Source organism: Carica papaya, chromosome 1 (assembly GCF_054855325.1).
Source record: "Carica papaya isolate Zhongbai chromosome 1, ASM5485532v1, whole genome shotgun sequence".
NCBI classification, from domain to species: Eukaryota; Viridiplantae; Streptophyta; class Magnoliopsida; order Brassicales; family Caricaceae; genus Carica; species Carica papaya.
In genome coordinates this window covers 22,284,023-22,425,859 of record NC_142309.1, presented here as the reverse complement: position 1 = coordinate 22,425,859, position 141,837 = coordinate 22,284,023, and the positions used below count along the sequence as shown (strand labels likewise).

The window sequence follows — 141,837 nt, the reverse complement described above, 5'->3', positions numbered from 1 at the left end:
CAAACAGTAACGAGTCGTCGGACGGATTCAGTGCGGTAGCGTGCACCGGTAGAAGCGCGTACCCGCAGTCGTCGAGGCCATCAATCACGAGCCATGCGTCGTGGGAGGGTCGTGAGCCGTCGGATCTCGGACTGTCACTGACGCTGAGAGGGAGGCGGGGAAGAGGAAGGAGTTGTTCGCAGGTGGAGCGGCCGAATGTGTATCCACAGCCGTCGTTTTACTCCGGGGAGTCGGAGGTTACGACGATGACCATGAGGACGACGGCGAGTTTCGAAGGCGGCGGCGATGATCGGAGGATGCGAGGAGTATCGGAGAGAAAGCTTTTGAATCTTTTTGTGTGATTGAGAAAGGAGATTTAAGAGAGAGGAATGAACGAATGGAAGAAGGTTCAGTGTTTTTGATGTGCCGGCGATGTAGTGAATAATGGAGAGGTAAATCATAATTACCATAGAATTTATGTAATGCACTGTAACGCCTTTTATTTTTATTTTTTTCTTTTTCTTGAGAGGAAATACAAAATCACCGCTTTCTATACTGATTTACCATTTTTACCTGGTTGTCCAAAGAGAACCTAAGCAGCATAAATTAGAGGAAATAGAATTAACAGATAACAACATAAACCAGGGTATCTCAGGATATGATAAAGAATGGGGTTGTTGATAAGAGCAATGAGTGTAAGTGTCAGTTTTTGTGAACAAGTTGTCAGCTTCTAGTAGTGGCTTATTGTCCGGACCGTACACCTCCAAACTTGGGTTGCAGCTTCTAGGCTATCTCAGGATATGGGTACATATATTTATATTTAATTGCATCTCCCCTGACTTATCACTGTTGAGTACACACACCTGAAGTTAATTAGGATATTACAGTATTAATGATTTTTGTTACACCGACAAATACAAACATTTCTAATCGTATCAATTATGAAATTAAATTTGGAGAATGCATAAAACCTGCCACGAAAATAAAACAACTGATTGCCAAGGAACAATTCATATGAAATTATAATAAACTTTTATCAATTTTAATAGAATTTGGAATGCATAATTCTAATTCTCTTTTTTAGTATTTCATAAACTTTTTTAGTTAGAATGAAGATTGAATTTGTCAATAAATTTTATCATATTTTAAAATTAATTCAAAACATAAGGTAAATATAAACATACAAATTAGTATATTAAAATTAAAAGTTTATTCCAAATTTCCACCAAAAAATATAAATTATTACCACCAGTAGCAAGAGTTTCGCCCCGACACTTTTTCTTTTTTGTTTTCATTTGCAAAAATTTTGAACCCGCAACTGCTGTATTCATGTCTCTTTGCATGTATATATATGCGTGTGTGTATATAAAGAACTATCTGTTCCATCTCTTAGGAGAACCACATTGGGCAAAAAGCAGGCTACGCCTAGGCGTTGGCGTGATAACTTCAATGACGAACGAAATTTCACACACGATGATCATAATCAACAGCTGTTAGTGACTATATTCTCTTGTTTTGTTCTGATACACACACACACACATAGTTAATTAGCTTCGCTCCCATTACAATAAAGAAGTACAAGCAGGATAGCTATTTGCTAAATTAATATATTACGAGGGTACAACAATTAATCTACTCGTGGAATAGGTCTTAAATCTTGATAATTAAGAAAATGAATGAACTCATATTCATAAAAATTAAATTGGCTGAGCAAATGGTCAATTAATTATTATCATCTATATAATGGGTAAAAATATTTAATCTTTTATCGTAATATATAATTTATTTCTTTCTTCTTTTTTTTTTTTAATTTTTAAAAAGTCATATTTGTATTACATTGAAGAGGAAACTATTAATTAATTAATTAAATTAAACTAATAGTTATTTGTTTTAGAAAGGTGGGCTTTTTAAACACGAAGTCAGCCGATGGTTGATTGGTTGGTGGTCTGACCGCAGCCAACCAATCAAAGAAGTGACACTGAAGAGAGGAGCCGTGTAAAATATGGCATATTGGACAATTTAAATTTCTTCAAAAATTTATTTCTTAAAAAAAAAAAAAAAAAAAAAATGGAGATCAGTAGGGGGAGCAAGTGGGTCCCACTAAATGATAATGATAAAAATAAAAATAAAAATAAAAAAAAAACAGGAGAAAAATGGTGCGGGGCACGTCAGCCTGATGCTCCCTCTAGTCCCTCCTCCGTTGGAAGTGGGTTCCACGGCATCACGCACCAATTTGTTTAGACAAAACAAGAAAAAAGTCGTCATTCTGAAAAAACCACGCTGGACCCCACTCCTCGCAAATCAATTTTAATTTTAATCTCACCATATCGCTTCGCCGCGTCTGCAAGAATATTCTGTTCCGGGCCCACCACCAATACGACGTCGTTTACACGGACGGATGAGTTGCGTTTGCCTCGGATACAAATATAATAGCCATCTTGATATTCATACATAAAATTTTTTGACCTCTCTGCCATAACTTTTTTCTTTTATTACACGTGCTCCCATTTAATTATAATTTTCTTCTTAAAAAAATACTACAGGATAAGAAATGAGAAGAGCCGAATAGAATAATATAAATTCTTTTGCAAAAGTTTTTATCCACTCAAAAAGATCTTAGAAAACCTTCGCCTTTAAATTTTTATAAATATATATATATTTTTTTCAATTTAGTCCTTATAATTTAAGTTTTATCATTTCATAAATCTATTAGTTTTTTGAGAATATTCATCAGATTTTAAATGTGGAGTTTCTTAAATTAAAGAAAAAGTTATGAGATAATAACGTAAAGAATATTAGTATTATATTAAACTAGAAAAAAAAAACCCAAAGAAAGAATACAAAACAAAAATTATAGTTTATCTTAAAATTGTAAACGTTAACATCGGACAAATTCATTAGTATGTTCTCATGTAATATCCAGCATCGAAATTTAGCTCGAAATTAATTTAACATTAAAAAATGTATCAAAAATATATTTTTAAAATTAATAAATTTTAATTTAATGAAGAATTATGAAAAAAATAGGTTGATGATAAAATTGAAAATGATTTTGAAAAAAATAAGTATAATTTTGAGTTCGGATGATATTTTTAAAAGAAAAATCAGAAACTATAGATCAGAATGCAATTAAGAAAAATTACGCCACGTAGGACCACCAAGTCAGCAGTCTCGACGAACCGGAGCGCGACGCATGGCAAGGCACGTTAACTCGGTGCCACGCCAGAGGCCACACTTGTAACGACCCCAGAAATTTAAAAGAAAATGTATGTATTAAAAATTTTAAGTGCAGAAGTGAAATAAAAATTTTAATTAACATTACTTACATAATAACTAAAAACGTCTTCAACGTGTGAAAGAATAAACTAACTAAGATAAATACTAGTAATGAATGCTATAAATAAAACTATGAAATCCTTAGGTGTCTACTCGCCGTCTTCCTGCAGGACAGGTTTGGGAACCAAATCATTCTGATCTGAAATGGTTAAATAAGGAATGAGCTACACTAACACAGTAAAGACATCACACTATCTCACTGTCACATAAGTAAAAGTTGGTAGAAAATAAAAATAACTAATGGAGCATAATTCATGATAAATTCATTTATCAATAATAAAACCCTTTACTGCCCACTTACCTCGGTGAGCTTCATGAAAATAACATAAAAAACCAATAACATTATAATATCATGAAAGCATACACGCTTTATAAGATAACACATATCATACCTTTGTATTTCAATCATTAGACAACATATTTTCCTCTTTTATCAGGCTACTAGTATCCATGGAGATCCATAGGGGTCCCCGCTACACGTGAACCATTCACATTTATAACTTGATTCAGGGTCGTCTCCATACCCCGTCCGATATGGGCGCCAAAAATCATAAACCTCAATACCCCGTCCGGTATGAGGGTAAAATGGGTCGTCCCCATAGCCCCTTCGGTATGGGCGCCATAACACATAAGGTCTCCATACCCCGTCCGATATGAGAGACCACGTTCTCGGTAGGGTTCCCTACGGACCCAGTCCATCCATCATCTTCCGGTCTAGTTAGACTGTCGACATCATCCATTTATCAATTCACATACTTTTTTCTATTTTTCTCAGTCTCAATTATCCAATCAAACATTAACACGTAAACAAGTAATGAACACCAAACAAGACAGCAACGGGTTCTCAATAATTCAAACCATAATAAACGAAACCGTGATTCATGCATACGAAACCATAAAATAAATACATCAAATATCATACTGCATTTAAAACTGTAAAAAAAATCAAACAACAACTAACTGAAAAATATATCAGATTCGGGCTCCATTAGCAACCTTAATTAATTATACACAATCCATGAAATACCGTTTTATTATTTATTGAGCTTTAATACCGTGATAGAAAATACGATGAGAAATCCTTACTTGTTTCGGGTTCTAAAATTGGGTTCTCACTGTGCCTACGGGATGTCCCTAAATTCCCTGAATTTTTTCCAGAAAACTGAAACACACTTCCGATACATGCACGTGTCCCAAAAAATCCTAAATCAGACCCAGGCCCCTTTTCAATCAATATCAGAATTCCGGCACGGCGGCGATCCGCCTTGGGTTGGCCATTTTCGGCTGAATTCGGCCAAACTTGCATTAGTTCATGCGATAAAACAACCCTAGGACCATCAGTGGACCAAAAAATCACGAAAAATCGAGACTTACCAGTGGTGGAGCTCTCGGGTGTGGCAGCTTCTCCGGTGCGAGTCACGATTTGATGTTTTGCTCTGGTCAACCTGTAGAGAAAAGGACGGTGATCATAGTGGTGTAAAAATTGCATTGACCGGGAACCGGGAAGGGCCTCATCGGAGGCAAAAACTGAGGGAAGTTGCTGCGCCGCCGCTGGACTTCGGTTCTGTTTTTCAGCCGAATGGCTGATGGTTTGGCTCCGATTTGACCATAGGTAGATTCAGCATCGAAAAACGAGCCAAGGGGAGAAAATTTACCTCGTTTGGCAGTCGGAAAATCCTCCGGTGCGGCAGCGGGTGGCGGAGGTAGGCTTCTCTGGTGACTGGTTCTTCTTCTCCAGCGAGGGTACTGGTGGCTAGGGTTTGGGGTTGGGTGTGGGCGAGCTTATTTATAACCTTCCCCTATTAATATCAGCCGTCCATCACGATTTAATCTGGACCGTCCGATCGCGATTAAAATGGGAATAAATCTAGACCGTCTGCACGCGTGAGATCTGGACCGTTCGCACGCGTGAGATTTGGGCCGTCCGTGAGCGTGAGATCTGGGCCGTCCATACGCGTGAGATCTGGACCGTTTGATTGCGTGCATGTGAATTGCCCACGTGGCTCCGTCCCGCGTGGCCTCCCGCGTCAGTTTCTTTACCACGCGGCGTGTTCTGGTTGGCCGGGGCTGCTGACTAGGCTACTGACGTGGCTGCTGACGTGACACAACTTTTTCAAATTACATTTTGACTTCCGATTTTCGATTTTCTTTTCAAAAATACCCACATAATCTAAATTTTCACCACTTTTTCCTAAAATCAATTTCAATTAAATTTCAAAAATAATTTTAACCTATTTTATTATTATTATTATTTTTATTTCTATTAAATTAAATTAAATTAAATTAAAACTTTATAATTTAAATATTAAAATAGAATAAAATTAAACAAAAATTCTAATAAAAATTAAAATAAATTAAAAAATAAAAATACAAATTTTGGGTGTTACAACGCTGGCGATCCATATGCCCTGTGATCGGATGGCTCGGAAGTGTTCCCACACGCGTGGATGGTCCGGATCCGTTCCATCTTCAGGTGTGATCGAACGGTCGAGATCAAATCGCAATTAACGGTTCATATTCATTTTCTCTTTAAACGCAATCGGACAGTTGAGATCAAACGCGATGAACGACCCACATTAACGCGAGACGGGTATAAATATCTCGCATCACATCGAATCCAAACCCTAGCCATCAGTCTCCCACCGGGGAAGAAGAATCAATTGTCGGGGAAGGGAGCCGACTGCCGCAGCGCTGGAGCCACCTCTGATCGCCAAAAAAAGTAAAAATTCTTTTATCCGCTCAGAATTTGATTCTAAGTACCTACATGACCAAATCGGAGTAAAAGAAACGGCGGGTAAGTCAGAAACCGCGGGTAAAACTCAAAATTTCCTTTGATGAGCCCCTTCCTGTTTTCCGTTTCGTGCAATTTTTCTACCATTGTGTTCACTGTTCTGTTTTCTACAGGTTGACCGAAGAAAAATGCTCAACTGCGAAGGTAAGCCGACGGAGCCGCAGCACCGAAAAATTTCGTCGCCGATAGGTCTCCCTTATTTTACTTTTTTCGGCCAACCGAGCCCTTCTAATGTATTTTCTCGCACATATGGGTATAAAATTGGTTGAAATCGGTTAAAACTGGCCAAAAACGGTCATGCCAAGGTAAACTGCCGCTGCGGGCGACGGTGCCGCCGTGCCAGAATTCCAAAATTGGCCAGAAAAAGTTTTTAACACCGATTTTAATTTTTTTTGGGTATTTTTAGGTATGTGAAGTGTGTTTTAATATCTATAGAAAAATTCAGGAAACCTAGGGACCATTAGTAAGTGCAGTAGAAAGTTTGGTGTTTCGGATACCGATTCGGGTAACAATCATTCATCTTATTCTCTGTTATAGAATTGAAGCTTAATAATTAATAATATGATATTTTGTGTAATTTAGAAATTTTGATAATAATTATATGTTACCACTGGAGTCGAAAATCGGTTAATATTTATTTGTTGTCCTATTTAACTAATTTTTGAATTTACAGCTTTAAATACATTATAATATACTGTAATGGTTAAATGATTCAATTATCTTACATGATTTACGGTTGATTTGTGAAATTGGTAATTAATATGTAAAAGAAAAATTGTTTGGTCATGTGAATTAATGAATGATAAACTTACTGGATATCCTGCGAGATAGTAGACGGACCGGGTACATAGGGAATCCTACCGTGAACGTTGCCTCATATCATACGGGGTATCGAGAATTGGTATTTTTGGTGCTCATACCGGATGAGGTATGAGAACGACCCGATTTATCTTCATACTGAACATGATATTGATGTATGATATTTTTGGCGCTTATATCGAACGAGATATAGGGATGACCGGATAGTTGACAATGTTGGATATTGATTCACGCGTAGTGGGACTTCCTTATGGGCCCTCAGGGATATCAGCAGACAAATAAAAAAGGAAAGTGGTTACTATTGCTCACTTGAAAATAAAATTAAAATGTTATTTGAGTTATTGTATCTCTAAACGTCGATTTTAAAAATCTCGCAACAGTAAATGAATGCAGCAAAATTATTTTTGTTATGATAAATGAATTTACTTAAATTAAGAGTTTTATTGGTTGTTTTTATGATTTTTATCAACTTTCAGTTTATGTATCGGTGAGTAATGTAATATTTTTATTGAGTTAATGTAACTCACAATTTTATTAATTATTTCAGATTAAAAAGACAAATCTAAATACCAATCAACAAGAGAATTGTGAAGAAGTTCACTATCCGTTTATTTGCTTTTTGTTTATTTTTTTATTTTTTGTTTGTTCTTTTAGAATGAACATTCTCGTATCTCTATTGACTACTCTAAATTATTGTGTAAGAAATGTAAACTGTAAATTTTATTATTTTTCTTCCATATTTAATTTATAATTTTATTATTTTTAAGTTCTGAACCTTTACATCTTATCAAGTCGTATGATATTCTCAAGATATCTGTATGCATACCCATTCTTTCTTCGAAAAAGCTGCAAGTAGCAACAAGGCCATTGACAGAGGAACAAGGAGATTAGAATTGAATCCTGGACATCATCAAACCTGACCCATGATTTAAAGCCACGGAGCATTTTCTTTGCGAATATAATTTTAATAAATTGAAACTGGGGGCAACGCTAATCCTTATCTATTTGATTAGCCTAAACCTTACTTCCCCAGTTCCCAAACAACTAACATCTTCCTCAAGAGGCACAAGGCATGCAATCAAAATAGACAAAAAAATACCAAATATCACTTCCAAACTAAGGCTTGCTGTTTTGTAAGAGGCAGTAAAACTATGTGCACAATCAAACAACATCAACAGGCAAGAGTGCTTGGAAATAATGAAATCTTGAGGATTAACCATTGGATTGAAAATTTGAAATATCATTACACATATTTACACAATACTTTCATCTCACCTATAGAAAAAAGTACCTGTATACAATCTACCTTGATGTTGATAATTTCCTGCTACCTATGGATACACACCATCTGAATCATACAGCGCAATGAGCATGAATCTGCTATTAAAATCCACAAGCAATCATTCACTCCTTTCTTTTTAATATCTTAGACTTCATAATTTTGAAGGCAAAAGAAGAGGTCCGGTGTCATGTTAGTAGGCCAGTTGAATGAAATGAGCTTTACAATTAGGTTGTCAGCTAGTTTGAAGGTAAGCGTTGCATCTGTAAAATATGTGTCCTCAGACTGCATTCTGTCACCTGCTCAAGGAAACATATTTGTTGAACGAAGTACATTGGAGGAAGGAAATGAGAAGCTCCATATGAGAAAAAGAGAAGTAATGGACAATGTGCTTACTTGCATGGCTGCAATTGTCGACAAGAGATCTTTGCATTGATTGAGCAAAGCTTGCTCTTTTGCATTTGTACTGGCAAGTTCAGTGACCAAAGAGTTCACTTCCCCAACCTATCAAAGACGAATGATTTTAGATGTTAGGCTTCAAATCAAACTGGATAGGAAACATTGGTACTTCAGGAACCAGAGCTCCCTTATTTATCCATAAAAACAATAATTTCCTCCACATTGAAGGGCAGGGATAAATCAACCATGGAACTCACAAATTTTCCTACTTCTACCCAAAAGTTAAGCCTACATGGGGACCATCTGTTCACCAATTTAAGGTCGAGACAGACCTACCAGAGTGTCAAGGGGCAGAAATTTGGACTTAAGAAAGCATTGAAGCAGACAAAGTTTGCCCAAATCCTCTTGCTCTTACTAGATTCAGTTAGAGAAAGGCTGGCTTCAGACTGTTAATCTAATGGTTTATAGGCATGATTTGTGGGACTCATCCACAAGCATCATCCTGAATTCCTGATGCCTTGTGAATAACAACATGGTTATTTTCTCTCCTCCAGGAAAAAAAGAACATGATGACTCTTCTCAAGAAAAAAAATTCTTATGAAGTTCAGCCTACTGGTATAAACACTAGAGATTTAAATTTCTCTTTGACTCGATTCTTCTTCTATTCCTGATTAATTAATATGCAAATTTTAGATTTATATTTGAAATGAAAACATGGTTTCTCATCTTTGAATCACCTTCACATTCAAAATGTGAATCCTTCATGAGCTGCACTTGGAGTGAGAAGTGGACCAAACAGATAGTAAGAATTAATTTAATTTGAATTAATTTCTGATTCCTATTTGACTAAAAAAGAAATCAAAAAGTCTATCATTTTGATTTGAAAATAAAACTATAATACTATTGACACTAACTTTACCCTATTTAAAATTGTATTCTTATTCCTGGTCCATTGATTTAGCACTTTTGAACCAAAACTTTTTCACCTCAGAAGACGGAAAGTTAGAAGAATCATACCAATACAAATTTTTGCTGTCCATATAAAATGAAAGGGGAAAAGTGGATTGCAAAAGACTGCTAATTTTTAATGAATGAGATTGTGAAAGAAAATACAAATATTTATCCAAATAAGATGGTTAAGAGTATTAATTGGAAGATCTATGTGAACAAACCCAGATCTTAATCACAATAGAACACCAGAAGTACACCACTATCTGACGTAGGGTTCAAACATAACCTTGAGTTTCCTTGCACAAATACATACAAACTCAAAGACAATTGCTCAGGCAATTCACTGGTTGAACCATATATGATAAAAAATGATTGCAAATTGAAAAATAATATGTCTAATTATATCCATCATTGCAATTATTGTTCTTTTTTGCAATCCTTAGTTGGTCCATTCAAAAGAACACATGATCCAGTGCATGCTATAGAGGGTCAATGGTTTAGAAGACAAGGAAGACATGCACAAGTGAACAAATTGATGCCATGAAAATTGGGAAAGGAGACAGTCCATGAGTTAAAAGATTGGGAAGGAGATAATGTGGTGAACAGCTGCATAAAAGATTACCTTTGACAATAGCAAGCATATGGAAGATGTCATAGCCTGCATCACATCAGCCGCTGAACAAATTGCATCCTTCACACTTTGGACATCAGCCTATACATATAACAAGAACAACTAAACTTTTCTTGAAGCCCAAATGCTGCTGTTTGATTGGAAACTGAATGCACTAGCTTAAATATGAGCTTCAGGTGGAAAAAGAAAATCACATACCCTTGCCACATCAACCACTGGAAGGCGGAGTGTGCTAGCCCTCAGAGCTCCAATAGCCCCCAATAAAGAACCATTATAATCACTATCCATATCAGCCCATTTTTCTAAATACGTCATCTGCTCTCATCAAGCACAATGGAAATTAGATGCAATAGTCAAACTGATGGACAGTAACCACTAATTTCTACCTAACCAGCTGTATGGTCATGCAACTAGAAGATAATTGAAGTTTCTTTCTTTCTCCTTTTGATGAGAGGAGAACATGTAGAAACATAAATATGAAAATGGGATTTTATCCAAAAAAACAAAAAAAAAAGAAAAAAGAAAATGACGAGGCATGTGTCAAAGCGAAGGTGGACAGTAACCACTAGTTTCTACCTAACCAGCTGTATAGTCATGCAACTAGAAGATAATTGAAGTTTCTTTCTTTCTCCTTTTGATGAGAAGAGAACATGTAGAAAAAGAAATATGAAAATGGCATTTTATCCCAAAAAACGAAAAAAAAAAGAAATGAAAATGACGAGGCATGTGTCAAAGCGAAGGTGTATAGAAAACCATAGCCGCGTGAAGGAAACTTCAAAATGTGGAATTGGAACAAACAAAATTCTTTCAACAGCAGACCATGAAACACAACTTTCTTCCAAGAATACACAAAATATACTAAATTTGTTCATGAGATCTTGGCCTATTTATGCCAAATATGTATATATATAGAGAGAGAGACAACTCTATAGTATGTCATATGTCACTTTCTAACGAAGGAGTATGACAAGGAAAGCTTAAAGAAAAAAAATTCAGTAACTTATTAGAGTCCATTACAATGAAAGAGAGGGTGGGATATCCCAAAAAAAATTAAATCTATCAGAAATTTTTTTTTTTTTCTACCACAAACCTTTTCTGCAAAATAAAAACAAAATAACCAGAAGTTATTTTCATGAGAATCAAAACCAGAATGTGGCTGTAAATCTTACTTGCCCCCGGAGAATACCGGTCAGCTTCAAGTTTTGCCTCAGCAACTGTAATTCAGTTCTTTTTGCTCTAACAGATTCCCGGAGCTTCGAGGTATTTATCCATGCACTATGAAGACTTCTCTGATAGAATGAAAACAAGGAGTCAGCCTTAAGAAATTGTTACTTAGACTTGCAGATTAAAGAAGCAAACAGCCAGAATACCAAAATATGAGGTTCCCAACAAAAAAAGTTATACACTAATAATATATATATATATATATATATAACACAATCGACATACTTCATCAATAAAACAGACTAGAATGCAGAAAGGCATGATGTATTATTGTTTGTTGGAACATCTCTTTGTTTGCCAAATAAAGTTGATAAAAGACATCAATCTAATGGTTTAGTGTCAGTAGAAATTAACTAATGACATTGTTTCAGTAACATACATTTACTGCAGCACTACTTTATTGATTTAGAAAATTAGTTACCCGTTAAGATTAAGATGCTTATTTAAAAAGACCATTTTATTGTATTTTGAATTTCCAAAAAGATAAATATAGGGTGGTAAATAGATAACGGGATTTGTTAAGAAAATAAACAATTTTAGTCCAATGCACAAAACATTAGCAGGGCGAACTCATTAGCATGTAATAAACAACTTCATAAATTTAAACAGAGCATCTAAAGCTCCTTATAAAATCCGAATATGCAAAGTCAAACACCCTCCTGCACCAATTAAAGAAATTTCCAGCTGAGTAAATCGACTTCTTCTTGATAATTTCACATCAGTTTTTCAACCAAATGCAATCTTTCACTTTGTCAACCGACATTCACTCTCTTGGGCAAAAATTAACCTAGGAGAAATAAATAGACATCAATGGCAAATTTCTGGCCCCTTGACATTTTTCATATATATATTTCTTAGTTATGCTTTATCTGCCCACTGACATTCACCTTGTCGACTTTCTAGATTACGGGACCTTTCCGCAATCCTCATGAAGCAAAACAACTAAGGTATCAACTTCCTCATCTCCAGCAAATTATCAAGAAACAAGTCAAACTCTCAATCCTTTCAAAAGGAATGTGTGAGAAGCTAGGATTACAACCTGGAATAAGTCCTTCTGATTTGCCTTCACTTTAAATCGTTATTTATAATAATCTGAAGACATAGGCACAAGCAGTGAATGTTGGTGCAGACATAACTATACCAATTATGTGCGCACACACACAAGCATGCACAAAGATAGCAGCTGTAACTAGCAAGTGAAAATATGAGAAATGACATTGTACACTGACAGAGGCAAAGAGATCAAAAGGTCAAATGTTTCATTTAAAAAACTGAAATAGATGCATGTAGATTTGGAAGGAACCATCAAAACTGTCAAGAAGTTAACAAAAGAAGAACATATGTACTGAAAACTAAAAGGACATAACAGGCTTAAGCTGAAGAATTTCCAAACCTACAAGGATTAACAGAAGTTGCCATACCTCTGCATTCAATCTCTGGGCAGAGAGCGAAGAATCTGCTCTAGCATTCACAAAACGCCATTGCAACAGGCGGTTATAAAAAAGTCTCAGCAAGTGAGCATCAACAACCCGATTCTCTCCAATCTTTCCCCTCCTAACATCAGCGGCAAAACTTAGAATTGACGGGGTGTTACTCAAATTACTATTCAAAGAACACACCACCCCATTTCTGGCTTTAGACGGGCTCATTCCCCTCAACGGGGAGGAAGCTGCCGGTGTCCCTAGCTTACTTGGGGAAGCAGGCCGCAGCGGCCCACGAATTGGAGATAGCTGTCCTCTGGTATTCAGAACCCCTTTGGGCGAAGATACCGGACTGTCAATAGCAATTTTTTTTGGTACAATGAGCTTAGGTGGACCGGGGGTCTTCAGTCCATTATTCTTGGATACCGGAGAGCCAGGTTCTGCCTGGCGCCGCAACCTATTATTTGTCTCTTGCCAAAATTTCGCTGGCACCACTATCCCACGAGGTGTACGCTGCGCTTGTCCTCCTCCACCATAAGCAATTGCATTTGCCTCCTGTGCTCCTGAAGTAGTACTACCAGAAGACACACTCTCGGTGTCAGAAGCAGCCGTATCGCATCCAGCAGCAGATGTTGAAACCCTAGTAAGCTCAGGCTTCCTCTCCCTCTTCGCATTCGCTAAATCTGTGGTTGACTTACCATTATAGGACGCTCTGTTATCAATCATATAATTTTGCAGCGCCCTAACCACAGATCCGCCCAGCTTCTTCCTCTCATCAGTAAAATCGACACTCCTACTCATCGAACCTGGCTGCCGCAACCTTCCAGGCCAACGCTGATGCTCCAACGGCTTTGAATTCTCCGTTTGATCTGCTCCCCTCCCCGGCGTCGTCGTTGCTGCCTTTCTTCTCTCAGGCGTGCCTTTCCTAACGGTGCTAGGAGACGGAGCTGGCTTCGCTTTGCTCACTTGCAGCGTGAAGGATTCCCCCTGAAACGACACGGACAAGCTCCTTGCGGAAGTAAACAGCATCTTCTGTGCCGTGGACAGTTCCCCACTGCCGCCAGGACGACCACCAGTGCCCCCCGAATCCAAAGAGCTAGGCCGCTGTGTCACCGCGCGCCTCCGGTCCACGGATTGCGACCGCTTGAGCGTCGATGCCGCTGAGGGCATCGGTGTCATAGCGGTCCTCGAAACAATGGGGGACGGGAATCGTCTGCCCGATGTTGACGAGGCTGACGACGATGAAGATGATGAGGATGAAGAGGATAAGTAGCGGGAGGTGACCTCTCGAGATTTCGGACGGCGAGCATTGTCGGGGTCCGAGGGCAACAAAGGAGGCCTCGACGGGTTATGATGAGTGGTTTTGGGGTTAATTGTAGCAGACACTGCAGCTACCATTGCGTGCAGTCAATCACCGATTCACATCTCATTCTTCGAAGCCACTCCGGAAAACCCTAATTTCCACTTTACTAGCGTCAAGCAACACCAACCGCCAAAGCCTGCAAAGTTCGATTATACAAATTGCATATAATAAAAGAGTTGGTCCACAAAAGTATTGCAAACTGACAAAGAATCTCACAAGCTTAATACCAGATTCCAGTAATTTCCTTTTTTATTTTCTCTCGAATTTCCCAGACGGAGGATTTTCCCGGAAAATGACCGTTACAGATTACCGGCGAGGGATGGAGAGAGAAGAGAGAGAGAGAGAGACTTGGAAGTTGTTTAGGCGAGATTTGAGACCGAGAGCATAACTGTCGTACTAGGCTTTGTGCTCGAGCTGGAAAATTTTTAACTTAATTAATGACTATTTATTCTTCAAAAGAAGGGGGAAATAACTTCAGCTCGCGGATGTATATAAATATCATACTCGCTCGGATTAGGCATAACGTGTAACTTCAATAATGTACTCATATGGAGGCACACGGGGGGACGAATTCAACATCACGCGCTGCAGAACGTGAGTGATGAGAGGAGTGTGAATCTTCGGAGAGACGTTACGCAAACGACATCGAATTTAAATTGTCTTTTATGAAAGTTTTAATGTTAAATTAAAAAAAAAAAAAAAAAAATCAAACTGGCCGTTGGATATTATCGCGATGGGAAGAAATTAATTAGCGTCTATAACGCATTATGCATTTGACTTCTGCCGTCAACAATTTCCATGCACCAAAAATTTGAAAATTTTAACAAAAATAATATATATTAATGATTTTTTATTTTAAAAATAACTGTATTGAATTGACTGACTCAGTTAACATAATAATTATATAAAATTAAAATAATTTAATTGGATAATTATTATGCAAAAATGAAAATGGAATTAAGGCACGTGTAAGTTGAATTGAAAACGTGGTTTTTGTTAAGGTAGTGACTTTTTTTTTTTTAATTTTTTATATTTAGAAGTTTTTTTAACAATCTTATGAAATAAAATAATCTTTGAGCCATACATAAGTGAAAAATAGAAGAGGTCAAAGCACCATTTAATTTTGGCATTTTTCTAATTCATTTTTTGTTAAACGACACTTTTACTCTTTGTGGTTTAGCTTAATTATAATTTAATTAATTTGGTTTTTCTATTAACTAAATATCATATCACAGTGTATTATTATGGAAATTAACCTATAGTTATTTTAAATTATGATATAAATTGTGCTTTTTCTTCCTCTTTTCAATATCTTCTTTTGGAATACTCAATTTTCTTTGTTAAATTATAAATACTACTCCGTAATTTCTTTAAAAATATAATTACTACTTCTAAATTATAGTAGAAAAAAGTTAATATTGTAAAGTGAAAGATGTATACATGTGCATGATACCCCAAAAAAAAAAAAGAAGTTAACATATATATTTTAAATTTAATCGTAAAATTAATAATCCAATTATGACAAATTACTCATCAAAATTTAATACTTGTTATAAAATTTTTTAATATTTTTATTATAATTTGGTTTCTAATATTAATTTTATTTAATATCATAAAAGAAAAAATTTAAACTGATTAAAATATGTTTATACATTTTTTTAAAAAAAAATCAAAATAATAATTTTAATTAATTAATTAGATTAAAAATTAGTAGTACTTATTAATTAAAAAAATAAAATGAACTCGCCCACCCAAACGATATACAATTATTATCATACTAATTGTATGGTGATTAAGAGAGTGGGTTTACTCTAACTTGAAGACTAATTACCTTTTTCATGTCTTCTAAAGGAGGATTCCTTTTAATTTCATAATTCCTTATAACCCCACGTATCTATTTTAAGTTAATCTCAAGTCATTATCTCTCTATTGCTTTAACAAGTTCTTTTTGTTTAATTATGTAATTATGCAATGCCCAACCAAAACAAAATAATTTGATCACTAAACGGGGATTTTATGCAATTTCATCGCTAAAAATGATATAGACCATCTTTTAATATATATATATATATATAATTTTGATAATGCTCGTTTCACAGGTTATCTATTGTTTGTCAATTGATTCAAAATTCAAGAGTTTTATAAAATGGTATTAATAAAATATATATGAATGAAATATTCTACTCATGGATATAATTTTGTCTAATATATATTGAAGCAAAATATAAATAAATAAATTCACAACTAAAATATCATAAATGGAGAATATAACTAAAAGGGAATTGAATGCATTTTGGAGTTGAATATGAAAACTAAAGGAAGAGGTAATTTTGTAGAAGCAAAGAATCCCATTTTTTTTTTCACTTATATAAAAGTTAAAAGTTTTACCATTTTATTCAAAGTAATAATTTCCATCGCTTTTTTTTTTTTTTTTTTTTTAAAAAAAGAAGAAAAACATTTCTTCTTCTTCTTCTTCTTTATGTCAAATAATACCATACACTGTAAAATTCCATGCAAATATTACTTTTATTATTATTTCCACTTTCTTTTTTCATTTTATTTATATGCCAATTGAGTAATTTGAGTATTGGAAAACTTGTAGAACACTAGAGTAGGGTTTTGTAAGTGAATCACAGTAAAAGAAAAAAAAAGATTTTATGGGGTTATTTTATAAATTTTATTAAATTAAAGAACAATTTTGAGATAAACTTGCTCAATTATTGTATGGAATGATGAATTTTAAAACGAAACCACCCACAATTTTAATATGAAATATAAACTACCAACAATATTTAGTAATTTAATGATTATAAGATTTTGAAGAAAAATGTGGAATTAATTCATAACTATTTCAGGTGGTGAACTTTTGTGAGGACACGAATTGAGCAGACATAATAAGGTCAAGGGTCCCTATCCCTTACATGCAAATTATCATCATTATTATTATTATTATTATTATTATTATTACTCGTACTTTGAGATATTAATTTGAAATTCTTATTAAAAAATAAAAACGAATTATGGGTAATTTGGGAAAGAAAAAACGACAATAGAAAAATCAAAAGATGATGTGAAAGTTTTTATTTGACAAAAATTCTGATAATTGATTTTTGCCCTACAAGGTTTCATACCCCAATTAATGCTGTTTAAGTACTTTCGGCTAAATATTGATATTTAGGAAAGTTGAGGGGCACCCCCCCCTCAATTCACCCAAATGCACTTAACCAAAAATTTTGGTTCAGTGGTCCTCATTAAGGGATACATACCCATCAAAAAAGTGACCCATTTGGAAATATCCACCAAATACTTCCGTTTGACTCTCTCGGTCTTTTATGCACTAAAATTTTTAGCTCTCTAAATTCGAATCAACAATCACACATGCATAGTGGCTACTCCTTATGGACCACTTTAAAGACTATGTGTTTCTTCATTTCCACTCAACTTCAAGAATATATATTCCTTTTCTCTCTCTCTCTCTTTTTTCAAATAAATTTTATTTAACAAATTTATTTATAAATTAATTATAAAATTATTAAAATACTAAATTTTTATCAGACCAAATATAATGATTTATATTCTTATTATTTATAAAAATTATACATGATAAATTAGTATTATTATTTCGTAATTTATTGTTGAAAATATTTGATGGTTTAGAATTTTATTTTTTTAAAAAATAATGGAAATCATTATATTTGCTCCTTTTTTTTTTTTTTTTTTTGCCGTATAAAGCAAAGTTATATATGCATCATGACAATCATCCTAATCCAACTCACCTTCCCTCCTTACTTTGCCTTCAAACAATATAATAACAAGTTTCGTATATAATTTAGTCAAGTATCCTCCCATTCATTACTAAATATTAATTATTTCCAAAAGTCGAATATAATCATATTTATCATGTAAAAAATATATTACGTATGCGCGTGTGTCATGATGCATATACACATATATAAATATATATAGCGCCTCTATGTATCTATATATAATCACAAATTTCAACAAATAGTTTCTTGAGTTGGTAAGAATAACGTATGAACGTAATAAACTTGGAAACCATAATAGCATAATGCACATCAAATAATTTAAGCTAAAAAATTAAAAAAAAAAAAGCCAACACGTATGGGTGTATACATATATATATATAAATTACCTGTGAAAATGAACAATCAAGAATAATCTCGAACACCTCTCTGTTTGATTTTGGAATGAAAGAAATTTGGTTTAGATTAAGTTTAATCCTGGGCTGTATATATACATACACACATATATACATAATATATATATATATATAGAGAGAGAGAGAGAGAGGCATTGTTATTGTTATCATCTGCGATTGTGGAAGGAAGCTAAAAGAAAAGGCATATGTTTCTGGGATGGTCCGTCCCATGTCCTGTCCACTGTGTCTCGGTGTGCTTTATTGTGTATCTGTCACTGTCACCGTGTCCTTCTTTTTGTGGGGTAGGGTACCCTACGCTCCCACCAATATATATAAGTTATATTGTCATATTTATTTGAAAAATAATAATTATAATTCAAATAATAACAAATATTTCGATAATAATTTTATTTATTTAATTTAAGCATAGAGTACATGGTCCTCTATATTTGCACAAAGTAGAAATAATAATAGACAGTTCACCAAAAGCTCGTGTGATGCTATAATGACCATCCAATTAAATTTCCTCACGTACATTTATTTAATGCAAATAATTATTAATAAATTGAAATAAAATCACCTACATTTATCAAGTTTATATATAACTAATTGAAAAAAAAAAAAGAAATTGTAAATTTGTGACGTTTTATTATTCGAATTACTCTTAATTTACTGTGAATAATTGTAAATATATAGATATTAAAATCTTCAGTTCCACAATTATATTATTAAAATCAGTCAATACAACAGTTATATATATATATATATGTATGTATGTAACATTATAAAGATGATTGATATATTATTGGAGTCAGTCTAATCAGAAAGCCTTGTGAACAAGTGAAAGTCTTTTATTAGGATTTGGGAAAGGTTACTATGACTTAAAGCAGCACCGCTTGTATTATAATTAATTGGGGCTAAAGTAAACTAATCCTTTGTGTTAATATCCCATTGCTTTTGCCTTTAGGCGACTCTCAACTTTAAAAGAAGCCTTTTGTCCTTCTTACTTAATCTGTACATATATATATATACACACGCACGCACACACACACACACACACACACACACACACAAAATGAAATATTTTTTAATTGGGTATATATAAATATACCGTCTCAAAAAGCCAGTTGAATTGAAATACAATGAAAGGCAATCTAATTTTGTAACAAGAAACTTCATATTTCAGACTCTCAATCTTGACTACAAATTATGTCAATATCTTAATTTCTAATTTCAGTATAAATAGTATTTCATTTATCAAGAAAGAAATGTAAATGGGAGCAATAGAGTTGGGAACTTTTGGTGTGATGGGAACTGGTTTGTTTTCTGATTTGTTCATCCTTCTAATTCATTAGCAATGTTTATATGGGTACAGGTCCCTCATTCCTCTGCCACTACAATGATTAGTGTCTCCATGTCTTGCGCTTGATTTGTGCACGGTGCCTGACCACTTCAAAATACAACTTCGTCAACACTCCAATATTGAAAGCACTATATGTGTGTGTGTATATATATATACTGTCTGTATCAAACAATTGGCTATATGGCACTCTCAGCTGATCTAGTAATTGAAACAATTTTATTATATTTGAAAATTACCGATTCGAATTTTAGTAAGAATCCAGAACACTTTCATTATTATTACTACTGTGTTATATTAAAAAACTACTTTGAGTTTTTGTACACAATGATAACAAAAACTGTATTTTGTCAGTAAAATTGGATAACGAATCAATGTATACCGCAAAATAATTTTACCATAAGAGTTTCCAAAACTAAAAAAGATAAATATCAATGTAAGATCAAGAGCTCAATCAAAAACAACATATTCCGAAATTGATTGACAATACTTCTCCATATAATAAGCACATAGAAATCACAAGCTTATCACATTGATCATATAGCAAAGCTCCAATCATGAGTCACCAATGAGAGGACTGCTCTACAAGGATTCTCATATTACAACACAATTTATAATACTCACAAAGGACATATATCTACACAAAGCATAGTCAGCATAAAGGCGATATTTAGAAGTTGGTAGTGATGATATATTACAAGGAAATGAATCACCGGTTAAACATACCCAGCTAACCAAGTAACTGCTTTCTTTGTAATTTTCTTGCAACGGATTCTGTTATTCAAGCATCGAGATCTTGTGTAGATTTAGGTTAAGCTGATCCACCGCTTGTGGGGGGACCTGGAGGAGGCGATGGCTTAGGAATATAGGGGATCAGAGGGCTGCCATGCTCAATTGGTCCCGGTCTCACTGAGGTCTTTGTTGTTGGAGTTGGATCAATTGGGTGATAATCTTCCAGGTCCAATTTGTCAGCAGGATTGTTTTTCTTGTATGTGCTTGGACTACCACTGTAGTAGCATTTTTCCTGCAATTTTAAGATAGAAGGTGCCAGGCCAAATCCCAACATCCCTACCAAGTAAGTATCACTAGTATTATATATATGTTAATTAGTGTTTGACAAATCAATTTTTATGTTGAGAGTATGTACCTTCAGCTTCCTACCTCCTGTTGTCATTATCAAACTACTGTTGTATCGGGTGATGGCCAGATCTGGAAGACAATTCGAGAAGGTAGAATAATTAATATGTGAAGGAAATTTTTACCATGCTTTTGTTCAACAAAACCAAGGCATGTTAATCGATATTAATAACCATTAATTCAGTAAAAACAGATATAGAATCTTGATTTATCAACCTATTTGGTTGAGCAGTTCGCTTCTCTTTCACAAATCCAATGGCTAAACGAATAAAGATGTCATACTTCGATTCAGTAAAAGGCATGTAGTTTGACAAGTATGGACAACATCAAGGTCATGTTGGATTAAAAAGTAAATTTTTTGGAATGAGAAGAAATAGATAGAAAAGATATGAATATTTTAATAAAAATAATATTCTAATTCTATGTAAATTTCATAATCAATTCAAGAATAATTAAATTTATAATACCTAGGAGAAGAGGAAAAACAAATAGATTTTCTATATGAGAGTTTGAGTTGATTCAACTGCAAATCAAACATGATTATGTTTTAAACACCAAATAATTGAGAGCTAGAAATACAGTGATTCAAAAAAAAAAAAAGAAGATTCGGAGCCAAAACGTGAAAATCTTTCCAATGTATCTCCATTTTTAGCAAAATCCACACATTTTACTAACTGGGCTTGCGCACCAATAACAACATAATCAATCTTTTAACAAGAAAACAATATAACGAAAACACACAAGGACGCACAGTCAACTCTAGTTTCAATTCAAATGACCTTTCTTTGACTGGAGCAATAGGGTTCTTGTACCTGAAATGCTGGTCTGAAGATTTGAGTGACCGCTAAAAAGAAAAAAAAATAGCCAGGAATGGTGTTTGATTGAACAAAATGAGCAAGTGCTGCCAACTGGGCTTGAGTTTTGAAGCAGACCCATCACCCATTTGTTTGGCAAGAAGTAGAAGTCTAATTTGTTTAAAGATGCATAAACCAGAAATTCAATTCATGCAATTCAAACAGTTGATAACAGAACCTAATTGGAAGCATTTGGGAATTTTTAAACACGAAAAAAGACAATACGTGATTGCTGGAGGATAAAGCCAAAAACTTAAACGTTTCTATGGCATTTTAGCTGTATTTTCCACTGGTAGCAATTAGAACTATTTCAGTAGAAGAATCCCAGAAAGTAAGCAAAGGATCCGATGATTTCAAACTGCATATACCAAAACAGATTATTCAACATAATTTGCTGCATGAAATCTTTTAATTTCCAATTAGTAACAATGCAAAATAAAGAAGAAACTGATGAGAGTAGGAGTTTTTTTTACCAGGATCAGATGCACTAATTGGAGTGCCATGGAAGCTGCTGATGAACAGCAAAACAGTCCCAACAGACCCAAAAAGAAAAGCCCACAACTTAAAATCTCCCATAACACCCATTCTTTGGACCAAATTTTAGCACACTGCAAAATCCAAGAGGAGAAAAAATACACAACCGCCTCTGGAGAACCTCGACCAATACGATCTTCGAGAAACAAACAAAGACCCAGAAGAACAGACAACTGGTGGCCGCCTATCGTCACTCGAATTTTTCACGACAAGAAAGTCCACCAGAAAATCCGTGGAGATAAGGAATAATGTGGTCAAGAACCCATGCCTTAGAACAGCTTAGGCATGTAACTGTGTGTTTTTATAATATATCTTCTTCAATGGTGGTGGTAAGTGAATGAGTTATAAAGAAATCCTCGTGGGTTTTGCTCGTCGTGGTAACTATGAATGCGGTGAAGAGAGATAAGGGAGAGAGAGATGAGAAGAGTAGTAATTGCAGGAGTTTATGAGTTCTGCAGATCGAACAGTGAGGAATGAAGCGAAAATTTAATGCGCGCTCACAGTAATAAGTTTTGGTGGAATGCGAGCCGGCGGGCACGTCTTGTTGCTGACAAAGTAAAGCATTGCATTGGCTTGGCGCCAACTGCGCTTCACTTTGGATTTATCGTCATGCAAATATTTAATAGATAATTAAATATTTTAAGAACGGACAACCGTAAGGGGGTGTAGCTCATATGGTAGAGCGCTCGCTTTGCATGCGAGAGGCACGGGGTTCGATTCCCCGCACCTCCATTTCTAAAACATTCTAACTATTTTAGCTACAAAATATTATTTTCCTGGAATACCTTAAAAATCAAACGTAAACTAATGGTTGTTACTATATAACTAAATCTAACTTAATAATCATAATCATGTGAATAAATTAAAACTTAAACTAGTAATAAATAAAAAATTATGAGCCAACAACTAATTCACTCATAAGAAGATGAGTTCTAAATCGAAATCTTCAAACAAAATGAATAAATTTAGTATATGATAATATAATAAAATAAATATTACAACTCTCTGTTTGCATGTGAGAGGCACGTGGTTTGATCTCCTGCACCCATTTTTTAAAACATTTTAGCTACTCTTATTAAAAAATAATTAGTTATAATCAAATATATTTTTTGTGACCAGTTGAAACTAAACTCAACTTAATTATTATAATTTCATGAATTAAAATAATTTATTTATTGATATATTTATAAAATAACAAATTTTATATTTTTAATTATATTGAAACTGTAATATTCAAACATAATGTAAAAAACTCAATTGTTAGATGTAGAAGTTGGTGGCACCATTACTTATAGTTAGCTTTTTTTTTTATCCCAATTAATATTTGATATAATAGTAAAATGTAAGAGAGATTCAAAGGGAATGATTTTTTTTTTTCTTTCTCTTTATAATAATTGCACCAAAAACTCTAAACCTAAATTTCAGAAAAGAGTCATTTTTAAATTAATTAAGAATAGCAAGAGGGCGGGTTTTACCAAAATCAAACTTGCTCGTGTAAATAATGCATTGCCCCCAAAATGGCCCCCCAATCCCAGGTGGGTTTTTTTGCACTGTACAGGTTTATAGTGAAACCCAGCCGCCACCCTACCCTACCCTACCCAAAGCTAAAAATAAAGAAACAAAACAAAATTCAATATATCTTACTTGATCTAGTGAGGTGCAAAGTTAAAGACCGAAGACACACTGGCGAGCTATAAAGCTAAAAGATGTTAGGAAGGAGTGTTGTGGCGGCACTAGAGTGCCGAGTGCGAAGCTATGCCACAGCCCTACAATTTGCGAAGCCCAAGATGAAGATAACTGAAGAAAGACGGGTTCGGGTGTGGAGAAGGCACTCCTGCCCTATACCCGGACACGTGGCGGCCGTGTCCATCCCCTAATGAATAAGTTTAATAGGTTTATGGTCCATATTTTTATATTTTAGATAAAAAATTTCCATCAAAAAAATGTCAAAATATAAATAATTTGTTATATTTTTTCTAAACATAGGCTTAGATTAATTTTGTAACATTGTAAATAATGTATTTTTTTTTTCTTTACATAAATTATCATAATTATAAAAAGTAAACAAATTTTATTTATGGATGCCGAAATGAATAGACAAAATTTCAAATAATTAAAACTCTCATGTCAAAATTAAATGATGACAACTTGATCTTTGGATGGGTTATAATTGTATATTCGTCATCTATAAGCAATTTTAAACTTTATATTAAAAATTTATTCAAGATTTGGTGTAATGTTAAAATACAAATAATTCATTTAGTTGTAAATGACAATTCATATCATTCAAGTTAATCTGATCCTGTTATTATCAGTATATAATTTTTTCTTTTTTTTTTTTATGGGTCGGGCGTACATGTACAGGATTACGTAATGAGGTTAGGATTGGGATTCTCTCATAATAATTTGATCTGACCCAATTTATTTTAAAATAATTTATATATTATGTATATAACCATGAGTTTGTGATTTATTTTTAAGTATGACGTCCGAGAACTTACAAGCATATTACCAACAAAATTAATAACTTCATCCAGATTATGCAAACTCACGGAGATTTTTCACGCAAATATAAATACTTAACAAACTATCCAAATTAACTATATGAATACAATAAGATATTCTTATTATTTCATACATTTATATTATTATGTATATCTACATATATAATTATCTATTTTCATAGTATCCGAACAGCAATGTATTGTGTCAGACTAATTTACTGAGTAATAACATCTAATAATTAATCAACAATATTATTGTCTAGTAGTTAAGACCATCATATTCAAAAAAATTTAACTCACTATGACTGCATTCAAATAAATCTCGACAAACCTGTTATAATTTTAAATAAATAGATTAAAAAAATAATAACATAATAATTAATTTTTTTTAATTAAAATAATCATAATTACTTAGCCTTTTTTATCTTCTAAAAAAATAAATCCGATATTTACATAGAAAACAGAATGAAAAGTTCCATGCTCTTATTTTAGACGGGACACGAAACCCTCCCCTGCCCGGTTTAAATTTAAAATCAAATCAGTATATTAACCCCATCCAAAAAAATCCCCAACACACCCGGGTACATCAAAGTATTATTAAGAAGCAGAATTGAGAAACGGCCTTGAAAAGACAACCTTTTTTCCCTTCTGAGTGGACCCAATGGTCAAAAAATTAAGCTGTTGTAAGGAAAGGATTATAATGCTCAAAACTCTATCCATCAACCATAAACAATCACACTCCACATATCTTGCCTTTAAGATTAGCAGGCTACAGCATTAAGCAATATAAACTAGAATGCATACTGCGAAAGTACTACAATATAAGTTTAGGTCTGCTCCAGTATCGCACCAAAAATTAAAATCCTTACAACCTAAGAACAAATGGTCTTGGACCATGAAAATTTATCGAGATCATTGTAGAAGACTCCACCAAACTGTACTCAATATCCTGAATCCTTCAGCGGTACTGCATACATGATCAACAAATGTAAGTTCCAGTATAAAATCCAACTATATACTATTATTATTATTATTTTTTGAGGTAAAAAACCCAACTATATATTATAAATTTATACACACAGAAAATGGTTGAGGAAAGGGCAAGCTCTAGAAATGTCTTTTTTTTTTTTTCTGGTTTCACAAAAAAAAAAATCAGTAAAATCACTTGCAATCTCAACTACAATAATATCTTTCTCCAATTTGGTTTCTTTGCTCAACAACTTTCCGAGAAACATATAAAACAAAACCAAACTGAGCTGATTCCTGGCTTTAACAAGAAATTATAACACCTCTATGCATTTAGAACATGTGACGGTTAGGATTAACTTCGCAATTGGACAGTAGCAAATGGTTGACTACTTTTACTACAAGTCCTCAAAATAATCATTCCAACCATAAGGCAACAAAAGTATCTACCTTGATGAAGCCGATTTCCTTGGCATTCGAGCGGAAGCACTGGCGGCAACACATTAGCCCATACTTCCTAATCAACCCATGAGAATTTCCACATACACGGCTGCCAAGGAAACATAAGAAGGATCAAAACCACATACAAAAATAAAAAAAAATAATTACCAAGAAAGTAACAATTAGCATACTTTTTAAATAAAAAACAAATAGCTAGTTGGATAATAAAATGCATTTATAAGGCTACACATGGAACAACAGAACTTTATACAGTGGAACTCATTTTAAAATCTGTAATTATTGTAACCAATAAAAAACCCTCCAAATAATGAAATTTGACATACTAAAGAATCCAAAGTAGAAAAAAAAAAACAAATACACACTAATTCATCCAAATTTTAAAGACTTTCGGATTGTACTGCTCTAGTTCTACTTTTGCATCATTTTGAAACATAATTTCATATTCTCTTTTTAAAGTAAGGGCGTATCTGCAAATGAATTACAGAAATAAAGTTTATTTTTTTTCCACAAATATCCTCAAAAGTCATGCCACTATTTGGGAAAGAAAAACTGGAAGGTACATGTTTTAGCACATTAAACTTCATCCGGTAGAATTCTCGAACCAAAATACTACTGGACTAAAAAAATCAGCTTATGTGTTCTTCCCCAAAAATGCCGAAAGGCCAACAGAAGCAAGACACTAGAAAAGTACCCAATATAACTTCAACAAAAGGGCAAAAGACATAATTACATATAAACATTTCATGCTAAGATCATATACCATACATCGTAAAATAACGTAAATGGCAGAAACTGTAGCTCTAAACTGTCAATACCAGCAACTGTTGAAAATTAACAAATAATACAATACAATATTTGCTTATTATGCTTACTCAGCGGAATTAATTCACAATTCCAGATTGTCTCAATTAAATCCCTAATCAGAACAAGTTCGAACTCAATTAGAGGTAGCACAGCCCGCAAGCGATACTCGAGAACTACCAAAATTTAAGCCATAAGCCATCTCAAAATCTTAAATCACCTAATTATATAATCATATTAAACTTAACACTAAATAGAAAAAACTCCACAAAAGCTCCAGATCAAGATGATAAACAAAAGTAAGGAAAGAGAAAAAGATAAGATTCGTATTAGGAACAAAGTGCGTACCAGGCACGAGAGCCAGGGCCATAGGTCTTAGGATGCGAGTTCCACACATTTGAGTGACCCATTGTCGAAGCTTCTGTCCTCTCGAGAGAACCCTAGCAATTAGCAAACTACGCCGTCAAGAGCAGCTTCAAACTGGACGATGAAAATAAACCCTTAATTGAAACGTATTAATTTATAGGGGACAGACAGCTGGCACGGGACACAGAGACGCATGCATGGGGAGTTGGTGGTTCACGCGAAGAGCGAATGAAACGGTGTCGTAGTAGTATGGTAGAGGTTAATGGAACGACGTCGCTTGACTGATTGACTTTTGTGTTGTGGAGCAAAACTTGGGCTTCTTCTTGTGTGGGCTTGCTTTACAGTCTAAAGAAGATATGTGAGGAAATATTACGGAGAATAGGGAGGGATGTGGATGAACCTGCTATTCTGTCATTCATAACTTGTTCTGGGTGGGGTAAGTAGAAACACGCAATTAATCGATAATGGGATAAATAGGTATATACCCGCCTAAACCCTTAAATATATAATTATATTTTAAAACATGTGTATGTATGTAATTATTAAATTTATATTGTTAATTCTATTTTTTATAGTTTGATTAGTTTAAGTATATAAATATTATATTTCTATAATGTTATTTTACTTTATGTTGGATTATTATACTTTATTTAATATTTTTAATTATTAAAGTTTACGAACGCCGATATTTGGCAAAAGTATTTGTTTGTCAGGGTGAATAATTGGTAAAAGTTTTAAATTTTAGATAAATATTAATATTTTCTTTTTATTTTTTTATAAAAAATCATTCACTAGGAACATACATATAGAAAATTACTTTATAAATAATTTTTTGGGAAAAATAATGTATTTAAGTTTGCTATTTTTCGTCATAAATGTTTTACTTAATTCAAATTATGTATTAAAATATAACAGAATAGGTTAAAAATATCAGATTTTCAAATATTTAATACAAACACTATTACAAATAAATGCAACTAATATTTTAAATTAAAACATAATAATTGGTAAAATAAAAATATCAATATAATTTTATTCGACCACAACCACCTTTGGTGGCGGCAACATCATCCCACGTGTCGAGCTCCCAAGAAGTTTTTGTAAAATAAAACTGAAGAGCATCAAGTATGCCATTGACTGGTAAAACCCAACAATAAAAGACAATTTCACCCACCGGCCATTTATGTTTTTAATTACACACAAATGACTGGACCCATCCATCCATCTACACTATTCTAATTTCCACATTATTTAAAATTCATCCATTCACCCCATGTGTAACATCAGCGATTCCAGACTGATCCGCGGCAGAAATTACAAAAGATGAGACTTAATCATGCTCCAACAGTATTTCAACAGCAATGACGTTCTTAATAATTTTAATATACATGACTATTACGTCAGGTAAACAACTGATATATATATATATATATATATAGAGAGAGAGAGAGAGAGAGAGAATAATTTTCTTAGAATCTTATAGTTTTACTTTATTGTATAGCTTCAATATATCAAACTGATAAGAACACTGTCTTACAGCATAGGAGCAAAAAAAAAAAAAAAAGAAAAACCCACTATAAGATACCATCTCTCTAAGTTTAGGTACACATCACTTATAAGGATTACTTCACAACACTTGGGACCATAGCACATCAGTTTATTTATACTAGATATATAGATAGCATCAAAAGGAGGAAAAGAAATATAAAGCACACCCATTTGCTAGGCAATCTTATATATCTACAGGTTATAACTGACTTGACAAGGAGAAGACGCACCGTTGCACATATTGAGGGCCTCCTTTGTCTTTTTCTTTTTATTGTCTGATTAACTAATGTGCATGTTGGCCATTCTTAAGACACAGTGGATGGCCTTCTAGAGCTGAGAGTACTTTCAAAGATGGTGATGGATCAAAAATTGCGGCAAAAGTACGGAGCACGCTTAGCCCACTCCATGAAATTATTCCAGCATTGCTTCTTCTCGGTCCCAAATGATCGAGCTAGCTCTTCTTTTTTGTGCAGCATTTCCCACATCACCTGTATATCCTGATACTCGCATGATCTCACATCATGTCGCAACTTCAGTAGTCCTGTTCATTTACAGATCATGATCAAATGTCACAACTCAAAAACTTAACTAAGATGGAGTTTTTGTATTCGAATTGAACTATAAATTAGTCAAAGGAAATTCAATTAACTAATGGTAACTAGTTCATTCTTTAATTCCACAACACATAATGCGGAGAGACATTAGTTTCAAACAATTGACAAAATTGATTTCTTTTTCAGTTAAGTGGTAAGACAAAATAGCATTTATCAGAAGAATTGTTAATATGGGATTGGAGATCTTTAACAGTATTTGGCACCATAACAACCAGATCATAAGCTGATTTCAGTTCCATAAATTAGATATATGGGCAAGGCCAATTTCTTCCAATGTTGCCTTGTATCTTTAACTACTGAAGTAGAATGGAATCTTCTTGTTTCAGAAAAGAACTTGCTTTGATCGATGAGAGCAAATAATTCATGAAAAAATAAACTGGTTGACATGTCTTGAAACACTCTAGAAACACTCTAAAAAGTATGAATAAAAACGTGTGATTTCGTCCACAGACACCTCCAAAGTGACCGACATTTGGAGGCTAGTCTAAATTTCTCACCACCAAACAGTCAAAACCACAAGAAATGATGATCATGATTAAATCACTACCTTCACTTAGTGCGTCGTCCTTGAATTACCAATCTCTAATGAGATTTGGCACGAATTAGTAAAATAACTGAAAGAATATTCTAAACAAAATTGTTTGACAATTCAATTTCACGCACGAATTAGTAAAATAACTGAAAGAATATTCTAAACAAAATTGTTTGACAATTCAATTTCACCAAGAATAATCAGAACAGAAAGATCCAGCACCATAGAGTTAACACGCGTGATGCCAGAGTATCCTAAGCCAAAAATTATTTGACAATTAAATTTCACCACAGAATCATCTAACAAAACGTTCCTGCATCGGAACGTCCTTTCTAATTCTAACGATAAGAATCACTGAGTGGTTAATAACTTTGAGAGAGATTCCTAGCATCTAACACCTATTTCGGAGATGATCAAATCAATATAACAGTAATAGTTGCCCAAACAACATATTGAATTCTCAGCATAAGTTCGAATAAAAGCAAATTATCAAATCAGTGAAACAAATCCGCGGCGGAGAGTACCACCTCTGACATACTCCGGCCAAAACCTTATGGTATAATAACAATATAAAAAAAAAAAAACCGAACGACGGAATAATACTCACCGCTGTTGCGAATCCGGAGACGAATAAGAAGTCGGTTCCAGATTCTTCGCATAGGGAACACCACCTTGCCCCACCATCGCATTCTTGCCTCCACCATAGCAAACCCTCTCCTGCCTTTTATGGAGGAGAGAGGAAATAGACCAGAGAGGAAGAATATAGCAGAGCAAGTCAGAGGAATGGAGAGTCACCGCAGATTGATTCCGAATCACCTCTTCTAAGCCATCAAACAAAACCCAAAAGAAAAAAGCAAAAATCCCTTAAGCAAGAAGAAGGCACAAAGTTTTACTGAGATTCACACTAAAATAAATAAGATCTCGAACGATTCAAGAATATAAAATTAGCAAGCAGAGAAAAAATCTGAAAAATTAATTAATTAATTAAAGGAAAGAGTGGGGGTTTTAAAAGCGGCATGGCAACTAACTTGTTTCTTTTTCAGTTAAAACTTCTTTTCTTCTCCTCTGTCCTCTGGCTCCCTCGGGTCGCCTGATAAACTAATGCTTTTCGTTCGCTAACGTTTCGCGCCTGACGTAACCACCTTCCTTGAAATTTCGCCACGTGTCCCTCGCAAACCCGCTGCATCCGTGTCCGGATCCAATGCTCATGTCCCGCTGATTACGACGCGTTCTTCTAGGTTTAATTGACGGGTTTGGTGTTGGTCGCCTTCAGACCCCACGTGTCGGAATATCATTGGTAGTCAGTTTTTGGAGTTTGTAGGTTCCTGTTAGTTTAATTATTTCTTCTGTGGGGTCCACGCAAACATGAAAATGCGTGCTCTTTGGCAGCACCACGCTTTCTATGGCGCGTGTGGACAAACTCCTCAAATATGCCCAAACAAGTCATGGCGTGTGGCGGACGTACAATCGAAGAGGGGGAAATCGAGAAGGGTTTGAAGTCAGTGAGGAGTATTTTAATGCGCCACGTCGAATTCAGCATCTGACTTTGGAGAGCCACGTGGTATTCTGAGACTGGTTGGACGAACCGACGGTTTAATCACAGTTATGGGTCTCAACAGTCGAACATGCATCGTTTGTGATTAGCGTTGACTTAGTCGATGATCTCAGGCTCGAGGACTGGTGCCAGAGGAAAGAAAGAAGAACAAACAGAGAAAAAGAAAAAAAAGAAAAAAAAAAGAAAAAAGAGAGAATTATCGCATCAATTAAATTTAAGTTTAATTAATTATTTAATTGTCATGTTAGGTACGTCTCTTCAACAAGGTTACGTGGATGTAGTTTTTTAAATCATTTCGGTAGATGTAAAACTGGTGCGGCCACCATGGTTTAGCTCTCGCCCTCTAAGTGGAGAGATAGGGAGATAAATAATTGATTGCCGTCCATGGTTGTCCTTTTTTCACTCATTAATTTATAATTTGGTTGGTATAATCATGAACTAAATTTTTTTGTTATTGTGAACATTATATTTCTAATTATGCTATTTTACATTTAGTCCTAATGATATATTGTAATATTCGAATTTAAAATTTAATTCGGTATTAATTTTAAAATTAAAAAATATATAAAAATTTTATTTTAAAATTAATAGAATTAAATTTAATATAAATTTATATAAAAAAAAATAGGTTGATGATAAAATTAAAAACAATTTATAAAAAAAAAATAAGTGAAAATTTAGGTTCAGATGATGTTTTTGAAAAAAAAAATCAAAAACTTTAGGTCAGAACGCAATTAATAAAAATTGCGACACGTAGGACTGCTCAGTCAGCAGATTCGACGAATTAGAGCGCACCGCGTGGTAAAACACGTTGACTCAGTACCACACGGGAGGTCACGCTGACAATCCGCGCGCACCGCAAGCTGACGGCCCAGAAACGTTCCCCCGCACGTGGACGGTTTGAATCCGTTCCCTCCTCAAGTGCGATCGAACGGTTGTAATTAAATGCGATGAACGATCCAAATTAACGCGAGACGGATATAAATATTTCGCATCACACCGAACTCAAAATCTAGCCGCAACCTCCCGCCGGAGAAGAAGGATCAGTTGCTGGAGAAGGGAGCCGATCGCCGCTTGCCGCTACACCGGAGCCAACTCCGACCGCCAAAAAAAGTAAAAATTCTCCTAATTGCTCGAAATTTGATTCTAAGCACCCCTATGACCAAATCGGAGTAAAAGGAACAGCGGGTGAGCCAGAAATCGCAGGCAAAACCCACAACTGCCTCCAATGAGCCCCTTTTCGTTTTCTGTTTCATGCGATTTTTTCACCGTTGTGTTCACCGTTCCGTTTTCTACAGGTTGACCGAAGAAAAATACTCAACCGCGAAGGTGAGCCGGTGGAGCTGCCACACTGAAAAATTCTGCAACCGGTGGGTTTCTGTTTTTTGACTTTTTTTGGACAACCGAGGCCCCCTAACGTGTTTTCTCGCAGGGATGGGTATAAAATTGATCGAAACCGGCCAAAACTAGTAAAAAATGGCCAAGCCAAGGCAAACCGTCGCCGCAAGCGGCGGTGCCGCCGTGTTGGAATTTCGAAATTGGCCGAAAAAAATTTTTAACACTGATTTTGGATTCTTTGGAATATTTTTAAATACGTGAAGTATGTTTTAATCTCTGCATGAAAATTCAAAAAATTTGGGGACCGCCAGTAGGCACAGTAGAAAATTCGATGTTTCGGATACTGATTCGGGTAAGAATCTCTCACATTATTCTCTATTATGGAAATTGAAGCTTAATAATCGGTAATATGGTATATGTGTAATTTAAAAAATTTTGAGACTAATTACATGTTACCAATGGAGTCGGAATCGATTAGTCATTTATTTGTTGTCCTGTGTACTTGATTGTTAAATTTATAGTTTTAAATAAATGATGATATACTGGAATTGTTGAATGATTCAGTTGTGCTTCCTTGATATATATATATTGATTGTCTTCCGTGATTTATGGTTGATTTGTAAAATTAAAAATTAATATGCAAACGAAAAATTGATTAGTCATGTGAATTAATGAATGGTAATTTTATTGGATATGGATATCTTGGGAGGTGGTGGACGGACTGAGTACATAGAAAACTCTACCGTGAACGTTGCCTCATACCGACCGGGGTATCGAGAAATGATATTTTTGGTGCTCATATCGGACGGGATATGGGAACGACCCAATTCACCCTCATATCGGATGGGGTATTGAGGCATGATATTTTTGACACTCATACCGAGTGGGGTATAGGGACGACCGATGAATTAATGAATTGTAGCTTTATTGGATATGGATATCTTGAGAGGTGGTGGACGAACATGGTACCTAGGGAATCCTACCGTAAATATTGCCTTATACCGAACGGGATATCAAGAAATGATATTTTTGGTGCTCATACCGGACGGGATATGGGGACGACTCGATTCACCATCATATCGGATGGGATATGGGAACAACCCGATTCACCATCATACTGGATGAGATATTGAGGCATGGTATTTTTGGCATTCATACCGAGCGGGACGATTAGTTGACAATGTTGAATATCACGTATGGTGGAACATCTTTATGAACCCCCAGATATGCCAATAAACAAATAAAAAGGAAAAATGATTCATATTACTCACTTGAAAATGATATTTGAATGATTGTATTTCTATATGTCGATTTTAAAAATATCGCAACATTAAATATATGTAATAAATGATTTTTTTTATGATAAACGAATTTACTTAAATCAAGAGCTTCATTGGTTGTTTTTATGATTTTTACCAACATTCAGTTTTTGTATCGGTGAATAGTGTGATATTCTTATTGAGATAGTGTAACTCACTCTTTCATTAACTATTTCATATTAAGATGACAAAGATTCAGATCCCGATTAATAAAAGAATTGTGAATAGTTCACCACCCGGACTTTCTTTAAAAATTAGTGAAGGTCGTCCTAAAATGCTTAGTATATTATTTTTCGTTTATTTCTTCGATTTTCGTTTGTTTCTTTTAAAATGGACATTCTCGTAACTCTATTGGGTATTCTAAATTATTGTGTAAGAAATGTGAACTCTAAACTTCATTATTTCGCTTCCTTATTTAATTCATGACTTTATTTTCTTTTAAGTTTGAAACCTTTACATATATTATTTAAAAAAATTATAAATTAATCTATAATACTCACATATATTATAAATTTCGATATATTTTTATTTGAAAATTTACAAAGAGGTTGGTCCATGATGCTGATTATTTTTTTAATCTTGAGGTAACAAAATTCTTGATCCATGTTTTGGCTGGTTTATATTTCAAAGTTACCTTGATATACATACGGATACTGATTTATTTTTTATTTTGAATTTACAAAAACTTTTTGGTCCATATTTTTACTTGTTTATATTTTCAAAAATATCTTCTCATCACAACACACAGTTTTTTTGCTGGCTACTTGAAACTTTAAATTTAGAATACTGCACCATTTACTAATTACTATCACTAATTATTTATCATTTTTTTCTGGGTTTGTTCTAATAAAATGTTGTTGTGTCTTTGCTTAGATAACAAATTGACTTCAATTTTATGAACATCATCAAAAGTATAAGTTAATACCGTAGATATTTTATAATATCAAAAAAATCTTCTCTAAAAGATATTTTATGATTTTTGATAGAGGACAAATAAATAAAGTTAAAAACATAGATTATAAATAGATGTAAAAATAAAATTCAATATTTTATATGTCAGAGGAGTGATTATTATAAGACTAACACATAGAAGCAATATAAATATCCGTTTAAGAAATACTCTTACAAAATTATTTGATAAATATTTAACATTTAAATAGCTCAATCTATTCTGACCACAAAATGGTGATCCTCTGTGAAATGATAAACTTTTTAGTCTATATATAATTCTAGTTGAAGCAGAAACCATGCATTCTAAATTGTATAAAAAAATAAATTGATTCTTCAAAAAATAAATGAATGAATTTAAAGTCTGAGTCGACTACACGATCTCCAGTAAAGAGAACTTTGCCAAAGCCAAGGATATGCCTACATGCTAAATGCTAGCTACATAGAAAATAAAGAAATTTCTTACCAACTTACACTTGCTTGAGCTGACAAAAGGGCCCAAGTTTTAGATAAAGAATTCTCCTTTCTACCAGATAGTTCACTAATATTTGTTTATTCTTTTAACCTAACTGGCAATACCTCATCACAACTCCGCACTTGTTTTTCTCAAGCTCGCAACATATGTCAAATAAATCGTCCATAAGTACGCAAACGAACTGTTCGTTAATGGCTGCAATTGAACATAAGAAAATTAAGCCGCATATTTAGTACTGTTACAGTGCCTAGTCCAGTCTATTGATCTCGAGTTAACCAACTTGGTTCGAAAAGACGTTTCATTTACTAAATTGAAGGGAGGAAAAATAATGAAAATATGACCAGAATATACCTGTAGATGAACCGGGACAAATTTTAAAGTAATAAAATCACAAATGGGCCAGCATAGAAGACCATTCCGTAATGTTGGGAGCAGGTCACGCTTCAATCTAGCCATGATCTCTTCACCACTTTCACCTGTGTCAAACAATAACCGGGACAGTGAGCCAGATATGAGTATTTAAGTATGAAAATTATCAGCCAACCACCACGAAGCTAGAAATTTTATGCAGTGCATGCACAGAAACGGTAACCTGACAATCATTAGATAACAATTTAAGTTTTAGAAATGAACTCCCATGTTCCCGGCTATTGGATCATAGATGCATCAGCTAAAAGCCTAGACGGGCAATCAAATGGCTAACAAGAAAGATAGCGACATCTAGATTAACGCAAAGCAAAATAAGCTCCCATGAAGCAGAGTGGTCACAAACTATTGTTATGGGTTTCAAAGTTCAAACACCTGATGGCAGGGGCAGCACGTCAGGTTGGGATCATTATACCAATTCTTTTTCTAAAAAATTTTCTTCTCCTTTCTAAGAGGCTGTTCGAGCAATGAGATTTCTTAATTTTCATTTTCCAAGTTTATACATGTATCATTCTTGAACGTGTTTGGTAGTATGTATATTTGTGGAGAATCAAGTATTAAGATAATAATTTCCGTAAAAACACAAACAGATCTTTTTGTTCTTTTCAAACTCCATTATAATTTCCTAAATATTTTTTTTTTCAATTACTTTTTAATATTTTTATACATAAACATACTAAAGTTCGGAAATGAAGATATGAAGATATTTTTATTTAACAAATAGAGCCTAAACTCCTAAAAGTTGACAAAGGCTAAAACCCAATTTATATAGGCTGTGGCCATCAAAATAGCCAGGCATGTTCTGAGGATTGAGACTACCTTAAAATGCAAAATGAGACCCCCTATTTTGATTGAAAGTCCTGAAACTGTGACATTCAAGATCGCTATTTACCTTGTAAAGCTGCATTGTAGGAGAAGAATAAGCTGTTGTTACAAGGTCCATAAATAGTCTGTCCCATAAGAATTTTCTTCAAAGTTGTCTGCACATCCCTTCTTGGTAATACTTTTGACAGAAAATTAAACCATAAATGCTGTGATGGTCCAAGAAATATTAAACCAAATGCTGCCATTCTTGATGTCCTTAGTAAGTCAAAAGGATCTGCAGCTGGCAATGTAATCATCTGCAAGTACATTAAAAAATGATCAACTGTCAACAAGGCTTGTGACATAAATTACTGTCTAGAAAATAGATAAAAATTGCCACAAATAGTAGTAGATTTGACGCTAGATGTCAAGAAACCCCTTAAGGTTTATTACAGAAAGACTGGCAAAAAAGGAAATATGCACACAAAAGGGTAGAACAGAAAAAATGAAGAACTACTGGAATTAGGGTTGACCTACCCTAACAAGACTCCACAGCCGATACCTCTGCTTTCCAAATCTATCCTGTAGACGACGCCGATCATCATCATCACGAGATTCCGGCCACACAACTCCAGCAAGCTTGGTTCCGCCTTGAATAATGAATTTATTTAACGTATTTAGGCCTGTAAAAAGGGCTCCTTTCATCGATTGTAAACACATCAGAAATCAATAAAGAAGTCTACTATTTTCTCCCTTTTTCGTTCTTCTTCTTCTCTGTTTTCTTCTTCTTCTTCTCCCTTAAACTTTTATAAGGTCAGAACCATATCTAAGCCTTCTGACAAGATGGTATCAGAGCCAGAACCGGCGGAATCGTATGCCGGTATCGCCACCCGAACACAATCGAAGGGGAAGGCCCCAATGACCGAACCAGAAAATCTCGTATCACTTATCGTAAAAGAAGTCGATTTGAAGCTATCAGCATTTATGGATGAATCATGCAGACAATTCAGCGTGATACTCGAGCTGCTCCGAAGCGGAACTGCCGACCAAGCTGAAGGAAACTCAGTGCGACACGAAGCCGAGACCCATTCGGGTTGAGGCCTTCTTCCTTTCCCGTATGGCACAAATGCAAGAAAACCAGGGCTAGGAGCCTCTTTTGCTGCCGACTCCGCTGCTTTGATCCGGAACCCACCATACAGCAAACCAGATTACAACGAAATCGGCTAAACCTGCATCACTCCGGTCTGACCCGGCCTGACCCAGAACCGGTCCGAATTAGCCTGCTAAGAAATCACCCATTTGAGCTGTTAGACCGCACTGGAGCACTCGCAATTGTGCACCGAATTGGCCCACCTCCCATTTACGCACTCCCTAAGGTGGAAATTTCATTTTTTAAAGGAGAAAACCCTTGTGGATGGGTCCGGCATAGTGAAAAGTATTTCATGGTGCACCACACTCCCAATAAACAAAAAACGACGATTGCATCCCTATATTTGGGAGAAATTGTTGACGTATGGTATCGTGGATGGCTGATGAAATTTGATACCCTATATTAGGAATACTTCGTAGAAGAACTATGCCAACGATTTGGAGGTCTTTCTCGAAAAGATTTCATAAAAAAGTTCGCCAAATTATACCAAACAGGTATCGTTCTCGAATTTATTAAAAAATTTGAATACTTACATTCTCTTATGGATGTAGATAACCCTACGCTTTCAAAGAGATTTTTTATATCCATTTTTATCAGTGGCCTCATACCACAGTTACAACCTATGATAAGGATCCTCAAACCACAAATGTTCAACCAAGCATTCAAACAGGTCTTACTATAAGAACAATCAGTCATAGAGCTTCGCAATCCCTATCTTCCTAGTTACGAAACTCCCTCATTAGAAAGAGACCGATACCATGATAGATCATTTAGGGGCCACGGGGAAGGGAGCATATCCTAGAAGATCAACAACCTGTTACAAATGTAGAGATAGGTATTTTCCAGGGCACCGATGCTCCAACAAAGCAATCGTGGCAGTGGAGGAGATCACGCCAGAAAATACTCTGGAGAACAAAGTCTTGGAGGAAACTCAAGAGGTTGGCGATGACCTTACTGGCACTTTGCCCCTACAAGCAATAGAAGGGGTCACCACAAAGGGCACCCTGAAAATATGAAGAAAATTGTCATGTCATGATGTGTTGGTCTTACTGGATGGTGGAAACTCACATTCCTTCCTAGACGAAGGAGCTTCTAAATGGATCAAGAATCAGGTGGTCAGCAGTAAACCCCTAACAGTTATGGTCGCCAACGGACAAAAGATATCTACTCACCTTAAATGCTCAGATGTGACGTGGACCATGCAAGGCTACAAGTTCACATACAATTTCCGCATCATGTCACTAGAAGTGTATGACATGATATTAGGGGTAGACTGGATGAAGCAATTCGGCCCAATGATATTTGACTTCCTCCATGCAATGGTATGATTCAATTATAAAAATTTACAAATATCATTGCAGGGTTGTGACTTTTGCGAAGCATCCGAAGCAAGAGAAATAAAAGTGAAATAGTGGGCTAAGCATAAGCAAACAGTTGAAGGTGGAACAATATTTCTAATCATGGAAGTTTCAAAGAAGGTACCTACTTCTGAAATGTCCAACCTTGCACTAGGAACACTACTTAAACAATATCAGGATGTCTTTCAAGAACCCCATGGTTTGCCACCGACCAGAACCTTCGATCATGTCATCACCTTGTCCAAACATGATGTTGCTGTGAATATTCGACCCTACAGGTATTCATTCAATCAGAAAAATGAAATAGAAAAGCATATACAACAAATGCTGAATAACTCATTAATACACCCCAGCTGTAGCCCCTTCTCTTCGCCGGTACTGCTAGTTAAAAAGAAAGATGGTACGTGTAGGTTTTGCGTGGACTATAGAGAACTAAACTCTCTGATCGTAAAAGATAAGTTTCTCATATTCATCATTGATGATCTTATTGATGAATTATATGAAGCACATATCTTCTCTAAAATTGATCTTAGAGCAGGATATCATCATATCAGGGTCAATGACGAAGACATCCACAAGACAGTTTTTAGAACACACCAAGGTCATTTTGAATTCAGGGTGATGCCTTTCGGCTTGACCAATGCCCCCCCACCTTCCAAGCTCTCATGAATAACATATTCAAGGCTTTTCTCCGAAGGTTTGTACTGGTCTTCTTTGATGACATTTTAATTTATAGTACCACTGAGCAGGAGCACCTTATCCATCTAAACGAAGTTCTAAAAATACTTCGAGATAATCGGTTATATGCAACGCAATCCAAGTGTTGTTTCTTTCAGACAGATGTGGAGTATCTAGGGCATATCATCTTTGGCCGAGAGGTAAAAACAGACCCGCGAAAAATTGAAGTTATGGTCAACTGGCCCACTCCTCAGACGATTAAGGCTCTTAGAGGTTTTTTGGGCTTAACAGGATACTACGCAAGTTTATGCAAAATTACAAAATCATAGCCCAACCTCTCATCAAATTATTGAAAAAGGAGTCCTTTGAATGAAATCCAGAGCAAGCTTTTCAATCGTTAAAGACAGCCATAACTTCAAGCCCGATCCTACGACTGCCCCAATTCGAAGATCCCTTTACTATTGAGACAGATGCAAGTAACAAGGGAATTAGAACAGTTCTAATGCAAGAAAACCAACCTATAGCCTTCATAAGCAAGGATCTCAATCTCAGAAATCAGACAAAGTTAGTCTACAAGAAAATGGTAATGGTCGTTCTCTATGCCGTAGGACAATGACGACACTATTTAGAAGGAACCTCATACGTCATTAGAACATATCAATATAGTTTAAAATACTTGTTGGATCAAAGAGTTTCCTCCATGGTATAACAAAAGGGTATCTTGAAGCTATTAGGCCTTAATTACACAATCCAATACAAACATGGGTCATCCAACAACGTAGCAGATGCTCTTTCAAGGAGGGACGCCCCTGATTCTGAAGCGGAGATCTTATAAACATTCTCCACATCCATGCCTGTCTGGATGGTGGAAATAAGCAACAGTTACTTTAAAGATCCATTCACCCAACAATTGCTATATGAACTCATGGTTTCTCCTAACAGCATACCATCCTTTTTCCTACAACAGGGGATGTTGAAATACAAAGGGAGGTTGGTCATAAGCGATAAAAGGGAACTTCGCAACCAACTTCTTTACCAGTACCATAATTCAGCAGTAGGGGGTCACTCTGGAGTTCGAGCTACCTATGAAAGGGCCAAACAACACTTCTGTTGGCCTAATATGAAGAGACAAATTTTACAGTGGGTCCAACAGTGCGATATACGTCAACGCTATAAAACAGAACGAGTTCCCACTCTCGGATTACTGCAACCACTCCTTGTTCCACCACACCTGAACTCACATATCCATGGACTTCATTGAACAATTATCCAAGTCAGAAGGCAAGGACGCTGTATTAGTGGTAGTGGACCGTTTCACCACATACGGGCATTTTATTCCCTTACGACATCCCTTCACTGCAGCCAGAGTAGCTCGAAGTTTCATGAAGACAACACACAAGCTACACGGGATTCCATAGGTTATAGTAACTGATCAAGATAAAATATTTACTAGTTTATCTTGGAAAGAACTAATGAAAGCAGTAGGGACAAATTTGCTCTTCAGTACCGCATATCACTCTCAGACTGACGGACAAACACAAAAGCTCAATCAGTGTCTGGAAATGTACCTACGATACATGGCTAACCAACAACCAAAGACTTGGGCTAAATGGTTAGCTACGGCTGAATGGTGGTATAACATTTTGTACCATTCAAGCTTGAAGATGACACCTTTCCAAGCACTCTGCGGATAACCACCTCCACATTTCTTAAACTCTATAGAATTCAAATTTGCATTACCCTCCATAGAGATGGTCCTAACGGAGCGCGAAGAGGCCAACAGAACCATAAGACAACAGCTCTTACAGGCACAAGCCAAGATCAAGCAATATGCAGATAATCATCAAAGTAAGAGAAGTTTTGAAGTAGATGACTGGGTATTGCTCAAACTACAGCCTTTCAAACAAGGAACACTCAAGAAGAGACGAGACCCCACATTATCCATCCAATACTATTGCAAGTCTCTCAGAAAATTGGGAATGTAGCATACAAGCTCCTGTTACCCAAAGAATCAAGAATTCACCCAGTTTTTCATGTGTCCCAACTCAAAAAATACATTCTCGACACACAAGAAATCCAACAATACTTACTCCCACAGACCACGGAAGACTTCATCAGTATACAACCCCAACAAATCTTACAACATAGAACTATATTATGGGTTAATCAGCTCGTAGATCAAATCCTTATCCATTAGGAAGGAGCTTCAACCAAAGAATGTACATGGGAAGATTATGAGTATTTACAACACCAATTCCTGCATCTCAACCTTGAGGACAAGGTTACTATTCAAGGGGAGGGTATTGTCAAGGAACCCTTTAGGATTTATTACAGAAAGAATTGCCAAAAAGAAAATATGCACACAAAAGGGCATAACAGAAAAAATTAAGAACTGGAATTAGGGTTGACCAACCCTAACAAGACTCCACAGTTGACACCTCTGCTTTCCAAATTCATCCTGTATACGACGCCGATTATCATCATCATATTTCAACCGTGCAACTCCAGCAAATTTGATTCTACCTTGAATAATGAATTTATTTGATGTATTTAGGCCTATAAAAAGGGCCGCTTCCATCGATTGTAAACATATCATAAATCAATAAAGAAATCTACTATTTTCTCCCTTGTTCGTTCTTTTTCTTCTCTGTTTTCTTATTGTTCTTCTCCCTTAAACTTTCACAAGGTTAGAGTCAAGTCCAAGGCTTCCGACACTAGATTAGTAAATAGTATACAAGAGGTTGACTGAACTAAAACATTTCTCAACAAGAAGGCCTAACAAGAAAGATTCAATGTCTCAACAAATATTGTATGAGAAAAGAAAAATTGAATGTTTGACATACTCATGTTGATGCTGAATGAAAAGAACCTGAAATGGAAAAGTTTGTGGTGAGAAATGTTTATGAAATAGCTATTAATATATCTTTAGGTTATTTAGGGAGATTTTATATTTGACTCTGATTTAGACACTTCCCATTTTCTGTTTATTACTAGTCTAGTTTCCCTATTTGATTGTAATTAGTACCCATAAGGGCTACTAACCGAGAGAATACAAGAGAAGATTAACTAAGATTTCTCTTCTGGAAAGTTGAACAAGAATTAATTACTCCTATTCCATCTTTCCTCGTATTTGTTCTTTTGCTGTCTCTCTCTACCCTTGTTATTTCTTCACTTAAATCCCTAATTTCTATTGTACTCTTGTGTTTCTATCTTAAATCTTAAATTTCCGCATTGCACCCCCTATTCTTTTATTTACCAAATCCTAAACTCCCCTCATTTTATTCAACGATCCCATCTTATATCACTTGCTATCAATCCCTGTGTCTTACTAGATTAATACTGAATTATTACCCGACAGGCTTTACTGCCATCCTCATCTTGCATTTATACCTTAAACAAACGATTGTTACTCATCTTGCATTTATACCTTAAACATCAAGCAAACAACTCTTAAACTGTACAAGAGAAAGACATCCGCTTATAAATTTTCAGAAGATTTCAAAAGGCACAACCAAGCATTCCGAAGGAGCAATTAGTGAAGAAAAATGAAAAAGGTAATTGCAAGAATGATTGTGCAGTAAACCATAAACCACTCAACCTGTCATCCAAAGCAACATTCCAACCTATCCTCTAGCATAATAATTCATATAGTTACTTCTATTTGTTCTTTCTAACTAATATTGAACTCTAAGATTCTGTTTAGATCAATTTTCATTACATTTCTAGGTAATTCCTACACAATTTATATTTTAGTCTTGATATATAGAGTTATAACACGATTTTTATATTTAAGCCCCCCTTCACTTGTACCTTGAGTTCCATAAGTGTGGAGGTGATTAAAATATAAAAATCATATTTATATTCTACATAGTAAGACTAATATAAAGTTTTGTTTAGAAACTTAGTTGGAATGGAAATTGAACCAAATGTATCGATAAATCTAGGAAACCTACTAGATGATAGAAGCAAGATAACAATGGCATAATTACACGTATTTGATAGAGTTACTTGAACAGGTCAAGATCACTTTGCTAACCACCAATAACTTTCCACTGATTTTTCCAGATACTATCCTACACCTATATCAACAATATCTGACACACAGGCATCGATCCTTTTTTGAAGAAAAAAAAACAAAATGGATTTAAGAACTTCAGTAAAAAGCCAACAGTTGCCTCTGATAAAAGACCACAGATAAGCTTAGAAGAGTATCAATGTTCATCTATATATTGTATCAACCATGAAGAGTTACAGAAAGCCCTGCAACTGAAAAACTCATAGAGTTACAGAAATGATGACAATGAATTTGCAGATCAGGTCATAACATTACAGAATGCAGAGAAGATATGTTTAAATTAAGGCTTCTTCTGAACAAATGTACAACAAATTTCATTTTATTTATAACAGAATCAATAACGGGTTCATTTACAAGTAATTATTTATGCTGATAATCCATTCAGAACTTTTTAGACAATTCTTTGGAATTGAATTAAATTACTACGTTTTTTGAGAACATTAACAAGTGTGTAAAAGTCATCTCAAAATTTTTGTCCTTCAAAATTGCAATTCATTTTCGAATTCTATAAAAAATAATAGAATTCAAGTATCTGTCAATCCCATTTTAAGTAGACTTAATTGCAGAGTGTATTCTATTATTTGGAATAATTCTAAACATGAAAATATACATTTGCAAAATGAGTTCCACATTTTTTTTCGTGGAATCGTTTGTCCTAAACACGGTGTTAGTCTGCAAGAATCAGTCAAGTGTTAAGAGTTATTCTTAAATTCGTGATTTTAATGCAATACGAAAAGCAGCTCGAAAAACAAAAATTCAAACAAAGGTTTGCCGGATACAGCATGCAAACGTAAAGAACATCAAACGCTAATCTCTAATTTCTTCATATAAAGTGTAATCACTCACCGAATACACAGATACTCTTCACAATCTGATAGCTACGGAAAATACTTACAAATATAAATCCAGAAAATGAATTAAAAAAACGAAATTAAAATTAAAACCCCAATTTTCACCTGAGATGTCAAATCAGCAGCGGCGTAAATTAGCGAAGTGGTGACGCTCTTGGTGATAAATGGATGCGAACTGAGCTTGCTCAAGTACCATCCCAGGAGTCCAATCTTCGAGGACGTCGAACTACACGAGGCGGTGGACACAGAAGGCGAAGGAGACGATTCACAGAAGCCATGAGAGACTAGTGATCCTCTGGTTTTCCCGAGCTCCCGAATAGACTGGGAGATGGATCTCCTGCAAGAGCTGAGAAAGCCTGTTGAAAACATTGCCGCTGCGGAGTTCAGTTAAGAGTATTCCGCAAGAGAATTCCTTCTTTATGGAACATAACTAACTAGGAGTGTTAAATTATTTATAGTCCACCTGTTGTTTGGTACTGGACTCGGTCAAGAGAGATTTATTTATTTAATTTTGGATAATTTATAATATAATATAAAATTTGATTGTGCCTTCGTTTAAATTACGTTCCGTTGAAAAAAAATAATGTAATTAAATATATGACAAAATGTGTGCTTTGATCCGAAATCACATTATATTTTTTATTAATTTATTTTAGTTTAATTATATCTTACTCTATTTTCTCTTAATAATATTTTATTTTTATATAATAACATGTAACAATTAGTTACAATTTATACTATGTATATATATTTAATTAACATGATATATATGATCATTAAAATATTTAACTCGAATTGTTACAAGCTATATTTTATCATTTTTATTGTTTTTTGTTCATATTTTATAGAACTTAAGATAGTGTATGCATTTGATCTTGCTTGATGCAAGTTATGTTTCTTTTCTTTCTTTTTTTTTTTTTTGTTTTATTTCCCTTGTATTCAAAAATTATTTTTATCAATATTTATATTTTTTTATTAAAATAATCACTATTTTTATTTTATTATTTACTAATTTACCAATCAAATATCTCTTAATTATAACATATCACTTTTGAAATATTTAATTATACTTGTTCACTTTTTTATTATTTTTTTATTTACAAAATTAAATATCAAAAAATAAGCTAATAAATAATAATTTTCCTTGATGACTTAAATACTAGGTCTTATTAGTATTAGAATAATAAAATTAAAAGTGAATCTCTATAATTTTTACAAATGTTAACATTATGTTAACACATTTCATATTATCATATAGTCCGGTTAAACATATTTATATGTTCTCTCATTATATTCTTTTTGATATATCAAATTTTTTTCACTCATTTAATTATCTATATCAATTTAATTCATTATAGATAAATATATATATATATAAGAGATTACAAATAAATAATAAAAAATTCATAAATAACACACATAGTTGATGTTTGATGTACTTTTAAATATATATAAATATACTTACCCATTAATTTGAGTGAGCAAAATACATATTATTTATAAACTAAAGTTGACTGGAGCTTAATTTGTAAATAAAAAAGATGTCCCGTATCATAAGAGTTATGAATTATTAATTAGATTATTATCTCTAATTAGTGTTAGAGGTTTTTAATGTATTTTAAAAGTTATGATTTTTTATTCTTTTTCATAACTCTTGTTTCAGTAATTAAACTTTTAAATTATAAAATACAAATAACACTTAATAGTCAGTGGGGGTTTCAAATTTTAGAACACGTAAATCAGTTTATTAGTGAACCAATTAGTTTGAATTTTAATAATCATAATTTTAATTAATAATAAATTTATTAAAATTTCAATTAAAAAAATTTAAAGAGCAAATTTTAATTTAATCAAATGTGGCTTGAAAACTTTTAATTTAACAAGATTTGTTTTTGAAAATTGATTATTTTGTGATTCAATTTTTTTTTTCTGTAAATTAGTTCATTAGCTCATTAAACAAGTGTGTATTTTTTATTTTAAAATTATGAAGCAATAAATTTAAATTACAGGATAATGAAGTGTGAAATAATTATAAATTTTAATTTAAAAAGCCTAAGGAGTCAAATTGAAATTCGCCAAAATTTAATTTGAAAATGTTTGTATGGTTGAGGATGTTGAGACATGACAATTATCCAGAGACCAGTTCATACCGCATGCCGGCTAACCAATCAAGGCTTCGTCGGTGACTCGGTGCCCTTTGACTAGCTACCAACCAACACACAACATTGTTCGTTTTTGTATTCCCTTTGTGGCCCCTACTATTTTCATCTTATCCCCAATATGTCCCTCAATATTTGCATAGATACTAAATCATTTTTCAAATTTAATTAAATAGTAACTATAACGGAGAAATTCGTAAAAAATTAATTATATTTACCCAATGAGTCATGCACATTAAATTTGTGTTTACTTATAACCAAGCTGACCTGCAAATTATAAGCAGATAAAATTTCAATTATTAAAAATAAAATAAGATTCCAATTTTTAGAAAAATAAAATAAAACTTTAATAATTGTGGATAAGTTAAGCAGTAAAAAGAAATAAATTGGGAGAAAGTTCAATGTATATAATGTGAGAAATTAATATAACGGATCATTGTTTTCTAGAATAATTAATATATATAACACACTACCCAAATATATTCATTATAAAATATTTTCTTGACATAATAATTTCTATTTACATATATATATATATATATACACATATAGTATGGATTTTGTGCCTTGAATGTGCTTTAAAGCAGTAATGCATTTAAAATTGGGGATTAATTTATTTTCTAGTGGCTAACTATGAGAAAAATTAAAATCAATATTACAAATTTTGATATTATATTTTCTAAAACCTTAAGCATTAGGTGTACAATTTTAGTAAACAATAACTTCTAAAAATCACAATCTCATTTAAATTTAATATTATATATGTAATTTTTTTTTTATCTTCGAAAGAATTTTGATCATCGAACTAAATATATATTTTTTAAATCATTAATTATGTAACATTTGAACCCGAAATTTAGGTTCAGGATAATCAAATTATAATAATAAATAATTTAGAGAAATTTAATTTTTAATTTTTATTTGAAATTTTGAAAAAAATTATGTTTTGAGTGTATTTAAAAACGATTTTCAAAAGTTATGGGCAAACTGAAAATAAAAAATTACCTATTTGGAAAAAAAATTAGAAAACCGGAGTAAAAGTACAAATAATGAAAAATGGGTCATGTAGGACCGCCACGTAAACAGCGCGACCAATCACCGTGTGTTGCGTGGCAGACACACAGATATGCATCCACGCGGGCAATCCGTGTGCCAATGGATCCGACGATCCAAATCTACTCCCGCGCACACGGGCGGTCCAGATCTATTTTCTCTTCAAGTGCGATCGAACGATACTGATTGCATCCGATCATGCGGTCCATATTTATTTTCCAGATAAGATTAATCCAACAGTTAGAAAAGGGTCAAGTCACCTCGAACGAACGGTATGGATTTACTGAAGATGAGTATTTAAACTCATATTCATAGAAACCCTAGCCCTAGCCGCAACTGATCCCACCAGAGAAGAAGAAGAAGAGTGGTCGGAAGAAAAATCAATCATTGTCACCGTCGCACCGGAGCTGCCGTCGATGCCGGGGATGTGAGTTTTATTTCCTTTCACTTCGAAATTCAATCTTAACCCTTCCCACACTAATATCGGTGCCGAAAAACCAAAAAGGAAGCCAGAAACTGAGGGTGGAACTCAGCTGAATCGCCACACCCGCGACCTAAAACCCCTATGGTGAGCCCAATTCTCCTTCCCGTTTCCTTTTATTTTTTGACCATTGAATTCCTAACTCTTTTTTGGTACCGGATGAACGAAGAAAACTCCCGGTCGCGAGGGAGGAAAACGACGGAGCCACCGCGCTAAAAAACTACCTCGCCGGTAAGCTTCAATTTTGCTCATTTTTCTGGCCAACAGAGGCCACCTAACCTCGAATTTTGCAGGTTTTCGAATAGGACCGGTCGAAATTGACCAAATTGAGGGCAGACACAGCCGTAAGCGCCGAAACACGGTGGCGGCGCCGTGCCTGAACCCTAAAACGGTTGAAAATTTATAAAACACTTATTTTTGGCCCTTTTTTGATATTTCGAGATATGTGACGCGTGTTTTCAATTTTTGCAGAAAAAACCCAAGAAATCTGGAAAACGTTGGGAAGTGCAGTAAAAAAGGCAGTGTTTCGAAAACCGACCCAGGATAAGAATCCCTCACCCTTTCTCCCATTAAAGTTGATTAAAATTTAAATAATAATAAACAGTAAAATTTGTGAATCTTGGTAATCTTTTATTAACGAAATATAAGTAATCAATGAAGCCGGTAACTAGTCAGTGTATAGTTTATTTGTGCTACTTATTTGTTTCTATATTGCCTAAATTGCTTATTGTTGCATTATATGCTTTAATTTATTGATTTTAATTGTCTTCTTGTTCATTAGCTTACTTAACTATTTTATCCTTATATGTTGATTGATTTGTAATAAATGCTCTGAGAACATTTTCTCAGTAATTAAAGTACCAAATTATATTGTCGTTTAATTATCGTTATAGTATCCTAAAATTATGAAACAATATTTTTGTATGTAATTGATGATTAGTTGATAACGAGGATATGTATGTGGAAGGCTTACCGAGTGTCATGGAAATGATGTACAGACTCGGTATATAGGACAAACTTTACCGTGGATATTACCTCAGTCGAACGAGGCTGAGAAGTCCCATACTGAAAAGAGTTGGGAAGTATTTGTTCACCCTCATACTAGACGAGGTATTAAGGTAATGGTACATTTGACACCCATTACCGGACGGAGTATGAGGCCGACTGGTTATTTAATAGATTGAATATTAAGTCCACGTATAGGAAAAACATCTATGGACAGAGATACCGATAAGTAAGTGAAAAGGTAAAGTTTGATTATTGTTGTTTTTTAAAATGTCTAATGAATTGTTATCTTGATTATTTCATTCACAAGTTATATTTGATAGCTTAAAATGTGAGTATGAATTATGTTTTGAAGATTAAATGAATTTACCAAAAAAGAAAAAATGACTCTATTGATTGTTTTGTAATTTTTACTAACTTTTAATTTTCTGTATCGGTTGTTTAAGTGTTGATATTCTTACGGGCCTAGTGTAGCTCATTCTCCTTATTTAACCATTTTAAATCAGGACAACCAAGATCCGGATCCTAAACAGTAATAAAGTTAGCAACCAAAATTTACTTTATGTTTTCCATCAAAGTTGTGTTGCGGAGGTCGACCCTATAGTTTTCTAGTTGTATTTCTATTTTTATTATTTTAATCTCCTTTAAGGGGCATTCTTGTTACCCTATTGAGCATTTTGATTTAACTATGTAGGGAATGTAACCCTAAAATTCTCAATTGCTTCGACTTATATTTCTTTAATTCAATATTTTCATTCAATTAAATTTTGTGCCTTTACAGTTGGTATTAGAGTCGTGTTCCTTGAAACCATTCATTGCACAAAAAGTTAGAATCATTCAATATAACCCAACTCTCAACCCTTCGTTGTGAAATGTAGGTACAAAAACATGAGGAGAGGAATGCCTCCACTGAATAAAGTAGCCCGGGATGGGTCACTTTGAGAGAATGTTAATCGGCTCTTCAAGGTGCTGAAGAGACTCCATCTCTGCCCAGTAGGCCAGGGAAGAGATGAGGAGCTGTCTGATCCTCCTCCACTACCATAACTAGAGGATACAGTGCCACTTCGGTATAACTTTGCTCCTCCACTGTATCATTCGACACCGTCACAATACAATTCGGTGTCCCCACTATACAACCAAGTACCGTCACAGGGTTACTCAGTCCTTCCCCAGCATAATCCAGTTCTTATTCAATAGGATCTAACTCCACCCGTGATGGACCCATGCTACATTGAGAGGTACAAAAGACTTAACCCATATACTTTTGTAGGGGTATCCACTTTGATGAAGCTAAGTACTGGTTAGCAGAAATAGAGAAGGTCTTCGTAACTCTTGGGGTGGTTTCCAAACAGAATGTCATACTTGCCACTTACATGCTCGTGGGTGAGGCAAGACGTTGGTGGCAACTGAAGTAGACCACCCTACCCATCATAGTCATCTGGGAACAGTTTCTAACAGGTTTCAATGCAAAGTACCTCTCAAAACACCTTTGTCATTAGAAAGAGATAGAGTTTGCACACATGGTCTAGGAGGATATAACAGTACTTAAGTATGGCCAAAAATTTATGGAGTTGGATCGATACTCTCCTGAGAGCACGATAGATGAAGGCAGAAATATAAGGAAGTTTGAGTGAGGTCTTCATCTTAAGATTAGATAACAACTGTATATATTCGAGCTCAGTACCTACTTAGCAGTTTTGGCCAAGACACAGCTAATAGAAAGGAATATCTGCATATTTCCTCCAGCAATGAGTAACCCTAGGGCCTCGGTTTTACATCACAAGCCAACACCTACTACACCGAATCAGTAGAACAAGAGATCTAGTCCCATGACTCAAGCACCTCATCAGGCTCCAGCAACAGAATGCAGCAGGACTTGCCAGTACTATGGTAAGGATCATGGGGACCAACGTTACTATCGCCTCAACAACACCTGCTGCATATGCGGAAGTGCCCAGTACTATGCAAGAGAGTACCCGCAGAATTATAATCAGGCCAGATCTCTAGTTCAGGGCAGGGTCTATACCCTCACCCAGTAGGATGCTAAAGCAAATCCAGACGTAATACATGGTACGTACATTATTTGTAACCACCTTGCATATATTTTAATTGATACTGGTGCTTCACATTCTTTTATTTCACATGCTTTTACAACAAATTTAAATATGTTACCTGAAAATCTTGATTTTGTATTATTTGTGTATACACATGTGGATGAGACACTATTATAAAATGTCATCTATAAAGCTTGTATCATAGAAATAGTAGGTAAAAATTTGAGTATAGATCTGATAGCACTAGACAAAGAGAATTTTGATATAATTCTAGAAATAAACTGGTTAGCGGCGTATCATGCCACCCTAGATTATTTTTATAAAAAATTTGTATTCAACATATCTAACAAAGAGTCTTTCACAAATTAATAAAACTTTTAAATATTATTCTCTCATAGTAACTACATTGTTTATCAGATGCCTTAATTCAACTATTCTTTTGTACATTATGCAAGCATAAGGAAGAAATTTACATTCAAGAGATTCTTGTGGTATGAGATTTTCTAGATGTATTCCCTGAACTACCAGGACTACCGGTAGATAGATAAGTTAAATTTATCATAGATCTTTAGTCTGACACCCAGCTTATCTCGATTGTCCTTTACCGAATAAATTGTGTTAAGATAAAAGAATTGAAGAAATAGATCAAAGAATTGTAGGATAATGAGTTCATCCGATATAATATATCTTCCTGGGGTGCTGGAGTCATGTTCCCAAAGAAAAGTGATGGATATTTGAGGTTGTGTATTAACTACATGAAATAGAATAGAGTCACAATCAAGAACAAGTACCACCTCCTCAGTATTGATGATATTTTTGATCAGTTACAGGGTGTTCAGGATTTCTCCAAGATTGACTTGCATTCGAGTTACCATCAGATAAAGATCAAGGTAGAAGACATCCCCAAGACGACCTTTAAAACCTGGTATGAGCATTATGAGTTCCTGATAATGTCATTCGGGTTAACCAATGCATCTGCCATCTTTATGGACTTGATGAACAGGGTCTTTAGGTCGTTCTTAGATCAATTAGTCATAGTATTTATTGATAATATCTTGGTCTATTCAAAAAGTAGAGAGGAACACGCTCAGCATCTGATTAAAGTCTTACAGGTTCTCATGGAAAAGAAATTATATACAAAACTGAGTAAGTATGGGTTTTACCTCGAACAGACTTCCTTCCTAAAGCACATAATATCAAAGAATGGGGTGTTAGTGAATCTCAAGAAGATTGATGCAGCGATGCATTGGAAGCAGTTGACTTTAGTTAAAGAAGCTCAAATTTTTTTGGGTATGACAAGTTATTACTGTAGGTTTGTAAAAATATTTTCAAGTATAGCCGCCCCCTTGACCCGACTTACAAAGAAAGACATCAAGTTTGAGTGGAATAATGAATCTGAAAGAAGCTTTACAGAACTCAAGAAACAATTGATTACCGCGCCAGTTTTGGCCCTGCTGAGTGGGAGAGGTGGATATACAGTATACAGTGATTTGTTCTGATGCAGCATGAAAATGTCATAGTTTATGATTCCAAAGAGTTGAAAACTCATGAAAAGAATTATCCCACTAATGACTTAGAACTTATTGCAATTATCTACGTCTTGAAGATCTGGTGCCATTACTTGTATGGGGAGACATTTGAAATTTATATAGACCATAAGAGTTTAAAACATATATTCACCTAGAATGATCTCAACATGCATCAGAGGCGTTGGATATATCTCCTCAAGGACTTCGATTGTAAGATCTTATATCACCCGAGCAAGAGTAATGTGGTAGCCGACACTCTCAATAGGAAGAATACAGGTATTTTGGTTCACATAATGGTTTTTGAATACGAGACAATAAAGGCTGCGCAACAGATACAACTCCAAGATTTGAAAATGGCCACAAGTTTGACCCATCTAACAGTTAAACCCAAATTGGTTCAGAGAATAAAAAAAGCTTAACTAACTGATCCCACTCTAACGACTCTTAGAAAGGATACAAAGTAGAGCATCAGGCTACATGGAGTTACTCAGATTCTAGAAAATGGTATGTGTTCCAAATGATAATGAACTCAAAAAGAATATCATGATAGAGGCTCACAGTTTAAGGTTCACCATGCATTCCGAAAGTACTAAGATGTACTAAAGCATGCGACCCTGATTCTAGTTGAACGGGATGAAAAAAAAATTGCTGATTTCGTCTCTAAGTGCCTTGTATGTCAACAAGTTAAGATAGAGTATCAATGCTTAGACAGGCTACCTCAGCCACTACCAATTCGGAGTGGAAGTAGGAATATATCACCATAAATTTTATAATAGGATTGCCTAGGGCACGCTCGGGGCATAATGTAATCTAGGTAGTTATTGACCGACTCACTAAGTTATCTCATTTCCTGGTCATCAAAATGACCGACATCTTGGACAAGCTAGCTAGAATCTATATTTGAAAGATAATCAGACTACATGGAGTTCCAGTGACAGTGGTATCAAACAGAGACCCTAGGTTCACATCTCAATTTTAGACAAGTTTTTAGCAAGCAACGGGGACAAAACTGTCTCTTAGCACAACATTCGACCATCAAACAGATGGAAAATTAGAATGAACCATTCGTACACAATAGGATATGTTGAGGGCTTGTGTTCTAAATTTCGGAGGGCATTTTGATGACTACCTACCCATGATAGAGTTCGCCTATAATAACTGTTATCAAACAAGTATTGACATGACCTCGTATAAAGCATTGTATGGTCGACCCTGTAGATCGCTGATCTGTTGGGAAGAGGTGGGTGATAAAAAATTGATTGACCTATAATACTACCTCCAGAATTATCTAGAGTTCATAATGACATGTGTCTATGCTATATAAGTACAATCTGAACCCCTCACATGTCTTGTCTTATGAGTCACCGATTTATATTTTAGATCGGAAGAGCACAGTGGTTCGTAACAGATAAATTTCCTTCATCAAGGTCTTATTACAGAATCACTTACAAGACGAGGCCACTTGAGAGCTGGAATTAGATTTCAGGGCTCAATATCCTTCATTGTTTGAATAGTGAGAGAACGGCAAATTTGAAGAACTAAATTTTCTTAAAAGGGATAGTTATAACACCCGGGTATGAAATTTAGACCTGACATAATCAAATTATAATAATAAATAAATTAGAGAAATTTAATTTTTAATTTTTAATTGAAATTTTGAAGAAAATTATGTTTTATGTGATTTAAAAATAATTTTTAAAAATCAGGGCCAAACTGAAAATAAGAAATGATTTATTTGAAAAAAAAAATTGGAAGACCAGGGTAACAATGCAAATAATGAAAAATGAGCCACGTAAGACCACCATATCAACAGTGCGACCAATCACCATGTGCCGCATGGCAGACACGCATCCACGCAAATGATCCACGTGCCAAGAGATCCGACGACCTAGATCTACTCCTGCGCACATGGACAGTCCAGATCTGTTTCTTCTTCATATGCGATTGAACGACCCTGATTGCATCTGATCATACGGTCTAGATTCATTCTCCAGATAAGACTGATTTGATGGCTTGAAAGGGTCACGTCGCCTCGAACGAACAATCCAGATTTAATGAAAAAGAGTATTTAAACTTCTCTTCCCAAAAACCCTAACCCTAGCCTCAACTGATCCTGCCGGATAAGAATAAAAAGGGCAGCCGAAAGAAAAGCTAACCACTGTTGCCGCTGCACCAGAGCCGCCGCCAACGTCGGAGAGGTGAGGTTTTTTCTCATTTCTTTTCAAAATTCAATCCTAAGCCTTCCCACGCCCATATCGGTGTCGAAAAAGCAAAAGGGAAGCCGAAAATCAAAGGCAAAGCTCGACCAAGCCACTGCACCTGCGACCTAAAACACCTCCGGTGAGCCCGATTTCCCTTCTTGTTTCGTTTTATTTTTTGACCATTGAATTCCTAACTCTTTTCTTGTGTAGGACGACCAAAGGAAACCCCCAGCCGTGAGGGAGGAACGACAGAGCTTTTGCACCAGAAAACTACCTCGCTGGTAAGCTTCGATTTTCTCATTTTTTCGATCAACAGAGGCCATATAATCTCGAATTTTGTAAGTTTTTGCACAAGACTGGCCGAAACCAGCCAAACCGAGAGGAGACACTGCTGTAGGCGGTAGAGCTATCGTCAGAACACAATAGCACTGTCGTGCTAGAACCCTAAACTGGTCAGAAAATTCTAAAATCCTTACTTTTTTTGCCCTTTTGGGATATATAACGCGTATTTTCAGTTTTTACAAAAAAAAACTCAAAAAATCCAGAAATGATCAGGAAGTACAGTGAAGAAGGCAGTGTTTCAAACACAACTTGGGATAAGAATCCCTCACCCTTTCTCCTGTTACGGTTGATTAAAGTTTAAATAATAATAAACGTAAGTTTTTTTAATATTGACAACCTTTTATTAACAAAATATAAGTCACCGATGGAGTCGGTAATTGGTCAATGTATAGTTTATTTGTGCTGCTTATTTGTTTCTATGTTGCTTAAATTGCTTACTGTTACATCGTATGTTTTAATTTTTTTGATTTTAATTGTCTTCTCATTCATTAGCTTACTTAATTGTTTTGTCTTTATCTGTTGATCGATTTGAAATAAATGCTCTGACAACGTTTTCTATTGATTAAAATACCAAATTATGTTGTCATTTAATTGTTGTTATAATGTCCTAAAATTATGAAACAAGGTTTTTATATGTAATTGAGGATTAGTTAAAAATGAGAATATGTATGTGGAAGGCTTATCGGGTATCATGAAAAATGGTATACGGACCCAGTACATAGGGCAAACTCTATCGTGGACATTATCTCAGTCGAACGGGACTGAGAAGTGCCATACTAGAAGGAGTTGTAAAGTATTTATTTACCCTCATACCGGACGAGATATTAAGGCGGTGGTACGTTTGAAACTCATTACCGGACCGAGTATGGGGACAACCGATTATTTAATATATTAGATATTGAGTCCACATGTAGGGAGAACCCCTATGGAGCCCCAAAGATACCATTAAGTAAGTAAAAATATAAAGTTTGATTATCTTTATTTCATAGAATGTCTAATGAATTGCTATTTTAATTATTGCATTCACAAGTTATATTTAAGAGTTTAAAAGGAGTATGAACTACGTTTTGAAGACTAAATGTGTAACACCCCAACCCTTTCTTTTTATTTTATTTTTTATTATTGTAATTGTTATATGAATATAATTATTATTTATGTAACAATATATTGAATTTAATTTAGTTTAATTTATTTTAATAGAAATAATAATAATAATGGTAAAAATTATTTAGAAATTTAATTGAAAATAATTTTAGGAAAAATGGATGAAAATTTGGGCTATGGGGGTATTTTTGAAAGAAAAATAAAAAACCGGAGGTTAAAACGCAATTTAAAAAAATTGTGCTACGTCAACTACCCGGTCAGCAGCCCCGGCCAACCAGGATGCGCTAGGTGGTAGAGACGCTGACGGAGAGGCCGCGCGGAAGGGAGCCACATGGGCGATGCGCGTGCGCGCGCACGGATGACCCAGATTGCATCGCGCACGGACGACCCAGATTGAATCGCGCACGGACGACTCAGATTGAATCGCGCACGGATGGCCCAGATTGAATCGCGATGAACGGTCCAGATTCATTTCCTATTTAATTATGATACGATGGACGACTCAGATCAAAAATAAATGGTTATAAATAATCTCATCCGCACCCAAACCCTAACTCTAGCCGTTAGAGCCCCTCGTCGGAGAAGACAGCCCAGCCGCCGGGGAGCCGATCACCGCCACCCGTCGCCGTATCGGAGCAATTTTCAGCCGCCAAACGAGGTAAAAATTCTACCATTTGCTCAGAATTTGATTTTAAACTCAACTATGGCCAAAATGGAGCGAAAGTACCGACCAATTGACCGAAAAATACCGTCAAATCCCAGCGGTGCCGCTGCGGGGTGTCTCAGTTTTTGCCTCCGATGAGGCCCTTCCTGATTCCCATTCGACGTGATTTTTCCACTTTTGTGATCACCATTTTCTCCTCTACAGGTTGATTGGAGCAAAACACCCAACCGCGATGTGAGCCGGAGGAGCCGCCGCACTGGAGAGCCTCACTGCCAATAAGTTTTGGTTTTCTGTATTTTTTTGGCCCACCGAGGGCCTTAAGTGTGTTTTCTCATAGGAACCTATGCAAATTTGACTGAATTCACCCGAAAACGGCCGAAAATAGCCAACCCGAGACAGATCACCGTCGCTCGTGGCTGCGCCATCGCCGAAGCACGGCGGAGCCGCCGTGCCAGAATTTTGAAATTGGCCGAGTAGGCCCTAGGTATGATTTTTGGGTTATTTGGGACATGTATAGGTACCGTAAGCGCATTTCAGTTCTTGAAAAAAAAATTCAAGGAACCCTAGGACTGCCCGTAGGCGCAGTGAAAATCTAGTTTTTGGCGTCAAATCAGATAAAGACCCCTCACCCTATTTTCTATCATAGAATTGAAGTTTGAATAAATGATAATACCGTATTTTGTACAAATTAAATAGATATGCATAATTAATTACGGTTGCTAATGGAGTCCGAACTGGACATATTTCTCTGTTAATTCCTGTTTGATTTATTTTACACTTTAAATGCATTATGGTATTTGGTTTATTTATTCTGTGATTTTGAATGCATGAATCACGGTTTACTTCACTACTGTTTGATTTTGGGAATCTAAGATATGCTTGCTTTATTTGATGCACATTACTTGTTTATGTATTCATGTTTGAGTTGGTAACGAAGACTAAGGAAAAATAGGAAAGGGGTGTGATTTGATAAATGGATAAGATGACAGCCTCACTAGATATCCTGGGAGATGGTGGACGAACCGGATTCATAAGAAACCCTACCGTGAACGTTGTCCCATACCGGACGGGGTATGGAGACTTTATTGTCTTGACACTCATACCAGATGGGGTATAGAGACGGCCTGCTTCACCCTCATACCGGACAGGATATTGAGGTTTATTATTTTGGCGCTCATCCTGGACGAGTTATGGGAACGACCCTGGAATTAAGTTTGTTAAGGGGAATGGTTCATGTGTAGCGGAGACCCCTATGGATCCCCATGGATATTAGTAGGCTGATAAAAAGGGGCAATTTTTGTTTGATGATTTGAATATAAAAGTATTATATGTGCTATGTTACATATTATATATGAATTCATGATATTTATAATGTTATTGTTTTCATAGGTTGTTTTTATAAAATCTCACTACGGTAAGTGGACGGTAAATGGTTTGATTACTGATTAAATGAATTTGTTTAAATCTACTGCTCCATTGGTTATTTTTATGATTTCTACCAACCTCTACTTCTGTGACGGTGATTAGTGTGATGTCCTTACTGGAGTAGTGTAGCTCATTCATTATTTAACCATTTCAGATCAGGAGGACCTGGTTCCCGAGCCTGATCCACAAGAAGACGACGAGTAGATGTTAGATATCTTATAATTTTTTTTATTTTTCTTAATTCTCGTATTTCTTTTAGAGAACTTATTTCGTAACATTGTTTAATACTTTTAAGTTATTGTGTAAGAGATATTAACCATAATATTTTATTTTACTTCCGCACTCAAATTATTATATATATTTCCTTTTGAATTTTCGGGGCTGTTACAAAATGAATTTAATTAAAAAGAAAAAATGGCTCTATTGGTTATTTTGTGACTTTTATCAACATTTAGTTTTGCGTATCAGTTGTTAAGTGTTGATATTCGTACTGGACTAGTGTAGCTCATTCACTTATTTAGCCATTTCAGATCAAGATGACCAAGATTCGGATCCTAAACAGTAAGAAAGTTAGCAACTAAGGTTGCCTCTCGTTTTTCTTCAGAGTTGCGAGATGGAGGTCGACTCTATACTTTTCTAGTTGCATTTATATTTATGTTATTTTAATATCATTTGAAGGACATTCCCGTATTTTTATTGGGCATTCTGATTTAACTGCGTAATGAATGTATGTAGCGCCCGGAAAAGGGGACGAAAAAAAAAAGCCACGTCAGCAGGCCCGGTCAGCAGTCCCGGCCAACCGGGACCTGCCACGTGGCAAGACCACGTCGTTCCGAAACGGGCCACGTTGGCGATCTGTGTAGGCGCAATCGGACGGCCCAGATCAAGCGTGCGATCGGACGGCCCAGATTTAATCAAAAACGGACGGCCCAGATTAAAATAAAATGGACGGCTGAGATCAAAAGGGCAAAGGGTTATAAATAGAACCCCCACACCAGACCACAAACCCTAGCCGCCTGCCGCTCGCCGGAGAAGACGAACCAGAAGCCGGCCGCCGCCACCCGCCGCCGCACCGGAGGGATTTCCGACCGCCGATCGAGGTAAATTTCATATCTCCGACTCGTTTTTCCACGCTGATTTCCCCAGTGGCCAAATCGGAGCCAAAATCTCGGCCAAACGGCCGAAAAACACGGCCGAAAGCCGGCGGCGCCACCGCGTCCCTTCTCGGTTTTTGCCTCCGATGAGGCCCTTCCCGGCCTCCGTTTAATGCAATTTTTATATCACCGTGATCACCATTCTTTTCTCTACAGGTTGATTGGAGCCGAATCACCAAAACACGAACTTCATCGGAGAGCCGCCGCACCCGAGAGCACCGTCGCCGGTAAGCTTCGGTTTTCCGTAAATTTTCGGCCCCCCGAGGGCCGTAGGGTTGTTTTATCACAGGAACCAATGCGAGTGTGGCCGAATTCGGCCGAAAACAGCCAACCCGAGGCAAACCGCCGCCGCAAGCGGCGGCGCCGTCACCGGAGCACGGCGGAGTTGCCGTGCCAGAGTTGCGATTTGGGCCGAAAGGGGCCCTGGGCCTAATTTGGGATTTTTTTGGAACACGTGCAGGTACCAGTAGTGCGTTTCAGTTCCCCGAGAAAAATTCAGGGAAATTAGGGACAGCCTGTAGGCGCACTGTGAAGCCGTGTTCGGACCCCGAAACGAGTAAGGACCCCTCACCCTATTTTCTATCACGGTATTAAAGCTTAATAAATAATTAAACAGTATTTTGAGACTTTATAGATGTATAATTAATTGAGGTTGCCAATGGAGCCCGAGTCTGATACAATGTTGGTCTGTTATTGTTTGATCTAATTTTCAGTATTAAATGCAGTATGAGGTTTGATGTTTTCATTTTATAGTTTCGTGTGCATATTTTACTGTTTTATTGATTATTGGTTGAATGACTGAAATACCGATACTGTATGTTGTCTGTTGGCATGAATTACTGTTTGCTTATCTAAATGCGAATTGACGATGCTGATTGAGGGAAAGAAGAATGGAAGATTGTATAAATTGATAATTGTGTAATGGGGTCAGCCTGACTAGATATGCTGGGAGATGGTGGACGGACCGGGTCCGTAGGGGACCCTACCGGGATTGTGGTCTCTCATACCGGACGGGGTGTGGAGATCTTATGTGTTTTGGCGCCCATACCGGACGGGGTATGGGGACGGCTCGTTTCACCCTCATACCGGACGGGGTATTGAGGTTTACAGTTTTGGCGCCCATACCGGACGGGGTATGGGGACGGCCCTGAAATCTGATTACAAGTATTAAGGGTAACGGGTAGCGGGACCCCTATGGATCCCCATGGATACTAGTAGGCTGGTGAATGAGGAAAAGTAATTGTGAAATAATTGAATTGCAAGGGCGTGATAAGTATTATGTTACACAGTTTATATGATTTCATGATGATGATAATGTTATTGCTTTCGTATATTGTTTTATGAATTTCACCGAGGTAAGTGAATGGTAAAAGGTTTTATTACTGAGAAATGAGTTTATTGTAAATTATGCTCCATTGGTCTTTTCGTGTTTTCTACCCACCTTTACCTACGTGACAGTGAGATATCGTGATGTCCTTATTGGGCTAGTGTAGCTCATTCCTTATTTAATCATTTCAGATCAGGAAGACATTGTTCCCGAGCTCGTTCCACAAGAAGACGACATAGGGGACGCCTAAAGACTCCAAAGTCATATTTATAGCTTTACTTTCGAATTTCTCTTTTAGTTAGTTTGATCTTTTATATTTTGAGCACGTTTTTGGTTTTAGTGTAAGAGATATTAATCGAATTTTGACTTCGCTTCCGCATTTGATAATTTTAATATACATTCCATTTTAAATTTCCGGGGCCGTTACAATGTAACCCTAAAATTCTCAATTGGTTTCGCTGATATTTCATTAATTTAATATTTTTATTCAATTAAATTTTGTGCCTTTACAAGTTATGCCTTTATAAAAAGCTCTATGACTTATGTAAGTCCGACAATTTTTATCTTATATAAATATTATTTTGTTCCAGCTAAATAAATTAAGATTAGTTAGTTTTATAGTTTTTTATTTATTAAAAGAGTGAGAGTTCAAAATATTATAACTTAAGTGTCAAATAAAAAAATTAGTTTATTCTAAACTTCTTTATAATCAAATTGTGTACGAGTAATATGACAATGAATAGTAAATTAAAACTATATCCGCATAGTTTTGTCAAAATGAATACATTCGTATTTTCTATTGGAGTGAATGATTTTCAACTGAAATGAATTAGACATTATTTATATCAATGATATAAAGTTGATTTTTTTTTTTCTAAAAAATTATTACTTTATTTAAAAAAATAAAAAATTTAAAAATATATCATAATACATATTGATGTTGCATTAGATAATAGTTGAAATTAGAATTGGTATCTTAAACTATAACTAAAATAACGACAAAGTAAAACATGTGGATTGGAAACTACTTTATTTTGCAAGAACAAGTTTTTGAGTTCAAATATAATTGAAAGAAGCTTAATTTTGAAGTATTTTGATATGAGAAGGAGGAGATAATAAAATAATGCAAGAATAATAAGCTTAAATGGTAAAAATGGTAAGAAGGATATGGGTGGGCAAAATCGGAAATGCAAAAAGGAAAAGACGAAGTACAAATCAGCAGCATTGGTTCCCCATCTCTCTCTCCTTTTTTTTTTTAATATTATTTTTTGAATTTCGACATCTCTTATTTTTTTTCAAAAATTATTTTTATATTTATTTAAATAAAAAATTATATAATAAATAAATATGATTACTTTAAAATATTTATTAATAAAAAAATATATTAATTTTATTAAAATTTAATAACTATAATACTACCGACACATTAATAAATTAAATTATTAATATAATTTATTTAAATATTATAAATTAATTATTAATAATTCATAATAAATAAATAAAATGGTAATATCACTCTCAAGTAAACATAAAAAAAATCGTAAGAACTAAATCACTTAGTTGTTATTATTTTGCCTTTTCTTGTTATTCAACCATTATCTCACTCTTTTATTTGTTCTATTTTGCGTTTACGAGATTTTTTGATTAGGTCTTAAAAGCCGGAAATCTATCTGAATCCCCTATTAAAACTAACCCGGTGTAAACCGGATCGAGTCTCGGGTCTGTAATATGTATAAACATTTTCCGATACGGTCCAGTCCGACCGAACCCATAAGTCGGAACCTTTCTCTTCAGCCAAAAAACACGATCCAAAAAATAAATTTTATTAAAAAATAAAAATAAAATCATTTTTGTCTTTCTAGTTTTCATGTCTCCTCTCTCCCTGCACTGTGCGTGAATCACCCGACGCCCGGCTGACCCGACGACACGCACGATCACATGGAATGCCAACTACGCCTTCGTTTTGTGTAAGCCGGCGCCACCGCAAGCCGCTCTTTCCTTCTTCTCTTCTCAACGTTTTTAGAGATTTTTACTGAAGTGGTAAGTAGCCTCCTCTTTCCTTCTTTTTTTTGACCTCGCGAGACTTCACACCAGCTCCTCTTTCAGTAAATCAGCCTTATCCTCTCTCAACATATTTCTCAAACCTTGGGGGTCTGCGTTTTTTTGTATCGGGATCCCGACCGGCGTGTTTATTCAGCTCGAGAGAGAGCTGGACCGAACACGATACCGGTTCGTTAATCCACACTAATCCGGTCCAATAAGATATTAGACCGATTACCACGCGTATGGAGTTTTTTTTTTCCTCTTTCTGTCTCTCTCTATCTCTACACCATTAGCAACTACCGCCACCCTCATAAAAACGGGACGACCGAAACAAAAACAAAAACGAGAAGACCGAAATAAAAACAAAAGGTGGTAGATTGCTGAGCCACAACATCATATATTCACCACCTACCCATCCGCACAATCCTAATCCCTTTGCCTTTCTTCTCCAGATTTTAGACTCGATTTCTTTGCTCTCTCCTATTTTCCTTGGAAGGTAGAAGCTGGCCATGGCTTTTTCTCTGTTTTTTTTTCGCTTTCTTGTATAATGGTTTAGTGTTTTGTGCTTGTTTTGCTTCAAACGATTGTTGTTTTTCTTGTTGTTCATGTGGGTTTGTCTTGATTGCTATGGTTTTGGGTAAAGGGGGTATTTGCAGTTTGTTTGGTGGTTGGGCTTGGTTCCTTTTGTTTACTGTTTGTGACTCCATGAAAGGTGGTAAGATGGTGGGGTTGACTTATCTTCTGTGGACAGAAACAAGGAATTCTTTTCGAAAATGTGCTTTGGCAACCTTTTTTACTCTCTAATCATGACTTTTTGTGCTTGCTTTACGCTAATCATGAAGGATTTATCTTTTTTCTTTGTTTTTTTAAAGATTAAACCGTGATAGTAAGCAGCTTTTTATCTACCGGGGTTCCCGTGTCCATAATTGATTGAAATTTCAAACTGAGTCAATGGCTTAAGAAAACAAATGGGATGGTGAAAATATATGGTGCAAAGCTTTGGGTTATCTTCTACTTAGTTTATTTCCACTCGATCCCGTCCATGACTGGCTCATATGGCTGAATATCCAATGCAGTGTCGTTTGACTTAGTTTGGTAAAGTGTTTTTTGAATCCGAAGTAATTATACCCTAATTTTGAGGTCAATTTTTAATTAGTTGACTTGCTGGTCATTGCTTTTCTGGTGTGGAGTGAGGATTGAGATATTCGCTTCTTAGCTTGGGTTGAGGGACAGCCATGATTATGAATGTGGCTTCTTAGTATCGACTCCGAATTTCACTGGGTAAGTAGTTAAGATGATAACCAGTGCTGGTCTTTCTGCTAACTGTCTGTACATAGTTGTTTTCTGGACCGTAGAAGCTGCAATATTGTTTGGAGTTTTGATGATTAAAACTCTATTTGAACTAGTATCTGCACTAGCATTGGCCTTTTTGATATTTAATTGGATGGTTGCTTATGCATTGTAAAATTTATGATCTGAACAGAGGTCTTTTAAGGCTTATACTTGCATTGAACTTAAAAGGGCTTCCAAAGCTTGTTTGTGCCTTCATTCAGATTAGCTGGAAGAGTTAAATTGTTGCCTTTGTTGATTTTTCCCTATTCTTTCTATTTTGCTGTGTAGTAATAAAAGCAGTATCCACTGCCTGGTATTTTATATTTTGCTGTATTTTCCTGTATTTACTTGATTTCTCTTTGTTCTTCTAGATTTTGTACTTGTAACATGGTTTCTCCAATAACTTGAAGTGTCATTTTGATAATTTCAATTACTATTTTTGTGATTTTGACTTACAAGTTGGTTCCATATGAAGTTCCATCTTGCTTGTAAAATTGTTGTATATTTTGTGATCCGAGAGTGCTGTGTTAGATCTTAAGGCCCACTAAAAAGACTATTATGCAGTGATAGGAAGATCGTAATTCACTATGGTGAGCTTAAGGAGGCGCAGGCTCTTGGGACTTTGCTCCGGTAAACATTAGTGAAGTTTTTCTTTTCTACATTTGAGTTGTTGCTCAGCCTAATTAGCTCTAATTAGGTGTTTTCTGCTTATATTCAGTAGCATGACTATGTTATGTTCTTATCTTGTGCAAATCTTTCTCCTGTTAGGATTATTTGTTGAAGTCAAAATATTTAGAATGTATTTTAGTGGGTTCATTTCGTTTTTTTTTTGCTTGAATTACATTATCTTTTCTTTTACTTGGCTTTTGTAGGGAAAGATTCTTTCGTAACTCCACTTCCCAAGTCTTCTGACAATGGCTTGGCTCTTGAAAATTCAAGCCAGAATGCCAATCCAGTTAGTGTGCATCCCATGCCATTAGAGGATGTCAACCTGAAGGAGGAGGTAAGAATTGATCCCCATTTCTTCTATATTTAACAAATCTAGGAAGTCTGCTCTGAGGTTATCTAAATAGTTTTTATTCTATTGTCTATGATATGGGATCTAAAGGAGCAGTTTCCATTCATGGTTGTTTCTTTAAATTGAAGTGCACATCTTCCTTAGTATACTTATGTCATGTCTCTCACTTTGTTAATAAATAGGAGTTTAACACACTAAAATGGATGCCATCTAAGATTTATATACTGCTATATGCCTACTTGTTATTTTCCAATTATGATATCTAGTACGTGTATGCTATACATAAGATGTAGGATGATTTTTTTTTTGAAATAAAAAGTGTAAAGAATATATATTAACAAGGTACCAAAAAACAGGGGTACCACCAATTACAAAAGCTTTATAAAGTAGTTAGTGTGTCAATGATATTTTTAAAATTCTCATCACTAATAATGTCATATTTTAGCAAAATAGACCTAAAATAATGCATCTATCTATCTCTCATTCTATGCAATTCAACTTCTTTACCCTCAAAAGTTTTACAATTTCTCTATTTTCAAAGAACCCAAAAAATGGTCAGTGGAATCAATTTAATCAATTTACTATCTAACTGTACACCATCCGAAGCCCATAATTCCACCCTAACAGTCCCTGACATACCCAGTTGATACCAAGAAGGTCATATATAATATTCCAAAGCTCAAAAGCCAGAGGACTGGTCGCACGATTCTTCTGCTTTCATACACATATAGCATCCGTTGGGAATGAAGAGCCCTCTTGCTTGTAATTTATCGATAGTCAATATACACTCCTAGCAAGCTTCCCATGCAAAAACACAACTCTTGGTAGCACTTTAGCTTTCCATATCTGCCTCATGGGGAAATTTATAAGCCATACATGATCTGTTCTAGTTAAATGACCGTAATAGGACTCAACTGAAAATCTACCATTTTTTCCAGATTCCAAACACCCCTATCCTCCTCAATTTAACTAATGGCTGAAGATGTAGGATGGATATTATGATGAGGAATTTCATTGCCTTGCCCACAAGAGGACCTTCTGACATTTATGCTACATTTATCCTTTTATACTCGTTTAATTGGTTTCCATGTAAGCCTAGATGTTTGGAAGCACATAAAAATGTAATGTGTCTGTGTATCTACAGGATATTTTATTGGTGAAATTTCATTCATTTTTAAATAACAAGAAAAATCTAGAGGGTATTTGACTGAACTTAATTTTTGGTCAACATGAGTTATAAGCATTTTAAATTTTATTACATATTTATAAATAATAGAGAGTTTATAACTTGGATAGCTTATAAGCTCTTGCAACACCATATTTATAAAGTTGTTGGTGTTTGCTTTTATTTTAGAGATCTTCTAAAATCTGTTAATAATGCTGATATTAACCGAATACGAGATTAAAATGATGATTAGCAGTTTTACTGTCCCTGGACAATCTATCACATTCCTCATGTCCTTCGATAGAACTAATGGCTTGCAAACTATTTTTGCTAGTCATGTAAATAAATTAATATATAAGCTCGATTATCTAAAATTTTAACAACTTATTTATGAGAAAGCTTTATTAGCTTATGCATAATTGAAGAGTTTATAAGCTAATACATTATAAAGTGAGCCAAACACTCTTTTAGAAATTATTTACGAGCTTCTATAACTGTACTTGGGCAATTGTATCTATCTCGACCTTTAAACCAAAGGTGGTGAAGTTATTCATTCAGCAAGGATACAAAATTCTAGGTGCCATGCTTCTGTTAAGTTATCGTAGATGGATTGTCCTGTCAATTGTAGACTGGGGCATCCACTCTTGCTGAAAAAGTTCTGTTTGGCTTTTTCTTTTTCTTTTTTGAGTGTAAAAAAATTGTTTGGATTCTTGATTGGCTGGAATGAAGGCATAGAGAATTGGTTGCTAACTCCAAAAGGTATGGCACTGTCTTTGGACTTGGCAGATCAACTATCTGTAGTTAATTTGTCTGTTCTGTTGTATTAATTCCATATTTAGTCTTTCATTTTTATATTGATTTTCAAAATGATCTTTGACTTTTAACTTTTTTGTTCTGATCACTATAGTCCTTCTGTTAATTATTTTGTTAAAGTTGGCAGAAGTCACCACTTAAGTACCATGTCACCAAAGAAAAAATTACATGGCTACAGAGTTATCCAAGAGACTCACGGATCTTACCCGCTTGTTCTTTATCGTGGTCCTACATGCTTAATATAAGTTGAGTGCCAATTATGCGTAGAGGAAATATATCTGGATAAACATGTGTTCTACGTAGGGATATCAATCTTACTCTGATTGAAACTCTAGCTTTCTTCAGGCAGGTCTGCAGCAAATGTTTGTCATCTCTGCTTCTCTTAGCCTATTTGATTTTGCTTAGTGGCCATTTTTCAATTGACTTCTCTTCCTTCAAGTCTCCAAAGCTGTTTTCTTCACTTGAATTCTTTTGATCTGTTTCTATTGAATATGAAAACCTAATAAAGTCTAGACCTCTATTTCCTTAGATTTCGTGTTCCTGTTCCATTTGCTGATATTTGAATCTCTGTTTTTTCTTCACTTCCTTTTGTGGTTACCAAGCTTAATAACTACCAGTCCTTAGAAATGCATTTCTTGATTGGTAACCACTTTCCCAAAAAATTCTTTAGCCTCTCATTTTCTCCTCTAACCTACCCATTTTTGGCTTTAGTTGATGATGATCAGAGACAAGACTGATTAGGAACTAAGAATATTACAAAATTAAGTCACATGTAACTTGTCATAAAACTAGGGCTCTCTCTATAAAGCACTAGCGTTAATCCCTTTATATAATATTGCCATATTTACGAGAAAGATAAGGTAAGATGGAATTCTTAGAAAGGTCTACATATATTTTATAGTTACTATTTCTGGGTGTTTCATACTATAACACATCCAAGATTCTGGTGCAAGAGAGCAGAAGATAACTAAGAAAAGCTAAAAAATTTGATGAGGAGGCCTCCATGTTGTGCAGCAGAGATCAGAGACCATGCAGGCTGCAAAGAGCAACCAGTTACGAGCTTAATTCAACACTTGATTTAAGTCTTTTGGTTTTTGAAACAGAGGTTTCCACCAAATAGTGGTGATTTGTTTTGAGCAGTTTGGTTGGACTAATGAGCGATTTGGTTGGGTTTGTAAAAGCCAGAGATCAATTTAAAAATTATAGTCAAGGCTAAATATTAAGCAATATTATATTGTTTGGTTGAATATTTATGGCATTCAATATGCATAATTATAATTTCCTGATTTCCAAAAATTGATTTACTGGGAGTCTGATCAACAGATAATATAAAGTTCTTAAGTATTCACCTTAGGAGCAGACATCGAGTAACTAACATTTGTTTCTACATATACTATCCATTATTCCATGTTGTTTACTATTTTATGATGGTCTGCAGACAACTGTTGCCAAGGTAGGACCTGGATCATCAAAATTTTCTGGTTCCAGCCTACCAAAAGATCAGGAAAATGAAAATTTTGCAGGTCTGTAACTTGTTAAACATCAACTTCTTATTAACCAGAGGCTCAAATTAATTTCCATTGCAGGATTTTGTGTATTGACTGTTTTCTTTTTTTTTTTTTAATTTCTATTTTTATATGGTGGAAAGATTATCTCATATGGACCTACTACTGGAATTTACATAAAAAGAGATATGGGTTATTGATAAGAAAAAGGGAAAAGGAAACAGTCTTATCTTATTTTAGAACCTTTGTCATGCTATTGCAGGCATTTTGTTGATAGGAAATGGAAAACTTATATAATTATTTTTTAGGGTATCTTGACTAATCTTACAGTATGATTGATCCACTTGTAGGGCCACCAATCAAACGCAGAAAGCGTCATAGAAGGAAGCAGGTCCAGAATCAGGAACCATGTTTAATGAGAGGTGTCTATTTCAAGAACATGAAATGGCAGGCGGCAATAAAGGTTGACAAAAAACAAATTCACTTGGGTACCGTTGGTTCCCAGGAAGAGGCTGCACGCCTATATGACAGGTAGTAGTTTGAACTTCACCCTGTTTATGATGGCAATTGTTAGTTGCAGCTTGCAAAAATCTAACTGAATTTAAGTAATGAGTATTCTATAGAATTTCCATGCTTTCATTGACTTTGTGTGAAAGCATTGATACTCTTATGAAATATCCAAATAAAGGCTGGTATTACAAATGATACTAGGGTTGGCTAGTTGTTGTATAGAACATAATTTCATAGGCTTTTGGTGCTTGATGTTAATAAAATAGGATTTAGAAGTTTTCGCTGTTGCTGGATGCCAATACAACTTAACGGTGACCTAGCTCATGTTGTACTGTTTTTATGAGTATTACTGTTTTTGCTAATAACCATCTTTTTCCCTTTTGGGTTGCAATCAAGACCAAAAAACTTGTCTACTCAGAGTTGGCTGTTACTAATTTTTAGGTTTGATTTTAAAGATAAAGGCCTTTATAATATTATGTACAATATTAAATGGCAGTAATGAGTAAGGTTAAGAGGGAAGCCAAGCTGGAAAATTACCCACTTACGTGAAGTTTAATTTTGTGATAAGATTCGCGTATTAAATATGTGCATGAGCTTAACTTGAGCTTAACATATATATATATGTATATAAACTTTATTTTATTATATGTATATAAATTTATGAAAGTAATGATTTTTGATCCTTAGCTGTTTTATGGAAAAGAAAAACAAAATTTACTTCTTGCTGCTGTTCCATAATGCTCTTGGATTTCCTAAAATCAGAGGGTTCACTTCTGTTGTGTTGTCCACTTTTATAAGCATGGAAGTAGTGGTCTACGCGGCACTTCCATGAAATATAAGCGTAAACTTGTAGGAAAGGAGACTTGAAATAATTCTGATGGTAAATCCAACAAAATTTGTTATCATAACCTTTGTACAAATTTGAGATCTTGGTCGGTTGATTATATATATTTAAACTCTGATGCATTTGGTATCTTCACAGGGCTGCTTTCATGTGCGGGAGAGAGCCAAATTTTGAGCTCTCCGAGGAGGAGAAGCAAGAACTGAGGAAATTTAATTGGGATGAATTCTTGACAATGACTCGCCGTGCAATCACCAACAAAAGTAACTTTCTCTCTGGATTTCCATTCAATGTGTTGCCTGAGAATATGTTAAATTCAGACTAATAAGCAAAAAGTTCAAGCATGCCTCCAAGGCAAATGCCTTTAGAGGATTTTAGACTAAGAATCTATAAATTGATTATTTGTATATTTTCCTTTAATCTTTTTGAATGGTTTAAAGACTGAACTATTAGAGACTTGATGCATTAGAAACTCTTAGTAACCTTCATAATTTGCTCTTGACATTGATTGCAGAATACAAGAGAAGGGTTGGTTCAGGAGCACAGCAGAGGACTGAGCACCCATTGCAGAATGGCGAATGGGACAGTAAGAACAGCGTAGATGGCTCATCGGCTTCGGAAGAGATGGAACCGGAATCCTCAACCTCTTAAATGACCTATTATTTCCTATCAAAGCTGAATAATGATGGTAGTAATAGTTAAATTGTTGCCACTAGACCTGCAAATTTTTTTCTACACAGTCCTTCGATTTTCGATTTACACGGGCCCCTATTAGGGCAATCATGGTAGAACTTTAGTCTTTTTAGTAACGATATCTTTTTTAGTTTGAACTCAATAAAGGAAGAACCTAATTATTGGACTCATCAACTTCGAGCTTCTTTGGAGGCCTTTCAAAGTTAACCTTTACTATTCTGGTTTATGTGTTGGGTTCATCTAATAATTTCTCTCTGCAGATGATTGCTATCTTATATATATTTTTTTCTCAGTTGTATGCACCAAGAGGTGCATAGTATGTGGCTCTGAGTTTACATTTTGAGAAAAAATAGTGAAAAGTATTGACCATTCACTAGTGAATAATTTGTACATACTTCATTTTTTGGACATTAACATTTACTAATTTATCTGCTTTGATAATAAATTTTTTGAAAAGAATATAGAAATAAAAAAAATATATTTATATTTATATTTACAAATTATTTTAAATATATTTTTTAAATAAATTACAACAAAATCTTGATCTTTGTTTGTAATTGCATTTTGATTTACTTTATCTCGGTATAATAAATTAACATATAAAATAAATATCAAATATGTATGAACCATGAGTCATTTGATCATAATATTAAAAAAAAAAAAGAAAAGTAATTATGTTTGGTTTATTTATTAAAAAAAAAAAATTGAAAGAGAAGTAACAGTAACAAAAGGTTATATTCAATTAATAAATAGTTTTAAAAATATTTTAATTTATAGAAATAAATTATTATTTTTAGAAAAGTATGTAATTGCCAACGTGTTGTGAAAAAGTATCAGCGTAGTCTAAGAGGCCCTTAAAAAATGAGTTTCTGCAGCCCATTTTGCCATATTGTCGGCCATGACATTCTGTTTACGAGGCCAGAACCAAAAGAGGCAAAGCCTTGTTTTCTCTTGTAAGGCTAATTTCGTAATATACTCATAAAATTGATTTAATTGAGAAAATGTGTAAATTATGTAAAAAATAATAAATATTTAAAGTATTATAAAATTTCACGTAAATTTAAAATAATTGATGCCCATTGTCATAAAAATCTATAGAATTTGATATTTTCTGTTTTAATTCTATATAAGTTTAACTTTTTTAAATTACAAATAAATCAGGTTACCAAAAAAAATATTATTATAGAAAGAAATATTATTTGCAAATCAATTTTTATGTTAATTTAAAATTTATTCGGAGAATGCTTAAAATTTTATAGGGTAAATAATTATGTTCTAACTTAGTCAAGTTTTTTTAATTCTAATTTTATCTTCAAATTTATAATTTTCCTAAATATAATTTTTTTACTAAAATTCTTTATAGAAATAATAATTTTTTCTATTCTTTGAATAACAATATTTTCATTATGAATTAAAAAATAAATCATAATAATTATATATATACTTTTTAACTCATATTATTATCAGATATGTTGTTAAATAAAATAAGTTAATTATTTATTAAGATTAAATTTTTCATGTTATAATTTTTAAATTTTATTAAAATTAAAATATAGATAAAACAAAAAAAATTTCAAATTTTATCCAGATTTTTATAATTGTTTAAAAACATCATAAATCAAAATAACTTTATAAGTTTTAAGAATTAAATTGTGACAAAAATGTTTAAAATCTAATTATAACAACAACTTTATATCTTTCGGAGCATACTGACGTCATCTTGTGACAGCACTCGAAGGAGCTCTAACCTCTCGCCTCTCGGTGTTTCACGACAACTGTATACCCGGCATTCTGTTCGTCACCGTGCTGATCTTGATTCAAATTCTGCCTCGATCTTGGCCGCGTGGAATCAGCGAGAACCAAAATGGGATCAAGCGATCGGAAAACCCTAGACGGAGAAGGCACATCATCTCCATCTCCGCAACCGCCGCAACCACGACCAGCACCGTCGTTCTCTGAGAACTGGCAGGAGCGTATTCTGACCCCTACTCTACTTGCAGGTATTCATCTTCCTCTCTCTCTCTCTCTCTCTCTCTCTCTCTCTCCTGTATTTGATTTTTTGTTATAATCTTCCGCTTTATCTACTTGTTTGGAAACTGAAACAAAATGAGTAAATTACATATTGGGGCTCTAGGTTGTGTCTTGGTTTTTTCATAGAGAAGATACTCAATATAGCTAAATAATTATATTACCACTTGATTGTTCATACAATGTTTGACCAAATATGGGGTATAAAGAATTCTTTTCTGGATGTTGACGAAGAGTTCGGATGCTGGTTTTGTTGGACAGGGATTGCTGGTGGAGGCGTTGGATTAATATCTAAGTACCGGAAAGCTCATGGTCTTGCTAATATCTCTGCTACTTACGCTGCTAATTTCACCATTGTTACTGGTTGCTATTGCGGTAATTTCTTCATTCTTTTGTTCAATAGTAGCTCGTAGATCATGTGCTGTTTGTAATTATCTCGGATAATCTATTTATTGTCTTCTTTATTGATTGATTTATGTTTCCTTTTTGACATGTTCTACTGAGGTTGGATTGCACTAATAATCTATTTTGCGAAGGGTTGAACAGGTTATTGCTATATGCTATATGTTTCTTTTGATTGCTTTGACAAAAGCTTTTCCAACTCCTTGTTGAGTATCTAGAGTGTGTTTGGATGTTTACTGCTTTATAAGCAGTGTTGGCTATTTTGTTTTAATTCAATCTGTTTTGTATTATTTCAAAAAAAAAAAATTAATCTGTTTTGTAACATAAAAAGTAGAATCTCAATAAACGAATTTAAACTAGAAAAAAGATGAGCGTCTTTTTCTTATTCCTTCTCTAAATTTTTGAATGTTGATTCAGAAAGTTTATTTTTTTTATTCCATTCAGTTACTTTGTTATCTTTATATATTTGTTTCTTATAAAAAATAATTTTATGAAAAAGGCTTTGATTGCTGCATAACTATTTACTTCTCATCACTCTACCTAAAGTACTTGACATTTATTTCAGCAATCATAGACATCCTTCTTCCTATCTTGAAAGACAAGATCTGTCTTCCACTAGTTGTGGTTTGTTCAACCTTCATGAGCTTCTTTACCAACATAAAGTAATATATCATTATGACCTTCCAGTTTTATAGCCCACTTGTTCCGGAAGGAGATAGGAAAAATGCTTGGTGTTTAAATGGTGTCCAGCTCATTGTTGTTTGAAGGAATCCTCCATTTCATTTAGGGACTTAACAAAGTTGAGGGGATGCAATCGTTTTCAATATCATTTGATTGAATAGTTAACCTGACTTCTTTACTTTTGTTGAATTATCCACTTTCACTGGTACTTTTTTTTTTGGTTAAAGAAACAAAATGAGATAACAAATGTACTAGCCTGTTTGTAATGCTATTCAAATTCAAGAATCAAGCATCGATCCAGAGCCTCTTTTCCATCATTTGCCTGGTTCTTTTAAGGAGAATGCTAGGCATAGAAACTAACCATGATAGATGCTACTGATAATTGATTCTGTAATTGGTTTAATCCTCCATATTTCTAGCAACTAATATGTTTAGGGTTGTAATGATTTTTTATATTTGACAGGGGCTCGGGAATTTGTACGAGTAACTCGAAAGTCAGAGCATGATGATCTACTAAATTCTGCAATTGGGGGCTTTGGTACTGGTGCTATACTAGGCCGTCTTCAAGGTTAAGTTTCATAAATCTATCTCTTACACGATTTTCTATTAGAACCTGTTGATCTGAAGACCATTTTTAGTGTTAAGATTTTTTTGCCCTGTTGATATGCAAAAACTCCATTTAGGTATTTGCTAATAGGTGGTTATAATAAAAAAGATCTTATACTCAACTGTTACACAATCTGCTCCTCATTTTCATTTGCTGAGTTTCCCATCTGACTTGTAGTTGAATTGTCTTCTTCTTTGGCATTTTTAGGAGGTCGACTTGGTGCCTACCGGTACTCAGTCATGTTTGCTGTTGTGGGTACAGCCGTAGATTTTGCAATTCTGAGGCTAAAACCTGTATTAAGGAACTTCCAAGATGGTGACTGGTTTAAGTTGCCAAACTGGTCCCCGATACAAGTGCTAGATGAGGAAGCCCTTGCAGCTAAGAAAGCTCGAGAACAGAAACTCTATCCAGAAAGAGCATTTAGAAACCTGAGCAAGGAGGAATCTTGACAATGATAGCAGTTTCTACATGCATCTTAAGTTTTATGCTTATAAAATTTTTATTTTTGTTTTCTGAAAAATTTTACACAATATTTCAATAACAGCATTAGTTTGGTCAGCTCACTGTCATGGGAATGGAAGCATACACTAATCTCTGGGTTCTTATTCTTGATGTTTTAAATTACTTCCAGCAATTCTGTGCTGTGTAATTATGATCTCGTCAAATATCTACAGCTTCGTATCCCTTGTGCCTTTTCATTCTATTTGATCTTGAAATATGTTTCATGCAATTCATCAATATGTCCTGAAGAATGTTTAATTGAAATGCTTGAAATGTATGTAAGAGGATTTGTTGAGAGTTTGTACTTGCCAGGAATTTTTCATTTCCATTTTCGAGTTTGTTCTTGGAAGATCATGTTATATCATATCATGTGCTATCTCCAGAAATTCTGTTGTTTCAGAACTTTGAAGTAAGAACTGAAAATATACAGCAGAGAAGGATAGAAGGGAAAGAGAGAACAGAAGAAGAAGAAAAAATGGAGAGGATGCGAGTTTTCCTAATCATTTTCTTTCTGTACTGATTAGTCTCGACATGCTCAGATCATCACTGAAATAAATAACACACTCAAAATAACTACTTGAGGTATCACTTTAAATTCTTGTTTGGACTTCGTTGGCTAGTTTCAAAACATTCTTGATCTGGTTTTTGTATGAGAATATGTCCTCAGTATGTTTAGTTATTTCTTTCGTTATGATCAAAAGCCGAAGCTGATGATGATTATAAGATTTATAAAAAAACATTTGTCTACTCTCATCTTAATATAATAATTAAACTGTAAATTTAATCTATAAATTCATATTTATTTACAAAATGAGTTTACCCCCTTGAAGGATTATTGTGAACTCATCAAGGAGTGGAACAAAGTATTTATCTTTTATTTTTAGAAAGTTCAAGTAAAAAGGGTTTAGTGTCCAATTAAACATAATCAAGCAATACTACAATAATTAGAATAGAAAAACTGTTTCAAATCATTAGAAGTTGATAAAGTCTAATTAAACAAGTGAAAAATTTGTAAGCTTGGTAAACCAATCGATCAGTTGATCAGTTAGATATGTTACTTTCTTTATCGATATTAGAGGCATTAACAATCTAGTCCTACTAAACAATTTCTCAATCTTCCTTTGATCATTTGTGATAAAAATTTTCGATTCTATTATTAACTAAATATTGAAGAAGAAATATATTTGTTATTAATTTTTATTTTACTTAATAAGTGATATTTTTCATTTGTGCATTAAGAATTTTAGTTACTTTTGTAATTATAAATAAATAAATAGTTTGATATTTTTATCACTTGTTCTATCACAAATATGATAAAAATCTCATAATTTAAAGTTAAAATTCACACGAACACTGATAATATTTATCGTGCGACTATCAACCTTACTTGCTGTAGCAGACTTATTAAGGATGAGGATGGTGCTTGTTTGAGAAGCTTCAACAAGAAGATTAATAGATGTTATGTGCTTTAGACCAAGCTTTGAGGTGCTTTCAGTGGACTTCAACTCGTTTGACATATTAAATTTTGTAGTATTATTCTGAAAATGAATAATATTTTGGCGGTGCAATTACTTATTAAGGAGGATTACGACACTAATGTACATGCCGCATTCGTTCGTAAGATTAAATATTTATTATTATATGTCTGACATGTTAGAATTCAATATGTCTATCATAAAAAAAATAGATATGCTGATTGGTTGGTAAAAACCATATTCTTTTAACCGATGGATCTCTACTTTCATATTCAGGTGTCGAATAATCTCTAACAAATTTTTTAATTTATTTTTTTGACTTTTAACTATCCTTATACCAAAAAAAAAAAAAAAAATTAAAACCCATACATTAGAAAACCTAGTACTAGTTATCCAATTATGATGAAGACCGTATCAGCACTTTTTTTAATCTCTATTTTACGGTTTTGTCCTGATTTTTGCCTTGTCTACCGGATTTACCCCTGCTATAAAAACTCTCTAAAACCCGGTTGGAGTTGTTGGAGGCTCGGGGGGTTTGGAGTCGTAGCTCTCACTCCCAAAGTCGCCCTTTAAAGAGAAGCGGTTCCTGCAAGTCCGTCACCCGGCAATTTCTGTCTCCAAACACCAGCAGGTGAAGTTTCGCGGTCTCTTTTTCATCTCTCTCCTCTATTTCCTTCTCTTATCTCGTGCTTCTCTCTGTTATATTCTTGTTTTGTTTGCCTTTTCAATTTCTGGTTTCTTGCATATTATGTGTCGGCGTTTTTTTTTCAATTGAATTCTCAATCACTGTTACAGAATTGGTTAACCTTAGATTGATTCCAAGTTTTTTTGAATAATGACATTCGAACTTTTGGTAATTGTTCTCCTCATATTTTCTTGTCCGATTTTTCATTTTTGTCTCTTGCATATTGTAGAAGTGATAAGTTTTGTGAGGTGTTGAGAATTTCGATTTTCTATTAACAATAGACTATGTGTGCTTGGCTGGGAACGGACAATTGAGTATGGGGGGTGCTTAATGGAATACCCGGAGTCACCTTGTTTATTTTAGCTTCTGTGACAAAGATCACACTGTTTATCATAAAGCATGGAGAAACCTAAATATGTTCTGCACAACAATTCTGGAGTAATCTGATATCGTTGTCAAGAAGTTTGAGGTTATGTCTCATGAAAGACGTGATGGCAACAGTCTAATGTCTGTCACTAGCAGTTCTTAAGAAAATCTACCAAATAACTCTTAAGGAAGAAGTTTAGAGGAACAACCATTATAATAGCACTCTTGTTTGAAGAGAACTGTTAGATTAAGAATGATTTTATTGGTGACAACTTACTTACCTATTATACTTCTGCTGATATGTACCATTTACCTTTCGTTTAGGATTCAGTATGTTTGCGTTCCATATGTTTGGTTGGGGAAAAAAGAAATGTTAATGGGAAAATTTTTCCATTTCGAAAGAAGATTCTCTTTTAGGAAAAAAGGAAATTGTTTCTGTTGGCATTACAAATGCCAAGATTCCATCACTGCCACCTCTCTTTCTCCTATTTATCCAATATGTTTTCTTTTCAGCTTTATTTTTTTCTTTTATTTCACTTTTCTTGCACAAATTACGAATTTTTTGGTATCTTTTTTCTTCTGAAGCCCAAAACTCTCTTATTCCATTGTTCTATATTTTCTTGGTTTCTCCTTAATTTTATCATTTTATAGATATAATTGACTATGTACATTGTTAATCATATAATACATTCTTGATTGGGTTGTCATATAATTTATAATCATTATAATTTCAACTAATTATCTTACTAGCTTCTTTGTGGTGGCGGTAAAGCTGGAAGGAAACCAATAACCTTGGAACCCTGGCTCTCTCCTGGGGTAAAGCAGGAAAATGAAGATGCATTCATGTTTTGCTGAGAGTTTATTCTTTTTCTTTTGGTTTTCTCTTAAGTTTTTCAGAGTTAATGTGTTATTCAAGTAAAACTTAATTAGAATGTCAAGTTTGATCTTTTTTATTTGTTTAGAGATAGTTTCATATAATCTTTCCAAAAGTTTGACAAGTTTGTGCCAATTGACAGACTTTTGCAATGCTTTACAATGGAAAGCATTCAGTCTAAGAAAGGTTTTACTCCTTTAGAAAAATGTTTTCCATTGGAAATTTTTGTCAGGATACTATTTTCTGCAAACAAACCAAACATAAGTTACCAATATCTTGCTATCCCACTTTACACACAAGTCTTTTCTTTCTCTAAAAATTGGCACCATTAACAATTTTAATTGTTATATTACATATATTTAGATAATTTTAAATTTCGCAGAAACTTTTGGGGATAGGGTTGCTAAACGTTACAACTTTTTCTCAAAAGAGAAGGAAAAATTGCAACTAGAGGTGGCAAAACCTAAGCCAACCCGACCCACATGAAACTCAAAACTTTCCAGCTTGAATTGACCAAATAAAGTCAGCAACCTCAAACCTATATAACCTAAACCCAAATAAGGTCTTGGGCAAGTCTTCATACCCAGAAACATGCTCACCTAAATAATGACACATGGACAGTGGGTTCCAGAAAAGGCATGTGTCCTCGTTATGCAATAACAAAGTAAGCAGGCCCCTTGATCTTCTATATATAGGGACAGCCAGACATGCTGAATTCTTAAGTAGCCAGATATGTATTTTTCGACGAATATACTGACTTAATATCAGAGTGCAGTCTCCGTGAAAAATTCAGACACCCTCATCGAAGCTGTTTTCATTTTCTGTGTGCAGATCCAATCAAGTTAATTTGATTATTTTAATGAAAAAAGAAATATTATTAGATGAGGAGAAAAGTGTAACAGTACAGAATAAGAAATCCTCCTAAGTCAACAAACAAAAAGAAGAAAAAAAGGAAAGAACCACATAAAACTAAACCAATTCTGCATCCCAGTTCCTCAGCAAAATAGCTGAAGAGACATCCTATAGGATCAATGAGCTAAACCCAGTAAGAAGCAAATAAAGCAAACTGTCCCTTAGGAAAGGCAGAGGAAAGATCAAGTCCGATTAATCAACCTCGAGTCCTTCAAAGTCAAAATCACCCTTTAATAGGTATTTTTTTTTTCTAGTTTTGCAGTTTGCTATGACGTTCTGGAGATTGCCTCAACAATTTTGACGGCCACTGGAACAAGCAGAAACTTAAAGTTAACCAAAAAAGAAAAAGTTAAGCAAAATCCAGATAACTCAAACCCAAAGTAAGCCGAACTTAAAAAACCTGAAAAACCAAAATATAACTATCATTAAACATCAAAGCCAAAATTTGGACTTACATAATCAAGTTAGATCTGATACAATCCTAAAAAACTGGAACCTGAAAGGATCTAAAATCTGAAAAACCCAAAAACTTAAACAACTAAGAATCAGAAACTCAGATGTTCAGAAAATTACCCAATATTTGTATGACACGAAATATTGAAATGGGATTGATCTGCAATTCGAATGACCTGATAACTAACCTGAAACTAATCAATTTGAATGCAATCCTAGACTAATTGTCATCTCAAATAATTGACAACATCGCCATTCATAATGTCTTTTTGCAAAACACTTTAATAAATGCTGCATTGACTTTTAGCAGTTCCTACAACATTAAGCATCAGCACTTCCACATAACTTTGGTAGTAGCAACAGCCAGTCGCAGTAATCCTGCAGTTAGCCAATTTATGAGCTGAACTTGAAAAAGCAACAGAAAGGAGATGAAAGTGTTGGTCTTGTTTTGATTGAAACCGAAGGCAAAGTGGAACCTGTATTAACTCTTAAGGGGAACTGGTAGCTGCTAAATGTCATTTTTTTTTTGTTTTTTCTCGGATGATTTTATTGAATTGTTCAGAAGTCCAAAATTTGATGCTCTCTCTCTGGCATTTTCTAAGGAGCAGTGGACACTACATTATTTATCTGATTCTAAGGGTAGTCATGTTTGTTCTGATAACTGTATAATTTATATCAGATGTTCATGGCAATACATAAGAAACGATTTAGGGCTTTTGCAACCATCTGACTTGGAGGAGAACTTGAGTTCCATTTTCAAGTCATGACTGGAAAGAAACCTAAGGAAAGCAGTTATCTTTTAGAATGTTGCTTGTTCTTCTGAGGTCTAAAACTCGCTTTCTTTCAGGGTTTTAATTAACAGTTTTTCAAGTCTGCATAAAGGTTGGCTCAAGTCATATTTTTTTGGTGTACCTATTCTTCTTTTTCTCCAACTTAAGCAACACCATCCTTCTTGGTGAACTTGGGAAGTGAATTTAACAATAATTCAACAAAGCTTAGCAGTTTATAATACAAAATATTGTTCTGTTTATATTGGGTGCTTACTTTTGTAACTTGTTTAGATCCTCATGTTCTTCCTGCAGACGAAGAGAACCTCCCCAGTCACCTTCCACCTACCACCTGCCACCTGTCACCTTCTGTCGCCATAGACGCTAGTGCATATTAAGCCCTCATTATGGACCCTTCCATTGTGAAGCTTCTTGAAGAAGATGAGGTCTTGTTTTTAACTGTTCTTTGATCATTTCTCCGCATTTCCATGTTGCTATAACTAACGTTCTAAAAACTATTTACATTTCTTTTGTTCCTGAAATGTTTGTAGGATGAATCTCTGCATTCAGGCGCGGATGTGGAGGCATTCCAGGCTGCCCTTAATCGAGATATAGAATGTGCTGTATCCACTTCTGAGCCATCTGATATGAATGCTGGTGTAAACTTCAATAAAGGTTAACTGCCATTCAATCCGATTAATTTTCTTTCTTTATATACTATGCTGCTTTTTTTTTTTTTTTAACGAGTTTAAATGCAGTGGTTTTAGATTGAGATTAGAGACCAATTCCCATGGTTGTAACTGCGTTTTGCTTTTAGACTGAAATATAAAAAATTGATATTCTGGCTGACGTTTTATCTAAAGTCAAAATGGAGGAAGTGAGTGCTAGTTAGCATTTGAAAAATTTCTATGGAATATCATTCGTTGTACGACATGTTTATTACATCTATTATCTTATGTGGCTCACACAGAAAAACTCTTCAAATTTATTATTTTCATTAACTAAAAGCTTATATCAGTTTTATCTGAAGGAAGCAATCATATTCCTAGTCAGTCAGTTGTGCAATGGACTGGTAGCCAAGATGACAATATCAACTCCCAAAGGCAACAGAGTGTAGGGAGTATGCAACTGCAGGAGCAGCATGTATCTGAACTAGAAGAACTGAAAAGAAGATCTCTTTATGAGAATCAACAGCAACAGAATGATTCACAAGAACGGAAGTGCATCCCTTTACCGCAGAATCAATCCCAAGATAATTATCAGCAGGGGCAAACAGTTCAAATTTCTCCTCAGATAACTCAAACAACCAGCACAAGTGTTTCTGAAAAAAATCCTGTCACTGTACGTGAACCGGAACGAGTGCATAGTCAAGATAGTAAATCTCAATACTTGAAATTGCAGAAGATCAGTAATCAACAGGCCACTAACATGGAGCCACCTATTAACCCTATGAATCGCAATATTAAACAAGTACCTTTTGCAGCTTTGCTTCCAGCCATAATGCCTCAGCTTGATAAAGACAGAGCGATGCAGCTTCATACTTTATATGCTAAATTGAAGGTAGGTCTCTGATGTGTAGTAATTGGTCAAAAAACATTCTATTTACCTGTATGGAATAGACTAAGCTATCACATTCTGTTCTGAATCTACAATGCCACTGCTTTTGTTAGAAAAATGAAATTGCGAAGGAAGTATTTGTCCGACATATGAAGGATCTTGTTGGTGATCAGATGCTCAAGTTGGCAGTTAGCAAAATGCAATTACAGGTAAATGCACGATGGGTTGTAATCCTGTGAAAATTTAGCACTCTAGTTAGTTGGATGTTAATTTGGAGCTATCAGTCGGCTTCCAACAATTTTTTGGCACGCCAAAAATATTTTTGGATCCCATCTGGCAGTACTAGTGTCAAACGGTCACTAATCTTCACTTATTTCTGCAGCTCCAACAAAAAGCCTCCAACCCTCCATCAGATCCATCTCTTGCTCCTCCATCAGCAGCCAGAACAAAAACTGAATCAGGCTACCCAACAATAGGAAACAATGCTCAGAAATCTCAGGAGATGGAGCGTCAATCAGATTCTCGTGGAGTACTAGTGGGTCAAATGACTTCCTCCAGTTCAAGCAATGTGATTCAGGAGAGAGATCGCTCATTGACTTCAGTACAAGGACTTAACAAGCAACCGCAACAACATATTCAGTTCCCACAATCTTCATTTCCCATATATGGAAGTGGCAGTGGCAGTTATCGTCCATATTCTGGGACAAATGTCAATAATTCGGTTTCATCTTTGAAACCAAAATCTCATGATTCCCAAATGAGGCAGATTACTCATAGTCAAAGTGTGGGATCCTCTCCATTTGGAGGGGGAAGTCAACCCGTGAACGCGAGTGTTCCTAAGTTTGAGAGGCAAAACTCTATAACTGATCCAAAAAGAGTGCATGGTGGTTCTCTTTCTCACTTTTCAAACAATTCAGCGGTGCAACCGAATTCAGTTTCCAGACAAGCCTCAACAAGCAAGGAGCAGAGTCCTGGCCCTCTGTCATCACTGACATATGTTAAGCAAGAATCAGTGGATCAGGTCACTGAGCAGCAGCGGAACTCCCATTTAGCTACACCACAGGGTTTGTCTGCTGCTCAGGTTGAAGGAGGGAATACAATTCCTGGGTCTTCAAGGGATGATCTCTCGGAGAAGCAGGCTTCCAGAATTGGATCCTCGGCATCTGCTAGTATCATGCCCTCAAATTCAGTTTCACCTTCCATGACAACACAACTAGACTCTAGTGTTCTGGTAATTTATATCCTTCTACTTAATTTTTGTTCACTTTTGCGTGGGATAAAAATCTTTTTTTTTTGGTATGTTTACTTTTGTTTTCTCATTCAATTCCTTGGTCTTTAAAGGATGATCTCTCTGCATATGAAGGGTAAGAACTATTGTACTTTTGTACTCCTATCCCCCTTTTGTTAAAGTAACCTTGCAGGTCTTGTATCAAAAATAGTGAACCTATACATGATCATATAGTTTTCAATTTCAAATTTTCTCACTGCTGCTATGCTGCCAGTTGAATTCTCGAATCCCATCTGCGACCTCTCCAGCTGGAGTTAATGCAAGAACACCCCCTAAAAAGTCTTCAGTTGTTCAGAAGAAACCACTTGAAGCACTTGGCTCCTCACCACCACAATTAAGGTATATAATTTTTGGCATACAAAAGCTTGAGAATGGTACTAATTATTAGGTGAGCATTGTTATATTTGTCCTCAATTCTAATGTTTTTTTTGTTGTTTTTCCCCATGTAACTGATGGGATTTCCTACAGTAAGAAACAGAAAGTTTCTGGGTCCTTTTCAGATCAAAGCATTGATCAACTCAATGACGTCACCGCTGTCAGTGGAGTCAATCTTAGAGTATGGTATTTGGTGAAACTAGTGCCAATTCTATAAGAGGACTTAAGTAAAGGACCTTCTGATAATCTTATCTTAAACAGGAAGAGGAAGAACAACTCTTTTCTGGGCCCAAAGAGGACAGTCGAGCATCAGAAGCATCTCGGAGAGTTGTGCAAGAGGAAGAAGAAAAACTTCTTTTGCAGAAATCTCCACTGCAGAAAAAATTGGCTGAGATCTGTTGATACACTTTCTATCCCTCCTTATATCTTTGTTTACTTAGGGATGCAATTTTTTCCATATGTAAGAAATGGCGTCTTTTGTACAGCTGATATCTGGTCTTGTATGTTTAACAGTGGCCAGGTGTGGTTTGAAGAATATAAGCAATGATGTGGAGCAATGCTTATCCTTGGTGAGATGCAAACTACTTGGTTAGTTTCAGTATGAGTTCCTTACATTTCTTCTTATGTAGCTAAATCTGTAGTGTGTGGAGGAAAGGATGCGTGGACTAATATGTAATATTATCAGATTATCAAAACAGGTTAGTTTCTGCTTCCTAATGGTTATTTGATTGCATTTACTGCCGCGTTTCTTCATTTCAAACATCTTTCTACAGAGGGTTGATATGGAGAAGGCTAGGCACCAGGTTTTTATGACCTCAGATGTACAGCAGCAAATTATCATGATTAACCAGAAAGCTCGAGAAGAGTGGGAGAAAAAGCAGGTTGAAGCAGAAAAGCTTCGCAAACTTAATGAAGTGGTTGGTCAAGATATTGTTTATTTACTTCTTGAACTATCCATTATATAAGATACGTATGTCAAAGGAAGTACGTAAGGTTTATGTTGTGATATCTTGACCCGTCAGCCATTTAATATAGTCCTGTATAGAGATACTAATTTTACTCCTTTATGTAAAATTACTGAACGAATGCCTTATCAAATGCAAAATTGCTGAATGCAGCCTGACGATGACATTGGAGTTGATGGTGACAAGGAGAAAGATGAAGGTCGAGCAAAATCAGCAAAGGTATTATTAATGGTGCATATATGTGTACAAGAATTTTTTTAGCTTATCTTGTTTTTTTAGGCAAACAAGGAGGAGGATGACAAAATGAGAACAACAGCAGCAAATGTTGCTGCACGAGCTGCTGTTGGGGGTGATGACGTGCTGTCAAAATGGCAACTTATGGCTGAAGCTCGCCAGAAACGTGAAGGAGTGGTAGATACTTCATCTTCTCAGGTAGGTAAGGATGTGAGCCAGAAGCCTCTATCAGCATCTGGAAGAAATGCAAAAGACAATCAGGAAACAGAGAAAAGAGGCCACGGAACTTCTGTTTCTGCATCTGGTATGTGGGTGTTACATCATATTGATTGCTAGTTTTGTCCTGGAATGTTATCTGGTAATATCCCACTAAGTTATGCTAGACGCTGCCCATGGCGGTGGTTGCTAGTTTTTCTTTCGAAATATTATCTCGTAATATCCCACTAAAACTATGCTAGACGCTGGCCCACGGATGTGGGTCACACATTTAGATTTCCCCCCATCTCTCTTCTGTCTGAGCAAGTTTATGCTCCTTCCATTTGGCTATTCCCCACCCCCTATCTGACCAGTTTGAGTGTCGTGGTAATCAGAGAAGGTGCTACAGTGAATATCAGTTTTGTTTACAGGAGAAACATAATCTGGCGGCCCGCAGGGGGAGCAGAGGGGAATAACATTAACTCCTCATGACTGCTGTTTGAGGTTAAGAGAGTGTAAATGGTTCTTTTAAACATTTGGAAGGAAATTCTAGGTTCTCAACAGTGCTCCTGTTCCTCTCCTCAAATAACTCACCTTTCTACAGTTCCTGTTTGCTTCAATTCTGCCCTGTGCCCAGACCCAACTACCAAGTTGAGCTTCAAGAAGTTTAGGGCAGTCTTTCAGAGCTAGGTCTACTAGCCAGCACTCTATATTTGCTTCAGACGTTCTTCTTAGTTAGAATCCTTTCAAATGTAGGCTTCCCAGGCCAGAAAAAGAAAAACATTAGCGAGAGCATTTCTCATACAGATGTGCTTCCAGGGAAAATTATTCAGAGCAGAAGAGCCAGCATTGAGGGATTTGTGGTGGGATTTTACCCTAAATAAGTAAAGATCCGAAGATGTGGCTGACCTGAACCGGAACCAAGATATTTAATTTTATATACCTGAACCTAAATGGGCAAAGAGAAAATCATAACTCGCTTTACATATCTATATATATATATTATAAGTAAATAATAATAAAATAATTTCAATTATATTTTCATACATCTCTATGGATTAAGTCAGGTTTGGATATTCAACAATCAAATCTAAACCTGACCTGACTGACTATCCTCCCCATAAACTGGAGCAGACCTAAATTTTAAATAAAAACACCTGTATCGGGGAGGGCTTATGAAGATAGACTGTTGGTTGCAAGTGAATTATCATCACTAGCTTTGCAGAATTTAGGTTATTAAACTCCGAGTCATGTAAGGTTTTATAACACGGCAACATTCCACATGAGATTACCATTGGCCAGAGCATGCCGTACCAATTTACAAAGTTGCCTCCTTTTAGTCTCGCTAGTTACCACATTAAACAGTATAGGGAACATTGTCCTCAGCAGAGAGTACCTCATTGAACAAGGTTCAACATTGAGCTCATCATTGTAATCATTTGATAATTAGTATTGACTAGGATATTTTATCATGTGAACTTTACCCAAGATTTTCCAATGTTCGATCAAATAACTATACTAATTTAAGTTTCAACATTGCACTGTGTATCATGCCTCCAACTAAGAGGAGGTTAGATTTACACAAGGGGCTTCTTTTTTATTAAATTGACACAGTTTTAACTAGTAAGAGGATTGGTGCTTGGCTGATTTAGTGATCTTTTATGCATTATAAAGGCCTTTTGGATTGACTTATTCTTTTAAGACTTATGTAAAATGCAAGGTTTATTACAACCCATTCATTGATTTGATGGTTAGTACTTCTATCATTCTTTATGAGTGTGTAAGTTTGACCTCTTGGCTATGCACCCATTGTCATAGGAGAAAAGTTCAGAAAAAAGGGTGCAAGTTCTATCAATTGGCAAGTGATGTTATGGTTATATTGGGAAGAAATCTAGAAATATTATAGAATTCATTTACAAATACATGCTTAACCTAACTAGGAGAATCTGTAAATTATATTAGGATGAAAAAGAAATTATCTACGTGAAATTAGAACGATACGGTAATTTCATCAATTTTCTTGAAATTTCAATTCTATTTGGAATTTCATATGGACTCAGTTTTTCTTATTTTAGATAGAATTATCATTGTTTTTACATTAAAAAAATACGGAGTTAAGAAATAGATTTCACACAAAAATTATGGATTTGTTCCAAACACTACCTATAGTAAAAAGTCTTGGTTAAGTTAGCTTATCTTTTGAAAATTAATATTTTTCTTGTAAACCAAAAACATACTAACCTAAGATCATGTTCAAAAAATTCCATAAACATTGTATAATTTATTTGTAAATATATATCTAATCTATCTACACCTGTACTAGGATGACAAAAATTGATTTGTAGGAAATTTCATGTGGAATTGAAATATTGCATTCCAAATTCAATCAATTTTGGTAGAATTTGGAATATATTTCTTCGAATTCACCAAGAATTTAAAATAAAACTTTTTTTAAAAACTATTTTAATGATCATCTTCACTATTTTCTTTTTGAGTAAGTATTAATTTGCAAATGAATTTCTTATAAATTTAGTATTTGTCCCAAACATAGTGTAAAAAAAGTTACTAAATATTTATATGGTTTTTCCTCAGAAAAGTTTACTGGTTTAGTTTTCTCTCAAATCTCACTAAACCATGTATATTATGGGACTCATTGGTTCAATGGATACTTGTTATTGAAATTTGCTGTTCTGTTCACCCATTTTTCTTCTACAGGAGCTGTCAGAAAACTCGGCTGGAACCAATCTGGCATGTCTCAGACTAGAGTAGCTCGCACTGTTGCTGCTAAGGATGTTATTGCTGTTCTGGAAAGGGAACCACAGATGTGTAAGTCTACACTGATGTATCGCTTGTGTGAGAAGATTCGTTCCGAAGCTGTGTCCAAATAATCTGTTTGATATTGCATTTTTTTGAGAGAAGCCTTACATATATATAGTTGCTTCCATAGAAAAGAAAAAAATATTCTACTGCTCTTCTGTTTTTAATATCTGTAGATTGCAATTATGGATCTGATTGTAACCAAGAATTGTCACGGGGCAAGAAAATCAGGGAACGTTTAGTTTATAAAAATACTTTTTAGTCTTAGTTTTTTTATATATGTATATCTATATACATAAGACAATATGTGGTAGTTAGAAGAAAACAATGTTTGAAAATAAATGTCAAAATTCAATGCCTTTCAGAGTCAAAAAAATAGTTATTTTAAGTGTTTTCTAAAGAATTAGTTTTTGGAATGATGAGTGGGTGGGAGAATTCAAGCTGAAAGACTGGTTTCGAAGAATATACGCTATTGCCTGTGATAAGGATATCATGGTGGAGAAGGTGTATGGGACAGATGGAGGGGGTAGGGACTGGAGTGTTTGGGTAAAAAGAAATTTGAAGGATTAGGAAGTGGATGAATACAGCAACTTGCTCCTTTGTCTGGTTGACATTAACCTGGCTGATCATAAAGATAAAAGGGTGTAGAAACTGGATAAGTAGAGAGGTTTTTCTGTGAAATTATTTTATAATTATTTATTCAAGAGAGATGGAGAAGGAATGGCAGCACTGTTTAAGCAGATATGGAAGTCCAAAGCTCCCCCTAGAATGGTTTTCTTTGTTTGTGAAGCTTCAAGAGAATGTGTTTTGACTCTTGACATGTTCAGGAAGAGAGGTAACATTTTGGTAAATAGGTGCTATTTGTGTAAAGCTGATGATGAATCCTGTAAGCACATATTACTTGGGTGCCCGCCGGTGTAGAGCATTTGGTCTACTGTTATAGGCTTATGGGGTTGGATTGGGCTATATGACGGGGACAGTGAATAAAGAATTGTGGGCGTAGGTGGGAATATGTAAAAACAAAAGGCATTTATTTCTAGTTTCCCTTATCATTTTTTGATTAGTGCAGAAGGAAAGAAATGTAAGAGTTTTTAAGGGAATAAAAACTAACTTTGTTAACGTTGGAGATAGACGGAATTACACGTTTGGTTTTATTTTATTGGGTCATGACATTAAAAATTTGAAAAAATGTAGGTATTGTCATTAACCACTTGATTGATTTATAATTATTTTGTATACAAGTAGTATTCTTTTGGTGCTTATATTTCTAATAATACCATACTTCACTTTTATTTTTTATTTTTTAAATATTTTCTAAAGAGTTTTTTAGGGTTGTTTAACTACCCTGTACACACTGTAACACATACTTTGTGTTTAAACATACATGAGTTTCAAAAGCTAGTGAAAATTAGTCTTTGAAGTATTAGCATTTAGATTTATACCTAGCCAACGAAGAAGCAGAGTGGAGAAGCCGGATAAGTATGGCAAAGTACAATTAGCTAGTAGGCGTACTCAACTCTAGAGACAGTGCAGATGTGATGAGTAGCTAAGAGCCAACTGGCTTGAGACAGTTAGATATGTCCTAGCCCAAATCATTTAGCTTGTGCTTATGACTAATCAAGTTAACTTCTACCTTGCCAACTCTCGAGATAGTGCAGAAAGTTGATGAGTAGGTAGGAACCAATGGGTTTGAGACAGTCAGGTATGTGCTTGCCCAAATCATGTAGCTTCTGCTTATGACTAATCAAGTTGATTTTTACCTAACCAACTCTTGAGTAGGTAGGAAGCAATTGGTTTGAGACAGTCAAATGTGTGCTTGTCTAAATCATTTAGCCTGTGCTTATGTCTAAAAAAAAGTGATGGGATATTCCGGGTAGACAATTCAAGATTACAGCAAGTTTTAAAAAGAAAATTTTATAAAGACTTTTGTATGTTTAACAATTTTTTATTTATAATTTCAAGTTTTTAGATTTTCTTTTTTACTTTTTTCTTTGGACAAATTCTTTTTATGAAAATATTTGTTTCCTGATAAAATCATTTTAATGAAATAATCAAAGGATATGTTATAACAAATAAATTCTAGTTTCATGTTATATTTTATTTTTATTTTTAAACATTTTTATTTAACTATCACTTATATTTTTTGATATGAGATTTTTGGACATTAAAAGTAATATATTTTAATATATTAAAAATATTATTTGTATTAAAATTTGACGTATTTAATATATTTAGAATTGGTTATTTTGAAATATCTAAATATTGCTTACAAAATATCTCACCCTTCATAATTCATAGATAAACATTCATTTCTATATCTCAAATCTAAAAAAGATAGCAAAATTAAATTTAATTTGTGGAAAATTATTTCTGCTCTCTTTTCCTTTTTGAATATAAACGGTATAAACATATTTTATTTAAATTTTGTATAAATTTAATGCATTTTAGTGTGATTGACGCGTAGAGATAATGTGGCAAATGTGTTTATTTTAGCAATTCATTAATTGAAAAACTAATTTAAAATAAAAATTAAGTTTAAGACAATTAATTACTTTTCTTTATTAAAAAAAAAAAAAAGGAAAAGAAAACGAAATCCTAGTTGGCAACTCATGCTTGAACTGAACTGAACTGCCTCAGTGGCCATCCGCCTTTTTTTCCATATTACTCCTTGCTCTATATCTCTAAAAATCATCACTGTCGTCACCACCGAGGTCGTTGGTCTCGCGAAGATCTCCGTGATTTTTCTTCCTTGGCCATGTCAAGGGCTCGAGTCTACGCCGATGTCAACGTTCATCGACCCAGGGACTACTGGGACTACGAGTCTCTCACCGTCCAATGGGGGTAAGCTACAAAAAGGAAACAGAAACGGAAATAAAACAGTTTAAAACCCTAATTTTAACGGCGTTATAGCTCGACAAGTGTTATCTTATTCTTCATCACAATCTGGATTCTCATGATAAAATTGTTAATTCGATCTCAGTAACTGCGATTGGATATTTCTTCAAGTTCCGTTCGGCGGAGTTTTCACAGTTTCCTGTTGTTTTTTCTTTTCTTCCTTTTTCTTTGTTCGCTCTTTCCTTTTGCTGTTTTGTGTTCAGTGATCAAGATGACTATGAGGTTGTTCGAAAAGTCGGGAGGGGAAAATACAGTGAGGTATTTGAAGGTATTAACGTGACTAACAATGAGAAATGTATCATTAAGATACTTAAACCTGTCAAGAAAAAGAAGGTGATTATTTTTTTCCACTGTCACTGTAAACTGTGTTTTGAATTGGAATCTTACTTTTTATGCTTAAAAATTTATAAAGTATGCGTTACATACACATCTTTGTAGTGTTTATTGATTACTTGAAATTGGTCAGGTCGACTTATATATTGTTATTCATGACTTCATACAGATTAAAAGGGAAATAAAAATACTACAGAATCTTTGTGGAGGCCCAAATATTGTAAAGCTGCTTGATGTGGTCAGAGATCAACATTCAAAGACTCCTAGTTTGGTTTTTGAATATGTCAACAGTACAGATTTTAAAGTTTTGTACCCGACATTGACAGATTATGACATACGATATTACATATACGAGCTTCTTAAGGTACACTTACAATCATATTGCAACAACCTGGTTGTTGCCACCTGTTCTTTTTGGAATATAGCATACCTGCTTAAATATTCAAGAAGAATATGATTTTAGGGCATGATATGTAATTGTAATTGGACATGAAACTTTTATTTGAAAAGGACATTGAAATTTTGATAGTTGCCTTATTGGAATATGCTCATGAATACTGTTGTCACCCGATTCTCAGGTTAAATTAACTAAATGGGAAATGGAAACTTAGGTGGCCTCCTCTTTTGGCTTCTCTTTTATATATTTTTTTATCACTAACATGGATTCCATCATTCACCCTCTGGCTATGTTCATGGGTGGATGCCTTGTGAATGATTTTATTCTCCATTAAAAAATTAATAAATGTTTTTTTCAGAAAAATATACCTGGTGAAGGACACAGTCTTTGAATTATTGAGCAGTATGTGCTGATACTATAGACATGCCACAATCTTTAAAAAGAAATTAGTAATTGTCTTTTCAGAAAAATATAGACAAGCCACAATAAAAGCTAGTCGCAATAATGTGAATTGAGGTAGCAACAGATGAAGGGGCTGAGTTCCTCTTGGATCATTGCTTTATGACTTGTTCCCTGGAACTACTTATCTGTGAATATCTGTGTTCAATTCTTGTTATTCCTTCTCTCTGTTATTTATGCATTAGTTCGGTGAAAGTAATTGTTGTGTGTTTATTTAACTTATGTGTTTTTGTAATCAGGCCCTAGATTATTGCCATTCCCAAGGAATAATGCACAGAGATGTCAAACCTCACAATGTTATGATTGATCATGAGCTACGGAAACTTCGCTTGATCGACTGGGGTCTTGCTGAATTTTACCATCCCAATAAAGAATACAATGTTCGAGTTGCTTCAAGGTATTTATGTGCTTTGTGATTTCTCTAAATAGCAAATGCATTTTCTTTTATGGTAATTGTAAATCCAAATATAATCTAATTGAGGGGCCTGTTAAATGCAAATTTTTTTCTTCTTTCAGCATAATTCCTGATTTGTTTCTGTATCTTGGTGAAATAGATTTACTGAAGTGCTTGTCTACTTATGTTCAACCTGTGTTTCCTTCACTCTGTTCGTGTTTGCTTACTAAATTTTCATTAATGTGTCATTTTCCAAGGCCTGTGGACAATAGCTATTTTATTAGATATGATTGGCATAGTTTACCTTTTTTTCCATGCTTTTCTGTTATTTATTTGTATTTTCCAATATGAGGGGTTGATGCATCATACAAAATTCAAGGTGGTTTGGTTGAGTCTGCCACCAACAGGCTAGTTGGAACTGACAATGACCTATCCTGTTCATCCTTCTTCAAATTCACCTTCATCATTGATATGCTAAAATGAGAAAGACATGCTTATAATTCATTATTTGTTCCTTAACATTATGTTTTGATTTAAGATCAGTATGTAAAAGATTAGAGACTGGAGACTGTTGAAACAAGCTATAATTGATGTACCATTCATGCGTGTGATATATGATGTTATGCTGAATTCTAATGCTATGTATAATTCCTTATTAACTCTATCCGTCTCTCTATTTCATGCATACACACAGAAGGCTGCAATCATGATATAGCAGTAGTATTCTTAAGTTTTAAGCCTGACAGCATCTTTAATGTCTAATAGTAGTGGTTGTAGGTTGTAGCATGGTTCTAAATTAATTTTGAGATTTGATAGGAAGGAAAGTTTGCTTAGGTGGCTTATGGTTATTTTAACTGCTAACATGAAGAACTTATCCAAGTTCTCCTACCCATGCAAAAAACTGAGACTTTTCTTAATTGATTTTAGGTACTTCAAGGGTCCTGAACTCCTTGTTGATTTACAAGACTATGACTATTCCTTAGATATGTGGAGCCTGGGTTGTATGTTCGCGGGAATGGTAATCATTATGCTGGGATTGCAATTGTCACTACAAAATGTTGTATGTCTACCTTGATAAATTGGCACGATGTTCTTTAATCCTTGCAGATTTTTCGAAAGGAGCCATTCTTTTATGGCCATGACAATCATGACCAGCTTGTCAAAATTGCCAAGGTAATTTTAGATGCATGTTTGGGAATAATTTTGAAGTTCTAGGCAACAATAAACTGCTGTAGTATTTACCCAAGAACAAACAAAAGGTCTTCCTTCTCTATCTTTCCTCCACTCTTTTCTTGTCCCTTCTAGAGTAATCTGAAAGGAAATAATGTTTTATAGTTTTCAAAAAGGAAAAATGTCACGTTACACCTGATCAACAATGAGGCTTTTCATTCAAATGCCTGTGATGGATGATGCACCTGATTTTTAGTATTTTCTTGATTGCTAAATGTTCAGTTATCATCTCTTGCATATTATCTACTGACTAGACCATTTTCAAGACCTTGCCCAAGCATAGACCTAGCTTATTTCGAACTCCAGATGTTAATTACCTTTCTAATAAAGTTTACCTTATTTTCTTAAAAGAAAAATTAACCTTTTCCTCATAGATTGTTAAATGTTACCATTGGATTTTTTTTATAAGGCACACTAATGTGACAAATGATTGAATTACATTATCTTCTGATAATTAGTATCTATTTGTGTATATTCAGATTGTAGGTTCAGAGTTTTCAATCTGAAAAAATGACTGCAGGGGTTTTACCTCTTAGGAGAGTAAGGAAGTGAAAGTGCAAGGATCATGTATTAAATTTCCGGCCATTAGATAATCGAAGTCTGTAAGGATGCTAACAGTGGGCAACAATTCATAATAGTCCAGAAAATGGTCTCAGGCACATCAGTACTTCATGCTATTAGGCCAATATGTAATTTCTTTTGATAATCTTGTGTCATTGGTGCTTCCTTGATTTGTATCCCTTAAATGGTTGACACTTTGGACTGTGGAATGCTATAATGCAAGCAATGAGTTAGATGGATGCTGAAAATTATTTCTCTCTCTTGTATATGGATGGCATACTCTTGGTGCCCATTTAATTTCTCTTTTTTCTCAAAATACATTTTTCTTTCTTGATGTGAGCATCATTCTCTGGGTTCAGAAAAACAGGCTTCTCATCTTTCCGTGCAAGTTTTGTTTAGGAGCTACAACAAGATTTCAGAAATTGTCAAAATTATTTATTTTCAGAACACCTTAACTGCTCTCGTGATTTGTATCTTACAGTGACTCCATATTTTCTTCAGGTTCTTGGGACAGATGAGTTAAATGCATACTTGAATAAATATCACTTAGAGCTGGATCCCCAGCTTGATGCCCTTGTTGGAAGGTATACCTAAATCGAAATTTCCTTTTCTGCCTTGATTTCACAATGTATTAAGTCTCGAAATTGTTGTTACCCTAAGGATAACCCTTAACAACATAATGGATATGCGACTTACATATATTAGTGGTAACATTAAAATTGCTGTTAGGGAACAAATTAATCTTATCCTCCCAACTTTTACTTTGTATTATTTCCTTATTGAACAAGCTCTTCACTGATTTAATATTCTTCTGTATCACACTGATCTGTAGTATTTATACACCTATTACAGGCATAGTAGGAAGCCATGGTCCAGATTTATTAATGCAGATAACCAGCACCTTGTTTCCCCAGAGGTCACTGATTGTGCTGTTTTTTTTAGTTCTTCATATTATTGACTTCTAAAGAGTTATTAGTTCTTTTTTTCTGTACTTCTGTTGATTCTTTCATTTTGCTTTTATGGCATACAGGCTATCGATTTTCTGGATAAGCTTCTACGTTACGATCATCAAGACAGACTTACAGCTAAGGAGGCAATGGTATCTTTCTTAGGATTTTACTGATATTTCCCTTAATCAATTTTCTTCCCTTTTTGCTTGCTATGGATTGCCTCCCTATTGTGGAACCTGGAAAGAGAAACTGAGTATGCTTCCTACTTGATGACCTAGCACCCTCCTGACATATTATCTTGATTCTTTTTTCAACCCATTTCTGAGTATCCATGCACGAAATTCCTCTCTTATGCGTTTTATTTTCTTCTTATTTCACATTTCTTTGCCTGCATTGGTAGGATTGATTGATTCTTGTGTACCTCTCTGTTCCCTCCAGGATCATGTAAATGAAAGCATTAAATGTACATATATAAACTAAAATTTTACTCTGCTTTTTACTGCTCGATATTGAACATAGGCATATAGTTTTTAGATGTCTTGCTTTAAACTTTTTTCCTGATGTTCTAGTATTTTCCTTATTCATGTAAGAAATATGGTGGAAGGTGATTCCTTACGTGTTTTCGCTTTCAAAATACCTCACTTCGTTAAAATTTTACAGCAGTATGATATATGGCTAGTATTTTGATCTCAATGAATTTGACAACTCATTGCATGGTTTTAGCATGTTTTTTGGCAGCAGCATCAAGAATCTTTTGCTTGGTTCTTTGTTTACCATCAAGGAAAGAGACCAAAAATATTTCCATTCATTCTCCCCTGTTTCCCGGATTAATTTAGCTCTTTTTCATGTTAAGGAAATTTATTTTTGTCCCAGGCTCATTCGTACTTCTTCCAAGTGAGATCTGCGGAGAACAATCGAATGCGGACCTAATGGTCCTAGAAGAGTAGAAGTGTACTGCCCTAGCATATGTATGGATTCTGTTTTCTGCTAGTCCTGATTTAAGTCATTGGTCATATTCATAATCTTGCACTTGTTTAACTTCCTATTCAGAGTGTATATTTGTATTTGTTACTCTATCTTCTTCAATCATGTCTTGTATTTGAATTTTGTTCCTAATATTGTTAATTAACCTACTATTCTATGAAGGAAATATCATATACAATGGGAATGTGATAGACTTGGTATTTCAATCCTTTACTAGTAATATACATACATTATTTATGAATTTTATTGGTGAAATCAGTTTTCTCCTTCATTAATTAAAAACACAAGAAATATCACGGTGGCGCACAATTGCTGCCCAAAATAATTTCACTTAAATTTTCATTTAGCATCAATATTAAGCCCCTTCTTGGTCCAATGAGAGGCAAGTGCTATTTATACTGGAAACATAAGCTAGGAGATTCATGAGTATAAATGATGTAGTATTCTTTTTGTTCATTAGTAGTGTATCCATAATTCGCCTGTATTGACAAACGCAATTTTTTTGTTCCTGTTCTCTTAATCTACGTTGATTAGCTTTGATCTAAGAGTACTTAGTGGTCTTCTGCTGTTGATTTTTATGTATAAGTTATGCTTAGCTCTGATTTAAGATTACTTACCTGCCCACTAAATTCCATGAGAAAAGAGTTCTGATAAAAAAGAAACAATTAGGAGTTAGACAGGACCATGTGATCATAATTTATAAACATAGTAGTAGTTGACACGGTATTTGACATGTTCCACAAGGTTTCAATTTCAAATCAGTTGGAACTTGAAACCCTAGAAATTGGAAAGATTGTTGCTGAAATCACCACACATATTAAGATACTAGGGGATGGAAGATGAGGTTCCTAAATTTAGGATATTAAACTTATTTCTTGAGATGGGGGAAACATGCATAAACATCGGATTTAGGGTGCTTCGCTTCAGCATGTTCCCTGCATTTTACCTCTGATGTGGTGCATATGAAGGTCTGCATACACACTTTGCACTGCACTCAACGTTGAACATTAAATCAGATTCGAAATAAAACAAAATTAGATCTTATAATCATTCCTCCTATCTAATTCATGTATTATTATATGAGATTCTTTTTGAATAACATTATAGAATATATGAAGTTTTAAACCCTAGATTCTAGTCCTTCAAATCATTACCTGGATTGTCATGGCTTTCTTGTTTGATTCCAGCTGGCTTCCTACAAATTATAGAGATTGGATCATAAATGTCATAGTTTCAGTCAAAAACTACATTAAGAAACATTGCACCCAATAAAAACCTCTATAGAAAAATATGTCAAGATTTCCTTACAGCTTACTTGGATTTCATTTTCTTCCTTATTATTTTATGATTTAGTTATTAAATTAGTCTTAATATGAAAATTATAATATAGTTTTTATATTTGAATTGCTTGCAGTCTAACTTTAAGTTCTTGGTGTAGAAAATTTTTATTCTCTGAGAGAAATGAAAACTGAAAATTTCACCCTACAAAATACCCAGTTTGGAGCAGAGAAAACTGAAACATAAAGATAATATTACGATTGATTTTAGGACTAACAAAAATTCTAAGTAGTAATTAAGTAAGAATAGTTAAACAAAAAAGAACCAGTTTGTTTATGTTCATTAATTTAATAAAACCCAAATTAACTTACAACCAACTCAGCTTTGCCCTACAAATTAACTAAAACTACATGAGGGTAACTTTCGTTTTTTATTTAAACACAAGATCTAATCTCTTGCCTTCCACTAGAATATTTCTACCCTTTCGGCAAGAGAGAGAGAGAGAGATGAAGTTATACCCTTAGCAGTTTTATTCTTCTCCATGTTCCTTTCGCGAGCCATCTTTGATTTCTGGCCGTTGCCTCCTCCCATTATTTCCTTTCTTCTTCCTGATCTTGACTAGCAGATTAAGAGTGACAAGGAGAAATATGTGGAGCCTGCAGAGCAAAGCACAACTAGTTTTGGACTTCTGCTATGTATATATATGCATTAAAACTGATGATGACTTGGGGCAGATATATATATATATATATATTATTACATATGCAGTGGAACCCAGCTTGTATCGTATTCTTAGAAGGAAAGGTAAGTCAAAAACCATTGACTGCTCCCCGAGGAAAAATGCCATTTTTCCCCAAGTGCACTGTGAAAATCAACAGCCAGAGAATTGACATTGACCTAAACAATCTCAGTGGCTAGATGCTTGATTTTGTCCCGTCGGCTTTGTGGGTATAGGCTAAACACCTACCCAGAAGCTTCCCTCATGATAACATATGGACTCGATTTTAATATAAAATTATTTTCAAGAAATTAATTAGGACACAGTATGAATCCGGGTGTATAAACAATTATTGTTTATAAAAACAAATCTATTACAACCATTGAAATATATTTTATTTTTGACCTAAAACATTTGGCTTTTTACCCATAAAATTTAGTAACTCATTTAGTGACTTGTTTTTTTGTTTGGATATGGAATGTTTTAGTATTTAAAAATTATAAATTTTAATTTTATTAAAAATATTAATTATTATTTTATAAATATATTATAGGTTGATAATATCTAATTACTTATTTTGTATGTATATTATATACTAATATTTGTCAGTTTATAGTATTTAATTAAGTAGAATTAAATATTAAATTAAAAATCTTAACTTATTTTATTATATTTTTAGGTGAAATAAATATTTAATTTATTAATGCAATAATAAAATTAATTAGATTAAATTTTAATTATTGACGTAATATTTTTTACAATAATTGCAGTTAAATTTTAGTTAATTTATTATATTTTGAAATAAAACAAATATTATACAGTAATTAAATTATCAATTAAAGAAATATACATGCAATCATCACGATACACGTGACGTTTTTAGGTAGAAGAATGCAATAAGTAATTGTGGAGTTGAAGTATTAGTGCTTTAAAACATTACACAGCTGGATCTCACTCGTCTTTTCCATTAATTATTACCGCCCAAAGCGGTGGACCCAACCAATTTTCTTTTTTTAAAAAAATCAAATTTAGCCTTTATACATATATATATGAAATTATTTCTTTTTAACTTTTTTAAAAAATGGAAATTATCCTCCTCCCTAATTAGTATGTATTTTTTAGAAATTACAGTACAAATATAAATAATTTTTAAATAATATTTTTTTACTTTTATTATTGAATATCTTACATTAAATTTTTAAAAATAATATTTTCCATGTGGTAAACTGATCCCTCTGCTTGGATTGTCTATTGGGGTCGTTGTTAGATGGCAGTTTGGGATCTTCCAACATTAAATTGCATATTGCTTTATTTCTTTAGAGTGAGGACCCAAGCTTTTTTAAGACCATATATGTGTATATTAAATATACATATATATATATATATATTATATTTTGGTCAAGAATGTGTGCCCATAACGAGAATGTATACCTAATAATTGTTATTTTTAAACATTATCTTAAATAGATAAGGCATTTTAAGACTAACTAAAGAAAAATCGAAGTTATTTAAGATAAACAATTAAATTTCCAGGGTGGAAATTTTATATATTATATTTAGGTTAAGTGCGTGTCCATAATAAGAATGCATACCTAATAATTGTTCTTTTCATACATTATCTTAAGTAAATTAAATATTTTAAAGATAATTATAGTAAAACCAACTAATTTTATCCCATAGGTAATTTAAGATAAACAATCAAATTCCGAATTTTACTCGATTATTACCATGGAAATCTACATATATTATATATAATATTTGGGTCAAATAGGTGTGTCAATAATGAAAATACAACCGAATAATTGTTATTTTTTAACATTATCTTAAATACATTAAATACTTTAATGATAACCAAAGAAAATCCGATTAATTTTTCCCTCAAGTAATTTCAGATAAATAAACAAATTTCGAATTTTACCATATATTACATTACGTTGTACTCAAAAGTTGAAGAGAAAAAAAAAAAGCATGATTATCACACCAAATCCTAAGCTTCATTTGTTTCTGGCTCAATCGAAGGGCGTCCGTGAGAGGAACACATGAATACCACTAGACACGCCCACACTGGAAAACCTCACCCTCACCTGCGGTTGCTTCCTCCGAAGGCGTGGGCACCTGAGAAAAAAAAAAAAAAAAAAGAAAACAGAGGAAAACAAAAAGAAGCATAAGAAAACAGAGCTGCAAGAGAAAGAAGAGAGAAACAAGTCAGAGAAATCAAAAGCAAACAGAGATATTTGGCACGCGTGAGGAAGACGACAAGCAAGCTACTGAATCCCGGAGCCCTGCACGCCAAGACCTGCGATTTGTCACCAATCAACCCGCGCTGTGAAGACGTTGCAGAGACGCTGAGAGAGAGAGAGAGAGAGAGAAGAAGCAGATGAAACAACAGAGGAGATAGAGAAGTCGTTCGGAGAAGAAGACGAGAGAGAGAATTTCACAAATGGGAGGGACTAGGTGAAGGCAGAACTGTGGGGAAAGCCAATATTAGGTGAAGAGAAGAAGAAGAAGAAGAAGAAGAAGAAGATAGCTTAGGAAGAGAGAGGAAACGAAGTGAGAGGAGAGAGATAAATTCATTCAAATCCAGGAAAAACTCAAAGCTCAAAGCTCATAGGAGAAGAAGACGGTATTTTCACCTTAATTTTTCACATACTCATTTTAATTTAAAAGGAAAATTAAAGGAATATTATATATGTATATAAAAACTTATATTAAATTATTGTTTTAGAATTTATAATTTTATATTATCATATATTAAGAATGAATAACAAAAATATATAATTGAAATTCTATATGCATTTGACTTGAAATTGTCATATTATTTTTTTATTTGAATTTTTATTCAATTTATGTTGTATTTTATTTTTATTTTATAAATTAAAAGTTGAAATAAATTTAACTTGAGAGTAATATAATACCTACATATTTTTTTTTTAATTTTCAATAAAAGTTAAATTTTAAATTTGTGAATTTTTATGAATTTTTGTTGTTAAAAATAATTATTTGTACTTGTTGAAATTTAAAAACAATCAACTTCATTTTCCAATGTTCACTCATTAATCATTTAATCAAATTAAACCGTTAAATTTAACAAACCTAAGCGACATTTTCAATTACAACAGTAATGTTGGTAGGCTTTATGTCATTCCACACCCACTCTATTTAAGTGCATAACTCCTTCTAATTTAATCCCATTGCATTCTTTATAACGGATCCGAACTTAAAAAAAAAAAGTTATAAATTAAATGCGGAAACGAAATAGTTCAAAATACTTAATAGAGATACGAGAATGACACTTCTAAAATAACAACGAAAAATTAAAGAAATAAATGAAAAGTAAACAACTAGACATCATATTCGCAACATTCTTGTAGATCGGGATCTGGATCTTGGTCATGTCGATCTGAAATGGTTAATGAAAGAGTGAGTTACACTACCCCAGTAAGAATGTCACACTATTCACCGATACAGAAATAAAAGTTGGTAAAAATCATGAAAACAACTAATGGAACTCTTAATTTAAGTAAATTCATTTATTATAAATAAAATCATTTATTATATACTCACCGTAATGAAATTTTCAAAATTGACCTATAGAACCAATAATACAACCAATATCATAATCTCATATTCAATTAACTATAATAACAACTTTTCATTTTTATTTGCCTACTAGTATTCATTAGAATCTATAGGGATGTCCCTACTACGCGTGAACCTTTATTCAACATTATCAACTAACTAGTCGTTCTCATACCCCATCCGATATGAGCACCAAAAATACAATATCTTAATACCCCGTTTGGTATGAGGGTGAAACGAGTCACCCCATACCCCGTCCAGTATAAGTGCCAAAATACCAATCCTTGATACTCCGTCTAGTATGATGCAACGTTCACGGTAGAGTTTTCTATGCACCCGATCCATCCACCATATCTCAGGATATCCAGTAAGGCTACCATTCACTCATTCATTTAATCAAATAATTTTTCGTATACATTTAATTTTCAGTTTCACAATTTAACTGTAAATCACGCAAAATAAGCAATACATGCATCAAGAAAACACAACTGAATCATCTTACCAACTCCAGCAGATTATCATACATTTAAAATTATAAAATCAATCAATCAGTTAAAACAGGATAAACAGTTATAAATAACCGGTTCTGCCTCCATTAGTAACCTGTGATTAATTATCGAAAATTTTTAAATTGTAGAAAAGACTACAATATTTATAATTAAACTTTAATTCCATAACAAGAAATACGGTAAGAGATTCTTACCCGAATCGGCGTCCGAATGCTAAACTTTCAGTTGTGCCTACTAACGGTCCTCGAGTCATATGAATTTTTATTTGGAGATTAAAACACGCTTCAAGTACCTAAAAATACCCCAAAAAATCATAAATCGATGTTAAAACACTTTTTCGGCCAATTTTAGAATTTCGGTACGGTGGCACCGCCGTGCTCCGGCGACTGCTGCCTGCGGCAGCGATTTACCTCGGACTGGCTATTTTCGGCTGATTTTATACTCATCCCTACGATAAAACACGTTAAGGGGTCTCGGTTGGCTGAAAAAAGACGAAAAATAGAAGCTTACCGGCGACAGAGCTTTTCGGTGCGACAGCTATGTCGGCTCACCTTCGTGGTTGGACATTTTTCTTCAGTCAACCTGTAAGAAACAGAATGGTGAATACAATGGTGAAAAAATCGCATGAAAAGGGAATCGAAAAGTGCCTCATCGGTGGAAATTTTTAATTTTTTTTGCAACGGCGCCACCGGGCTTTACCCACAGTTTTGGGCTCATTCGCCGGTCTTTTTGCTCTGATTTGGCACTGGGGTATTCAAAATCAAAATTTGAGCGGATGAGAAAATTTTTACCTTTTTTGGCAGTTAGAGGTGGTTCCAACACGGCGGCTAGGGTTAGGGTTCGATGTGAAGTGATATATTTATACTCATCTCCCTTTAATCTGGGTCGTCCATCGCGTTGGATCTCGACCATCCAATCGTGTTTAAAGAAAAAATGAATCTGGACTGTTTATCGCGATTTGATCTGGACCGTATGATCATATTTAAAGAGGAAACGGATCTAGACCGTCACGTGCACGGGAAAAAATCCAAACCGTTCGATTGCGGCCACGCAGATTGCCAACGTGGCCCCCCCTCGCATGGCACCGAATCAACGTGCCTTACCACGCGGCGTGCTCTGGTTTGTCAGGGCTGCTGACTGGGTGATCCTACGTGGCATATTTTTCTTAAATTTTTATTTTGACCCCTAATTTCTGATTTTTCTTTCAAAAATACCTCCATAACCCAAAATTTCACCCATTTTTCCCAAAATTATTTTCAATTTTGTTATCCATCTATTTTTTCTAATTTTTACATTAAATAAAAATTCATAAATTTAAAAATTATATTTTATATTTTAATTTTAAATTTTTTAAAATTAATTGTGGGTATTACAACTCTTCCCTCCTTAAAAGAAATTTGGTTCCTCAAATTTGTCTCTCTCTCACTCAATCAAACAGTTGGAGATATTGGGCTCTAAAGTCTGATTTTAGCTCCCATGTGGCCTCTCCCTGTGTGTAATTTTGCTATATGACCTTAACGATGAGAATTTTTCAGTTGCGGAGTACTTTACACTTTTGGTCTACAATACCGACCGGTACCTCCTCGTAGGACAGATACTCCTGGAGTGAAAGGAATTGGTGAACCAAGACGTGATAGGGGTCCAGGTTGTACTTGTGTAGCATGGATATATGAAACATGTTATGGATCCTAGATAGTTCTAGAGGTAGTGCCAATCTGTAGGCGGCGGTGTCAATTCTGTCTAAAATTTTAAATGACCCAATAAACTGGGGATTTAGTTTTTCTCTCTTGCCAAATCTACTGATTCTCTTGAAAGGAGTGATCTTAACGAACACTCGATCACCTTTTTTAAATTCCAAATCCATGCTCCGAGTATCCGCATAATTCTTCTGTATCTTATGAATCGTTTGGATGTTCTTTCTGATCTTAACTATTTTGACTATCGTCTCCTCCACCAGATCTAGATCGAACAATTTTCTATCTCCCACCTCTTCCCAACAGATCAGTGATCTGCATGGACGGCCATATAACGCATCGTACGGAGCCATGCCAATACTTGCTTGGTAGTTGTTATTGTAGGCGAACTCTATTAAGGTAAATGATCATCCCAATGGTCACTGAAGTCAAGAACACAAGCTCAGAGCATATCCTCCAGTATGCGAATTGTCTTTTCTAATTGTCAGTCAGTTCGAGGGTAGAATGCGGTACTAAGGAATAGTTTTGTTCCTATGCCTTACTGAAAACTAAACCAGAACTGAGAAGTGAATCTGGGATTCCTGTCGGACATTACTGTCACTAGCACTCCATGTAACTAGACTATCTCCTAGATATATATTCTTACTAACTTGTTCAGGGAGTTGGTCATCTTGATGGCCAAGAAGTGGAAAGACTTGGTGAGTCTGTCAACAATTATCCAAATGACATCATGTCCCGAGCGTGCTCTAGGCAATCCTGTCACAAAATCCATTGTGATGTGTTCCCACTTTCACTCCGGAATTGGTAACGGCTGAAGTATCCTGCCCGAGCATTGATGCTCTACCTTGACTTATTGACATACCAAGCATTTAGAAACAAAGTCAGTCACATCCCTTTTCATCTCATTGCACCAAAATCGGGATCGCATACTTTGATACATCTTAGTACTTTCGGGATGCATGACAAACTTTGAACTATGGGCCTCAATCATGATGTCCCTTTTCAGCTCACTATCACATGGAACACACACCCTATCCTGAAATCTGAGCAATCCATTGGCAGAGACTCAAAATTATGAATTAACTCTTTGTTCTGCATATTTTTTGAGGGCTACTAAGGTGCAATTGGCATATTGAGCTTCCTTTATTCTCTGCATCAACTCAGGCTGAATAGTCAGGTGAGTCAAGTATGTGACTCTCTTTAGGTCTTGAAGTTGTACCTGTTGTGTGGCTCCTATTGTCCTGTATTATGAAACCATTAGGTGAGCTAATATACTTGTACTTTTTCTGCTGAGTGCGTCGGCTACCACGTTGCCCTTAATAAAGTGATATAAGATATTGCAATTGTAGTTCTTGAGGAGTTCTATCCATATTCTCTTACACATATTGAGATCTTTTTGAGTGAATATGTGTTTCAAGCTCTTATGGTCGATATAGATCTGAAAGGTCTCCCCATACAAGTAATGGCCCAAAATCTTTAAGACGTGGATAATCGCGACAAGTTCTAAGTCATGGGTGGGGTAGTTTTTCTCATGACTCTTCAACTATCTGCACTCATAGGCTATGACATTTTCATACTACATCAGAACACAACCCAACCCCAAGTAGGAGGCATCACTATAAACTGTATATCTACCTGTCCCACTTGGCAAGATCAACATAAGTGCGGTAGTCAACCGCTTCTTTAGTTTTGAAAAACTCCTTTCACAGTCCTCGTTCCACTCGAACTTGACGTTCTTCTTTGTGAGCCGAGTCAAAGGAGCAGCTAGACTAAAAAATCATTCAACAAACCTGCGGTAATAACCTGCCATTACCAGAAAGCTATGAATCTCCTTGATCGAGGTTAATTTTTCCCAATCCAGCACTGCCTCAATTTTTTTGGAGTTCACTAACACTCTGTCCCTTGATATGATGTGTCTTAAGAAGGTAGTCTGCTCCAGCAATAACCCACATTTACTTAGTTTTGCATATAACTTCTTTTCTATGAGAACCTGCAAAACCTGAGTTAGATGGTGAGTGTGTTTATCTCTACTTTTTGAATAGATAAGGATATCATCGATAAATACAATGATGAACTGATCTAGGAATTATCTGAAAATCCTGTTCATCAAATCTATAAAAATGGCTGGTGTGTTAGTTAGTCTAAATAGCCTGACCAGGAATTCATAGTGTCTGTTTCTGGTTGAAAAGCTATTTTGGGAATGTCTTTTGTCTTGATCTTTACTTGATGATAACCTTAACGCAAGTATATTTTATAGAAGACCTAGGCACCCTGTAACTGATCAAAAATGTCATCAATCTTGGGGATCAGGTATTTGTTCTTGATCATGACCCTGTTCAGTTTTCTGTAGTAAATACATAACCTTAACGTCCCATCCTAATTCTTTGCAAATGTAACTCCGGTACTCCAAGGGGACACACTATATTGGATGAATCTATTATCTTACAATTTATTGATTTGTTTCCTCAACTCCTCCATCTCAACACGACTCATGCGTTAAGAGCCAACCGAAATAGGCTGGGTGTCTGGTTGAAGATCTATGGTGAATTCAACCTCTCTGTCCACAGACAGTCCAAGTAGTTCATCTAGAAACACATCTGGAAAGTCTCGGACTATCAAAATTTCTTGAATACAAATTTATTTCTTAGATTTGCATAGTTAGAGAAAACAGCTAAGTTATATCACTTAATAATAGGAAAAATTGCCATGAGGGAATAATGTTTAAAGAATTTTATTAATTTATAAATAACTTTTTATTAGGAGGGTTGAATACAAGTTTCTTATGGAAACAATCTATGGTGGTGTGATATACTAATAGCCAGTTCATTTCTAGGATTATATCAAAGTCCCTCGTGTCAATCTCTATTAGGTCCATACTTAATTTTTTATCTGTTATATCTATGATACAGACTTTGTATATAACCTCCCCCAGTAATCACATACTCCCAAGAGTAGACACAAATAATATAGAATCAAGTATTTCATGTAATACATTCAAGTTTGGTGTAAAAACATGTGAAACAAATGAGTGTGAGGCACCAGTATCAATCAAAATATGTGCAAGATGATTACAGATAGTGTACGTACCTGGATCACGTCTGGGTTGGCTTTTGCATCTTACTGAGTGAGGCTGTAAGCTCTGCCCTGGATAGGAAGTTTGGTCTGCTTCTAATTTCTCGGGCACTCTCTTGCGTAATACTAGACACTCCCACATATACGGCAGGTATTGTTGAGATGAAAGTATGGTCGGTCCTCATGATCCTTACCACAGTGTTGGCAAATCCTATCGTGTCCTATTGTTGGAATCTGAGGAGGAGCCTGAGTCATTGGCCTAAGTCTCTTGTTCTGCTGAACATGTGCAGTAGGTGCGGGTCTGCGGTATGAAACTGAGGGCCTGAGATTCCCTGCTGCTGGAGAAAAAATGCAAAGGTTCATCTCTATTAACTGTGCTTTGGCCAGAACAGCCGAGTAAATACTGAGCTCGAACACATACAGCTGCTGTCTAATCTCAGAACGGAGACACCACTCGAACTTTCTTGCATTTCTGCCTTCATCCATCATGCTCTTAGGGGAATATCGGCCCAACTCTAGGAACTTTCGAGTATATTCTGATACAGTAATGTCACCCTAGACCAGGTCTGTAAACTCTATTTCCTTTATATGTCGAAGATGCTCTGGGAGGTACTCTGTATTAAAAGCCATCAAGAATTGTTTCCAAGTGACTGGAACGAGTAAGGTGGCCTGCTTGAGTTGCCACCAACAGCCTGCCTCTCCCACTAGCATGTAGGTAGTAAGTATGACTCTCTATTTGGGAATAACCCCAAGAGTCGTAAAGGTCTTCTCTGTCTCAGCTAACCAGTACTCTACATTTTCAAAGGAAGATCTCCTTGTAAAAGTAGATGAATTTAGTCTTTTATACCTTTCAATGTAGACTCGGTCCATTATGGGAGGAACTGGGTCCCGTGGAAGAGGGACTAGATTATGATGGGGATGGACTAGATAGCCCTGTGGTGGTACCGAATGATACGGTGGAGGCATCGGATTGTACTGTGGTGGTGCTGGGTGATGTGGCTGGGACACCAGGCTATACAGTGATGGTGCCAGGTGGTACTGTGGTTGGGGTACTTGACCATACTGTAGTGGTGCCAGATGGTACTATGGAAGAGCAGGGTCATACCGAGGTGGCTCAAAATCCTCCCGCTGCAGGGGAGGCTTAACTTGTGATAGTGAGGGAGGATCAAGTAGCTCGCTCATTTCCTTTCGGGCCTACTGGGCAGCGATGAGTCTCTCCAGTATTTCAAATAATCGGTCAAAATCCTCTCGAAGTGAACCCTCCTGGGCTGCTCGATTTAGTGGGGGTCTTCATCTTCTCATCTATCTGTACCTGCATTTCACAAGGAATAATTGAGTGATAATTAATTCTTTAGTGTTTCTTAGATTTTTTGTGTAAGGAATGGTTCCGGAAAACTTGGCTCTGATACCAACTGTAACTGCCCATAACTAAGGAAATAAGTTATAAATTGAATGCAGAAGTGAAATAATAGCATTAGAGTTTACATTCCTTACACAATAATTCAGAATACCCAATAGGACTACGGGAATAACTCGTCTAAAAGAACAACGAAAAATTAAAGAAATAAATAGAAAGTAAACAACTGTACATCCTATTCGTAATCCTCTTGTGGATCGGGATCTGGATCTTAGTACTCTTGATCTAAAATGGTTAATGAAAGAGTGAGCTATACTACCCCAGTAAGAATGTCACATTACTAACCGATACAGAAATAAAGGTTGGTAAAAATCATGAAAATAATTAATAGAGCTCTTAATTTAAGTAAATTCATTTATTATAAATAAAATCATTTATTATATACTTACCGTATCAAGATTTTTAAAACTGATCTATAGAGGCAATAACACATCCAATATTATAATCTCATATTCAATTAACCATAACAATAACTTTTTCTTTTTATCCGCCTACTGGTATCCATGGGGATCCATAGGGATATCCCCATTACGTGTGAACCCTTATTCAACATTATCAACTAACCAGCCGTCCACATACTTCGTCTGATATAAGCGCAAAAAATATCATCCCTCAATACCTTGTCTGGTATGAGGGTGAAACGGGTCGTCCCCATACCCCGTTCGGTATGAGCGCCAAAATATCAATCATCGATACTCCGTTTGGTATGAGGCAACGTTCACGGTAGGTTTCCTATACATCTGGTCCGTCCACTATCTCCCATGATATCCAGTAAAGCTACCATTCACTTAATCAAACAATTCTTCGTTTACATTTAATTTTAGTTTCACAATTTAACTATAAATCACGCAAAACAAGCAATACATGAATCAAGAAAACACAACTGAATCATCTTACCAACTCTAGCATATTATTATGCATTTAAAACTGTAAAATCAATCAATCAGTTAAAACAGGATAAACAGTGATAACTAACCGGTTCTGACTCTATTAATAACATGTGATTAATTATCGAAATTTTTTAAATTGTATAAAATACTACATTATTTATAATTAGACTTCAATTCTATAACAAGAAATAGGTTGAAGGATTTTTACCTGAATCGGTGTCCGAACACTAAACTTTTAGCTACGTCTACTGGCGGTCTCCGGGTTTCCTAAATTTTTCTTCAGAGATTAAAATATACTCTAAGTACTTAGAAATACCCCCAAAAAATTATAAATAGGTGTTAAAACCCTTTTCCGACCAATTTTGAAATTCTGGCATGATGGCATCGCCGTGCTCCGGCGACGGCACCGTCATCTGCGGCGGTAGTTTTCCTCAGACTGGCCATTTTCGGTCGATTTTATACTCATCTCTGTAAGAAAACACGTTAAGGGGTCTCGGTTGACTGAAAAAAGTCAAAAAATAGAAGCTTACCGGCGGTGGAGTTTTTCGGTGCGGCGGCTCTGCCGGCTCATTTTTGCGGTTGGGTGTTTTTCTTCGGTCAATCTGTGAGAAATAAAATGGTGAATACAATGATAGAAAAATCGCATGAAACAGGAATCATGAAGGGTCTCATCGGAGGCAGTTTTTTATTTTTTCGCAGTGGCACCGCTAGGTTTTACCCATGTTTTTCGGCTCATCCGCCATTCTTTTTGCTCTGATTTGGCCATAAGGTGTTCAAAATCAAATTTCAAGCGAATAAATTTTTTTATACCTTTTTTGGTGGTCGGAGGTGGCTCCAGCACGGCAGCTAGGATTAGGATTCAGTATGAAGTGATATATTTATATCCATCTCCCTTTAATGTAGACCATCTATCGCATTTGATCTCGACCGTCTGATCATGTTTAAAGAGAAAATAAATCTGTACCGTTCATCGTGATTTGATTTGAACCGTATGATCGCGTTTAAAGATGGAACGGATCTGGACCGTCTACACGCGTGGGAATAAATCTGGACTGTCCGATCGTGGGCACGCGGATTGTCAGCATGCCTCCCTCTCTCCCCGTGTGGCACCGAGTTAGCATGCCTTGCCACGCGACGAGTTCCGGTTCGTCGGAGTTGCTGACTGGGCAATCCTACGTGGCACATTTTTTTTAAATTACGTTTTAACCCTCAATTTTTAATTTTTTTTTCAAAAACACTCACATAATCTAAATTTTCACTAATTTTTTTAAAAATTATTTTTAATTTTATCATCCACTTATTTTTTTTTTAATTTTTATATTAAAAAATTTATGAATTTAAAAATTATATTTTATATATTAATTTTAAATTTTTTAAAATTAATTGCGGCTATTACATTTTTTGTTGTTTTAAGAAAGTTCTCTCTTTATTCTTTGCAGCAAAAGAGGGCAAGACCAAAAGCTAATTATATCTTTTACGATACCCTTATTTTCTTAAATTTTTTAATTAAATAATGAGTAAATAATTTATTAACTTGCTTCAGTTTATTCCCACTCGTAATTAATGGGTATTAAGTGAGTACGGGTATGAACCTAGATATAAATTTAATATTTTGATCCAACTCATCCCGTTATATATAATTAATAAATTTTTAATTACAGATTTATAAAAGAGTTAATGAACAAAGAAATTTACTCTGATAGATAAAAAAAAAAAATTTGTAATTTTATTAATAGGATGAATTATGAGAAATTACACACCTATACCGCGTCCATTCATAATTTAATACGATTTTCTTAATTTAAATAGATTAGTACTTACAGTCTCTAACTGCATTTGAATAGTATTTTTGTTCCAACAGAAAATTTAGATTAAAAAAAAAAATTGAAAAAGAAAAACATACACCTGCGACAGTTTAAGATGGATTAAGGTTAGACCGTTGCATAGTCAGCTCTGCCTAGGCTTGATGTGTCCTTTTTGTAGTTTCTAACTCCGTGACTAAACCAACCTTTGCCAGCGAAAGTGGGACCCGCTTTTCCCCCAATCAAATTACTAGCAGAAACAAACAGCCACCCAAAATACCTACAGTACAAAAGCAACTGGAATATGCTTTTCTCTGCAAATATCCTTTCCTCCCCTCACTCTTCTTCCGATATTATTTCCTTACCCATTTCCGTATAGACAAATCCTTCTCTCGTTTTTTCCTCATCTCTTCGTCCTTGCCTCATTGTCATTGCATCTGAATTATTGTGTAAATTTTCGTTTCCTTTCATTTTGATTCTTTTCCTTGTTTGTTTGTCGGGAAAGGAAGAGGATTAATGGAGCTTTTTCTGGAGCTATTTTTTACGGCTATTATCGCCGTTCTGTTTTCGTTTCTTGTTGCTAAGCTTGTGTCGGTAGCTATGTATGGTGATCCGACCTCTTACTCGGATTCCAAGTCGGGGACGGGTGTCCATGAGGTGGATGAGTTGCAGTTTCGGCAGCAGATGAAAGGTCAGTCCTGTGAAGGCGAAAAGAAAATTGTGTTCGTTGAAGAGAAGGTTGAAAAGGTTGACCGAGTTTGCGAAGACTCTGTTCCGGTTGAGGAGGAAACCGTTGAATCGGCTGAAGGTGGGGAAATATTCGGAACGAAATGCGAGGAATTGCGAGAGGAAGTTGCAGAGAAGGAATCAGAGGTTGCTGGATCGCGAGGAGTTTCAACGGAGGAAGCGATGATTGTGGAAGAGGATATAAAATGCAGCGATTTAAACGAAGAAGGAAATGAACGAAAGGAAGTTGAAGAGGATGTTAATGACGTCGTTGTTGAGAAATCCGAGGAGGCCAGGACTCTGGATACTGAACCAACGGCAATAGGAGAAGAGAAGAATGAAGAATTGTTTATTGAAGATGATGACTGGGAGGGGATTGAGAGGAGTGAGTTGGAGAAGCTTTTCGCTGCCGCTGCAAAGTTTGTAGAGGAATCAGGAGAGAAAGGAAACTTGGCAAGCACTGGGAATGATGCGCTGATGGACTTATACGGACTTCACAAAGTTGCCACCGAAGGGCCTTGCCGTGAGCCGCAGCCAATGGCTCTCAAGGTCTTTGCGCGTGCTAAGTGGTAAGAGACTTTCTTTTTTTTGTTGTTGTTGTTGTTGCTTTCTTTCTCTGGTCCTTTTTGGCATCGTTACTCCAGTTTGCTTGTTCAAATGTCATTATTTCGCTAGGCTGTTATTCTTTCTCTGCTTGTTCTAATACTGACGTCAATGCATGTGCTGAGGTAGTTAAGCGATAATGCAGACAAGCCATCATTGAACTGAAATTTTCTGGTGAAAATGTAAAAGAAAAGCAGGTTTGGTTAAAAACTGAAATGGACACGAAGAACGGTGAGAAGTGGATGGAAGAGCTTTTTTTTTGGGGGGGAGGGGGGCTGGGGGTGGGTTGGGAAGCGGTGGGTGGGGTAGCAGATAGGTGCTATTACAAGGAGATGCATTCACAAGGCTGTGTGGGTGCTAATTGGGAGGGGCGAAGAGGAGGGAGAGGATGAGGAGTAATTTATGTAATTCGAGCTAGCATTGAGTCTGTTTCTATTCAGTTACTATTCACTAATGTTTTCCTCATCAAACAGGCCCTAGAACCAAAAATGAGCAGTTATCAAAATGTTCTTTGCACACCCTTGGCCTCTTCCGCGAGGCTTTAGTCTCCTGACTTTTTATTAGTCATGACTAAGAATATCATGATTAAGAATATCAGGCTTTAGTACCACATGATTAAGAATATCCGAAATCCCAATTATTAGGAAAGTAGTAATAAGTTATGACACAATGCCACAAAGATTCTATATGGTGTGTTAGTTGGCATAATGCCATAAAATATAAATTTCATCACCAGAAACTTGTCCAAGTTGGAAACATGTAGAAGACACCTCCAGTCATACCCTATACGAAATTACACTGTATAGCTTGATTGCTAGTTATAATAACAGGTTTGACAGATGCTATGTGTGAGTGATGGACAGCACTGCTTACGTTGTGCAAGGAATGCTTGGCAAAAGCTTGGGAACATGAATCCAGATGTGGCAATGGAGCAATATATTGCACTTCTTTCAGATAGGATTCCCGGATGGAGGGAAGAAAGTTCTGCTGTGAGTCTTTTGTCCTCAGACCTCAGAAACATTGTGATTTTTTATTAACTAGCAGCATTAGTTAGAGTTAAACCAATTTCTTTTTGACATATAACAGGCAAAGAGTAAAAAGCATTCAACGGAAGCAGAAATTTCAGTTGTACCAGCACCTAAATCTAGGTCTTTTGCTGGCAATCAGACCACACTTGCACACGGACGTGGAAGGTGATTTGTAAATTGTTTAATTCTTTAACCAATAATCGCTAATTTTTAAGCTCACTTCTTTTGATCTTGTCTTTGTTTATTGTATTCAAGATCTTCCATAACATCTTTGCACAATGACAGCATTTCAGAGACGAAGTTTGATGTTGATGAAGGTGATCTGACTGGGGCTTCAAGCTCGGACAACATGGTATCATTTTAAACTCTTATATAACATTTACTTTCCATATTTCCACCCCCCAAATATAAAAACTAACAATGACTATTTATTTCAAAAAATAAAGAAAAACAACTAACAATGACTATTCTTTGACCTTTTGAACTTTTCTTTGGGAAATTTAACTTTTTAAACTTTAGATGGATGAATTATACCACGATTATTCATTTAGTTGTAGTTTTCTTTTCTTTTTTCTTCTTTTCCTTTTTCATCTTTTCTTTTTGGGTTCAATTGTTGGTATGCTTTAGAAACTGAGATCCGTTTGAGTTGCTCTTTTCCTAATAATCCCTTTTTTGGGAGGGAGTTCTTCCATTGCCCGGGATGAAGGTCTTCTTCATCTGAAGAATAATCCCCCCAGTCTTTTTCTATTTGAGAAGAAATTTCAGTCTTTAAAAAAAATATGATTTGATATCGATAGAATTCACTAGCAGGCTAACAGGAGATTTTGGAACTTTTGGGGATTGCATGAAATGTTAACGGGGATCCTGTTGAGCAGAACTTTTAAATATTTAGTATTTCTTAATTAGACAATACAGGAAGTTGACATGATGCAAACATTAATTTGGGCCATTATGTTTGAAAGTAAAATACATTTTATATTCTCTGCATTTACCTTATCAATCTATATCGTTACCAGCATACATTTCGCATGTAATTGTTACTTCTTTTCTCACCCTATAAATTCAACCATTCCATAGTTTTGGCTTGTAAATAAATGATGAAACTAACTTTAGGACCAAAAATAAGTTGATTTTTGATCAGAATATTGATATGGCAACAGTATCACTCTGCTCATGGGTGTTAGTATTAATGTCTATCTAGTCTCTTACTCTTGTTGAAAGGATTTCCCAAATTAAAATCCCATAGAACTCCTGTAACAATTCAAAGTGGAGAGCTTCCTTCCCCTCCCAATGTTCTTCACTTGGATCACTTCTAGTTATCTTAGCTTTTCATGAATTCTCCGTCACAGCAACAGAAATTTGTATTAATGATGATTTGACATCCAATTGTTCTGTTTTATTTGAGTTATTGCACTTGATTTTTGGGGTTCCACTAAATATAGCAATTTGTTTTCCTGTCCTCTTCGTTACTATGCGGAACTTTTTGTAAGGTTTGAACACAAAGATAGGAATTTTTAACTCAGTTTGTTGTGAAAATTTTCAGGCTAAAGAATGATAAATGTTACTCTGCTAATTGCTCTCACCAACCACGGGGCCATTCTCCTACGATGGTTGAGCAGAAACAAGTCTATTTTTTTTATTGCTGAGTATAAAAACAATGTCCTTCAAGTACTGAAGGTCTTTAATCTATTTATACCACGAATTGTTGGTTTCAATCTCCTGGTAGTGTGTGGTTTAATGATACTGTTATTGCTGTGCATATATGTGTGTGTATATACAGATATATGAACTCACCATATTTTCAATAAATTCATTAACTGGATGATGCAACTACTTCTAGTAAAAAGTTGATACTTGTTTAATAATGTTGATTGTGTTCATTCCTCTAGGATGTCTTACTATTTTTGTTCTCCTTTATATTTTTCCGTTCTTACTTTTGGTGATCATGTCCAAGACCAACCAATATGAGATGGAGGTTGCGTGAAGACATGTATTCAACCTGTTTTATGTCATATATTTGAATTAGAGAAACTCCGACCTGCACTTAACAAAAAAAGTTGCCCTCACGTTTTAAATTGTGGCAACAATCAGTAAGTTGCTTCTCTGCTCTTTTGTTTGCTTCTGTCCCCGATTTTTATGGGTTCCGAAATATAGAGATATTATCAATGTCATACTAAGTGCCATTGCTAGCTAACAGACAGCTACAAAATGGGCCAATAAGCTTCTAGTTTCTAGCTGTGTGTGGTGAATAAAGCCATGCCATTTAAGAAAGTGTCATTTGTTTACATCCCCATGGTTTCGTCTTTCCTGTTGCTAGTTAGGTTGGACCCACGAATAAATTGTTGCCGAGTGTGTCCTTGCTCTTACCCTAGTGTCTCGTTTATGACCAACATCGTTATTACCAAAAGGCAAAGGGTAAAGGCCAGTAAGCCTTTGCCTATGATTGGCTCCTCTTTTATCTGTTTCTGGTGATCCTCGCATGGATCTCATCTTTAGTTCACTTAAAAAGATACACTTCGAAATAGGCAATTAGAAGGTGCTTTCTTTTCTTGATAGGGACAATTGCATTCTTTTTGTTCAACACTGCAAGTGATGAGATGCATGATGAAATAAGAGAGTTCACTGTTAGCAAGCTGCAACACATGCACCTTGCTGCTAAATGGCATGATGTCAATGTACGCAATCTTTTCTCTTTTGTTTTCTTTTGCAATGTTTAGAATTTTTATAATTTATTGAAGTGCTACATGGTGCTCGATAATGTTATGATCTACTTGATACTAGAGACAACAACTTTGTTTATGGGACGCTTAGAACTAAAATTGCAGGATTATAAACCTAAAATGATGAGAACTGAAACATTAAATATAAATAGAGAACATCCTTATTATCTTTTATTCTATAACTAGTTAATAATAGGATTAGTTTTTGGTTGGGGCAATATGGAATTTATGGCCATGGTACAAACTCGACCAGCCTACTGTTTTAGGGTTGGAGTCATAGCCTCCATGTCCATATCCTCCACCATTTGAGCCACCATGAGATGCACCACCTTTGCCATATCCCGAGCCTGATCCAGCCCTAAAACCACCATCCGAACCATAGCCTGGATCCCGCCCATTATTAGAGCCATCTCCATAACCTCTGCCTGACCCAAATCCTCCACCTTGTCCCATGCCATCGCTAGAGCCACCGCCTCCTCCAAATCCACCACCAGCATCATTACTACCTCCTCCAAATCCACCACCAGCACCGCCACCACCTGATTGATAGCCACTTGCCCCATTGCCAAAACCACCATCATGTCCGTACCCAAAACTGGAATCTCCATCAGATCCTCCCCCGTAATTACCTCCAGATGTAGGCTTTCGAGAGTTATGCATCTTAGTGTTGCTATTTTGCAGGTCATTACCCAGTGCAAAACTCACATCAGTCACATACCTGTTTTCACTTGCTGCTTTAGCAAGCACATAACTAGAGAACACCAATCCCAAGAAAATAAGAAATAGTGAAACTGTATAATCTTTCATGATTGTATAACTCGTAAGTACTAGAACTTAACTCTTAAAAGCAACAACCATTAACACTTAAACTGACTTTGTAAAGTTTAGCATGATGATATAAACTTTCTTTTGAGTAAAATTTAGAACAAGAAGAAAAACTTAAAGAGAGCTTATTAATACATTCATATCCTTCAAGAGCAACCAACCAGGGCTAAGGAGTGAGGTACTACCTACTCAAAATGCATGCAAATGACATGGTGTACGAGCTGATTTTGGTGATATGTTTACTCCACATGACTTGAATGAGGCATTGAAGGGAGTGACATGGAATTTTATCAAAGTTTTTGTGAGATTTCAGTTTTGTTGATGATGCAAAACAACTTATTATTATTTCAATTTAAATTTGGATAATAATAAGTAAAATTATATTTTATGATGTGTTTTATAATAAAGTTCATAGTTTTGTGAGATTTAATTTAAAACTTACATTTAGTCCAACTAATAGATATCTAAATTCTATTACTAAATATTGAAACATATGACATAATATTTTATGTAAGATTTAAATAAGGTATTTTAGAATTTATTACCAATAATAAAATTCTGAATATATTATTCAAATTTAATGTTAAATTCAGATGAGATAATTTTTATTATTCTGTAAAGAATTTTCACAATTTTGAAGTAGGATTTCGTATAAATGGCTAACAACTTCCAAAAAAAATGTCATGTATTTATTAAACATGAAATAATCACTTAATTGAAGTGATATGTATATATGTGTATATATATATAGATAGTTGTTGTGGGTGTAGCTCTCAGTGTAAGACTATCAAGTAATGGATTTAACATGACATAATCACTGAATTGAAGTGTGAAAAGAAAGTAAGGAATAGAGAAATGTTCCAGCTAAGTGACGAGAGTGAGACCATTGAAACTGAAAAGGAAGCTTAGTAGTGATAATGATCCATCCATTATATACATATTATATATATATATATATATATATATATACACACGTATATGAAATTGCTAGATGCAACTGATAACGTAAGTATTCTTCAATAAAAAGAATCTATACATAAAATCATTACTGTCATAAAATAAACTTCAAGTATACGCAGTTAAAGTATGATATTATTTCATCTAAATATTTTTTAAAAAAGTTTAATATAAAAGTTTTTTTATATATTAAGAAAAATTGTGCAATAATTGCCGGACCCTAAAAGGAAAAAGGAAGGATTGGAATTTATTTTATGCCGACGTGACCCAATTAGTCATAATTGTTTGTAGCCATCAGATTAAAATGGTGAATCATAACGTGGCCATATTTTATTGGCTACTTGTTCTTTTTGAAAAGAGGAATCCAAATAAATAATACCAAGAAAAAGTACTACACACAACAACATATTATTATTTCCATCTATAAAGTTTATGTACCATAAGAATTAAAAAAAGTATTGATTACATGCTTTGGGTTATAACGTTTGAAATTCATTATACTATATAAATATGTTTATACACATGTGGGGTGTGTGCGTGTGTATATATATATGTATAGAAATAGAGGCAGGCAGCTCTAATAATTGAGGAGGGTAGTTTTGAACTTAATGGCATAAGGAAAATAAGAAAAGACTTGATTTTGATGGCTGTCAGCTCTAATTCGGAAGTCACTAACTAATAAACAACTTGCTCCTCAGGGTCTAGTAATAATTTGGGTGGGAAATCGACACATTAGCAACTCTTAAAACTTTTATTTGATTTCTTGTTGCAAAAAGCTTGCATAGACTATTTAATAAATAATTAAATTTGATTAGAATATATTATTAAATTCATTCTTGAAATTACTAAATAACTTAATTTAGTTATTACGTTTTATATTTTTATTAATTATTTTGAATAAGTTTCAATTCAATACATTAAAAAGTAATTTAGTTTAGTTTATTATATTTTAAAAAATAAACTTCACACTTTAACTATATATTTTATATTTTTAAAAAATCTAATACAAAATATAAATAAATAAACATTCAACGAGCGAACATATAGACGATTGGACAAATATCTTGTTTATATCAAAATTTATTTCTATTTTTATTTACTTTTGAAATAGTGTAGTCGAATCAAAATGATTAAATTTTTAAATAAATATTAAATATAAAATCTTCATTTTAAAATAGTAACTAAAGACCCATTACATAATTCTTATTTTCGAAAAATTTTAAAATTCACAAAAAAATTAGAAATATAATTATGAAAAAATTGATATAATACCAACAGAATTGGAATTGATGATGATAATTTAAAATTGATATGATACCAACAGGAGCAACGCATTATTATTGAGTGGGCAAATTGTCCAAATCTCGTTGTGTTGTCTTGTAATTTTAATGCGATATTGACCCTAGGAAAGGATACACTAAACCTGTCTCCATGAAATTCTTAATTTTCTACTAAAAATAATTACAGTTTAACTCAAACGACAAGAAATCAAATTCACAATTTTTATATAAAAAATAAATAAATGTATTAATTACCTAATTAATTAAATTTTAACTATCACCACATGCTATATAAGTATATAAAGATTAGTAGAAAGAATAATTGAAGGAAAGGAGAGGCAATAATTGAAGGTGGGGGGGGAGGGTCCAGTCCAGCTAATTGCGAGAAGATAAAGAGTGTGAGTAAAGAGATTATGTTAGAACCTAAAAAAGGAGCCGACAAATTGCTTTGATTTCCGTTATGATTAAACATCATAAGAACTATTTCACCATCTAATCATATCAACTCTACTAACTCAATCCCAATCAAATTTAATCAGACCAACTTTCTCATCAACCTTTCATTACTCCCTCGTAATATAACCTGAAACTTGAGGAATTTTTTTAAACAGAAATTGATGGTTTTATTAGGTTACACTCTACTTTGCAGATTAAATTATTAGCCCATAGTATTTTATTTAATATTATAAAAACTAAACTCGTTATTAGTCTACTAGAAAACCACAAAAATTAAATTGAATTTCGTCTTAATAAATTATAACGTATCTAAAAAGAAAATTTCTATTTATATATATAGATTTACTTGGATAGAATTACTAATAAAGAGTGGTAAGAAATCTCGTAGTCATGCTTCAAGAGAATTGCTTGCCTTGGGATACCTATTCTCACCTTTTTGGAACTAAAAAAGAAAAAGAACACAAAATTTTGTTAACTTGATTTGATACGGAAGGGAGAAAATTTCTCCCTCGAAATACAATTGAATCAAATATAAACAAAGACGAGAAGCTTTGCAAAATTTATTTCAGAAAATTGCACCAATAATTACATTACCAAAAATTTCAACTCCCGCAATGCATGTAATTATTGTTGCCTGTGCGTAATGAAAGTTCAGAGCTTTTTATTACTCAGTTGCTCAGCCATCCCAAACAATTGCGATGGTGACCAATATTTCCACTAAAACACTTTTAGCGCAATTGTTGATAGTGGGATCCCTTTATATATATATACACATACATATATATATATATATATATGCAAATATATTACTTGGTAGAAATGAATTTGATAGTGGGTAGTTGAATTATGATTGAGGCCATTTGTAATTTAAACTATTGTTTTCTACAAGAACATAGTTTGATTTTTTCTACAATCACCATTTCCATAAACCACTTTAATAACGTAAACACGTAACAATTCTAGGACTGAATAAATTAAAATTTAAAAAATAATAAATATATACAAGGACAAGTTAAGAACTTAATAATCCTATTTAAAACCAAAAAAAAAAAAGATGTTGAATTTAAAATATAATAAGTTCAAATTACAGATGATAATATTATAAATTACCCTAAGTTGCAGATCTAATCTCTGATTTCTCATTTTCATAGTTAATACAGAGAAAAGGGACATTCCCCAAGTTGCAACAAGCTTAGCTGCCTAAGAGTTAAAGGACATATTAACACACCAATGTAGAGTTGATTGTTCATTTTCAGCAGAATGCATGAATTTTGAAAGCAACACTGACAGAGTTTTTTCTCCCCCTTTTTTTTTTTTTTTTTTTTTTTTTTTTTCTCTTCATATTTTTGTTATTGTAGATCATGACCTGTAAAGTATAAAAAGAATAATAAATTGGCTTTTAAGGGAATAAATTGGCTTATTTTTGCCCCACCATTAAGATTTATCATTTATATATCTTATCTTTTTAGGTGGGATCCTTGAGATAAAATGGACCTTCATATTTTATATGGCCAGCAGACTATCTGGATCTCTTGGCAAAACTTGTGGGATTCCTAAGATCTATTTCATCTTTTTAGGTGGGATTCTTGGGATATATGGAAGTAGACGTCCAAAATTATATGCATCTCTAAGCAAACTTGTGGAATTCTGTGCTTTGAAGAGTTAAGAAGATAGAGAGTCAAATACTCAAAAGACTAAGGGACCTACTAATTTATCGAAAATTTAAAATGATTTGATTTCCTAACAAGTCATTATAACTATTTCGTCTATGATTAGGTCGGCCAGAGCAATTTTTTGGACGTATGTTTAATCAGTCTCACAATAAACAGAGCTATTAAGAGTTACTTTCTCTTTTACTGAAAGAAAATGGTGCAAAGGGATGATCACTGTTGAGAATTACCTAGGAAATTTCTGAAAGATTATGACGACGACCAGAGTAGCTAATCCTCCTTGAATCTCATTTGCTCGAAAACATTCTTATAGTGATATGATTCAATACTAAATAAATGCAAAAGACACTCCGTTTGGAAGAAAAGGTGAATCTGTCATTCATATTCGTAATCACCGTTATAATGTATTTTATTTAAAACCAGAAGTCATTCATAGCCATTTGGCTCCTGTTCTTTTTCCCTAATGTCTAGCTTGTGCAGCCTGAGATGTCAAACTTCACTGTCCTTGGAATATTCAGTGACAAAACAAAGTCTAATATTCTAGTATAGAGGCATAAACAGGGATTTAGTAGTAAATAATGTTTTTATTTGAGAGAGAGGCAAGATGGCAAGATCCACATAATAACCCTAACATATAGCTCCAAATGCCTTTCCATCTCTGGCCCACTTTACAGGGATTTATTATGACTATGACTTAGACCTGGTATCATCATAAACTAACGCATATAAGACCCACAATGACCTACACATTCAGCATCCAAGCGGAAAAGAACTGGCAAGCAAATGCCCAAGAGGATCTCTACTTCTCACAGAAATTTCGGAAGATGAAGATATTCCAGTTGAGGCTTCCCCATATAATCCTGCAACTGGTTATCTACTGTACATACCTGGTGCAGGCAGACATGGTAAATCAGCAACTCAGAGAGACTTACTTAGTTCACATGGATAAGTCCAGTATGCCAGAAAGTTTCGATGATCATTTTCAGTGGTTTGAGTCCTCTTTGAAATCAGTGTCAGAGTCTGCATCCATGCTTTACACCTACAACAATGTAATCCATGGATTCTCAACAAGGCTAACAGCTCAGGAATACGAGTCACTCCAAAAACAACCAGGAATTATCTCTGTTCTTCCTGAAGTGATATATAAGCTTCACACAACTCGGACTCCGCAGTTTCTTGGGCTAGGAAAGGGTCCATCTTTATTTTCTGCATCAAATTCAGCAAGTGAGGTGATTGTGGGAGTATTGGACACTGGAGTATGGCCAGAACTGAAAAGCTTTGATGACACAGGACTCGGATCAGTTCCAAGTAGCTGGAAAGGCGAGTGTGAGGTGGGAAAGAACTTCAACTCGTCAAGCTGTAACCGCAAACTAATTGGTGCTAGGTTTTTCTCAAAAGGGTATGAAGCAGCTTTTGGACCAATTGATGATGCAACAGAATCAAGATCACCAAGAGATGATGATGGCCATGGAACTCACACTGCTACTACAGCAGCTGGTTCAGCAGTTCCCGGGGCTAGCTTGTTTGGCTATGCCTCTGGGACAGCACGTGGGATGGCTACACAAGCCCGAGTAGCTGTTTATAAGGTGTGTTGGCTTGGTGGGTGTTTTAGCTCTGACATAGTAGCAGCCATGGACAAAGCCATTGAAGATGGTGTGAATGTTATATCTATGTCCATAGGAGGAGGATTATCAGATTATTACAGAGACACTGTTGCCATTGGAGCTTTCACTGCTATGGCACATGGAATTCTTGTATCCTGTTCGGCAGGAAATGGTGGGCCCAGTCCAGGCAGTTTATCCAATGTCGCACCTTGGATAACTACTGTAGGTGCCGGAACTTTGGACCGTGAATTCCCTGCCTATGTCATGTTAGGAAATGGAAAGAACTACTCTGGCGTGTCACTTTATAGTGGGAAACCGCTAGCTGATTCTTTTGTACCAATGGTTTATGCTGGTAATGTAAGTAGTACGACAAGCGGTAGTCTTTGCATGACTGGCAGTCTGATTCCAACAAAAGTTGCAGGGAAAATTGTGGTATGTGATCGAGGAGGAAACTCTAGGGCACAAAAGGGATTGGTGGTGAAGGATGCAGGAGGTGTAGGGATGATACTAGATAACACAGAATTATATGGTGAAGAACTAGTTGCAGATGCACATCTCTTGCCCTCTGCAGGTGTGGGCCAGAAAACAGGTTATGCAATTAAGAACTATCTGTTTTCAAGTTCTAATCCTACAGCCAAAATTACATCTGGAGGCACAGAGTTAGATGTCCAACCATCACCAGTGGTGGCAGCATTCAGTTCTAGGGGTCCCAATCCAGTCACTCCTGAAATACTCAAACCAGACATCATAGCACCGGGAGTGAATATCCTTGCTGGTTGGACTGGTAAAGCTGGTCCTACAGGGTTGGATAGTGACGTAAGAAGGGTGAGCTTCAATATCATCTCAGGCACATCCATGTCATGCCCCCACGTAAGTGGGTTAGCAGCACTTCTCAAGGCTGCTCACCCAGAATGGAGCCCAGCTGCCATTAGATCTGCCCTGATGACCACAGGCTACACAACATACAAGAGTGGTGAAGCCATACAAGACATTGCCACAGAAGAACCATCAACACCATTTGATTACGGTGCTGGACATGTGGATCCAGTGGCAGCCCTTGATCCTGGCCTTGTCTATGATGCGACTGTCAGTGACTACCTCTACTTCCTCTGTGCCTTGAACTACACTGCATCTCAGATAAAGGCAGCTACAAACAGAGACTTCACTTGTGATCCAGGCCATAAATACATCCTGGGGAATCTTAATTATCCATCTTTTGCTGTTCCTCTGGCAACAGCCTCGGGTGAAGGTGGTGGTGCTGATGAATCAAGCACCTTGAAATATACTAGAACTCTGACTAATATGGGCACGCCTGCAACATACAGGGTCTCGGTATCTTCACACACAACAGCAGTGAAGATCTTGGTTGAGCCAGAATCACTTAGTTTCAGCGAGCAGTATGAGAAAAAGAGCTATACAGTGACATTTGTTGCCAACTCTATGCCATCTGGTACGAATAGCTTTAGTCGATTGGCTTGGTCAGATGGGAAGCACGTCGTTGGCAGCCCAATAGCTTTCAGCTGGACTTGATTGCCATCACTTATGCTCAAATAACTCCAAATTGTGGACTGTACAGCACCAAAACTGCGTGCAATTTATCAATCTTATTGCATAGTAAATCTCCCATTGTATTTCACACCTTTTTCGTCACCGAGTAGCAAGCAGACTCACTTGTGTAACAGCTCTTTACACTATCAGACAAAAACAAAGCGAACTTCGGGGAAAGTAATTATATAGATAATTGCACAAGGAATTGAAATGTGCATTCAGATGACCTCCCACAAGGCAGATCATTTGCTCTATGGTCACCCACAATTTAGAAGTCACATGAGCAAAGATATTTTAGAAGGCATCAAGTAGCCTCATAGACCAATCTACTAATGCACATAGTGAGTTAGTAACTCCATCTGACCTTCCCAACAGAAAATATGGCAATCAACTAAAATTTATTCTTCCTTCCTCAGATACCAAGGAAAAATAAGTCCTTAGTAAAATTCATAGATGATTGCTGGTGGATTGAATGGTACAAAATATTTTCGTGATCAACTGTGACAGATGCAAAGAAAAACATTTTTGCATAGTAAATCCTTAAATTGATTGCTAGTTGTCATTGCAACAATGGTCCCAGGGAAACTTTGGCAAAGAATGACATGCTAAAACACCAAAACAGTACCATCCATTTGTTTTTTTTTTTTTTTTGAGTAAAGAGTCAACTGTGACACATCTGATGCAAAGAAAAACAATGGTAGTTAATCCTTAAATTGATTGCTAGTTGTCATTGCAACAATAGTCCCAAGGAAACTTCAGCAAAGAATGACATGCTATGGCTACTGAATAGTTCAAGAAATATATAATAAACACCAAAAGAGTACCACCAATTTGTTTTTTTTTTTGAGTAAAGAGTCCCATCCATTTGTAAAAGGCATTTACATGCAATCCATGAGAAGTGCAAGGCGAAGTATTTTCATCCAAGACAATCTGATTAAAAGAGGGAAATATTTGTGAAGAGGTGTTACTTTTGCAAGAGGGTGGCTGAGTCACCTAACCATCCTTTGTTATGTCCTCTTTCTTTTCGATAATGGACAACTGCTATAGCCTTTTGGGTGTAAGCTGGGTGATGGCTGATTCTGTTGGGGATGAGATCTAGGCTTGGAGAGACATCCAAGGTGATAAGCATAATAAGAAGAAATTATCTCCCATCCCTTTGACTTACTTATGAGTGATTTGGAAGGAAAGTAAATCAAAGGCCTTTGAGAGTATAGAGATTATGTAACACCTGAGTCCAAAAATTTGGCCTGGAATAATTTTACATTAATAAAATGATATATTAAAATAATTTAATTTTTATTTTATTTTAGTTTTATGAAATTTTTTGAGAAAAAATAGATTTAGTGATGAAATTGAAAACAATTTTAAGAAAGTGGGTGAAACTGTAAATAGATGGGATGTTTTTGAAAGAAAAACTTAAAAGAAGAGGTAAAATCGCAAAAAGAAAAAATACAGCCACGTGGGACGGTCACGTCAGCAGCACGGAGAGTCAGAACACGCCGCATGATGGACATGCTGACTCCGGCTCCACGCTGGAGCCACGCGGGCAATTCGCGTGCTTGAGCAATCTGACAACTCATATCGCATCCCGCGCACACTAACGGTCCAAATGCATTTTCTCTTCAGATACGATTGGACGGATGGGATTGATTGCGATGGACGATCCAGATTTGCACATGTGATCAGTCTAAACAGGCAACAATCAGACAGCTCTCCTCGCTCCACGTCGACGGGGACGAACGGCCAAGATCAGAAGGAAGAGAGGTATTTAAACCTCTCTTCAGTCGGCCCCAAAACCCTAGCCGACAACCCCGACCGGAGAAGAAGAAGGAGGGCGGCCGGAGGGACACCGGCGCCGCACCGAAAGAAATAAATTTTTTCTCCTTCCACTCGAAATGGAATTTTGAACCTCCCTACACCTATATCGAAGCAAAAAGGGCAGTAGGTGAGTCGGAAAACACAAGCGGAGCTCGGCCGAGCCATCACGGCCGCAACCCGAAAACCCCTCCGATAACTCCTATAATACTCATGCGGCATATATATCTATGTGTATATATATATATATATATATATAATTGCAACATATATATAATGGGACAATAGAAAAAGATAAAAAAACAAAAAAAAGAAAAGAAAAAAATATATATAATATATATTAATTAATTATAATGAAAAAAAAGAAGATAAAAAAAAAGACCCAGAGGTGTGTACACCTTTGAGAGCACAAGGAAACCATGGCAAATATATATATACGCATATATATGTATGTATATATATAATTTTAAAAAAAAAAGAATGTAGAGAGAAGGAGAACAAACCAAGCGGCAAATATATATATATGTAATGAAAGAGTAGAGAAAAAAAAAAAAGAGAGGAAACAGCGAGGAGAGAGAGACGCGACGGTGAGAGGAGAAAAAGGGTTGAGTGACGTCGATGGCCGAGAGAGAGGGGTCGTGCGGTGTTGCGCGATATTGCAACCAAAAGAGAAAGAAAGACGAGAGCGATCGCCGTTGGTTAGAGAGAGAGAGCGAAGAGATGTGGTTGAGTAGAGAGAGAAAAAGAGAGAGAGAGAGAGAGAGAGAGAGAGAGAGAGAAGAAAAAGAAAGAAGAAGAAGAAAAAGGAAGAAAAAAGAAAAAAAAAGGAAGCCACGGGAAAGGAGGAAGAAGAAGAATGAAGGAAAAAGGAAGAAGAAAAGAAAAAAAAAGGACAAAAAAGAAAGAAAAAAAAGAAATAAAAGGAATAAAAGAAAAAAAGTGAAAGAAGAGAAAAAAAAAAAGAAAAAAAATTAAATTAAATAAAATGGAAGGGTGGCAACCAAATATGATGTTGGCGCGCTGCATGCGACAACGCACGCTGATTCGATCATCAATGTCTAGCATTTTTGGTAACATGCGTATGGCAGCACGTAGTGACGTCAGCGACCAGGACTGCATGTCCGAAGGTAAAATCCGTTCCTCATTTTCCGTAATATAGTTTTTAAAATTATTCATAATTTAATATATGTATTTTCTATTATAAACGAGAAAAACTATTCAAACAGTATTCGAATTTTCGAGATGACCATAGATCGAGTTAGAAATGATTCCCAAAGTTTTCCTGATCACACTATAGGTAAGAATTATGTGTATTCCGTACGGAGACGTAAATTATATATTTATGTAAATGTGTATATATATTGTGCATTAGGTGTAAATGTTTAAATGTCCGTAATGTAATATAAATATAATTAATATGTCTAATTTATATTTGTGTGTGTTTATATAATGTATATATATACGTTATTACGTATGTGTGTATGTGTATATAAAAATATACGATGAATGAGATATGAATTGATGAGAACAGAACTAATAAGAACAGAACTAATAAGAACAGAACTGATAAGTGCAAATGCGTGAATAAATATGTATATATATGTTATGTGTGATTGTGTATACGTGTTTAAGTATGAATATGTGCATGTATCGGTAGAGATTGTGTATAAATATAAATATATATTCTGTGTGAGACATGTAGTGAGGGTACATGTCTGTATTATAATATGTGTGGCTATTAATATGTGTGTACACATGCTATGCATGTGAAATGTATAACCAGTGTGTGTACGTGTGGAATTTGAGTACACTGCACTTATTGTATGATATAATGTAGATGTACAGGGTACTGTAATTATTGTGTGATCTGGTACAGTTGCATGAAAAATCTGAGTATCATATGCTTACTGTGTGATATAATACAGGATGATTCAGAAATTAGCTTGAAATATATGGCTCTTGTGTGTGTGATAATATCGCGTATTGTGTGTGTGTTTGTATTTATGCATAAAAATTAAAATCTTATGTATAAAATAAGTGAATTAAAAACGAGAAAAATTTAAAAAGAGTATAAAGTACAAAAACCCTAAATACCTACTCATTTAGTCTAAATCGATGAGGGGAGTGTGTGTGGTTAAATTTCAACAGGTATAATGAACTTGCATATTGATAGAGATTGAAACATAATCCAGACGAAGATAGGTGTTTGTGAGTGGGTCATCTAACAAACATAACTGTTGTGGCCAACATGAGATTTTGTGTGTGTGTTATCCATGCAATGGGGGATCAATTTCGTCTCTCCTCGATAACGATATAAATTGCATCGCGCAATGGTAACCTAATTAAGTTTTAAAAGACTAAATAATGTGAAATTATAAATTCGAGTAGAGTGATATGTGTGTGTGAGTAAATCCATTTTGGTTTAAAAAAATATGTGAATCTATAAGTGTGACTTAAAAGGAAAACAAGAATTAAGTTAGAAGATGGAGAATTAGAATATGTTTTGTGTGATGATTTGTTTTATTATGTATTTCAATTGTGATACTTGTTTGACATTTCTTTGATAATAAAAATTATTATATTTTATATATTGCGTGAATGTATATGCGTAAGTCTCTGTTACACAATTTTTTTTTTTACTAAACTCGTAAAACTCACCCTAATTCACCCTCATTCAGGTGAGAGAAAATGAGAAATAAGTCCAAGATCAATAGAAGATGGCAAAGAAAACCTTATTAATTTTTATTTTAAATTTGTAAATTAATTTAGATGTCTTAGTAATATTTAATCCGGTCACAAAAGATGTGTATTAAAGTGTAGTTCCGCTATATATTTAATATTTATCTATTCCATTAGTTGAAAATGTTGTGCTAACATCCGTATCCATTGGTATTAGGGTTCGGGCTGTTACAACCCCCTTCCTGTCTCCCGTTTCCTGCGATTTTTTGACTACTTTGTTCCTCGTCTCTTTCTGTGCAGGTTAGCCAAAGGAAAATCCTGACCACAAAGGAGGAACGGCAGAGCCACCACACCTGGAGACCCTTCCGCCGATAGGGTTTCAGTTTTTTCCTTTTCCGGCCAACAGAGACCCTCTAACTTGGTTTGTCGCAAGTTTTCATGCAAAATCGGCTAAAATTGACCGAAAACAGCTAGGGCGAGAGGAACCGCCGGCGTGTTGGAACCCTAAATTTGTCGAAAAAGTTTAAAAACACATATTTTGACCTTTTGGAGTATTTTTGGATACGTGATGGGTATTTTTATTTTTTGCAGGAAAAATTCAAGAAATACAGGGACCGTTAGGAGGCGTAGTGAAAAATATGGTGTTTCGGACACCGATTCGGGGTAAGAATCCATCACTCTTTTTCCTGTTATGGTAAATTGAAACTTAATAATCAATAACATTGTGTTTTGTGAAAATTAAAAAAAAAAAACTTAAAATTAATTACAAATCACCAGTGGAGGCAGAACTGATTAGCGTATAATTGTCCTAAATTATTCGTGTTACCTATTTATTTTCTTATATTGCCTAAATTGCTTATTATTACATCGTGTACTTTAAATTATTAATTTATTTGCTTTCTCATTTATTGATTACCTAACTGTTATTTTTATATGTTGACTGATTTGAAATAAATGTCCTAATTACGTTTCTTAATCGTTAAAGTATAAATTTGCATTATCTACTCAAATAACGTTCTATTAATCTGTAAATATGAAATGAGATATTGGTATGCGATTGGTGATTGATTGATAACATGAATCTATGTATGAAAGGCTTACTGTGTACCCTAGAAAAGGGTGAACGGACCCGATATATAGGAAAAACCCTACCGTAAACATTATCTCAGTCGAATGGGGCTGAGAAGTCTCATATCAAAAAGAGTTGGGAGGTATAATTCACCCTCATATCGGATAGAGTATTGAGACGATAACATGTTTAGCGCTCATTACCGAACGGGATATGAGGACAGTCGGTTTATTAATAAATTGGATATTGGATTCACGTGTAAGGGAATATCCCTACAGACCCCCAAGGGCACTGGTAAACAGGTAAGTATATTATTATGGCTCATTTGAAAATGAAATCAAAATATAATTTGAATTATTGCTTTCGTAGGTCGGTTTTGAAAACTCATAAAGATAAATATGAAACTACATTTTTATATTAAATAAATTTATGTAAGAAAGAAAAATAGCTTCATTGGTTGTTTTATGATTTTTTACCAACTTTTAGTTTTCTGTATCGGTATTAAGTGTGATATTCTTATTGAGTTAATGTAATTTATTCTCCTATTTAACCATTTCAGATCAAGAAAATCAATATTCAGACCTTGAACAGCAGGAGAGTTGCGAATAAAAGTTATCTACCGAGTCCCATTAGAGTTTCCCAGCGGAGGTTAACCCTATAGGACCTTTATTTCATTTTGTTTTAATTATTTATTCCGTTACTTTGAACTTCTATAAAAGAACATTCTCGTATCCCTATTACGTATCCTGATTTACTGTATAAGAAATGTAAACTCTAAATTCTAAATTATTTCCGCTTATAGTTGGTATAATTTGATATTTCCATTTTCTTAATTTTTAGGCCTTTACAAACTAATTTTGATAGACATAAAAATTTGTGATTCCCAACCTTTCGTTTTTTTATTAAGGTTCATCTCTTATTTTAGCAAAGGATTTAGAGGATCTTATTGACCTTTTGATTGCTTCATAAGATAGTTTTGTATTTGGGTTGCACCCCCTTGGTGCCATGTTAATACAATTCCTCTTTTTCTTTCCAAAAAAATGAGGCATTTATCCAGAAAATATGATAACATCTGTAAGGTTCCTTTAAACTAAATACTCAAGGAGAGGAGCCAATCTCCAATTCTAGAAGAAGAGGAGCAGAGTCTTCATAAGTTATTTCATACCCTATTTCCCCAATAACACATAGGATAGCGAAAAGAATGAGGAAGGGAAATTCTTCCTAGATTTACAAATTTGAACTGCATCCCAAGCCCAGGTTAATCAGCATACTTATGTCCTTAGACAAATGGTATGAAAGAAAAGCAAAATTTTAAGGGAGTATTAATGAGGCTTAGATGTTAAGGGTGCAGCGACACACGTGTTTTCTTTAAAACAAAAAAGCATTTACAAGAAGATGTGCCTGTTTGTTTGCTTAACTAGTGCATAACTATCATAGCCCTAGGAAACACTGGATATGACTAATAATCAAGTAAAACATCCAGTAAGAAATCCTCCATACATACTTCCTCTGGCAAGCCAAAATGTCACTTTATTCAAGTATGATTAAATGGTCATCTAGATTTCAAAGCTGTCTCTAGATTAAATAGCTTCAAAGCTATTGGAGGTGCTGTTTTGATATATTGGTAACAAAATAATTAAGGTAGTGAATGTTTGAACTCTCACGCCCTATACCATGCATTTGGCTATTTCACGTTTTATTCTGCATAAAATCTGGTAAGACAATTGCTCATTTAAACTCAGGAAGATAAATGAACATATAATTCAGTGGTAGTCAATTTCCATCAATAAGCTGCATAAATTTAAGGTTCAGACATTATCATATGTCGGGACGAAATATATTTGGATGTAGAAACAATTCCATAAACACAAGATAGCAGATCTTGTGGGGAACATCTGCTATACCATCTACTCTCCAAACTAACCAAATTATGGATGATGATATTGCAGTGTTCTAGAGATAGAAAAGATAAAAAAACCAGCTGTAGTATATTCAAACATCATTCAGAGTCCTCTATAGACTGGCAAACAGGGAGGTAATAGGTATCAAGTTGCCAATACTTTTGTCTGACACCTTCCCAAACTTCTTCTCCCAGACAATCTTTAACAGGCAACGGAATTAACTGGGTGGTGTAACCCAAATTCTCAAGTTCTAGAGACACTAAATGACAGTAGACAACATGGAAGAAAGCATTACCTCCACAAAGACCATTGAAGAATGAGTAGATCCCTCCGGGCTTTAATAATTTATGAAGATGATGGTGAAATTCTCTTAGATCTTCATAATACTCCCCGTAGGTGTCAAAGAATATACCTGAATTGTACATCACAACACCGTTATAGCACATCGTTATAATGAATTAGACAAGAATACTAGGGATGACATGCATGATGAACTAAACTAAAAAATTAGCTTAAGCTGCTTAAGATAAGAAAAAAAATTAATAGAAATACGATGCATAACAGTCCGCATACATTAGTAGATTAGTCAAACTAAAGTACATTGACGAGAATAGATATTAGGCCAAAGGTATATATAACATATGACTTGCCATCATAGGTTTCAAGTTGAGAAAGAACATCTTGCCAACGACCAAATATTATCTTGACATTCTCCCTCTTATCCCAACCACTCTGAAGCATTCGCTTATAGACCACTGGGTGAGCCTCAACTATCGTGTGTGTTACTGGAGAATACTGCTGAATGGCTGTATCCACAAGTCCCATTCCAAATCCAACGTTTAGTACGTGGCCACCTCCAGAGCAAACAGCTTTTGCATGAGCCTCCATCAGTGGTTTCTCCCAAGCCATCATGACAGCCTTGCTGCCAGAGTCTATCAGCTTATCCTCACCAAAACTAACCCTATCTTCTAAATAATCCTCATTAGCAGCACCATTTTTATTTGCTTTCCTAGCAATTGTTCCCAGTATTAACTCAGCTTGAATTCCTGTTCAATCATAGAAACCTATGGGTGAGTAAATTGGGATTTTACCTTTGATGTTGAAAAAAATTTATGATCTTCGTTATCCAAAACATGGAAACAAGCATGGAGTTTACTGAAAAATTAACATAATCCAACTATTTCCATGTTGTTGTAAGAGGTGTGAAATTTATAAAATGCTGCCATTGCATTGATTATAATTCGTTTCATGTAGTTACAAATGCTGACCGTTAACATCTGAGCCTTTTGGATCTGGATGAGTGTGAATAGTTTTTTGTTTCTTTTTCTTGAAAAAAAAAAATCATCTATTCACAAGCACCAAGAGGGTGCAACCTGTACGCTGTATGTTCGGCTTATCTGCTCCAAATATATCCCTATGATGCCTATGGTTTTTCATTCATCTCTTGAAATGAAAGATATAGTTGGATCTTGGTGATCAATCAGAAAGTATCCGGTCAATTATACAACGATTTGAACTGATTTTCTACAACTTTTTATCAACTGAATTGACAGCCTATCCACTTTTGAACAAATATCTATATTCGCATGACTACAATTTCTATACATTTCTTTAAGCAATCTCAAACTCCCTTTTATATTCCCTCAACTTAGAGTGCAAATGCAAAGTACTAAATAAACAATGAAGTGTCAGGTAACATTAAGAAATCAAACATTTCATTATCTAACCCAACGATATCCGAAACAAAACACAGAGTAAGAGATAAAAACTGAGAATGAGTTTGGGCAAGAACCGGCATTGAGGAGACTTTCAAAGACTTCCTGGTGACCAGACTCCATAGCAAAATCCCCAGCTGAGAGATTAGAGGGGGTGAGCGCGTTCCAGGGCGCACCAGCTTCGAGCAGGGCCTTGACCACCTGAGCATGGCCTAGCTTGGCCGCGTGCATGAGAGGACTGAGACCGCTGCTATCGAAGTAAGAAGCATCAGCTCCAGATTCTATTAAGACTCTCACCTTGTCGAGGTCACCATTTTTCGCCGCCTTGCACAGTTGCTCTCCGTCGCCTTCCATGTCTGAAAAGAGAAAGTATTGGTAGAACGAAAAATAAAACCCTGCTCTCTAGCAGTAGCGGAGGCAACCGACCAAACACGATTAAAAATTATAATTGCCTCCCCTGAGTATTTCATAATTGTGGGTGCACCCCTATCATTCTATTTTCTGAAATCCAGTGCTTAGTTCCTCATGATATATTATTTAAAAAGAATTATTAAATTAGTTATCAATATTTAAGTATTTGTTATAATTTAATATTATTATTTTTATTTTTAATACAAATTAAAATAGTTGAATAATACAAAAATAATATAAAAATCAATTCTTAGATTAATTAAAAAAGTTAATTTTATGTTATCTTTTTATGATAACTTAAAACAACACATTTTGTTATTATTTATACAATTATACTTAATTTTATTTTAAATTATTTTGTTATAAATCGTTGATCTTTACAAAATGTAACATAAAATTATAAAATATAAATGTAACGGTCTCAAAAATTTAAAAAGAAATATATATAATAATTTAAGTGCGGAAGTAAAATAAAAGGTTAAGATTTACATCCCTTACACGATAACTTAAAAGTACTAACAAATATCACGGAATAAATTCTCTGAAAAAATATGAGAAATGAGAAAAATATATATATATATATATAATGTATCTAGCATCTACTCGCAATCTTCTTGCGGATCGGGCTCGGGAACCAGACCTTTTGATCTAAAATGATTAAATAAGGGGTGAGCTATACTAACCCAGTAAGGACATGACACTATATCACTGGTACAGAAATAAAGGTTGGTAAAATATCAAAACAACCAATTGAGCATTAGATTTAAACTAATATATTTATTTAAAATAAAACCATTTACTCTTTTACTTACCATTGAGAAATTTATGAAAACAAATTATAAAAGCAATAATAACATACAAATCATAACTTCATGCACAATCAGCAACATAGAACATATCATAAATTCACATTTATTAACAATAAACTAAATCGTAACCGCTTTTCGTTTCACCAGCCCACTAGTATCCATGGGGATCCATAGGGGTGTCCCCGCTACACGTGAACCCTTTTCCTTAACAATTTTAATTATAGAGTCGTCCCCATACCCCGTCCGGTATGAGCGCCAAGACCTTAAATCTCAATACCCGGTCCGGTATGGTGTTGAAGCGGGCCGTCCGCATACCTCATCCGGTATGAGTGCTAAATGACCAAGTCTCCATACTCCGTCCGGTATGAGATAACGTTCACGGTAGGGTTCCCTATGAATCCAGTCCGTCCACCATCTCCTAGGATGTCTAGTGAGGCTGTCATCTTATATGTTTATTAGATCACACCCATTTCCTGTCTTCTCTTAGTCTCCGTTACCAAATCAAACACAATCACATAAACAATGAACATGCACTCGATAATGCAATCATATCTTAAATTCCAAAATCATACAGTGGTCAAGTAAGGCAGTGATACATGTATTTAAAACCATAAAATAAATAAATCAGATACCATCATACTTTTAAACTGTAAAATAAATCAACAGAAATCAACAGAGAATAATATTTGGTTCGGGCTCCATTAGCAATTCGTAATTAATTATGCACGTCTATTTAATTTGTACAAAATATCATATTATTATTTATTCAAACTTCAAAAACATGATAGGAAATAGGGTTAGGGGTGCTTACGTGGCTCCCCTCCTGCGTGGCCTCCAGTGTCAGCGCCTCTGCCACCTGGCGCGTTCTGGTAGTCGGGGCATCTGATATGGCGCAATTTTTTTAAATTATATTTTGACCATCGGTTTCTTATTTTTCTTTAAAAAATACCATCAGAACCCAAATTTCCACCTTTTTTTCCAAAATTATTTTCAATTAAATCCTTAACTAATTTTTTCACCTTTATTATTATTATTATTATTATTATTATTATTATTATTATTATTATTATTATTATTATTATTCATTAAATTAAATTAAAATAAATTCAATTCAATTAATAAATAATTATATTTATAAAAAAATAACTTAAATAAAAAATAAAATAATTAAATGTTGAGTGTTACAATAAAACTTTATTAAAACTAAAATAATTCAAACTAATTCTTCAACTGATCTAATTAATCAATTGATCCTATACGAATTAAAACATATTATTTTTTTTTACAATTAATTGTTCTATATTTAATAACAATATGAGGCCAAATTATGAGCAAAGTATAATGAGTTAGTATAACAAGCACTCTAACAACCTGGTCTGAGAGGAACAACCCAACCCATCTGCTTCTTAGAAGCAGAAAAAGCCCAAAACGATGTTGTCTCGATAAGCATGTAAAACGACGCTGTTTTGGTGACAGGAAAAAAAATAGGGCAACGAGAGGCATATAAGCCTCTGGCTGCCGAAGAAGAAGAGGAAGAAGAGGCGTATAGGCCTCTTCCCTCCACCAAAGAAGGAGGAAAAAGGCCCGTATGGGGCTCTCCTCTCTCCGACTATAAAAATGGAGAGAGAACGAGCCATGGAGAGGGAGAGTGGTGCAAAAAGAGAGAAAGAGATCTCTGTAGAAACAGAGATAAAGAGAGGAAATCGGAGTCACGGCTGCCACTAACCTGCGTGAGGCGGTCTGTGATGGTGCACGGCTCTCGTGACGAGCCGAGGAGTTTAAGCGGCTGACGACCTACTCGATCGGAAACCAAATAGAAAATCGTGCGACATCGTGCATCCGAAGAAGAAGGAGATCCGCTGTGGTTGGCCACGCAATTTTGCATATTCTTGGCTCCTTCTAGTGCAATTTCGCCATGTACGCATCGGATCCGTGTGTATGAAACATTTCACGGTGAATTTTGGTCGATTCACACTGGTCTGCGACAGTGTGTGGTGGTCCAGCGACGATGCTCCGACAGTGGCACGTTGTGAACTAGGGACACGTGTGTGGTGGCACGTGGTAATTTTGGTGACTGAGATCACATGTCTATGGTAAATCTCGGTCCATTTTTGTATTTTAATTATTTCCATAAGTATTCGTCATTTAACCTATGTGTTTTTGTTTGTAAATGAAGAAATTATCTAAACAGTAATCGGGATTCAGAGAAGACTATAGACTCGAACCAATAAGGATTCCAATATTTTTTTATTCGACTCTAGGTAAGGGATTAGATTAATCTCATTCAGAGGCCTCTATATTTTTTATGGAACCTTATTTTCCATTGAAATGATTATTTACAGACTTTACAAACTGTTCATGTTTTCTACCACGAGTTAAGCAAACTCATCATATTCGCATGTGTGCAATTGCATATGATTGAAAATTTACATGATGTTGTGTATGACATATAATTATATATTCATATTGTTACTTGTAGGTATATACAGGTTTTATGCATGCTAGTTATCAAGTTATAGGTGTGTGTGACATATATATCTATATATATATATATGTATATATAATTATAGGTTGTGTAACGTGTGTATGTATGAGTGAACAACTTGTATGTGTCTGCTTATATAATACATATATGTATTGTGTAAATATATAAGTATATATATGTTGCATGTGTTCCGTGTTTATATATACTTATTTGAGTCGATAACTGTGCATATAAAGTATATGTATTGTGCTTGTTGTGTAGGCTTGTTGATATATAATATATATATATATATGATATATAAGTAGGTGCATGTCTGAGTAAGTCATCTGGTGGTGAACCTGATTAGTAAAAAAATAACATAAGAATCCTTAAAAGATGAGAAAATTTGTTTAATCGGTATCACCAGTGGGGATGTGTAGCATTTTGGCGTGTGATTGTGGTGAACCCTACCTGTGGATATAGCTTCAACCAGACGTGACGAAGCGATAAGAAATATGAACTGTATATTGTGTACTACAAACTGTAAGGTGTGAACTGAACTGCAACGTATTCACGTGATAGAGGGGATCCTTACTGCCCTCATTGATACCGGTGAAGACGACATCGCACGGTGAAACTATTTTTAATAAGATATAAACTGATATGAATGAATGAAAAGCCACGAGTGAAGTTTACAATACTAAAATAATGAATTAATATCTACTGAACTGCTCACTATTTAAATTGTGATACTGAATACTGAATTATGTTATTTATAGAACTGTTATACCCTGAGTTATGATACTGAAATAAGGAATTCTGAACATTTACTGAATGAACTGATTTAGAAGATTTGGTGATTGAGTGTGCATGTCTTTGTTATGGGCACTGCTCATTTTCCTTACTGAGTCTGTGAAGCTCATCCAATTCACACCCCTCAATGCAAATTTGTTCAGATCAAGAGCAAGTTCAAATTCGAGGAAAGGCTTTAAAGAACCTTTAGTAATTTTGAGAGTTTTATCGTGTAAAGTCAGTTTATATATATTATAGCGATACAATGTAAAGAATTTTGTAAGCCTCATGACTCATAATTTTGTATAGGGAATGATTGAATATTAAATTTTGCTTATTACTGCATAATTTTATCAGATTATGTGTGTGAGATAACGCTCATTTCTTAATAGAGAAAATATATCGTTACAATTGGTATCAGAGCCCACCTTCCTCGGAACCATCCTTTATATCATGAGGTTTATGATTCTTATGAGATTTAGAGTCCAAAGAAATTAGGTAATATACACCTTAGGAGATGTTTTAGAACTTATTCTAGAACATTTGTGGATTTAAAGAAGTATGATTATAGTTCCAAAAGCCTAAAAAATTAGAAGTTTTAAGGGTTGAAATGTAATAAACCTAGAGATCAAAGAATTAAGGTTTCACTCCGAAGCCAACTAGAGATGGCAAACAAGTAACAACCTTAATATTTCATATTATATAAAACCATAGAAATCTTAAATACTACCAAAAAGATTACCTATTGGGAATAAGTGGATAAATTGTTGGAAAAGACCATAAGTTTTCCTCGAGTTGAGAAATGAGTTTTATAAGAGGAAGCTTCCCCAAAGCGAGAAGGAAATCTCTTGAACGGTAGAACAGCATTTGGTGAAAGAAAATTCTCCTAAGTGGACGAAAACCCACAAGTAAGTGGGTTTTAGAAGAGTCCCCTTATGTAATCAGATAATTATTATAATATTCTAAAAGTTTGAAGGTGTAACACTCACTAAAAATTTTTTCATTTCTTTTTATTAATAAATATAATTATTTATTTGTTTAATTTATTTTATTATATTTTAATTTAATGAAAAATGAGTAAAAATTATTAAAGATTAAATTGAAAATAATTTTGAGAAAAAGAAGTGAAAAATTGGGGTTGGAGAGTATTTTTGAAAGAAAAATTAGAAACCAGGATCAAAACGTAATTTAGAAAATTGTGCCACGTCAGACGACCGGTCAGCAGCCCCGACCAACTAGGATGCGCCAAGTGGCAGAGGCACTGACGCGGGAGGCCACGCGGGGGGAGCCGCATGGGCGATTTGCGTGTGCGCGATCGAACAGCTGAGGTCAGTTCCCGCGCGCACGGACGACCCATATTGAATCGCGCATGGACGGCTCAAATTGGATCGCGGTGAACGGTCCAGATTCACTCCCTATTTAATCGTGATCGGACGGTCCAGATCAAATGCGATGGATGGCCCAGATAAAAAATGGATGGATATAAATAACCTCATTCTCACCCAAACCCTAACCCTAGCCGCCAAAATCCCTCGCCGGAGAAGACGACCCAGCCGCCGGGGAGCCGACCACGGCCACCCACTATCGCACCGAAACCCTTTTCGACTGCCAAAAAAGGTAAAAAAAAATTTTTTTGCATGAAATTCAATTTTGAGCTCACCCATGGTCAAATCGGAGTGAAAGGACCGACCAATTGGCCAGAAAACACCAGTAAAGCCCGGCAGCTCTGCCGCATAAAATTATACAAACTGCCTCCGATGAGGCCCTTCCTGATTCTCGTTTCACGTAATTTTTTCACCGTTGTGATCACCGTTTTCTTCTCTACAAGTTAACCGAATCGAAACACCCAACCGTAACATGAGCCAGAGGAGCCGCCGCACCGGAGAGCCCTACCGCCGGTGAGTTTCAGTTTTTCATATTTTTTTCAGCCCACCGAGGCCCTTTAGCGTGCGTGCTCGTAGGAATCGATTCAAAATTTATCAAATTTAGTAAAAAACGACCGATCCGAGGTGGACCACCACCGGTGGTGGCGGCGCTGTCGCCGGAGCATGGCGAAGCCGCCATGCTGGATTTTCAAAATTGGCCGAGTAGGCCCTGGGACTGATTTTGGATTTATTTAGAACATTTGTGGGTACTATAAATGCGTTTCATTTCTCGAAAAAAAATTTAGGGAACCGAGAGATCGCCCGTAGGCGCAGTAACCGTTTAGCTTTTCGGCGTCAAATCAAGTAAGGATCCCTCACCCTATTTCCTATCATATAATTGAAATTTGAATAAATAATAATCCAATATTTTATACAAATTAAATAGATGTGCATAAATAATTGCGGATTGCTAATGGAGACTAAACCGAACATTGTTCTCTGTGATTTATTTTATAATCTAAAAGCATGATAGTATCTGATTTATCTATTTTATGGTTTAAATGCATGTATTATTGCCTTACCTGACCACTATTTGATTTTGATATTTGAGACATTATTGCATTATCGGATGCATGTTTATTTGTTTATGTGATCAAATAAACAGATAGAATGACAGCCTTACTAGATATCCTAGGAGATGATGGACGGACCGGGTACATAGAGAATCCTACCGTGAATGATGTCTCATACCGAACGGGTATGGAGACTTGATAATTTGGCGTTCATACCGGATAGGGTATGGGAATGACCCGCTTCACCCTCATACCGGACGGGGTATTGAGGTTTAATGTCTTGGCGCTTATACCGGACGGGGTATGAGGATAGCCATGTAACTGAAATTGTTAAGGGAAAGGGTTCACGTGTAGCAGGAACACCCCGATGAACTCCCATAGATACTAGAGGCTGGTGAAATGAGAAACGGTTATGATTTAGTTTATTGTTAATGGATATGAATTTATGATATGTTCTATGTTCTGATTGTTCATGAAGTTATGATCTGTATGGTATTATTGTCTGTATAGGTTGTTTTCATAAGTTCCGCAATGGTAAGTGAACGGTAAATGATTTTAT

General features: G+C 35.0%; 12 protein-coding genes, 2 long non-coding RNA genes, 2 other non-coding genes and 1 pseudogene across 26 annotated transcripts in view; 9 read left to right on the top strand and 8 right to left on the bottom strand.

Annotated features, from left to right (window-relative positions):
• Positions 1-534, top strand: part of LOC110818797 (LOB domain-containing protein 37-like) — a 1,212-nt gene extending 678 nt beyond the window's left edge. Inside the window, exon 2 of the mRNA XM_022047791.2 lies at positions 1-534. This exon is cut by the window's left edge and continues 174 nt beyond it. Within this exon, the coding sequence (XP_021903483.1) occupies positions 1-341 (341 nt within the window). The 3' untranslated portion in view covers positions 342-534.
• A 7,579-nt stretch (positions 535-8,113) lies between these two features.
• Positions 8,114-14,630, bottom strand: LOC110818750 (QWRF motif-containing protein 2-like). Of its 2 annotated transcripts, XM_022047725.2 has the most exons (7): positions 14,421-14,630; positions 12,831-14,329; positions 11,355-11,474; positions 10,384-10,500; positions 10,177-10,266; positions 8,601-8,708; positions 8,114-8,503 (listed from the first exon to the last, which is right to left on the bottom strand). In XM_022047725.2, exons 2-7 carry the CDS (start codon positions 14,226-14,228, stop codon positions 8,444-8,446), a joined length of 1,893 nt encoding a protein of 630 aa, XP_021903417.1. In that variant the 5' UTR covers positions 14,229-14,329; positions 14,421-14,630; the 3' UTR covers positions 8,114-8,443. The 2 variants fall into 2 exon arrangements, with proteins under 2 accessions (XP_021903417.1, XP_021903416.1); XM_022047724.2 differs by having other exon boundaries at positions 12,831-14,630.
• A 6,228-nt stretch (positions 14,631-20,858) lies between these two features.
• Positions 20,859-22,257, bottom strand: LOC110818707 (uncharacterized). The gene is made up of 2 exons (XR_015820362.1): positions 22,177-22,257; positions 20,859-20,921 (listed from the first exon to the last, which is right to left on the bottom strand). It is a non-coding gene; the product is annotated as an uncharacterized LOC110818707 (transcript).
• Positions 22,258-22,896: 639 nt separating this feature from the next.
• TRNAA-UGC (transfer RNA alanine (anticodon UGC)) lies at positions 22,897-22,969 on the top strand. The gene has a single exon. It is a non-coding gene; the product is annotated as a tRNA-Ala (tRNA).
• Positions 22,970-25,442: 2,473 nt separating this feature from the next.
• Positions 25,443-27,476, bottom strand: LOC110818708 (small ribosomal subunit protein uS14z/uS14y/uS14x). Its single transcript, XM_022047666.2, has 3 exons — positions 27,319-27,476; positions 26,158-26,257; positions 25,443-25,708 (listed from the first exon to the last, which is right to left on the bottom strand). Exons 1-3 carry the CDS (start codon positions 27,378-27,380, stop codon positions 25,700-25,702), a joined length of 171 nt encoding a protein of 56 aa, XP_021903358.1. The 5' UTR covers positions 27,381-27,476; the 3' UTR covers positions 25,443-25,699.
• Positions 27,477-35,501: 8,025 nt separating this feature from the next.
• On the bottom strand, positions 35,502-45,446 carry LOC110818710 (protein SYM1-like). 2 transcript variants are annotated; one of them, XM_022047667.2, is made up of 4 exons: positions 45,113-45,446; positions 36,984-37,212; positions 36,017-36,141; positions 35,502-35,860 (listed from the first exon to the last, which is right to left on the bottom strand). In XM_022047667.2, exons 1-4 carry the CDS (start codon positions 45,374-45,376, stop codon positions 35,774-35,776), a joined length of 705 nt encoding a protein of 234 aa, XP_021903359.1. In that variant the 5' UTR covers positions 45,377-45,446; the 3' UTR covers positions 35,502-35,773. The 2 variants fall into 2 exon arrangements, with proteins under 2 accessions (XP_021903359.1, XP_021903360.1); XM_022047668.2 differs by lacking the exon at positions 45,113-45,446 and adding an exon at positions 37,433-45,087.
• A 17,953-nt stretch (positions 45,447-63,399) lies between these two features.
• On the top strand, positions 63,400-71,651 carry LOC110818824 (Integrase-type DNA-binding superfamily protein). Of its 3 annotated transcripts, XM_088221516.1 has the most exons (8): positions 63,872-64,044; positions 64,705-64,829; positions 65,445-65,510; positions 65,753-65,883; positions 69,315-69,399; positions 69,732-69,912; positions 70,874-70,995; positions 71,247-71,651. In XM_088221516.1, the coding sequence occupies exons 3-8, from the start codon at positions 65,468-65,470 to the stop codon at positions 71,381-71,383; spliced, it is 699 nt and encodes a 232-aa protein (XP_088077642.1). In that variant the 5' UTR covers positions 63,872-64,044; positions 64,705-64,829; positions 65,445-65,467; the 3' UTR covers positions 71,384-71,651. The 3 variants fall into 3 exon arrangements, with proteins under 3 accessions (XP_088077643.1, XP_088077642.1, XP_088077641.1); XM_088221517.1 differs by lacking the exons at positions 63,872-64,044; positions 64,705-64,829 and adding an exon at positions 63,400-63,545; XM_088221515.1 differs by lacking the exon at positions 64,705-64,829.
• Positions 71,652-73,140: 1,489 nt separating this feature from the next.
• On the top strand, positions 73,141-75,824 carry LOC110818784 (Mitochondrial import inner membrane translocase subunit Tim17/Tim22/Tim23 family protein). The gene is made up of 4 exons (XM_022047776.2): positions 73,141-73,425; positions 73,715-73,828; positions 75,000-75,104; positions 75,351-75,824. Exons 1-4 carry the CDS (start codon positions 73,290-73,292, stop codon positions 75,590-75,592), a joined length of 597 nt encoding a protein of 198 aa, XP_021903468.1. The 5' UTR covers positions 73,141-73,289; the 3' UTR covers positions 75,593-75,824.
• A 1,794-nt stretch (positions 75,825-77,618) lies between these two features.
• Positions 77,619-88,874, top strand: TAF4 (TBP-associated factor 4). 5 transcript variants are annotated; one of them, XM_088221512.1, is made up of 16 exons: positions 77,642-77,750; positions 78,921-78,986; positions 81,492-81,622; positions 81,728-81,851; positions 82,195-82,736; positions 82,847-82,942; positions 83,116-83,964; positions 84,236-84,360; positions 84,490-84,577; positions 84,658-84,793; positions 84,910-84,965; positions 85,038-85,094; positions 85,170-85,313; positions 85,515-85,580; positions 85,641-85,899; positions 88,506-88,874. In XM_088221512.1, exons 3-16 carry the CDS (start codon positions 81,584-81,586, stop codon positions 88,676-88,678), a joined length of 2,754 nt encoding a protein of 917 aa, XP_088077638.1. In that variant the 5' UTR covers positions 77,642-77,750; positions 78,921-78,986; positions 81,492-81,583; the 3' UTR covers positions 88,679-88,874. The 5 variants fall into 5 exon arrangements, with proteins under 5 accessions (XP_088077640.1, XP_088077636.1, XP_088077637.1 ...); XM_088221514.1 differs by lacking the exon at positions 78,921-78,986 and having other exon boundaries at positions 77,619-77,750; positions 82,207-82,736; XM_088221510.1 differs by lacking the exon at positions 78,921-78,986 and having other exon boundaries at positions 77,619-77,750.
• Positions 88,875-91,222: 2,348 nt separating this feature from the next.
• On the top strand, positions 91,223-97,016 carry LOC110818779 (casein kinase II subunit alpha-2). Of its 2 annotated transcripts, none has more exons than XM_022047767.2 (10): positions 91,223-91,448; positions 91,706-91,835; positions 92,005-92,199; positions 92,931-93,088; positions 94,013-94,103; positions 94,193-94,258; positions 95,378-95,460; positions 95,729-95,792; positions 95,907-95,975; positions 96,700-97,016. In XM_022047767.2, the coding sequence occupies exons 1-10, from the start codon at positions 91,363-91,365 to the stop codon at positions 96,754-96,756; spliced, it is 999 nt and encodes a 332-aa protein (XP_021903459.1). In that variant the 5' UTR covers positions 91,223-91,362; the 3' UTR covers positions 96,757-97,016. The 2 variants fall into 2 exon arrangements, with proteins under 2 accessions (XP_021903459.1, XP_021903460.1); XM_022047768.2 differs by having other exon boundaries at positions 91,232-91,448; positions 91,706-91,770.
• Positions 97,017-97,482: 466 nt separating this feature from the next.
• On the bottom strand, positions 97,483-98,776 carry LOC110818807 (uncharacterized protein At2g23090-like). The gene is made up of 3 exons (XM_022047800.2): positions 98,607-98,776; positions 97,965-98,005; positions 97,483-97,798 (listed from the first exon to the last, which is right to left on the bottom strand). Exons 1-3 carry the CDS (start codon positions 98,677-98,679, stop codon positions 97,679-97,681), a joined length of 234 nt encoding a protein of 77 aa, XP_021903492.1. The 5' UTR covers positions 98,680-98,776; the 3' UTR covers positions 97,483-97,678.
• A 1,916-nt stretch (positions 98,777-100,692) lies between these two features.
• Positions 100,693-102,187, bottom strand: LOC110818802 (uncharacterized). The gene is made up of 2 exons (XR_002540535.2): positions 101,033-102,187; positions 100,693-100,921 (listed from the first exon to the last, which is right to left on the bottom strand). It is a non-coding gene; the product is annotated as an uncharacterized LOC110818802 (long non-coding RNA).
• A 9,875-nt stretch (positions 102,188-112,062) lies between these two features.
• ACBP3 (acyl-CoA-binding domain 3) lies at positions 112,063-115,956 on the top strand. Of its 2 annotated transcripts, none has more exons than XM_088221509.1 (5): positions 112,063-113,064; positions 113,982-114,087; positions 114,185-114,291; positions 114,382-114,478; positions 115,670-115,956. In XM_088221509.1, exons 1-5 carry the CDS (start codon positions 112,286-112,288, stop codon positions 115,679-115,681), a joined length of 1,101 nt encoding a protein of 366 aa, XP_088077635.1. In that variant the 5' UTR covers positions 112,063-112,285; the 3' UTR covers positions 115,682-115,956. The 2 variants fall into 2 exon arrangements, with proteins under 2 accessions (XP_088077635.1, XP_021903487.1); XM_022047795.1 differs by having other exon boundaries at positions 112,066-113,064; positions 114,412-114,478.
• A 1,028-nt stretch (positions 115,957-116,984) lies between these two features.
• LOC110818826 (uncharacterized) lies at positions 116,985-117,783 on the bottom strand. The gene has a single exon (XM_022047820.2). It carries the CDS (start codon positions 117,651-117,653, stop codon positions 117,045-117,047), a length of 609 nt encoding a protein of 202 aa, XP_021903512.1. The 5' UTR covers positions 117,654-117,783; the 3' UTR covers positions 116,985-117,044.
• A 4,955-nt stretch (positions 117,784-122,738) lies between these two features.
• On the top strand, positions 122,739-125,363 carry LOC110818758 (subtilisin-like protease SBT1.7 pseudogene; annotated as a pseudogene).
• A 1,492-nt stretch (positions 125,364-126,855) lies between these two features.
• On the top strand, positions 126,856-132,376 carry LOC148270450 (uncharacterized). Its single transcript, XR_015820336.1, has 3 exons — positions 126,856-128,128; positions 129,981-130,343; positions 131,309-132,376. It is a non-coding gene; the product is annotated as an uncharacterized LOC148270450 (long non-coding RNA).
• A 104-nt stretch (positions 132,377-132,480) lies between these two features.
• LOC110818793 (ankyrin repeat family protein) lies at positions 132,481-134,827 on the bottom strand. The gene is made up of 3 exons (XM_088221508.1): positions 134,443-134,827; positions 133,301-133,696; positions 132,481-133,062 (listed from the first exon to the last, which is right to left on the bottom strand). Exons 1-3 carry the CDS (start codon positions 134,717-134,719, stop codon positions 132,749-132,751), a joined length of 987 nt encoding a protein of 328 aa, XP_088077634.1. The 5' UTR covers positions 134,720-134,827; the 3' UTR covers positions 132,481-132,748.
• Between the last annotated feature and the right edge of the window lie 7,010 nt (positions 134,828-141,837).

What these genes read in the sequence shown, in the direction of transcription:
- TAF4 (XM_088221510.1), top strand. Translation starts at nt 81,584, where the DNA reads ATGGACCCTTCCATTGTGAAGCTTCTTGAAGAAGATGAG. An exon ending in TTCGCAAACTTAATGAAGTG is followed by an intron (nt 85,314 to 85,514) that starts GTTGGTCAAGAT and finishes TGCTGAATGCAG; the next exon opens with CCTGACGATGACATTGGAGT. An exon ending in GTCGAGCAAAATCAGCAAAG is followed by an intron (nt 85,581 to 85,640) that starts GTATTATTAATG and finishes TTGTTTTTTTAG; the next exon opens with GCAAACAAGGAGGAGGATGA.
- LOC110818824 (XM_088221517.1), top strand. Translation starts at nt 65,468, where the DNA reads ATGGTGAGCTTAAGGAGGCGCAGGCTCTTGGGACTTTGCTCCG. An exon ending in ATGTCAACCTGAAGGAGGAG is followed by an intron (nt 65,884 to 69,314) that starts GTAAGAATTGAT and finishes GATGGTCTGCAG; the next exon opens with ACAACTGTTGCCAAGGTAGG. An exon ending in GCTGCACGCCTATATGACAG is followed by an intron (nt 69,913 to 70,873) that starts GTAGTAGTTTGA and finishes GTATCTTCACAG; the next exon opens with GGCTGCTTTCATGTGCGGGA.
- ACBP3 (XM_088221509.1), top strand. Translation starts at nt 112,286, where the DNA reads ATGGAGCTTTTTCTGGAGCTATTTTTTACGGCTATTATCGCCGTTCTG. An exon ending in GTCTTTGCGCGTGCTAAGTG is followed by an intron (nt 113,065 to 113,981) that starts GTAAGAGACTTT and finishes ACGTTGTGCAAG; the next exon opens with GAATGCTTGGCAAAAGCTTG. An exon ending in GGAGGGAAGAAAGTTCTGCT is followed by an intron (nt 114,088 to 114,184) that starts GTGAGTCTTTTG and finishes GACATATAACAG; the next exon opens with GCAAAGAGTAAAAAGCATTC.
- LOC110818826 (XM_022047820.2), bottom strand. Translation starts at nt 117,653, where the DNA reads ATGAAAGATTATACAGTTTCACTATTTCTTATTTTCTTGGGATTGGTG.
- LOC110818793 (XM_088221508.1), bottom strand. Translation starts at nt 134,719, where the DNA reads ATGGAAGGCGACGGAGAGCAACTGTGCAAGGCGGCGAAAAATGGTGAC. An exon ending in TGAAAGTCTCCTCAATGCCG is followed by an intron (nt 133,697 to 134,442) that starts GTTCTTGCCCAA and finishes ATGATTGAACAG; the next exon opens with GAATTCAAGCTGAGTTAATA. An exon ending in TCAACTTGAAACCTATGATG is followed by an intron (nt 133,063 to 133,300) that starts GCAAGTCATATG and finishes TGTACAATTCAG; the next exon opens with GTATATTCTTTGACACCTAC.
- LOC110818784 (XM_022047776.2), top strand. Translation starts at nt 73,290, where the DNA reads ATGGGATCAAGCGATCGGAAAACCCTAGACGGAGAAGGCACATCATCT. An exon ending in TGTTACTGGTTGCTATTGCG is followed by an intron (nt 73,829 to 74,999) that starts GTAATTTCTTCA and finishes TATATTTGACAG; the next exon opens with GGGCTCGGGAATTTGTACGA. An exon ending in TATACTAGGCCGTCTTCAAG is followed by an intron (nt 75,105 to 75,350) that starts GTTAAGTTTCAT and finishes TGGCATTTTTAG; the next exon opens with GAGGTCGACTTGGTGCCTAC.
- LOC110818779 (XM_022047767.2), top strand. Translation starts at nt 91,363, where the DNA reads ATGTCAAGGGCTCGAGTCTACGCCGATGTCAACGTTCATCGACCCAGG. An exon ending in ACATATACGAGCTTCTTAAG is followed by an intron (nt 92,200 to 92,930) that starts GTACACTTACAA and finishes TTTTGTAATCAG; the next exon opens with GCCCTAGATTATTGCCATTC. An exon ending in AGCACCTTGTTTCCCCAGAG is followed by an intron (nt 95,793 to 95,906) that starts GTCACTGATTGT and finishes TATGGCATACAG; the next exon opens with GCTATCGATTTTCTGGATAA.
- LOC110818708 (XM_022047666.2), bottom strand. Translation starts at nt 27,380, where the DNA reads ATGGGTCACTCAAATGTGTGGAACTCGCATCCTAAGACCTATGGCCCT. An exon ending in GGCCCTGGCTCTCGTGCCTG is followed by an intron (nt 26,258 to 27,318) that starts GTACGCACTTTG and finishes TTTCCTTGGCAG; the next exon opens with CCGTGTATGTGGAAATTCTC.
- LOC110818807 (XM_022047800.2), bottom strand. Translation starts at nt 98,679, where the DNA reads ATGGGAGGAGGCAACGGCCAGAAATCAAAGATGGCTCGCGAAAGGAAC. An exon ending in GAAGAATAAAACTGCTAAGG is followed by an intron (nt 98,006 to 98,606) that starts GTATAACTTCAT and finishes TATAATTTGTAG; the next exon opens with GAAGCCAGCTGGAATCAAAC. An exon ending in AGAAAGCCATGACAATCCAG is followed by an intron (nt 97,799 to 97,964) that starts GTAATGATTTGA and finishes CGTTGAGTGCAG; the next exon opens with TGCAAAGTGTGTATGCAGAC.
- LOC110818750 (XM_022047724.2), bottom strand. Translation starts at nt 14,228, where the DNA reads ATGGTAGCTGCAGTGTCTGCTACAATTAACCCCAAAACCACTCATCAT. An exon ending in CCCAGAGATTGAATGCAGAG is followed by an intron (nt 11,475 to 12,830) that starts GTATGGCAACTT and finishes TCATTCTATCAG; the next exon opens with AGAAGTCTTCATAGTGCATG. An exon ending in CGACAATTGCAGCCATGCAA is followed by an intron (nt 8,504 to 8,600) that starts GTAAGCACATTG and finishes TTCCTTGAGCAG; the next exon opens with GTGACAGAATGCAGTCTGAG.
- LOC110818710 (XM_022047667.2), bottom strand. Translation starts at nt 45,376, where the DNA reads ATGTTTTCAACAGGCTTTCTCAGCTCTTGCAGGAGATCCATCTCCCAG. An exon ending in CTACAATGCAGCTTTACAAG is followed by an intron (nt 36,142 to 36,983) that starts GTAAATAGCGAT and finishes TGTTTGACACAG; the next exon opens with GTGAAAGTGGTGAAGAGATC. An exon ending in TTGTCCCGGTTCATCTACAG is followed by an intron (nt 35,861 to 36,016) that starts GTATATTCTGGT and finishes GTTCAATTGCAG; the next exon opens with CCATTAACGAACAGTTCGTT.